This window comes from Muscardinus avellanarius (assembly GCF_963383645.1).
Source record: "Muscardinus avellanarius genome assembly, chromosome: 3".
In the NCBI taxonomy this organism is placed as follows: Eukaryota; Metazoa; Chordata; class Mammalia; order Rodentia; family Gliridae; genus Muscardinus; species Muscardinus avellanarius.
The window spans coordinates 20,723,097-20,844,992 of NC_137788.1; the positions used below are offsets into that span (position 1 = coordinate 20,723,097).

At 48.4% G+C, this 121,896-nt stretch overlaps 7 protein-coding genes across 8 annotated transcripts; 5 read left to right on the forward strand and 2 right to left on the reverse strand.

Annotated features, from left to right (window-relative positions):
* Nucleotides 1-20,021: 20,021 nt before the first annotated feature.
* On the forward strand, nucleotides 20,022-31,420 carry PDIK1L (PDLIM1 interacting kinase 1 like; the record flags this gene model as incomplete). The annotated part of the gene is made up of 2 exons (XM_080692833.1): nucleotides 20,022-20,306; nucleotides 30,680-31,420. 2 exons carry the CDS (start codon nucleotides 20,022-20,024, stop codon nucleotides 31,418-31,420), a joined length of 1,026 nt encoding a protein of 341 aa, XP_080548959.1.
* A 29,831-nt stretch (nucleotides 31,421-61,251) lies between these two features.
* Nucleotides 61,252-62,040, forward strand: FAM110D (family with sequence similarity 110 member D; the record flags this gene model as incomplete). The annotated part of the gene is made up of 1 exon (XM_080690514.1): nucleotides 61,252-62,040. The coding sequence occupies exon 1, from the start codon at nucleotides 61,291-61,293 to the stop codon at nucleotides 62,038-62,040; it is 750 nt and encodes a 249-aa protein (XP_080546640.1). The 5' UTR covers nucleotides 61,252-61,290.
* A 1,068-nt stretch (nucleotides 62,041-63,108) lies between these two features.
* LOC308260828 (uncharacterized protein C1orf232) lies at nucleotides 63,109-66,805 on the reverse strand (the record flags this gene model as incomplete). Of its 2 annotated transcripts, none has more annotated exons than XM_080692378.1 (4): nucleotides 63,109-63,403; nucleotides 64,604-64,701; nucleotides 64,775-64,858; nucleotides 66,722-66,805. In XM_080692378.1, 4 exons carry the CDS (start codon nucleotides 66,803-66,805, stop codon nucleotides 63,109-63,111), a joined length of 561 nt encoding a protein of 186 aa, XP_080548504.1. The 2 variants fall into 2 exon arrangements, with proteins under 2 accessions (XP_080548504.1, XP_080548503.1); XM_080692377.1 differs by having other exon boundaries at nucleotides 64,775-64,879.
* A 1,536-nt stretch (nucleotides 66,806-68,341) lies between these two features.
* Nucleotides 68,342-69,048, forward strand: ZNF593 (zinc finger protein 593; the record flags this gene model as incomplete). Its single annotated transcript, XM_080692677.1, has 3 exons — nucleotides 68,342-68,541; nucleotides 68,759-68,821; nucleotides 68,907-69,048. The coding sequence occupies 3 exons, from the start codon at nucleotides 68,342-68,344 to the stop codon at nucleotides 69,046-69,048; spliced, it is 405 nt and encodes a 134-aa protein (XP_080548803.1).
* A 993-nt stretch (nucleotides 69,049-70,041) lies between these two features.
* Nucleotides 70,042-70,495, reverse strand: ZNF593OS (ZNF593 opposite strand; the record flags this gene model as incomplete). Its single annotated transcript, XM_080692160.1, has 2 exons — nucleotides 70,042-70,188; nucleotides 70,451-70,495. 2 exons carry the CDS (start codon nucleotides 70,493-70,495, stop codon nucleotides 70,042-70,044), a joined length of 192 nt encoding a protein of 63 aa, XP_080548286.1.
* A 4,781-nt stretch (nucleotides 70,496-75,276) lies between these two features.
* On the forward strand, nucleotides 75,277-86,176 carry CNKSR1 (connector enhancer of kinase suppressor of Ras 1; the record flags this gene model as incomplete). The annotated part of the gene is made up of 21 exons (XM_080690635.1): nucleotides 75,277-75,328; nucleotides 78,365-78,522; nucleotides 78,617-78,798; nucleotides 79,334-79,418; nucleotides 79,854-79,898; nucleotides 79,971-80,075; nucleotides 81,003-81,062; nucleotides 81,159-81,218; nucleotides 81,537-81,638; nucleotides 81,718-81,779; nucleotides 81,852-81,925; nucleotides 82,034-82,140; nucleotides 82,217-82,247; nucleotides 82,599-82,771; nucleotides 83,419-83,492; nucleotides 83,637-83,708; nucleotides 84,861-84,934; nucleotides 85,068-85,129; nucleotides 85,212-85,311; nucleotides 85,399-85,580; nucleotides 85,916-86,176. 21 exons carry the CDS (start codon nucleotides 75,277-75,279, stop codon nucleotides 86,174-86,176), a joined length of 2,121 nt encoding a protein of 706 aa, XP_080546761.1.
* A 973-nt stretch (nucleotides 86,177-87,149) lies between these two features.
* Nucleotides 87,150-117,383, forward strand: CATSPER4 (cation channel sperm associated 4; the record flags this gene model as incomplete). The annotated part of the gene is made up of 13 exons (XM_080691356.1): nucleotides 87,150-87,218; nucleotides 87,262-87,393; nucleotides 88,000-88,143; nucleotides 94,443-94,544; nucleotides 100,853-100,950; nucleotides 101,115-101,235; nucleotides 101,340-101,473; nucleotides 103,294-103,468; nucleotides 104,583-104,794; nucleotides 105,108-105,270; nucleotides 106,571-106,668; nucleotides 113,142-113,292; nucleotides 117,057-117,383. 13 exons carry the CDS (start codon nucleotides 87,150-87,152, stop codon nucleotides 117,381-117,383), a joined length of 1,926 nt encoding a protein of 641 aa, XP_080547482.1.
* Nucleotides 117,384-121,896: the final 4,513 nt, after the last annotated feature.

Consider the following 121,896-nt stretch of genomic DNA (forward strand, 5'->3'; position numbering starts at 1 on the left):
GTGCACACTTGTAATCCCAGCATTCAGGAGACAGAGACCGGAGGAGGATCGGGTTTCCCAAACAGCCTTAGCTATTTAGTGAGACACTTCATAACTCAGTGAGACCCTGTTTCAAAATAAAGAATACAAAATAGGGCATGGAGTGTAGTTCAGAGGTCGAATGCCCCTGGGTTCCATCCCCAAACCCGCAAATAAATAAATAAATAAATAAATAAATAAATAAATAAATAGACTAAAAAAGCCGGGTGTAGTGGCATATGCTTGTAATCCCCACGCGTGGGAGGCAGAGACAGAAGGATCGCGCAGGTTCAAAGCCAGCCACGCTGGCTTAAGAAAACTTGTTTCCAAATAAAAAGCCTAAAATAGGTCTGGGAGTGTAGCCCGGAGGTAGAAGGGCTTCCAAGAACACCAGTACCACCAAAAAATTAAAAAATTAAAAAATTAAAAAAGACTAAAAAATAGGGCTGGGGGTGTAGCTCAGAGGTAGAATGCCCCTGGATTTCATCCTCAGTACTGGAAAAAAAAAAAAAAAAAAGAATAAAAAATAGGGCTGGGGATGTAGCTTGGAAATAGAATGCCCCTGGGTTCCATCCCCAGTACCTCAAAACAAACAAACAAACAAACAAACAAACAAACAACAAATAAATATCTAGTGCAGAGGTGCACATCAGTAATTCCACTACTTGGGAGGCTGAAATGGGAGGATTCCAGGTTCAAGGCCAGCCTCAGCAACATAGTGGGTCTCTCAGGAACCTAGCTAGACTCTGATTCAAACTAAAAAGAGCTGGGGGTTTAGCTCAGAGGTAAAATCCTCGTGGGTTCAATCCCCATTTAAGTATATGTTGTATGAATAGAAGAAAGGCTTGATTTTACCCGTGCCCCTGTCTCTAGAGAGCCCCACTTTCTGCAGGTGTGGCAGGGAATATGGTCTCCTGTGTGTTTAGGATGGTGGCCCAGAGAAGGAGTGTGTCTGATTTGAGATTGCACAGTATGTTTGCTTAAGTGACATGTTCATCTCACATATGCATAGCCATCATGATAGTTGAAGAAGTGTCAAACTTGGTGTGAGACTGGAGTGTTTCTATGGTGTTTGTTTGTGTGCGGGTCTGGGGCTGGAACCCAGAGGCATCTGACCTCCAACCTACACCCCCTGCCCTATTTTTTATTCTTTATTTTGAAACTGGGTCTCACTGAGTTGCGGGGAGGCCCTCACTAAGTAGCTGAGGCTGTCTGAGAACTGCCATCCTCCGTTCTCAGCCTCCCAAATGCTGGGATTACAAGTGTGCGCCACCACGCCCGGCTCTTGTTTTGTTTTGTACTGGGGACTGAACTCAGGGGCACCCCAGCCCTATTTTATTTTTTGTATTTATTTGTTTGTTTGATACAAAGGATTGAACACAGAGACATTTAACCTGTGAGCCTAGCCCCTTTTTTATTTTTTATTTTAAAACGGGTTTGCCAAGTGACGGAGAGGCTTGCCAAATGGCTGATGCTGGCCTCAAATTTGTGATTCTCCTGCCTCAGTCTTCCACATACTGGAATTACAGGCCTGTACCACCTATTTTATTTTTACATTTAGAAACAGGGTCTCACAGGCCGGGCGAGGTGGCGCACGCTTGTAATCCCTGCGCTTAGGAGTTGGAGACAGGAGGATCGTGCAGGTTCGAAGCCAGCCATGCTGGCTTAAGAGACCATGTTTCAAAAAAAAAAAAAAAAAAAAAAAAAAGTCTGGAGTGTAACCCGGAGGTAGAAGGGTTTCCAGGAACCCCAGTACCACAAAAAAAAAAAAAAAAAAAAAAAAAGGAAGGAAGGAAGGAAGGAAGGAAGGAAGGAAGGAAGAAACAGGGTCTCACTAGGTTGCAGAGGGCATCCCGAAGTTGCTGAGGCTGGCTGCAAACCTTCGATCCTCCTGTCTCAGCTTCCCAAGTATTGGGATTACAGGTGTGTACTGCCTCCACCCCAACCCTTGGACCCTCAACTCTTTTTATTTTTTATTTGGGAAGAGGGTTTCCCTAAGTTGCTGTGGGAACCTGTGATTCTGCTGTCTCAGCCTATCTCACCCTCAAAAATAAATAAGTAGAGACTTCCGGGAAGATGGTGACCAAGAAAAGCGGGGCTTAAGAGCCCTGTTAACAACAAATCTCCATTACCACAAAATCAGCGCCTTTCATAGCCAGAAAACACCATCACCAGTGAAACAAAAAATCACCAGGCTCCAGAGAGAAAGCGGACTGAGAACAGAGCCACAGAGGAGATACACCGGCCTCACGCCCGAGGACGCGGCAGACGCGGCAGCAGTGCCATACTGCCGGCGGCACCGGCGAATCCACGGGACGGCTACAGCAAGCCGAGGTGAGCCACTGCAGAACAGCCAGGCGGGATTTCTCCGCGCAGAGAGCATCTAAAGCTCCCAGTGGCCGAGATCAGCACACGCTGCAGGGATTCAGAGTGGAAATCAAAACCAAGAAGAAAAACACCAGCCCCACAGCCAAGAGCGTAGCAGCGGCGCCATATTGCCACCGGCAGCAGCAGCACTGAATTCAGCGAGGCCAGTACAGCTACATCTGCGTACTCAAGAACAGTGAGTCAAATTGCGGGCCAGAGAGGAGAAATCCCAGTACTGTACTCCCTGGGACTTGACCCAGTGGGGGAGGGGCGGTGGCAGAGATATCACACCATAGGAGAACTTGCAACCTGGCACCCCCCACAGTCTAAAGCAGCCTCTATCGACTCCCTGGGTCGGAGACTCTGTGATACAACCCAGTAAAGGAGTAGTGGAGTCTGAGATACTACTGACTCGAGCTCCAGAACACCTTAAGTGAAGTCATAGTGACCCAAGGGAAGAACCCAGAGAAGGCACAAACTTCCAAAAACATGGGAAAGAGGAATAATACTGGAGCAATAAATGCCCACAACCCCACAACATCAGAACCCGATAAAACTGAAAATCAGAGATTTCTAGAAGATCAAATCAGGAAAATAACTGTAGAAATAATAGAGGTGCTTCGAAAAGAACTCAGAGAGAGCCAAAAAGAGATAAAGGATGCAATTAATGAAGTAAAGGCCTCAATTCAAAGCACAAACAACCGATTAGAACACAAGGAGAACAGAATCTCACTCTTAGAAGATGAGCAAACCAAAAATAAACGCATAGTTTCTAATCTAGAAAAAAATATCCGACAGCAGGAATCTGATATTGAAGAAATATGGGCCCATTTTAAGAGAGCTAACCTAAGAGTAATTGGAATAGAGGAGGGAAAAGAAAGTGAAACCAAAGGGATCAACAATCTCTTCAAGGAAGTAATAGCAGAAAATTTTCCAGACATAGAGCAAGAGGTCGATACACAGGTCCAGGAAACTTATAGAACTCCCTTTAGACAGGATCGGAGAAGAGGATCCCCACGCCACATAATTGTCAAAATGACCAATGTGGAAGCCAAGCAGAGAATCTTAAAGGCAACAAAAGCAAAGGGCCAAGTGACATTCAGAGGCAAACCAATTAGAATCACTCCAGACTTCCCAAACCAAGTCATGAGAGCCAGAAGGGCTTGGAGTAACATATTCCAAACTCTGAAAGAAAATAACTTCCAGCCAAAAATTTCCTACCCAGCAAAACTTTCTATCAAATTAGATGGAGAAATAAGAAGCTTCCATGACAAACAGAAACTGAAGGAATTTATGTCTTCAAAACCAGCACTAGAGAAAATACTCAAAGAGATTAACTACAAAGAAGAAATAGGTAACACACTCCAGAACTAGAGAGACAAGATTTTCCATCCAACAGACAACTAAGATTGGTTATCTGTGGAGATTCATTATTTATGTTAGTCTTTTACCTATCTCTAAAGGGTATTGTTTGCCTTTATTGTTGTTAATTTCTAGGATTTCTAGTTGGAATATTAATATACCTTCAGATATAGCATTTGGAAATATTTTATCCCATTCTATTAGTAACTGTTAACTCTGTTTACATTGTCTTTGGATATACAATATTTTTTATATTTTTTAGGGAGTTTGTTTACCCTTTTGTTGTCTGTACCATTGAAATCATAACCAAGAAATCATTGCCAATTTCAATGTTGTGAGGTTTAATGACCCAGATTTTCTTCTAAAAGTTTATAGTATTAAGATTTATATTTAGGTCTATTATCTATTTTGAGTTAATATTTGTATATGGGATTAGGTAAGGGTCCAATTTTATTCTTTTCCATGTAATTATTATTTTTTAACAATATTTAGTTAAAAGATTAATATTTCCACCACCAAATGTTCGTGGAAACCTTGTCAAAAATAACTTGACAATATAGGGAAGAATTTAGCTCTAGGCTTTTATTTAACTCCAATGGTTTATATATCTGCCTTTAGAATAGTACTACACTGTTTCAATTATTGTAGCTTTATATGGTTTGAAATTAGAAAATATATATCTTCTAGCTTTGTTCTTTTTCAAGATCGTTTTGGGTACCTAGAGTCCATATTCCATATTAGGATAGATTTTTTTTTTCTGAAAAATAAATATATAAATATATGATAGTTTCACCTAAAAAATAGAAAAAAAATATTCTCTGGTAAGAAAGAAAGCAAAAAGAAATATTGAAATGTTATCTTTAAGTCATCAAAAGCTTGGTATCAGACAAATGAAACTGTTATGTGAGATTATCATTTTTAATTTTAGATAAATTGCCATAATACTAGATGTCAACTACTAAGCCAAGCATGGGAGGAAGGGATAGGGAGAGAATGGGGTGGGGATTGGGTGGGGGCTGACTGGGGAAAGTGTGCATGTATGTCTACAAAAGTATGTATCCTACTATGATGTATGAATACAGTGCACCAATAAAAAATAATAAATAAATAAATAAATAAATAAGTAAATAAGTAAATAAATTAAAAAGGGCATGCAACAGGCGCAAACACCTGGACGACTCTGCACAGAAAGCAGTATATGCAGCCCTCAAGGAGCCGGGTGTGGTGGCACACGTTTGTAATCCCAGCATTTGGGAGGCTGATCGAGGACAGCCTCAGCTACTTAGTGAGGCCTTCTGCAATTTAGTGAGACCTTGTTTCAAAATAAAGACTAGCCGGGCGGTGGTGCGTGCTTGTAATCCCCAAGCTTGGGAGGCTGAGACAGGAGGATCACACAAGTTCGAAGCCAGCCTCAGCTACTTAGTGAGGCTCTGAGCAACTTAGTGAGACCCTGTTTCCAAATAAAATCTAAAATAGGTTGGGGCCCAGAGGTAGAGGCCCCTGGGTTCCATCCCCAATACCACACACACACACACACACACACACACACACACACACACACACACACAAGAATAAAAAAATAGGGCTGGAGGTGTAGCAAAAACAAACAAACAACAACAGAAAAAAAAGTCTGGCAAAGACTCTGAAGGCAGAGGGAAAAAAAGAGAAGAGGAGAAAAGCACATCAGCTAAGAGCCCAGGACGTGAAGGCCACGCCGTGGTCACACCGACATGGCCAGCCCATAACTCCAGCAGGTTCCAGGCATCAGCAAGCACGCCACAGTCATATGCATGAGTGAGCTGCACAAGCCTCCAGCTCTCGGCCGCCAAGCTGCCCTGGCTGTGCCAAGAGGAGCGGAACTGAACGGTCCCTGCTCAGCCCGACCCATAGAAGCTTCGTGGGCAAAGGCGGTCTGTGATGTGAGCACTGTTCATGGAACTCCTGACACCGCCTTCTCAGGATCAGCCTTGGCCGCAATGCACCCCGGGCCCATTATTTTTCTCTAGGGCTTGTTTTCTTCAGCTGTAAGTGGAGCAAAAATTACTGTGCCATGGAAATGTCGTGAAGTTTAAATGAGGTATTGCATGCAGGGGGTTCTTTTTAGAATGGGTCTGTGGTAAGTGCTACTTATGAAAAATAAAAAAGTTAACAAAGCCTGCTAGTTTTCAAAAAGGTCACTATGAGAAAACAAAGAAGCAGTGTCTGGTATGATAGTTAGCTTGGGTAAAGGACTAGGAAATTCCTGGAAGGTGTTTGTTTGTTTGTTTGTTTGTTTTTGTGATAATGGGGATTGAACCAAGGGGCATTTTCCTCTGAACTATACCCCAAGCCCTTTTTATTTTTATTGAAACAGGGTCTCACTTGGTTGCTGAGGCTGTCCTGGAAACTGTGATCCTCCTGTCTCAGCCTCCCAGGTACTGGGATTATAAGCATGCACCACCATGCCCAGCTAAAAAGTCACTCTTAGCCGGGCGTGGTGGCGCACGCTTGTAATCCCCGCGCTTGGGAGACAGAGACAGGAGGATCGCACAGGTTCGAAGCCAGCCTCGCACACTGGCTTAGGAGACCCTGTTTCCAAATAAAAATGTAAAAATAGGTCTGGGAGTGTAGCCCGGAGGTAGAAGGGTTTCCAAGAACCCCAGTACCACCAAAATTTTTTTAAAAAATTAAAAAAATAAAAAGTCACTCTTAGAAGCCAGGTGTAGTGGTGCACGCTTGTAATCCAGCATTTGGAGGCTGAGACAGGGGGATCACAGTTTGCGGACAGCCTCAGCTACTTAGTGAGCAGGCTCTTTGTAACTCAGTAAGACCCTGTTTCAAAATAAAGAATAAAAAATAGGGCTGGGGGTTTAGCTTAGAGGTAGAATATCCCTGGGTTCTATGCCCAGTACCACCAAAAAAGAAAAGAAAAAAGTCACTCTTGAATGTGTGGATACCAACACCCACTACTTATTGGACACTTATTGCAGAGTGTATATGCTTATTTGTGTGCTTTTTTGTGTGTGTATGTGGTATGGTATACCACCATCTCTTTTCTTTCTTTCCTTCTTTCTTTCTTTCTTTCTTTCTTTCTTTCTTTCTTTCCTTCCTTCTTGCAGTACTGGGGAGTGAACCAAGGGGTATCTACCTCTGAATTACACCCTCAGCCTTATTTTATTTATTTATTTATATTTATTTATTTATTTATTTTTGCAGTACTGGGGATGGAATCCAGGAGCATCTACCTCCTAGCTACACCCCCAGCCCTATTTTTTATTCTTTATTTTGAAGCAGAGTCTCACTGAATTGCAAAGGACCTCACTAAGAAGTAGCTAAGGCTGTCCTTGAACCATAATCTTCCTGTTTCAGCCTCCTCAATGTTGGTATTACAAGCATGCTCCACCATGCCCAGCCCAGCGCTACTTTTAATTCTTTATTTTGAAACAGGGTTTCACTAAGTTGCAGGGGTCCTCACTAAATAGCTGAGGCTGGCCATGAACTTTTCAATCCTCCTGTCTCAGCCTCCCTAGTACTGGGATTACAAGCACACGCCACCATGCTCAGCTCCTTTACTTCTTCAATAGCCAAATAAAAATGACTGTGCTCCATGGGAGGGTTTCGGGTCACTGTCATTTCCAGTTACCAGCTGGGCAAAGCGAGGCTGGAGGACACCACTCGGGCCTGAGTCCAGAGGCTTCAGCAGCTCTCAGCCTCTCTAACTTTGACAGTCAACGATTCATATCCGATTTATTTCTTCTGGGCGCCTTGAATCCCTGGCAGGACAGTGCTAGGCCCTCAGGGAACTATGAAGAGCCTGCCCCCAGCTTGACTTTACGCAGGAATTTCACACCTTCCCAGACCCTAGACTGCAGGTGGAGGGTGTCTGGGAGAGGGGCCAAGGCTGCCCGCTGAGGCTGGGAAGGGCTGCTTCCCCCAGAGGGAAGCCTCATCTCCTTCCCCGCCACCTGTTCCCAGCCTCCCACCTTTGCACCTCCACTTTGGAATGCTAAACGCAAAGCCATGGTGTTAATAACTGGGCCTGCCTGAACGCAGCTCTGAGAGCAAGGTGGCAGGGTTGGGGGGTAACAGTCACCGAGGCTCCTGTGCTTGAGGGTGCGCCGGGCTGCTGGGCCCAAGGCGCCACCTGCATCAAGTCAACCTGACGCTGTCCCTTTGGGTACAGGTATTAGCTCCAGTTTACTTCTGGGGAAGGAGGACCCCAGAGGTCAGGTAACTTGCCTGGGGCCGCGTGGTGAGTGGGCAGGAGCAGCAGCAACACCAGGCCCCCCCCCCTCTCCCCATGGGCAGGTGGTGAAAGGCAAAGCAAGGTGTCCGCCCTAACACGGTGGCCCAGTTACTTTAACTTCCAGGAACTGAGCTGACTGGGATGGGGGTGGGGAGGGAGGGGACGAGATTCTGGGAAGCCGCCTTTCCCTGGATGGACAGCAGGACCTGGCCCGTTGGCTCATGTCTTGTGACAGCCCCAGGGGGCAGGGACAGGGCCAGTCTGGAAGAAGGGCCCTCCCCAGCTTTGGAGCGGGGCATCAGGTGACGGAGCATCTGTTCCTGCTCAGCAGCGAGCAGGGCTCTCTCCCCTCTGCTCAACTCCTCCAGCTCCTGCATCTCTATCCCCTGCTCACCTCCTTCCAGGTGCTGCACTGTTGGGGTCTCCAGGAGGCACGGCCCATCATGGGGAAAGGCCCATTTGTCCCCAGCTCACTCAAGTCACCGAGGCTTCAAGCTAAGGCCTTTGCCTTTCACTTCACGAGGCAGTGTGGTGCAAGGGTTAAGCCTACAGCCTCTGGAGTCAGACTGCTGCTGGACTGTTCGCTCATCCCTCAGGCTGCCTGTGCCTTGGTTTCCCCATCGGTAAACTGGGGAGACATAGTTACTTGTTAAAACTGAGTAAGTCAATCAGCATAAAGTGTGCATTTCAAGCCAGGCGTGGTGGCGCACGCTTGTAATCCCAGCATTTGGGAGGCTGAGACAGGAGGATCGCAGTTCGCGGACAGCCTCAGCTACTTAGTGAGGCCCTTTGCAACTCAGTGAGGCCCTGTTTCAAAATAAAAAATAGGGCAGGGGGTGTAGCTCGGAGGTAGAATGCCCCGGGGTTCCATCCCCAGTGCCTCAAAAAAAACAAAAACAAAAACAAAAAACTCTTCCTAAACCCAGGGTGGGGGCCCATGCCTATAATCCCAGCACTTCGGAGGCTAAGACAGAATCACAGCTTTTCAAAGCCAGCTTCAGCAATTTAGTGAGGCTGCCAGCAACATAGTGAGACTGTTTCCAAATAAGAAATAAAATAGGACTGAAGGTGTAGCTCAGAGGTAGAATGCCCCTGGGTCTATCCCCAGCAACACACACACACACACACAATCTCCTGCTGGGCATGGTGATGCATGCTTGTAATCCTAGTACTTTGGAGACTAATACTGGAAGATTGCAAGATTGCAGGTTCAGGGCCAGGCTCCGTAATTTAGCAAGATCCTGAACAATTTAGCAAGCCCCTGCTTTGTTTTTGTATTTTTATGGTACTACGAATTGAACCCAGGGGAACTCTGCCTCTGAGCTACATTGCCAGCCCAATTTAAATTTTTTTTTTTAATTTAGCCGGGCATGGTGGTGCATGCTTATAATCCCCAAGCTTGGGAGGTGGAGACAGGAGGATCACGCTGGTTCAAAGCCAGACTCACTGGCTTAAGAGACCCTGTTTCCAAATAAAAATATAAAATAGGTCTGGGAGTGTAGCCCGGAGGTAGAGGGGCTTCCAGGAACCCCAGTACCACAAAACTTTTTTTAATTTAAAATAGGTTCTTGCAAGTTACTGAGAGCCTCACTAAGTTGCTGAGGTTGTCTTTGAACCAGCAATTCTCCTGTCTCAGCCTCCCAAGCACTGGGATTACAGGCATGTGCCACCATGCCTGGATGTCTTTGCTCTTTTTTTTTTTTTTGCGGTACTAGGGATGGAACCCAGGGGCGTTCTACCTCCAAGCTCCAAGAGAGAGAGGTCCTTGGGGGTGGAACCCTGGGGCCTCCTACATCAGGACTATACCCCCTATACCCCCAGCTCTATTTTATTTTTTATTTGGAAATATGGTCTTGCTAAGTTACTGAGAGTCTCACTAAATTGCTGAGGTTAGCCATGAACCTGTGATCCTCTTGTCGCAGGCTCCAAAATACTGGGATTACAGATGTGCACCACCACGGCCAGCTATACCTACTTACACTTACTAATCTGTAGTTTTAGGTGAAATGGTGCCCTGATAACCTGCTGCCTGTGAACCCATCTGAAATGGTGGCATCCCTATTTGCCCCATGTGACCTCTTTTTGCAAATAGAGATAAATAAGGTCTAGATTCACAATGATGTATGGGGCTTGGGACCTGGAATCCACTGATTTATTAGGAACCTAAGCTGTTGAGTTGCCATGAGTCTCCATTCCTGCAGGTGTGGAATGGTATGCTATTATCATCCACCTCCTAGAGTTCTTGAGAAAAATGACCTGACTCCTGACATGCCTGGGAATTCAGACCTGCTTTAGTTAGGCAGAGACAGAAACTACAAAAATAGAACCTACCACCAGGGGGCAGGATTGCTACACCTAAATTCCCACCTGGTCCAACCCAGCATTTCATTTTTTGAATCTGATTGCCTTTCTATTTTGGACAAATTCAAACATATGCAAAAGTCGAATGGTATAGTGAACCTCATGTACCCATCGCTGGGTTTTAACAACTAGCAACACTTAGCCAGTCTTCCCTTCCGTTTGTTTGCTGTGCTCACGGCGTATGTTAAAGCACACCCCAGACTTCATTTCATTTTGTCCTCAGCACATCAGTGTGCTGTTCCAGCTGGAAAAGGCCTTAACTTTCAACCAGCACCGAGTCTTCATCACACTGAGCCAAAATGAACAGTAATGCCTAATCTCTCGGTTCATATTCAGATTTCCCTAGTTGCACCTAAGGTGTCCTTTGGCGGTGGGCTCACTGGAATCCAGATCCAAATGGCGTTGCTACATGCGGTCTTTTCAGCTCTGAACTGCACATTCTACACTCCCTTTCCAGTTCCATGACTGTGTTGGTGAGACCAGGATAGTTGTCCTAAGGATTTTCCACTTTTTTTTTTTTTTTGGTGGTACTGGGGATGGAACCCTTCTACTTCTGGGCTACAACCCTTCTACTAGCTCCAGGATACACTCCCAGACCTATTTTTACTTTTTATTATTTTTTTTATTTAGAAACAGGGTCTCTTAAGCCAGCAAGGCTGGCTTCGAATCTGCACGATCCTCCTGTCTCCACCTCCTAAGCTCGGGGATTACAAGCTTGCGCCACCACACCCGGCAGGATTTCCCACATTTTGAGTTTGGCTGGTTGTGGTCATTGCCTAGCTACCATATTTCTACTAAACTGGTAATTAGATTTTGGCTCATTTAGGCTTAGGTTCTTTCTTTCTTTTCCTTTTTTTTTTTTTTTTTTTTTTGGTAGTACCAGGGATGGAACCCAGGGGCAATCTACCTCTGAGCTACACCCCCAGCCCAATTACTTAACTTACTTATTTACTTTTTTATTTATTGTTGCAGTACTTGGGATGGAACCCAGGCACATTCTACCTTGGAGCCACACCCCCAGCCCTATTTTTAATTCTTTATTTTGAAACAGGGTCTCACTGAGTTGCAAAGGGCCTCACTAAGTAGCTGAGGCTGGTCGTGAACTGGATCCTCCTGTCCAGGATCCCAAATACTGAGATTACAAGCATGTGTCACCTCACTCAGCTGGTTGTTTCTTTTTTTTTTTTTTTAGTAAGACTGTTTCACAGAGAGCACTGTCTCCCCATCTTAGTGATTTTAAACTTGGTCCAAGTTGGGTGCAGTAGCACACACTTATAATCCCAGTACTTAGGAGGCTGAGACAGGAGGATCGCAGGTTTGAGGACAGCTTCAATAACAAAGCAAAGCCCCTCAGCAACCTAGTGAGACTCAGTTTTAAAACAAAAGGGCTAGCCAGGCATGGTGGCACACACTTGTAATCCCAGCATTTGGGAGGCCTGAGACTTGAGGATTAGGGTTCACAGACAGGCTCAGCCACTTAGTGAAGCCCTTCCAAACATAGTGAGACCCTGTTTCAAAATAAAGAATAAAAAAAAATAGGGCAGGGGGTGTGGAGGTCAAATGCTCCTGGGTTCCATCCCAAACCCACACACAAAAATAAATAAATAAAATAAAATAAAATAAAATTGGAGGTAGAGTGCCCCTGAGTTTAATCCCCAGTGACACACACACACATGCACACACACACACACACACACACACACACAATTTTTTTGTGTGTGTGGCTTTGAATCTGCAATCCTCTTGTCTCAGTCTCCCAAATTCTAGGATTACTATCCTGTGCCACCACACCAAGCAAAAGTAACTTTTGTTACATTTGATTCATTTGATGTATTCCTGAGATACATCAAGATCAGAAAAATGTCTATTTCTCTTTATACTGGTGGTAACAAATGTGCTACTCTCCTTAAATGTAATTATGTTCAATGGACTTTTACAAATTTCATGGCTTGCAGTCCACAGAAGCAATTCATTCTTTGGTGCTCATATCGTCTCATCTTGCCCAGGAGTGGCAGTCCACACTTGTAATCCTAGCACTTGTAGTACTTGGTAGGCTGAGCTAGGAGGATCACAGGTTCAAGAACACCATCAGCAACTTAGCAAGGCTCTCAGCAACCTAGGGAGACCTGTTTCAAAACAAAAAAATTTTTAAAAAGGGCTGAGGGTACAACTCAGATCTAGAATGCCCCAATAAAATACACACACTCACACCCACACCCACAAAGAAAAAGAAGAAATTATTTCATTTTTAGTCAAACAGGCCCCTTTAGATTAGATTAGTTCCTTAGTTTTTGTTTTTGTTACTGAAGATTGAACCCAGCAGCATTCTACCTGACTACACCCTGAACCCATTTTATTTTGATAGAGGGGCTTGCTAAATTGCTGAGGCTGGCCTTGAACCTGAGATCATCCTGTCTCAGCCTCTCAAGTACGTATTACTCGCAAAAGCTACTGCACCTGGCTCCAATAGTTTTTTTTTTTTTTTTTTTTTTGGTATTGGGAATTGAAGCCCAGGCATCAGGGCATTCTACCTCAGTGTTACACACACACACACACACACACACACACACACACACACACACTTTTATATTTATTTATTTATTTATTTATTTATATTTATTTATTTATTTTTGGTGGCACTGGGGCTGGAACCCAGAGGCATTCTACCCCCAGCACTGTTTTTTTCTTTATTTTGAAATAGGGTCTTACTAAATTGCAGAGGGCCTCACTAAGTGGCTGAGGCTGTCTGTAAAGCCGGATCCTCCAGTCTCAGCCTCCCAAATGCTGGGATTATAAGCATGGCCACCATGCCCAGCTCCAGCCAGTTCTTTATTGTCAGACATATGAGCAGTTCCCAATCTTTTGGTATTCACTGATGCCACAATGAAGACCTTTGTATTTTTGCCTATATATCATTAGGCAAAATGATCTTGCCTATATATCATTAGGATATATATGCAATTCCCAGCAAACTGCTGAAGACTGGTTCCTGGATGGCTCTCTGAACAAAAATATGAATACATCACAGCAATCTGGGTTTTTTTGGGGGGAGGGGGCTGTTACATCAGGGGAGTGGGTATGCAAGGCTGATACACATTTTGTTCAAATGAGGCCGGAATCAGTTTACTTGCCTATAAATGCAGGATTAGTATATATCATTTGGTGTAGAGCAAATTTTGGTCAAAGGGTAAGTTAATATGTAATGATGGCTGTATCTTACCAGATCTTCTTGATAACATATTATTCTGTCTTCCCACATGCAAGGTCTGAGAAGCTTCAGCTGTATTTATTAGACTGAGGAGGTGAATCAGACAATATTGCTGTCTTCAGGAATTCTTGGCCTGCAGAAGGGAAATAAATAACAAGCAAATAATAATATAAAGTGATATAAGCCAGGTGGTGGCACAGGCCTGTAATCCCAGTACTTAGGAGGCTGAGACAGGATGATTTCAGGTTTAAGGACAGCCTCAGCAAGTAGTGAGACTCTCATCAACCTAGCAAGACCCTGTTTCAAAATAAGAATGAAAAAGGGCTATCAGTGTAGCTTGGAGGTAGAATGCCCCTGGGTTCAATTCCCAATACCCCCTATACACACACACACACACACACACACACACACACACACGCACACACACGCGTGCACACTAAATAAGTGATATGCAAGGACACACTTACCCAAAAAATAACTAATTTATTTCTTTCTTTCTTTCTTTCTTTCTTTCTTTCTTTCTTTCTTTCTTTCTTTCTTTCTTTCTTTCTCTTTTGGTACTGGAGATTAAACCCAGGAACATTCTACCTCTGAGCTATACCCCAGTCCTATTTTATTTTGAAACAGGCTAAGAATCTCACTAAGTTGCAGAGGCTGGCCTCAAATCTGAAATTCTATCTCAGCCTCCCAAGTACTGGGTTTACAGGCCTGAGATACCAAGCCTGGCTGCTAATAAAACTTTTAAACTTCAGTGTTCTCACTAGCAGGGAACCTTTCCAACACCCTAGCAATATGTTCATTGGGCATTTTGTAATCTTTTTCCTAAAGGGGGCAAATTACTTAGGTTTCAGGTCCCACACGTTTAAATATACCTCACAGCCTATTCAGTCTATTTGTGAGTGGGAAAGGGGTGTGGATTTCAAATCTGTTCCTCAGCCATCTTGAGGAAGGGTTTATATGATATTTAATGATGGAGACAAAAAAGGCTTCTCTGACCAAAGGAGTTCCCCCTCTCCTGATGCCCATCAATAACTCACTGCCGGGCGTGGTGGCCCACGCTTGTAATCCTCCTGCTTGGGAGGCGGAGACAGGAGGATCGCGCTGGTTCGGAGACAGCCTCTTCGCTGGCTTAAGAGACCCTGTTTCCACATAAAAAAGTTAAAAAAAAAAAAAATAGGAGCCGGGCGTGGTGGCGCACGCTTGTAATCCCAGCATTCGGGAGGCTGAGACCTGGAGAATCGCGGTTCACGGACAGCATCAGCTACTTAGTGAGGCCCCCTGCAACTCAGTGAGACCCGGTTTCAAAATAAAGAATAAAAAAAAAAAAAAAAAAGGAAAAAAATAGGGCAGAGGGTGTAGCTCAGAGGTCAAATGCCCCTGGGTTCCATCCCCAGACCTGCAAAAAAATAAATAAATAAATAAATAAATAAATAAATAAATAGGTCTGGGAGTGTGTAGCCCGTGGGAGTGTAGCCCGGAGGTAGAAGGGCTTCCAGGAACCCCAGTACCACCACCACCACCAAAAAAAAAAAAAAAAAAAAAAAATCCCACTGGTAGCTATCTATGCTGGAGCCTTCCGTTTTCTCTCTTCTCTCCAGGACACGAAGTAAGTCCTGTCTGAGGTCAGTATTCCCAGCAAACAGGTGAAGACTGGTACCTGGATGGCACTCTCAGCAAAAATATGAACAGATCACAGATCACAGCAGTTTGGGGTTTTTGGGGGGAGGAGATGTTACACCAGCGGAATGTGTATGCAAGGCTGATATACATTTTGTTCAAATGAGGCAGGGATCAGCTTCTTCGCCTGTGAATGCAGGAACAGTAATAAAACTTCCACTTGTGGGTGTCAAGATTAAGAAGAACCACTCATACAAAGACCGAGCCCAGTCCCAGACTCAGAAGACCCATAAAATCGAACCGCTGACCCCTGGGCGCAGTGGCAGGGATGCTTCGGTTCAACACGCCTGAGGTCCAGGAGCAGAACCACCACCTCAACCAGCAGCAGGTGCAGAATGAAGGCGCGGACGTTTCTGGCGGATCCTGACTGACCCGTGTAACTAACTGGATGGCCGAGCCGTCCCGCTCCCTGGAGGGCGGTGAGCCGGGGCTGGCTCCCGCGGACGGCGGGCAGGGCCTGACCGGCAGCTTGGGTCGGCAGGAGGCTCCAGCGAGGCCCCGGGCGGCCGCACCCCGGGGTCCTGCGGGGCCGCGGCGGGAACAATGAGGCGCCGGCTTCTTTAAGGGCGATACCACCGCGCGGGGGCCGGCGTCTTCCCGAGGAGCGCCCGTCCGCGCCGCCGGCAGGCGAGGCTCAGTGACTCGGACAAAAGGTGCAGCTCCCGCAGGGCCGGCCGGCGGGGGAGGTGCCCGGGCGCGCCCCGCAGGACCCCGCCCGCCCTACGCCCGGGGGGCCGGGGAGGGGCGCGGTGCGGCGGCTTCGGGACGCGGCGGCCACCCCTCGGGAGGTCCATGGGGGCGCCCGGCGCCGGCTCCCGCAAGGCCTCGCGGCCCAGGCGGGCGCGCTCCCGAGCCCGCGCGCTCCCGAGCCCCACGGCCCCGACGCGCGCACTCCCGAGTCCCGCGGCCCAGGCAGGCGCGCTCCCGAGGCCCCACGGCCCGGCGCGCGCGCGCTCCCGAGCCCGCGCTCCCGGCGGCTACGGCGAGCCGGAGGGGGCGGGCGCCGCGGGGGTGTGTCCGCGCTCACGGGGGCGCGCCCGGCCTCTGACTGGAGGCCGCGGCGGCGGCGGCGGCGGCGCGAGCTGCTCGATAATGGCGGCCTGCAGAGCCCGGGAGAGGGAGAAGCGGCGGCGGCGGCCCTGAGGTAAAGCGGGCCGTCGGCGCGGCAGGGACGCCCGGGCCCGGGCCCGCAGGAGCTGTCGGCGCGGCGCGGGCCTCCCCAGGCCGCGGGTCCAGGCCGGAGGAGGCCGGCCGGCTGGAGGAGCGCGGCCGCGGAGGGCGGCGCGCGGCCTGGGCCCGCGGCAGGTGCAGGCCCGGCCGGCCGCACGGCGCTCGCCTGGCCGCCGCCCGCCCGAGGACCGCGAGCCCGCCGGCCGGGGCCCGAGCGAGGGGCGCGGGCCGCCGCGGAGAGCCCGCCCTTGGAGGGGCCCGGCGTGGGCCCGGGCAGGGCAGAGCTGCTTCTGATTTGCGGCGGGACTCGGGCTCCGGGAACTGCAGAGCAGCTTGAGGGGTTGGTGACCAATAAGAGGAAGCGGAACCTGCAGCAGCCTCAGAAACGTCTCCTTAGGAGATCTGCCCTGTGCACTTAAAGCGCTTGTGCCCAGTTTCGCAGACTCTAGAATTAACCGTTCATTTCTGCCCCCGGTCGCACAGTATGTTGTACCATCTCGGGTAACTTTTCTTGCTCATGGTGACGATGTACAAATGAGAATTTGGGGGATCAGGCGGCACACATGAGAAATTCTGTGCTGGGCCTCTGCTCCCGCCTTTAAGTGGTTTATCAAGTCCAATTCCAAAGAACTCTGTTAGAGAATTTGCTTTGCTGGATGGAATGACTTTTCTTGGCAAAAGTGAATTAGAAACATTGTTAACAATAACAAAAAGGTATCTGTTTTAAGTAACTTATTTTAGTTTTAAAAGAAAAGTTCCCCACAAACTTTATATTTACTTATCGTGCAAGAAATAAAGGAATAACACAAGAAATAATTGAAATATGAAGATATATGGTTTGGTCACATATATTTATTATTACTACTACTACTATTATTATTACTACGAGTCTGGGGATGAAACCCAGGGGCATTCGACCTCCGAGCTACACCCCCTGCCCTATTTTTTATTCTTTATTTTGAAACCAGGTCTCACTGAGTTGCAGAGGGCCTCACTAAGTAGCTGAGGCTGTCCCTGAACCCCGATCCTCCTGTCTCAGCCTCCCGAATGCTGGGATTACAAGCATGCGCCACCACGCCCGGCTTGCACTGTGTTTTAATTCTTTATTTTGAAACAGGGTCTCACTAAGTTGCAGAGGGCCTCGCTAAGTAGCTGAAGCTGGCCAAAATCCGCGATCCTCCAGCCTCAGCCTCCGGAATGCTGGGATTACAAGCATGTGCCACCACGCCTGGCTTACATTTATTATTATTATTATATGTGGGGGGGTTACTGGAGATTGAACCCAGGGGCATTCTCCCTCCAAGCTACACCCCAACGCTATTTCATTTTATTTTTATTTTGAAACAAGGCCTTACTAAGTAGCTGAGGCTGTCCTGTGTGCAATCCTCCTGTCCCAGCCTCTCAAGTATTGGGATTACAAGCAGGCACCATCATGCTTGACTAATTTACTTTTAAATAATAAAAACATCATTTTCAATACAGTGAGTGATCTGATTGACCTTAGTTCTTAAGTACAGTGAGTGATCTGATTGACCTTAGTCCTTAAATACAAGCCAGGTGTCTGTATTCCTAATATTCCCAACTGTGAGGAGTTTTTGGGTGGGTATGTGTGTGTGTGTGTGTGAGCGCGTGTGTGTCTGCAGATTGAACCCAGGGGCATTTACCTTTGAGCTACAACCCCAGCCCCATTTTAGTTTTTATTTTGAAACAGGGTCTTGGCTATGCGTGGCGTTGTGCACCTGTAATACCAGTACTTGAGGTTGAGAGGAGGATTTCAAGTTCAAGGCCAGCCTCAGAAACTTAGCCAAACCTTGTTTTAAATAAAAATAAAAAGAGGCCTGGGGGTCTAACTCAGAGGTAGAATGTCCCTGTACTAAATTATCAGTACCAAAAAGAAACAAAGTCTCTCTAACTTACTACCAGCTGGTTTAGAATACAGGATCTTCCTGTCTCAGCTTTTGGAGTAGATACAGGCATTTACTACTGGGCTCAGCTTGTTTTTATGGCCTTTTATATGTATGTCAGCCTTAAGGAAAGACTGGGATTTTGCTTCCTTGTTTGTTTTTTCCTGATCAGTAAATAAAAATGCTGAATTTGGGATTTATTTTTAATAATGACATTTTCAAGCAGTTCATATTAAGAAGCAGTATAACTTAGTGGTTAAAATCATGATTGTATGAGCCATATCGCTTGGTTTCAAATTCTAGGCCCATCAGTTATTGAGTAACTCTAAGCATTTTACCTAACTTCTCTGTGTTTTAATTTCCCCATCTGTGTGTGTGTGTGTGTGTGTGTGTGTGTGTGTGTGTGTGTGTGTGTGTGTTTTACTGGGAATTGAACCCAGGGACACTGTACCTCCAAGCTACACCTCCAGCCCTATTTTATTTATTTATTTATTTTATTTTATTTTATTTTATTTTTGCAGTACTGGGGATGGAACCCAAGGACATTCTACTTCCAAGCTACACCCTCAGCCCTTTTTTAATTCTTTATTTTGAAATAGGGTCTCACTGAATTGCAAAGGGCCTAAGTAGCTGAGGTTGTCCGTGAACCATGATCCTCCTATCTCAGCCTCCCAAAAGCTAGGATTACAAGCATATGCCACCATGCCTGGCAGAGCCCTATTTTATTTTGAAACACAGTCTTGCTAGTTGATGAGAGTCTTAGTACTTTCTGAGACTGGCTTCGAACCTGCAATTCTCCTGTTTCTGCCTCCCAAGTACTGGAACTACAAGTGTGTGCCACCATACCTAGCTAATTTCTTCATCTATTAAAATGTCCATAAAAAGCCTGGGCATGGTGGGGGATGCTTGTAATCCCAGTACTTGGGAGGTTGAGACAGGAGGATTGCAAGTTTGTGGCCAGCCTCAACTATTTAATGAGGTCCTCTGCAACTTAGAACCTGTTTTTTTTTTTTTTTTTGAAGATTTAAAGAAGTTTATTAAAAAGATAGAAATACAGAAAATAGAAATACAGAAAATAGTTACAGCCCCATGCCAAAATGGCATGAGGGGTTGGGTGGCCTGGGCCAACTCACCACTCCCTTAGAACCTGTTTTGATATAAAGAATAAAAAATAGGGGCCAGGTGTGGTGGCACATGCTTGTAATCCCAGCATTTGGGAGGCTGAGACAGGAGGATTGCAGTTCGTGGCCAGCCTCAACTACTTAGTGAGGCTCTTTGCAACTCAGTGAGACTCTGTTTCAAAATAAAGAGTTAAAAATGGGGTTGGGGGTACAGCTCGGAGGCAGAATGCCTCCAGGTTCCATCCCCAGTGCCGCAAAAAAAAAAAAAAGAATAGGCTGGGGATATAGCTTGGAAGTAGAATGCCCCTGGGTTCAATCCCCAAGTACCATAAAAAATTTAAAAAAATAAAATGACCATAATAGTACTTATCTCATATAAGATTATTGTGAGAATTGATATTATGAAATATTTGAAGCAGTTCCATTTAAATACTACCTGTTAGCTTTATTTTATTAGATTTAGAATTTGTCCAAAGTATAGCAAATAGTCTTCAAGCGCTATAGACAGTTGATAATTAAATCATACATAAAAAAACACACAAGCCAGTAGGTTTCCCTACCTTCAACAGAACATTTTGTTGATTTTTCCAGAAACCTTGACCTTGAAGATGGTGAGTAGCCAGCCAAAGTACGATCTAATACGGGAGGTAGGCCGAGGTAGTTACGGTGTTGTGTATGAAGCAGTCATCAGAAAGACCTCTGCACGGGTGGCGGTGAAGAAAATTCGATGCCACGCACCTGAAAATGTTGAACTAGCCCTTCGCGAATTCTGGGCACTAAGCAGTATCAAGAGCCAACACCCAAATGTGATTCACTTGGAGGAATGCATCCTACAAAAAGATGGGATGGTGCAAAAGATGTCCCACGGCTCTAATTCTTCCCTTTATTTACAGGTATGTGTTGTTGGATGGGAAATAGAAATGACATGAATATAGCTTTTGTCAGCAAGAAAAGAAAGGGTCAGATGAACTTCTCCATTTATCTCTATTTTTGGTGTTGGGGATTGAACCCAGGGGCTTTCTACATTGGAGTTACATACTCAGCCCCTTTTAGGGGTCTGATTAAATTGCTTAGGGTCTCACTAAGTTGCTGGGCTGACCTCAAACCTGCAATCTTCCTGTCTCAGCCTCCCAAGAACTGAGATTACAGGCGTGCATCACCACGCCCAGCTTGATCTTCTCTCCATGAATGCAGATGCTGTATGGTTAGAAGTAGGTAGAGATTTGCCAAGAATTGAGTAGATGTTTGCTTTAAAACAGGTTTTATTTAAACTTGTGATGCACATCCCTAAAAATAACAAGTCACCTGGTATGCCATGGTACTTGCCAGTCTGTGTAGAAACAGGGCAAGATAGGAACTAGAGAAATGCTTAAGACTAGAGTCTAATTTAAGTTCAATTCTTTGAAATAATTTTTTGGTTTTTTTGGTGGCACTAGGGGTGGAACCCAGAGGCTTTCTACCTCCAACCTATACTCCCAGACCTATTTTTTATATTTTATTTGGAAACAGGGTCTCACTAAGTTCCCAAGAGCCTCACTAAGTAGCTGAGGCTGGCTTCGAACCTGTGCAATCCTCCTGTTTAAGCCTCCCAAGTGCGGGCATTACAAGTGTGCACCACCACGCGTGGCTGAAATAAATTATATTTTGGAACTGAAAACAGAGGGAAAGAAACCACTGAACCAATAGCAGTACCCATAAGTAATTGGCTATCTTATAAATCACTGGCTTAAGCTTTTGCTGGTTTAAAGGATTTTGTGTGGGGTTTTTTTTTTTTTTTTTTTTTTTTTTTTTGCAGTACTAGGGATTGAACCCAGGGGCATTCTACCTTCGAGCTACACCCCCAGCCCAATTTTTCATTCTTTTTTTGAAACAGGGTCTCATTAAGTTGCAGAGGGCCTCACTAAGTAGCTGAGGCTGGCTTCAAACCTGTGATCCTCCTGTCTCAGCCTCCCAAGAACTGGGATTACAAGCATGTGCCACCATACCTGGGCAGGTTAAATTTCTTTCTCCTTCTTTTCTTTTTTTATACCTCTGAATTACATCTTCAGCCTTTTTTATTTTAAAACAAGTTCCTGCTAAGTTGCTGTGCCCTGACCTCAAACTCAGGATCCTCTTGGTTCAGCCTCCTAAGTACTAGGATTACTGTCATGTACCACCATGTCCAACTAAATTATATGGGTTTTTTTTGTTTGTTTGTTATTGTTTTGTTGTTCTACTGGGGATTGAATCCAGGGACATTCTATGAGTGTTTTACATCCCTGTTATACAGAGACAGGGTCTAAGTTACCAAGGTTGGCCTTGAACTTGAAAGATCCTCCTATCAGCATCCCAAGTACTGGTATTACAGTTGTGTACCTACCTCAGTTATGTGATTTCTTACCTATACAATTCCAGTTAATTTTCATGAAGCATGTGTTTAGCCCCTGAATTTTTTTTTTTTTTTTTTTTTTAATTATGATGCTGGGGACTAAACCTAGGGACATTCTACTTCCAAGCTACATCCTCCACCCCAATTTTTTATTTTTTATTTTTATTTTTATTGTTTTTTTTTTTTTTTTTTGCAGGTTTGGGGGTGAAACCCAGGGGTATTCAACCTCTGAGCTACACCCCTGCCCTATTTTTTATTCTTAATTTTGAAACTGGGTCTCTGTCCGCGAACCGTGATCCTCTGGTCTCAGACTCCCTAATGCTGGGATTACAAGCATGCGCCACTACACCTGCCTCCAATTTTTTATTCTTTGTTTTTAAAACAGTCTCACTAAGTTAAGGAGGGTTTCACTAAGTAGCTGATGCTGGCCATGAACCCAGATTCTCCTGTCTTGGCCTCCCAAGTACCGGGATTACAAGCATGCGCCACTATGCCCAGCTACCCCTGACTATTATTAACAGTGCTAGTAGCTAACATTTGGAACCCTGCTTGATCCCATGCTCTGTGCTGAGTAATTTAAAGGCCACCTGCTCAAAACAATCCAATGGGGCACTATTATCTTCATTGCTAGTGAAGACACTGAGTCTTAGAATAATATAATAAATTTATCCAAAGTCACCTCACTAGCAACTGTGAGGTTGGGAGGTGAACCTAAGACCGTCTGAGAGCTAAAGTTTATACTCTGTTAACTTCCAAATAATTAGCTTTTGTAGACATGGGTATAGCATTCAGAGAGGAAAATGGGAACGGTTGTTTTGTTTGTTTGTTTGTTTGTTTGTTTGTTTGTGGTACTAGAAATTGAACCCAGGGGCATTCTATCTCCAAGCATAACCCCTAGCCCTATTTTATTTTTATTTTGAATCAGTCCTAGGTTGATGAGTCTTAGTACTTGGTACTTGACACTATCCTTGAACCTGCGATCCTCCTGTTCCCCAATTACTGGCATTACAGGCGTGCCTCACCATGCCTGGTTCAAAGCATTTTTTTTAAGGTTGCTTCTACCATAAATCTAAAGCTCTAGAATTCTGTACTCAATTAAAAAAAATACTTAAGGCATAACTAATTAAAGGCCAGAGCAGAATTTCTTTTTCTTTTCCTTTTTTGTTTTAAGACAGGGTATTGCTAAATTGCTGAGGCTGGCTTCAAACTTTCGATCCTCCTGTCTCAACCTCCCAAATACTGAGATTACAGGCATATGCCACTATGACCAGTCAGCAGATTTTTTTTTTCTTTTGCAGTACTGGGGGTTAAACTCAGAGGCATTCTACCTCTGAGTTATACCCCCAGCCCAATTTTATTTTTTATTTTGAAATAGCAGCTTACTAAGTTGCTGAGGGCCTCACTAAAGTAGCTGAGGCTAGCCATGAACCTGTGATCTCTGCCTCCCAAACACTGGGATCCTTTGGTCTCAGCCTCCCGAATGCTGGGATTATAAGCGTGCGCCACCACTACCAGCAACTTTTACCATTTAAAAGTGTGTTTACGCTGGGCATGGTGGGCGCATGCTTGTAATCCCTGCACTTGGAAGGCTGAGACAGGAGGATCACATGAGTTTGAAGCCAGCCTCAGCTACTTAGTGAGGCTTTCAGCAACTTAGTGAGACTCTGTTTCCAAATAAAATATAAAAAAGGTCTGGGAGTATAGCCCAGAGGTAGAAAGCCTCATGCTTCCACCCCCAGTACCACCAAAAAAAAAAAAAAAAAGTGTGTTTAGAACTGAGCATGGTGGCGCATGCTTGTAATTTCAACATTCGGGAGGCTGAGACCTGAGGAGGATCGCAGTTCATGGACAGCCTCAGCTACTTAGTGAGGCCCTTTGCAACTCAGTAAGATCCTGTTTCAAAATAAAGAATAAAAAATAAGGCAGGGGGTATAGCTTGGAGGTCAAATGCCCCTGGGTTCAATCCCCAGCCCCCCCCCCCCAAAAAAAAAAGAAAAGAAAAGAAAGAAAAGTGTGTTTAGCCCAGCGTGGTGGCGCATACTTGTAATCCCAGTACATGGGGAGGCTGAGACAGGAGGATTGTAGGTTCACAGCCAGCCTCAGCATCTTGTGGGGCCCTGCACAACTTAGTGAGACCCTGTTTCAAAATTAAAAAAAGAAAGCCGGGCATGGTGGCACACACCTGTAATCCCCGTGCTTGGGAGGCGGAGACAGGAGGATCGTGCAAGTTCGAAGCCAGCCGTGCTGGCTTAAGAGACCCTGTTTCCAAATAAAAATATAAAAATAGGTTTGGGAGTGTAACCCGGAGGTAGAAGGGTTTCCAGGAACCCCAGTACCGCAAAAAAAAAAAAAAAAAAAAAAAAATTTTAAATAAAAATAGGGCTGGGGTAGAGGTAGAATGCCCCTGGGTTCAATCCCCAGTACCACAAAATAAATTAAATAAAAATAAATAAATAAATAAATGTGTGTTTAAATAACAAAAGCTTTTGGACTAGGAACAACAAAGAACAAAATGATATATGTAATTAGACACTTGCAAATGTCATTGTGTGGTGAACAAATATTAATCTCGAGAATATAATTTATATTGCAATTTAGCACTCTGTGCACTGAAGTTTTCTTCTTAACACAGTGAATATAAAACACAAGGATTTGGACTTTATTCATTTTATTGTTTGCTTTTCTAAAAGTGTTTATTATGTAACTTGCACTGATTAAAAAGAATTGGAAACACTCTTACCACATTCCCTCTTTTTTTGTGTGCATTGTTGGGGCTCAAACCAGGGCTTCGTGAATGACAGGCAAGTGGCATTCCAGAACGCTTAATCTCTTTGAGATAGAAAAGCAAAGCCATTTAAACATTTGCCTTAGTGTAAGTCCAGACCCACCAACCATTACAGTGACTGGGCATTAGTTGGTGTTTCAAGATTTTAAGATGTAAGCCGGGCGTGGTGGCACACGCTTGTAATCCCCGCGCTTGGGAGGCAGAGACAAAAGGATCGCACAGGTTCGAAGCCTGCCTCAGCTACTTAGTGAGACCCTGTTTCAAAATAAAATATAAAAAAGGTCTGGGAGTATAGCCCGGAGGTAGAAAGCCTCTGGGTACCACTCCCAGTACCACCAAAAAAAAAAAAAAAAAAAGATTTTAAGATGTAAAGTACTACTAGACTCGATTCAGTAATTTTGTATCTAAATTACTTTTGTATTTTAAAATTTAATAATTTTTTTTGTGTGTGTGGTACTGGGGTTCCTGGAAGCCCTTCTACTTCTGGGCTACACTCCCAGACCTATTTTTACATTTTTATTTGGAAACAGGGTCTCCTAAGCCAGCGCGCGCGGCTGGCTTCGAACCTGCGCGATCCTCCTGTCTCCGCCTCCCAAGTGCGGGGATTACAAGCGTGCGCCACCACGCCCGGCCCTATTTTATATTTTTATTTGGAAACAGAGTCTCTTAAGCCAGCATGGCTGGCTTCAAACCTGCGCGATCCTCCTGTCTCCGTCTCCCAAGCACAGGGATTATAAGCGTGCGCCACCACACCCAAAATTTAATAATTTTTATCTATTTGCCTTTTTGTTAAAAAGCAATTTTTAAAGCCTGATAGAGCTGTATTTGACTTATGGCACTTTTTACTATGAAAAGGACCTTGGATAAATAACCCAACTTTTCCAAGCATCTATTTCATACACGTAACAAAGGAGCAATAATTCTACTTTCCATGGGAGTTGTCAAAATGAGAGATGATACAGAAACAATATTTGGTACATAGGAAGTAACTTGGTAATAGGGACTTGTATTAAAATTGTCTTGTCTATGAATTTATATATTTGACTAGAATTCATCAGTACATTTAGCAAGTACCTTTTCTAAATTGACATCTAGTAATGACAACCAATATTTACATGCAGTAAAGACAAATTTATAGAGTGACCACAGAGTCCCTATGCATGGTTATCTCCATTTCTATATAAATTTTTATCTTTCTGCATGTTTTTCCAGATATATTCTTCTTCTTAATTGGATCATTAAATCAGTTCCTGATAGCTAAAATCTTTACCTAGGAGAAAATGTAAAACAATTAACAGAGAACACAATCTCGTATATAGAAACTTAGTGTTCAGTCTGTATACTTGTGTTAAGTGTCATGGATGAGACTGGCAGGGTGGTAGAGCATATAACAGGGTACCAGTGTATAACAGGGCACCATCCGAGGATTCAAGAATTATGAACTCTTGAAACTAAAACTTGCAGAGTCAACAGGAGTTAGCTAGATAAGTGATTTAGAAACTTCCTGAGCAGAAAGAAATATGCATACAAAGGTCTTAAAGCAAAAAGTATAGCTGGGTATGGTGGCACATGCCTGTGGTCCCAGTACTTGGGCAGCTGAGACAGGAGGATTGAAGGTTCCAGGACAGCCTCGGCAAGTATTGAGACTCTCATCAACCTAGGGAGACCCTGTTTCCAAACAAAAAATAAAGCAGGGCTGGGAGGTAGAATGCCTCTAGGTATGATCCCCAGTACCACACAAAAAAATTTATTTATTTATTTATTTATTTATTTATTCATTCATTCATTCATTGCAGGTCTGAGGATGGAACCCAGGGGCATTTGACCTCTGAGCTACACCCCTTGCCCTGTTTTTTATTCTTTATTTTGAAACAGGGTCTCACTAAGTTGCAGAGGGCCTCACTAAGTAGCGGGGACTGTCTGCAAACCGTGATCCTCTGGTCTCAGCCTCCCAAATGCTGGGATTACAAGCGTGTGCCACCACACCCAGCACCACAAAAAATTAAAAAAAAAAAAATTTAAAGCCAGGTTAGGTGGCGCATGCTTGTAATCCCAGGATTTGGGAGGCTAAGACTGGAGGAAGATAAAGAATAAAATACAAGACAGGGGGTGTAGCTCGGAGGTCAAATGACCCTTGGTTCTATCCCCAGACCCATCAAAAAAAATTTTAATTAATTTTTTAAAAAGCATGAAGCATTTTAAGAATTGAAGGAAGAAAGTTGTTTTTTTGTGGGGTTTTTTTGTGTGTTTTTTTTGTGTGTGGCACTGGGGATTGAACCCAGAGGCATTCTGCCTTCAAGCTACACCCCCAGCCCTATTTTATTTTTATTGATTGATTGATTGATTGATTGATTGATTTTGCAGTACTGGGGATGGAACCCAGGGACATTCTACTTCTGAGCTACACCCCCCAGCCCTATTTTTTATTCATTTTGAAACAGGGTCTCACTGAGTTGCAAAGGGCCTAAGTAGCTGAGGTTGTCCTCATACCGCAATCCTCCTGTCTCAGCCTCCCAAATGCTGGGATTACAAGCAAGTGCCACCACACTCAGCTCCTATTTTTATTTGGAAACAGGGTCTTGCTAGGTTGATGAAAGTTTCACTACTTCCTGAGTCTGTCCTCGAACCTCTGGTCCTCCCATCTAAGCCTCCCAAGTACTAGGATTACAAGCGTGTGCCACTATGCCCTGCTGCCTCTGGTTTCAGTCCCCAGTACCATGCACAAACACGCACACACAAAAACTTGGACTATATCATAAGAGAACCAAGGACTAATATCTCCTACACTATAACAATAAGTAGGCTGAGCACTTTCTTTCTCTTTCTTTCTCTCTTTCTTTCTTTCTTTCTTTCTTTCTTTCTTTCTTTCTTTCTTTCTCTATTTCTCTCTCTCTCTTTTTAACCCAGGGGCATTCTACCTCCAGGCTACACCCCAGCCCTATTTTTTTTTCCTTTATTTTGAAATAGGGTCTCACTGAGTTGCAAAGGGCCTCACTAAGTAGCTGAGGCTGACTGCGAACCACAGTTCTCCTGTCTCAGCCTCCCAAATGCTAGGTTTACAAGTATGGGCCACCACGCCCAGCTTGAGCACTGTATTTTTGTAGCTCTCATCTAGAGGCCCATTGACGCTTTCATATGATCTGCATACTAAAATATGGTTTTTACATGTTTTTGTGACTTGTTCAAGAAAAGAAAAGGAAGAAGACAAGAGACCTTATGTGGCTTGTCAAGCCTAAATTTGACCTTTCTCTAAATCATTCTGGGCGGGGGTGCACTGGGGACTGAATCTAAGGGCATTCTACCTCTGAGCTACACTCCCAGTCAGATTTTACTTTTTATTTGGAAACAGCATCTCATTAAGGGGCAGAAGGCTCTAAGTACTGGAATTACAAGCATGCGCCACCACTCCTAGCTTAAATCATTCTTGGAATATTGGATTTCACATGGCTTAAAACTATTTTAGCACCTGGTAAATAATTTTGAGATCTGTACCTTTCTGTTCTTTCATTTTCTCTGCTCTGTCTCATGGGCAAACCCATGCAATAAGGAAAACACACGCAAGAGACATCTGTAGATCATTGCAACTACTATGGTTTGCCCTGAGAGGTGATGGCATAGAAGGATATTCTTTCCTTCTGTTCACCAAAATGAAAAGAGGAAGTACCAGTAGATTTAAATGGAAAATTATCAATTCACTTACTCTTCAACAACTCTGATTTTTTTCTGTTCAACAAAGGTCTGAAAAGGGCACTATGTTTAAAAAATTTTTTTGTGTGGTACTGACGATTGACCCCAGGGGCATTCTACCTCCAAGATCTACCTCCCAACCCTATTTTTTTATGCTTTATTTTGAAACAGGGTCTCACTAAGTTGCGAAGAGCCTCACTAAGTAGCTGAGGCTGTCTTTGAACCGTGATCCTCCTGTCTCAGCCGCCCAAGTACTGGGATTATAAGTGTGTGCCACCATACTCAGCCTTAACAAATTTTTTTTTTTTTTCTTTTGGCACTGGGGATTGAACCCAAGGGCATTATACCTTTGAGCTACACCCCCAGCCCTATTTTATTCCTGTGTGTGTGTGTGTGTGTGTGTGTGTGTGTGTGTGTAGTACTAGGCACGGAACCCAGGGGCGTTCTACCTCTGAGCTATACTCCCAGCCCTATTTTTAATCCTTTTTTTTTTTTTTTTTTTTTGCAGGTCTAGGGATGAAACCCAGGGGCATTTGACCTCTGAGCTATACCCCCTGCCCTATTTTTATTCTTTATTTTGAAACTGGGTCTTACTGAGTTGCAGAGGGCCTCCCTAAGTAACTGAGGCTGTCTGTGAACCACAATCCTCTGGTCTCAGCCTCCCGAATGCTGGGATTACAAGTGTGCGCCACCACGCCCGGCTCTATCCTTATATTTTGAAACAGGGTCTCACTGAATTGCAAAGGGCCTCAATAAGTAGCTAAGGCTTCTTCAGACTGTGATCCTTCTGTCTCAGCTTCCCAAATGCTGGGATTACAAACCTGTGTGCCACCACATCCAGCCCTAATTTATTCTTTATTTTGAAACAGGGTCTTACTAAGTTTAGAGAGCCTCACAAGTTGTTAAGGCTGGCCTTGAACCTCTGATTCCTGTCTCAGCCTCCCAAGTACTGGGAGTACAAGTAATGGTGGTACAAGCATGTACCACCATTCCTGGCAACAAACGTTTTTAAAGCACTCTATCACCTATATTTTAGTTGTTTGATGAAGTGAAGGGCTAGGTAGTGGGTAGAGTTCTGCTTCAATGACACATGCAGAAAATGTAGGGCAGCTAGACACTTCAAAATAAAGCTATTAGCCAGTGTGGTGGTACATGTCTATAATCCCAGTACTTGGGAGGCTAAGACGGAAAGATCACAGGTTCAAGGACAGTCTCAGCAAGTAGTGAGACTCTCATTATTGAAGCAAGACCCTTTTTCAAACCATAAATAAAATAGGGCTGATGGTGTAGCTCAAAGGTAGAATGCCTTTGGATTCAATTCCCAGTACCACAAAAGTAAATAAATGAAGCTATTTATTCATTTTTAACTCTTGATTTGGAGATCTGGTATTAATTAGGGAGAAAGTAATGTTTTGAAATATTAAAGTTTATAGCTGGGTGTGGTGGTGCACGCTTGTAATACCAGCATTTGGGAGGCTGAGACAGGAGGATCATTTTTTGTAGACAGCCTCAGCTACTTAGTGAAGCCCTCTGCAACTTAGTGAGACCCAGTTTCAAAATAAAGACTAAAAAATTAGTGAGACCCTGTTTCAAAATAAAGAATAAAAAGGGATTGGGGGTGTAGCTTGGAGGTAGAATGCCCCTAGGTTCAATCCCCAGTTCCACAAAAATTAATTAATTAATTAATTAATTAAAATCCACAGTGAGGTGCAGTGGTGCTCACCTGTAATCCCAGTACTTGGGAGATTTAGACAGGAGGATTGAAGGTTCAAAGACAGCCTCAGCAATTTAGCAAGACTTTAAACAATTTAGCAAGACCCTGTTTCCAAACAAAATCTTTTTTAAAAAGGGCTGAGGTTGTAGCTTGGAGGTAAAATGACATAGTACCCAATATATATAAATAACAAAATGCATATATAAAAGCACTGACTAAAATATTCATGGAGTTTCCACTTACGACTGTAGCCTTGGAGCCTGGTATGGCAGTGCACATCTATAATCCCACTACTTGGGAGGCTGAGACAATAGGATCATAGATTCAAGGACAGCCTCACCAATGTAGTGAGACTCTTCTTAACCTAGTGAGACCCTGTTTCAAAGTAAAATTTTAAGGGTTGGGGTGTAGTTTGGTGGTATAAGGCCCCTGAGTTCAACCTCCAGTACCAAGAAAGGAAGGAAGGAAGGAAGGAAGGAAGGAAGGAAGGAAGGAAGGAAGGGGAAGGGGAAGGGGAAAGGAAAGGAAAACAAAACTGGACTTGTTCCTGGGCTATAGCTCCATGGTAGAGCACTTGCCTAGCATGCATGATACCCTGGGTTCAATCCCCATCACAAAAAACTGAAGAATGGCTTAACCTTTGAATCAGTTATTGTATAATTGAATTGTATAACTTGTTAAGTGATTGAAGTCTCTTTTTTCCCCCTTATAGCTTGTAGAGACTTCATTAAAAGGAGAAATTGCCTTTGATCCCAGAAGCGCCTATTATTTGTGGTTTGTGATGGATTTTTGTGACGGAGGAGATATGAATGAGTATCTGTTGTCCAGGAAACCCAATCGTAAAACCAACACCAGCTTCATGCTTCAGCTGAGCAGTGCCCTGGCTTTCTTGCATAAAAACCAGATCATCCACCGGGATCTGAAGCCTGACAACATCCTGATTTCTCAAAGCAGGTTGGATACCAGTGACTTGGAACCCACACTCAAAGTGGCTGATTTTGGTCTAAGTAAAGTATGCTCAGCCTCTGGGCAGAACCCAGAAGAACCTGTCAGTGTAAACAAGTGTTTCCTTTCCACAGCATGTGGGACGGATTTTTACATGGCTCCTGAAGTGTGGGAAGGACACTATACGGCAAAGGCTGACATCTTTGCTCTGGGCATTATCATCTGGGCAATGCTGGAAAGGATTACATTCATAGACACCGAGACGAAGAAGGAACTCCTGGGGAGTTACGTGAAACAAGGAACTGAAATCGTGCCTGTTGGGGAGGCACTTTTGGAAAATCCCAAAATGGAACTTCTTATTCCTGTGAAGAAAAAGTCTATGAACGGGCGAATGAAACAACTGATTAAGGAAATGCTGGCTGCCAACCCTCAGGATCGTCCAGATGCTTTTGAACTAGAACTCAGATTAGTACAAATTGCATTTAAAGATAGCAGCTGGGAAACGTGACATATTGCTTACAAATACCTTGGATGATATGCTGCTTCTGATTTACCAGTGATGCAACATGTGGCTGAAAAAGAATTCAAAAAGCTCTCAACTCCATCTTCTAAAGGTTTAAATGTTTTTGTGGGCTTTCTTTTTTTCCCCTCATTTTTCTTAATTCAAGCTGGCCATGTTACTAGTATGTTTAAATGTGTATTGCCAATGTGAGTGTACATTTTTTAAAATGATCATTAGTAGGAGTTTGACAGGAAAATTCTCTAAGAGCCAAGTAGAGAAGAGAGTCCAGTTCTCTGGAGGTGTGGTCTCTAAGTATTTTGACATTCCTTGTCAGTATTAGGCATTTCCATGGGAAGCAGGTTTGCATGCTGGTAATGCAGCCTTGGAAGCTTTGTAAGGAAACATATGTATATATTTATGTACATGGAAGTATGTGAATGTGTGCATTTTGCATTCCATATGAAGAAAATGCCACTTCTGTTTAAATTATTTGATATAGCTTTGGGTTTTGAGAGTTGCTGGTGAAATCAGTGATGAAAAATGAACTTTCTCTCATCTTCCCCCCTTGCCCCTCTCTCTAATGAGATCATACTAATTTTTTATTTTTGTTTATACTCTACAGCTTTTTTTTTTTGAACTGGGGATTGAACCCAAGGGCATTCTACCTCTGAGTAATACCCCCAGCCCTTTTTTATTTTTTATTTTGGAACAGGGTCTCATGAAATTGCTGAGGGTCTCAATAAGTTGCTGAGGCTGGCTTGAACCTGCGATCCTCCTGTCTCAGCCTCCCAAGTACTGGGATTATAGATGTGCACCACCAGGCCCAGTTTAAACAGCTTTTTAAAAGGCATCATTTTGGAGGGTCCAACATTACTGATTAATAAGAGAAATTAAGCTATCCAGAGCTGCTGGGGCATGTCTGAGCTCTTCAGTGCTCTATAGCTATTAGAGTGGAATAGTCATACCATCATATTGTAGCAGGTTGGCAAGGACACTGATGATTTACTTATACCTTCTTTAGGTAACTGAGTGTTCCCGTAACTAAACCACTGCATCAGGACAGGTCTGCACTTGAGCATCTGTAGTCTCATATAAATCCAAACACAGAATTCTGTTTCTGAAAACTTGGCTATAAATGAAGTCTATAATATTTGATGGTCTTAAGACTTTGTCTAAGCCTTAGCACAAAGTGGAAGAGACCAAATGAGCTCTCCCCTCACGTTGCCGCCCTGGTGTGGTCTCCTGTTGCTTTCGCATGGATGCTGTTTTTCCCAATTTGAGACAGTCGTGGTAGTGATAGCACTTACCTTAAATATTGGTCATCTTTCTAAACTGGGAGATGATGCATATATAGTTTGGGAAATGGACAAAACGCTGTGGCATCAACCACTTTTCAAGTAGTAAAGTTATCAATTTTATACAGTCACTTGCTATGGTTTCTGTCAAAAACCAAGAGACCATTATTCCTTTTGAAATTCGTTTTTGTTTTGTTTTGTTTTGTTTTGTTTTTGGTGCTGGGGATTGAACCCAGGGGCACTCTACCTCCAAGCTATAGTGCCAGCCCTATTATTTACATATATATATATATATATATATTTTTTTTTTTTTTTTTTTTTTTAATGGTCTTACTAAGTTGCAGAAGGCCTCACTAAGTTGCTGAGGCTGGCTTGAACCTGCAATCTTCCTGTCCAGCCTCCCAAATACTGGGATTATAAGTGTGCACCACTACACCCAGGTAGTTTAATTTTAAATGTATGACTATCTGTATCTGCAGTTTGTTTTCCTATAAACACAGGCAGTTAAAATCTAAGGAAAGAATGCTTTCTTTCTAAAACAGAACATTAGCCTTTAAGGTTAAATAGGTGTTACATTGTATTTAGGTTAATCTTTACAAAGGACTAGAATCCAAAAGTCAAGCAAAATAGTTTTAGAATATTGAAATTATTGATAGTTTGCATAATTTCCTCAGCTTTTTTGAACTTACACAACTTTTAGACTATTGCTATCATCATTTTTCACCATTTAAAATGTGTTGCAGCCAGCCACAGTGGTGCATGCCTGTAATCCCAGTATTCAGGAGGCTGAGACAGGAGGATTACAGGTTCAGAGTCAGCCTTGGCACTATAGCAATACCCCTATTTCAAAGTTATAAATAAAATAGGGCTGGAGGTATAGCTCACAAGTGGAGTGTCTCTGGGTCTAATCTCCAATACCACACCCCCCAAAACAATCAGAATAAATTATGGTTAAACATAAGGGAAAAAATTGGAGTATGTAAAATTTTTAAATTGTGTTATTTAATTTGGAACCTTTACATTTGGACTAAAAAGTTTTATTGAAATACACCTAAAATGAAAAGGAAGTCATATACATTTAATATTACTTTCAAGCCATTAAATATAAGAATTCTTATAGAAATTCAAGATGGAAATACACTGGAACTTTGCAGTAATTAACCCTCTAGTTACCAAATTAGTTTAACACAGATCTGACCAAGGAGACTGAGTTACTGGAAGTAAGAAAATGCATCATTCAAAGTGCTTGTCAGTAACAGCACTTCACAGACTGGGTGATACTGTGCCAGGGCTTAATTTGCTCTTCAGATATCTATGTGCTTGGAGCCAGAGTTTCCTAAGTGTATAGTTTTTCATTCTGACTCATTTAAAATAGTTTATGATCATTTTTTTTTTTTTGCGGTGCTGGGGGATCAAACCCAGGGCCTCAAACATGCTACAAAGTGCTTTACCACTGAACTACATCCCCAGCCCCAATTATAATTTATTTGAAAGATTTTACCTGTGAAGTATAATTCTTTCTTTGATTGAGGGTAAGGGTGTGAGGTGATCAGGAAGCTTCTTCTGGAATTTTCTCAAGTCCTCATATTCTAAAATAGCCTGTGATACCAAGCAAAATGGTAGTAATGGGATTCTTTGTCTTTCTTTGTCTTTTAGTCAGAGGTATTTATTAAGTACCTACTGTGTGCTCAGCACTAAAAGTTAGTTGATAAAATGATAATTAAGAATGGCATTTAGCCAAAGGCCTATTCCACTGAGGAATAAGAAATAAGAGGGTTATTGATACTTGACAATTCCCAAATATTTGCTAGAGGAAAATATGAAATCAAGAAATTTGTGCACAGTGCCTTGCCCATAATAGGTACTCAATAAACAATTATTCCTCATAGAGTCTCTTGCCATGGTTTATAGTGTTTTATGAAATTTGTCTTAATTAAAAAAGACCAAATATTTCAAATAAGATTATAGGCAGCTGTGTCCAGTTGAAATATAGGATTGTACAGTTAGTTCCTAGAGTGTTACTTTCACTAGTTGTCACTTAGAGAGATGGGTCCTGTAGATAATTGGTGCTAGGGGACACTTTGTCGTTATGATGAAGTCGTGTTAAGCGTCAGATAATAGCACACAGAGTAGTTCTTTCTGCTGGTCTGTTTTTTCTGTTTTTCTTTGTTGTTGTCGTTTTTAATTGTAAATTGTTATCAATCAAACTATTGTAGCAGCTACAAAAGAATTCACCAGCATGACAAAATGGTCAAAAAATAAGTCATCAGCACTTCAGAAATGAAAGCAACTTTTGAAATTTTCTTTTAAAATTGTCAAATATATTTTATGAAGAATTTATAAAAGGGGGAAATGATTGTAATTTATTGTTCATGACAGTTTTTTTTTAAATAAAGTGAGTTTCAACAGAAACCTTGAAAATTCTACATTGCTGCTTTGGTGGCTCTGGGTAGTGCTGTAGCACTTTATTTCATGAGCACAAAATAGAGGGTATAGAATTTGAATATGTTTTCATGCTTGCCTAGGAAATAAAATCTCTGAAGTAATAGCTATTGCTGAGGGAAAATGCTTGAATTATAGGAGTTTCTCTAAAAAAAGTTTTTTTGTGTATGTTTATGCGTGAGAGAGAAACAGAGACAGACAGACAGAGCATTGAACCCTGAGTGTTCTACCACTAAGCTATGCTCCCGGCTCTTTTTATTTTGACACAGGGTCTTGATAAGTTATTGTGCTGGCCTTGAACCTGTGATCCTCCTGTCCTGGCCTCCCAAGTATCCCAAGTACTGAGATGACAGGTTAACTTCTATTAGTTAACGAGAACTTAAGTTCTCTTAAAAAAAATAAAAAATTCCCCCCTGGAACTGGGGATTGAAGCCAGGGGCACTGTACCACCAAGCTATACCCATAGTCCTTTTTATTTTTTTATTATTTATTTTTCTATTGATTTATTTTTGTGATACTGGGGATTGACCCCCAGGGGTGTACTACCTCCATACTATATCCTAACCCTATTTTTCTAATTTTTTATTTTGAAACAGGGTCTCACTAACTTGTGAAGCCTTTCTAAGTTGCTGAGGCTGGCCTTGAATTTGCAATCCTCCTGTCTCAGCCTCCCAAGTACTGGGATTACAGTTGTGTGTCACCATGCCTATTCTAGGTTCTAAAATGTTAATGGTATCTTATTGAATTTACTTTGTATACAAGAAAGATGTGTACTGCTTGAGATAAATATTTTTATCATATTTCATGCAGCTGAGTATGTATCCCAGTCTCAATGATTTATGTGTGTAATATATATTATTTATTTATTTATTTATTTTGGTACCGATGATTGAACCTAGAGGCAGTCTACCTCCACGCTATGCCCCCATCCTGATTTTATTTATTTGGAAACAGTGTCTCACTAGGTTTCTGAGAGCCTCCCTACATTGCCAATGTATGTTAAATGTGTTACAAAAAAAAAAGTACTAGGAGGGTAGTGTTTCCATTGATAAAAGTGAGGCCCTGAGTTTTTTTCTATAAAGAAGTCATCTGTGGCCCACTTTTTTCTTTTCCTTTATGGGTTTTATTATGTATGCCTAAGGATACAGTTTTTAGTACTGGGGTGGAATTCAGAGGCATTCTACCTCAACTCCAGTCCTTTTTATTTATTTTTTTATTTTTTGTGGGTCTGGGGATAGAACCCAGAGGCATTGGACATCCAACCTACACCCCCTCCCCTAATTTTTATCCTTTATTTTTGAAACAGGATCTCACTAAGTTGCGGAGGGCCTCACTAAGTAGCTGAGGCTGTCCGCGAACCGTGATCCTCCAGTCTCAGCCTCCCAAATGCTGGGATTACAAGTGTGCGCCACCACACCTGGCTCCTTTTTTTTTTTTTTTTTTTTTTTTTTTTAAACAAGCTCTCACTGGGTTGCTGAGGCTGGCCTTAAACCTGTGATCCTCCTGTCTTAGCCTCCCAAATACTGGGATGACAGGCATGTGCCACACACCCCTACTGGATACTAGATCCAGTCTTCTTAATGGTCCATGGAATAGCAGAGGGAAATATAGGAGACAGGAAGCACCTGCTTTGTATGCAGTCCACGCATTAGGAAAGTAGGCATCAAAAAATTGTAGCTGAAGCCGGGCGTGGTGGTGTACACTTGCAATCCTAGCATTTGGGAGGCTGAGACAAGAGGATTCAGGTTCCTGCCCAGCCTCAGGCACTTAGTGAGAGGCCCTTGCAACTCGGTGAGACCCTGTTTCAAAATAAGGAATAAAAAATGGGGCTGGGGGTATAGCTCAGAGGTAGTATGCCCCTGGGTTCAATCCCCAATACCACAAAAAAAAAAAGAAAGAAAGAAAGAAAGAAAGAAAGAAAGAAAGAAAGAAAGAAAGAAGAAAGAAAAAAGAAAAAATTGTAGCTTAGCTGGGCACAGTAGCGCATGCTTTGGGAGGCTGAGACAGGAGAATTGCAGGTTCAAGACCAGCCTCAGCTACTTAGTGAAGCCCTCTGCAACTTAGTGAGACCCTGTTTCAAAATAAAGAATTTAAAAAAAAAATAGGGCTGGGGGTGAAACTCAGAGGTAGAATGCCCCTAGGTTTCATCTCCAGTACTGAAAAAAAAAAAGAATCGCAGCTGCTCCTTTGTAGACAAGTAATTTTGCTTTCTATTTTAGAAATAAAGTTTTCCAAATTGAAAAACTGTAATTGTGTATAGTTATTAGCAATTTTTGTAATCTATGCAGTTTACAAAGCACCCTTACATGTTTTTTTTTTTTTACATCTTTTCATATATCTTTTACTTAAAGCCGATTTATTGGTGAAGAAATTTGCCGTAGTCAACCAGTTACTATGATAACGACAATGGTCTTACCCCAGGAAAGTGCTTTAGTGCCTAATCTCAGACTCCAGTTGGAGTTTTCTCTAACAACAAAGCTTTATCTTTCTCACTGAAATAACCCGTGGTTGTTTTGGTTTTTTCTTTGAATTCAAATGTTGCTCTCTTGGTCGACCAATCATAGACACCCTCTAATTTGCAGCGTAATGAGACAGCCGGACGTTTGTGGTTAGATAATAATTCCTACTTGAGAAAACCTGCAGAGGCCACGCCCCTAGAAGGCAAAGTGCAGCTTTTAAAGGCAGTACTTTCACCTTTGTAATGCGTTTTCATTGGTTAGAAGGGATTTGTTAAAAAAAAAAAAAAAAAGCCTGAGCTTTTGACTTCACTCTCATTTCCTGTTCCGCCTTTGAGCAGACCTTAGGCAACTTGATATTACAGAAGTCATCCTGATCTAGCCACAAAAGCAGTCTTTGGTGTAGCAGATCTGACATTCAGGGCTAGCTTTTGCAGGTACTTACATAATTAACGTGCGGGTCACTGGGCAAGTCACTCTATTCTGAGTCTCAGTTCCCCTATCTGAGAAATGGAAACGGTGGTATTTACCTTGTGGAGTTTTGATACGGGCCCGGGATACACGTGACGACCTCGCATAGTTCCTGGCACTTGAAGTTCTCCAATGGTAGCCACTGTTACTGTGTTCAGACTTTGATATGACCAATGAATGAGTGGATCCCCCAGGGGGCCATCTTTGGTCGTAGCTTCCATTCTCTTCTCCTTTGGAAGTTCCTAACGAAAAGTATGACTTCCTCTCCTCAGGAGAACGTTTGCCTGCAATTTGAGGGGATTTATGGCTCTTGGAAGCCCACATGGACCCCGAGGGAAGGGACCCTGAGCTTGAGGCTCTATCAAGTCCTTCTTCTTCCTCCTCCTCCTCCTCCTCCTCCTCCTCTTCTTCTTCTTCTTCTTTTACTGAGGATGGAACCCAGGGGCAATGTGCCTCCGAGTTACACCCCCAGTCCTATTTTTTAGTCTTTTTATTTTTTGAAACAGGGTCTCACTGAGTTGCAAAGGGCCTTGCTAAGTAGCTGAGGCTGGCCGTGAACTGTGATCCTCCTGTCTCAGCCTCCCAAATGCTGGGATTACAAGTGTGCGCCACCACGCCCAGCTCCCCAGCCCTTTTTATTTTTTACTTTGAAACAGGGTACGAGCTGGGTGTGGTGGTGCACTCTTGTAATCACAGTACTTGGGAGGCTGAGACAGGAGGATTGCAGGTTCAAGATCAGACTCAGCAACATAGCAAGATCCTGTTTTCAAATAAAAATAAAATGTGCTGAGGGTATACTTCCGAGTTAGAATGGCCCCCTGGGTTCAATGCCAGCAACACATGCTCCCAAAAAGGTCTCACACTAAGTTGCTGAGGCTAGCCTTGAAACTGCAATCCTCCTGTCTCAGTTTCCCAAGTGCCAGGTTACAGGCAGGTGCCACCTTGCCTGGCACATTTAGGGTGTGTGTGTGGGGGGGGGTGCTGGGGATTGAACCCAGGAGAATTCTACCTCCAAGCTACACCCTCAGCCCTGTTTTCTTATTCTTTTTTTGAAACAGGGTCTCACTAAGTTGCAGAGGCCTCACTAAGTAGCTGAGGCTGGCTCAGTAAGTAGCTGAGACTGGCTGCGAACCTGGATCCTCCTGTCTCGGTCTCCTAAGTACTAGGATTACAGGTGTAAGCTTCTGTCTCTATTTAAACATGTGGGAAACGATGGATTTAAGAGGTTAGGAAGCTGGGTATAGTGGTTCACACTTGTAAAACTAGTACTCAGGAGGCTGAGACAGGAGGATCACAGGTTCAAAGCCAGCCTCTGCTACTTAGTGAGGCTCTCAGCAACTTAGTGAGACCCTGTTTCAAAATAAACAATAAAATAGGGCTGGGGATATAGTGCAGAGGTAGAATGCCACTGGGCTAAATCCCAGTACCACAAAAAAAAAAAAAAAGGAAAGAAAGAAAGAAAGAAAGAAAGAAAGAAAGAAAGAAAAAAGAGTTTAGAACACTCAGGGAATTCACCCAGCAGGTATAGAAAAGCAAAGGGTCTGTTTCTAGTCTGTGCCCTTCCTCTCTGCCTCTGGGAGCAGCTGTCACAAATCTCCTGCCCCAGTGTGCATTATGGTGTGTGTGTGTTTTGGTTTGTTTATTTTGCGGTCGTAAGGATTTAACCCAAGACATCTCACACGTGCCTCAGTCATGCTAGACAAGCATTGTACCATTGAACTACGGACCTGGTTAATGCTGAAAAATGTGTGTGCGCGTGTGTGTGTGCACGTGTGTGTGTGTGCGCACTGAGGGTTGAAACCAGAAGCATTCTACTTGAGCTACACCCCAACCCTATTGTATTTATTTATTTTTTGTTTGAAAACACGGTCTCGTTAAGTTGTGAAAAGTCTAAGTTTCTGAGGCTGACCATGAATCTGTAATGCTCTTATCTCAGCCTCCCAGGTACTGGAATTAAATGTAAACAGGTGCGGTGCCACATGCGTGTAATTCAAGTATTTGGGAGACTAAGACAGGAGGATCGCAGGTTTGCGGCCAGCCTCAGCTATTTAGTGAGGCCCTGTTTTAAAATAAAAATTAAAATAGGACTGGAGTATAACTCAAAGGTAAAATGTCCCTGAGTTCAATCCCCAATATCACAACACACACACACACACACACACAACACACACACACACACACACATACACACACACACACACTCCTAAATGTAGCTGGATGTGGTGGTGCATGTTTGTTTGTTTGTTTGTTTTTGGTTTTTTGGTGGTACAGGGGTGGACCCCAGAGGCTTTTTCCCTCCGGGCTATACTCCCAGACCTATTTTCTATTTTATTTTGAAACAGGGTCTCACTAAGTTGCTGAGAGCCTCACTAAGTAGCAGAGGCTGGCTTCGAACCCGTGCGATCCTCCTGTCTCAGCCTCCCAAGTGCTGGGATTAGCGTGCGCCACCATGCCCGGCTGGTGTTGCATGTTTTAATCCCAGTACTTGGGAGGCTAAGACAGGAGGATCTGGGTTTGCAGCCAGCCTCAGCTACTTACTGAGCCAGCCTCAGCTACTTAGTGAGGCTCTCTGCAACTTAGTGAGACCCTGTTTCAAAATAAAGAATAAAGCTGGGCGTGGTGGCGCTCACTTGTAATCCCTGCGCTTGGGAGGCAGAGACAAGAGGATCGTGCAGGTTTGAAGCCAGCTTTGCTAGCTTAAGAGACCCTGGGCCTGTTTCCAAATTTTAAAAATATATAAAAATAGGTCGGACTGTAGCCCAGAGGTAGAAGGGTCCATCCCCAGTACCACCAAAAAAATAAATAAATAAAAATAGGTCAGGGGGCTTAGCTCAGGGGTCGAATGCCCCTGGGCTCCATCCAGAGACCTGCAAAAATAAATAAATAAATAAATAAATAAATAAATAAATAAATAAAATAGCTGGGCGTGGTGGCGCACGCTTGTAATCCCCGTGCTTGAGAGGTGGAGACAGGAGAATCGCGCAGGTTTGAAGCCAGCTGTGCTGGCTTAAGAGACCCTGTTTCCAAATAAAAATATAAAAAATAGGTCTGGGAGTGTAGCCCAGAGGCAAAAGGGTTTCCAGGAACCCCAGTACCACAAAATTAATTAATTAATTAATTAATTTAATTAAAAATAAAATGATCTGGGGTGTAGCTTGGAGGTAGAATGCCCCTGAGTTGAATCTCCAGTACCACAAAAAATAAAATAGAGCTGGGATGTAGCTTGGAGGTAGAATGCCTCTGGGTTTAACCTTCATTACCAAATCCCCCTCAAAAAACAAAATATCTTTGCCTACCTGACTAAGCAGCAGCAAAGGCCACGTTGCAGCTCTCCATTCCGAACTTCAAGCCCTGAACTCCACCCTCAGACTCTTTTTCTGTGGAATTAGAACCCAGCTGTGTTTCTGAGGAACACAGAGGAAAGGAGGTGCAATCCAGTGCTGGCTCCCGGGTATTGGACTCCAGGGCAGGACTTCTTAGGCCGGCATCCAAGGAGGGATGTATTGTCAGTGGACCTACGAAAATTATAAGCAAGACAAACCAAAAAAATAAAATTATAAGCAAGAAGCCGGGCATGGTGGTGCATGCTTGTAATCCCAGTACTTGGAGGCTGAGATAGGAAGATCACAGGTTTGAGGCCAGCTCAGCTACTTAGTGAGACCCTGTTTCAAAATAAAAAAGTAGAGCCAGGCGTGGTGCTGCACGCTTGTAAGCCCCACGCTTGGGAGGCGGAGACAGGAGGATCCCTCAGTTCTAAGCCAGCCGCGCTGGCTTAAGAGACCCTGTTTCCAAATAAAAATATAAAATAGGCCTGGGAGTGTAACCCGGAGGTAGAAGGGTTTCTAGGAACCCCAGTACCACCAAAAAACAAACAAAAACAATTTTAAAAATAGGGCTGGAGTGTAGGGCAGAGATAGAATGGCCCTGGGTTCGATCCCCAGTACCATAAACACAAATATATATGCAAGAGTTTATGAGGTAAGCCGGGCATGGTGGCGCATGCTTGTAATCTCAGTACTTGGGAAGCGGAGACAGGAGAATCACAGGTTCAAAGCCAGCCTCAGCAATTTAGTGAGGCTCTCAGTAACCTAGTGAGGCTCTGTTTCCAAATAAGAAATAAAATTGGGCTGGGGTGTATCCTTGGAGGTACAGTGCCTCAGGGTTCAATTCCCAGTACCAAAAAAAAAAAAAAAAAAAAAAAAGTTTATGAGTTATATGCATTTTTCCATGAGAGGTTCTGTCACTTTTACAGATTTCTCCAGACGCCTGAGAGCCATAATCAGGGAACAAAGAAAAGTAGCCTGAGTGTGGCTGGTGAGCTCTGGGACTGGTGTAGAAGGAAGGGAAGGAACGTGGCCGGGCCTGCAAAGCTCAGGCGCAGATCAGCAGCCCGCAGCCTGGGCCTGGGCTCGGGGCTGGCGACAATCCTTCTTGTCTAAGTCTGCGTGTCAGAACACAGCTACCTGAGTCCACGGGCGCTGGGCCTTCTCCAGCTGGCTCACAGACCAACCTGCCTGCTCCAGAGTCCCGGCCTTGCCTTCCCCAGCTCAGTGAGCAGGATTTCCTGAGGCTGAGCGATCTGGTGGCCCCCACCCTTCAGCTCTGGCCACAGCAACAGGACGGGGAGCGATGGGATGGACACTTGGCTCTCGTGGGCTCCCCCATGGATCAGCTTGCCTGTGGCTGGCTCACTGTGCTCTGGAGAAGGCATTTTTCAGGCTAAGTTACTCTGTTTCTCTAGGCCTACCTTTCAGCCTACACTTCCTGATTTCAGGAAGTCCTTTAAGGACATGGGACCTAAAGATAGCAGAGAACCTTCAAAGTAATTCATCATTGTCAACACTAATTTAGGTATAACTTCTAAGAGGTCTTACAGCTCTCAAACTCAGCATTTCTATCCATTTATGGAAAATTACTAATGAGAGTTATAAAGGGATGTCACCCAGCCCTACCCTCATCTGAGAAAATGAAACAAGAAAGCTGAAATTGGGTGGGGGGTAAAAATCTAACATATGAGCTGGGTATGGTAGTACATGTTTGTAATGCCAGTACTTGGGAGACTGAGACAGGAGACACAGCCAGCCTCAGCCACTTAGAGGGGCCTCTGCAACTTAGAGAGACCCTGTTTCCAAATAAAGAATGAAAAAAATAGGGCTGGGGGTGTAGCTCAAAGATAGAATGCCCAGTACAAGACACACACACACACACACACACACACACACACACACACACACACACACACAAATTACCAAATATATTTTCTGAAAATTAAAAAATATGCTATTTTTTTTTGTACTGCGGATTGAACCCAGGACCATTTAACCTCTGAGCTACACTCCCAGTCCTATTTTATTTTTTATTTTGAAACAAGGTCTCACTAAATTGCAAAGGGCCTCTCAAGTTGCTGAAGCTGGCTGTGAACCTGTGAGCCTCCTGTCTCAGCCTCCTAAGGACTGGAATTATAAGCATGTGTCACCACACCTGGCTCAAAATATGGTAATTAGATTTGAAAATTCAGTAGACAGACTAATAATAATCAGTATTGCTGAGGTAGCTATTAAAAAATAGACATAAGACCAATAACTTTCAAACTAAGAGAAGAAAAACTCAATCAGTTTTAGGGTTTTTTTTTGTGTGTGTGTGTTGGTCTGGGGATGGAACCCAGGGGCATTCTACCTCCGAGCTCTACCCCCAGCCCTATTTTTTATTCTATTTATTTATTTATTTATTTTAGTGGTACTGGGGGTGGAACCCAGAGGCTTTCTACGTCCGGGCTATACACCCAGGCCTATTTTTTTAATATATATTTTATTTGGAAACAGGGTCTCACTAAGTAGCCGAGAGCCTCACTAAGTAGCTGAGGCTGGCTTCGAACCTGTGCGATCCTCCTGTCTCAGCCTCCCAAGCGCGGGGATTACAGGCATGCGCCACCACGCCCGGCTTATTCTTTATTTTTGAAACAGGGTCTCACTGAATTGCAAAGGGCCTCACTAAGTAGCTGAGGTTGGCCACGAACCACAATCCTCTTGTCTCAGCCTCACAAATGCTGGGGGGCATTACAAGAGTGTGCCACCATGCTTGGCATCAAAATCAGTTTTTAAAAAGTGCTTTTTAAATATTTATTTATTGTTGCAATCGTGGAAATTGAACCCAGGGGTATTCTACCTCTGAGCTATAACCGCAGCACTATTTTTTATTTTGAAATAAGGTGTCACTGAGTAGTGGAGGGTCTCACCAAGTAGCTGAGGCTGGCCATGAACCTGTGATCCTCGTCTCAGCCTCCCAAGTCTGGGATTACAAGTGTGTGTCATCACACCGAATTTGCTTTTTTAGAGAAAAAACAGAAGAGGAATGAGGATGTAGTTCAGTTTTAGACAGTTTGTTTAGCATACATGAAGTCTTGGTTTCCATCCAGATCCCTAGCACCTAGCACCATCAGAGAGAGAGAGAGAGAGAGAGAGAGAGAGAGAGAGAGAGAGAGAGAGAGAGAGAGAGAGAAACAAATATAATACACATTATAAGATGTGAGAAATAAGCCAGGCGTGGTGGTGCAGCACTTAGGAGGCTGAGACGGCAGGATTCCAGGACAGCCTCAGCAAATAGTGAGACTCTCATCAACCTAGCCAAGACCCTGTTTCCAAATAAACGGGGGTTTAGCTCAAAGGCAGAATGCCTCTGGGTTCAATCTCCAGTAATAATAATAATAATAATAATAATAATAATAATAATAATAATAATACATTTTAAAAAGCAGCCAGGCCGGGCGTAGTGGCCCACGCTTGTAATCCCCGCGCTTAGGAGGCAGAGACAGGAGGATCAAGTAGGTTCGAAGTCAGACATGCTGCTTAAGAGACCCTGTTTCCAAATAAAAATATAAAAAATAGGTGTCTGGGAGTGTAGCCCGGAGGAAGAAGGGCTTCCAGGAACCCCAGTACCACCAAACAAACAGAAAAGCAGCCGGGCGTGGTGGCGCACGCTTGTAATCCCAGCATTCGGGAGGCTGAGACAGGAGGATCGCGTTTGTGGACAGCCTCAGCTACTTTAGTGAGGCCCTTTGCAACTCAGTGAGACCCTGTTTCAAAATAAAGAATAAAAAATAGGGCTGGGGGTGTAGATTGAAAGTAGAATGCCTCCCCCCTTCCATCCCCACTACTGCAAAAAAAAAAAAAGTAAATCAAATTTTAAAAAATTAACAACCTCACAATGCTAGAGACAATGGGCTAATCTGCCATGGTGTGATATTTAACACCCCTTCTTTTTTTTTTAACAATTTTTTTTTTTTCAGTACTGAGGATGGAAGCCAGGGACATTCTACCTCCAAGCAACACCCCCAGCCCTATTTCTTTTTTTTTATTCTTTTTTTTTTCTTTTTGGTGGTGGTACTGGGGATGGAACCCTTCTACCTCCGGGCTACACTCCCAAACCTATTTTATATTTTCATCTGGAAACAGGGTCTCTTAACCATCCTCCCGTCTCCACCTCCCAAGCGCGTGCGCCCCCACTCCCGGCTTAACACCCTTCTTAGTAACTGATAGAACAAGCAAAGAAACAAACATAAATTCAGTAAGCACATCAAGGTCTGAATGGAACAGTTAATAAACTCCTTTGTGTCCCGTCATCCACCTTCCCACCCCTGTCATGTCCTGATCACTGTTGGATAAATATGCTGTCCCTACCATCATCTCCGGCACACACGAAGTGCTTGATAAATGTCGGGGGCGGCAGCGGCACGGGGGGTGGGGGTGGGGGGGGCTAGCCGTGTGGGTCTGGTCCGGCCCCTTCGCCTCGGACAGCCTGTTACTTTTTTTTTTTTTTTTTTTTTTGTACTGGGGATGGAACCCAGGGGCACTTTATCTCCGAGCCACACTCCCAACCCTGCTTCATTTTATTTTGAAACTGGGTCTCACCGTGTTCCTAATACTAAATTATTTTTTCAGGTTGCTTTGCTAACAAAGGAGGATAAAGTAGGTGAAAATATTTAATAAGCTATGGGTAACACTATAAACGCGGGAACAACCGCTCTTACCGATTAAGTGGCATCACAGAGCACCCCCGGTGAAGGTAAAGGTCCCTGGGCGGGTCGCAGGGTGGGCGCGGGCGCCCCGCCTGCCCAGGAGAGCCCCCTTGCAGGCCCCTGGTTTTGCGAAGCGCGCCCTCTGGTGAGTGAGCTGCGCAATCGCGCGCTTTCTGGATGACGGGGTAAAGTGTCCGCCAATGAGTATCTACATCTTCCTGACTCCGTGAACTTGTTTCCCATGGATCTTGCCTGGTAGGGTGAAATAACTTTGGAAACAAATTTATCACTGTGGCCTACATCTTTTTTTTCTTTTTTCCTTTTTTGGTACTGGGAGTTGAACCCAGGGGTGTTCTACCTCTACTTACAACCCTAGCCACTGCCGCCGCCACCACCCCTTTTTTTTATATGTGGTGCTGGGGTTGAACGCAGAGGCATTCTACCCTCAGCCCCCCCCTCCTTTTTTTGGTACTGGGGATGGAACCCAGGGGCATTCTACCTCTGAACTACACCCCCAGCCCTATTTTTTTATTCTTTATTTTTGAAACAGGGTCTCACTGAGTTGATTCTCCTGTCTCAGCCTCCTGAACGCTGGGATTACAAGTGTACACCACCACACCTGTCCCCCAGCCCTTGTTAAGGTCTCACCCGGTTGCTGAGCGGCTGGCTGCCCTTGGACCTAGGATGCCCCCATCTCAGCCTCTGACGTACTGGGATTCCAGGCAAGCACCACCACCACAGCTCTTTCCTGAAGGCGTTTAAAAGTGATCAAGGTGTCTGGAGATGTAGCTCAATGGCAGAAAGACCAAAGCCCTGGAACTAGGAGGAGCTTAATATTTACTTACAGAATGAATGTTGGAGGGAGGAGGTAAGGAGGGCTGTGTGCATTCCAAATGCGGTAGAAAGCGCTGTGTGGGAGAGGCGGCCATATGCCCCCTTCCTTGGCATCTCAGAAGAGTGCTGGAGAGACTCTGGGTATCTCCCTGTGGAGGGCGTGTGCCGGGGAGGTAACACAGGACTGGTGACCCGGGCTGGGTTCTCTGAAAACAGACACTGAGACAGAAGTTGAACCCCAGTGCAGCCTGGCAAAACCTCGCTCCATCAACCTGGCTTGGCATCCTGGCATAACTTGACATCAAGCCGGAAGAGTCCCACCGTTATACCCCCAACCTGTGACTTCTCAGCAACTGAGACCGCTTTGAAGGAGGTGACACTACGGGTCATCCGGTAGCAACTCTGGATCTCGCTGGCCCTCGCTGGGAAGAAACGAGAGGAATATGAACGGACCCAATGGCAGCCCCGTGCTTGGGAGGCTGAGACAGGAGGATCCCACGGGTTTGAAGCCAGCCTTAGCTACTGAGTGAGGCTCTCAGCAATTTAGTGAGACCTTGTTTCCAAATAAAGTATAAAAGAGGTCTGGGAGTATACCCCAGAGGTAGAAAAGCCTCTGGGTTCCACCCCCAGTACCACAAAAAAAGAGATGACCAAGGATAGTTCTAGAATCACACCTAGACAGTGTGGAGAGCAGGAAGGGGGCCCTGTCTGTCTTCCTGTGTTGTTCTCAGGACAAGGAGACCTTTCAAGACCCTGGAGCAGAGTTTCCCATGTGTCACCAGCCAGGAAGGAAACTGAGTAGTTTCAGAAGCCCTTATGGGGACCAGAGTTTATAGCTCTGGCCCCAAGAGCCACTCTCTAAAACAAACAAACAAACCAACCCTCACTATCCTCCTCCACAGGTTCTCCAGTGTCTCTTTAAAATCCACTCACTAAGCACATGCATTTGGTACCTACTGTGTGCAGGGCGCTGGCCCAAGAGCTTGGCTACATCAGTGAACAAGGCACTGCTCCTCATGGGACTCACATCCCAGTGGGTAAGACATGGATGAGTATAAATAAGCCATTATTTGGTGCATGAGAATGTGATTCACTTAAAAAAGAATTGCAAAGAAAAGAGAGCAGGTAAAAGGAGCTCTGCAGAAAGGGGCTGACTGGATTATTCATAAAGTGGTCAGGGCCACCTGCTCGAGGAGAGCTCTGCGGCTCTGCAGCAGGCGATGGGCCGCGGGTCGCCCGCGGGCTGGGCGGGTGTGCCCTGCCACTGAGCTGCAGCCCTGCCCTGGCGTGGAGACCTGAGAGATCAGAACAGTCCTGAGAGGTAAAGGAGCCAGATAAACAGGAAAAGCGGTCCAGGCGGAGGGGCAGGGCCTGGCGTGGGCATGCTGGGGAGTTCTGAGGAGCCCCCAAGAGGCCGGGTGTGTCTGGACCCAAATAAGCAAGAGAGAGGATGGTAAGCGACGAGGTCATGGAGTCACGGACGCCTGTGAGCCTGTTCAGACTTAGATTTTTTTTTTTGGTAGGACCAAATGCCTACTGAGTATAATTGAGCTCTACCCCCAGCCCCCAGGACTTTCTCAGGATTTTGAGCACAGGTGACATGATTGGCTTTCATATTTTAAAGGATTAATGCAGATGTTGAGAACAAACTTGACCCTGTTTCAAAATAAAAAATAAAAGCCGGAACCCAACGTGGTGGTATATGCTTGTAATCCCAGTACTTGGGAGGCTGAGACAGGAGGATCTCAGCTACTTACTTAGGCCTTCAGCAACTTAGTGAAACCCTGTTTAAAAAAAAAAAAAATAAAACTAGGTCTAGGAGTATAGCTCGGAGGTAGAATGCCCCTGGGTTCAATCTCCAAAACCATAAAAAATTTAAAAAAAAAAAAAGCCGGACATGGTGTCACACGCCTGTAATCCCAGCATTTCGGAAGCTGAGACAGGAGGATCACACAGGTTCAAAGCTAGCCTCAGCTACTTAGTGAGGCCCTTTGCAACTCAGTGAGACCCTGTTTCAAAATAAAGAATAAAAAATAGGACTGGTAGTGTAGCTCAGAGGTAGAATGTTCCTGGGTTCCACCCCTAGTACCACAAAAAATTTTAAAAATAAATAAAATAGCCGGGTGTGGTGGCGCACGCTTGTAATCCCCGCGCTTGGGAGGCTGAAACAGGAGGATCGCACGGGTTCGAAGCCAGCCTCAGCTCCTCAGTGAGGCTTCCAGCAACTTAGTGAGACCCTGTTTCCAAATAAAATATAAAAAAGGTCTGGGAGTATAGCCTGGAGGTAGAAAGCCTCTGGGTTCCACCCCCCAGTACCACCAAATAAATAAATAAATAAATTAATTAATTAATAAAAATAAGGCAGAGGTTGTAGCTAAGAGGTAGGATGCCCCTGAGTTCAATCCCTAGTACCACAAAAACTAAAAGAAAAATAAAAATGACTGTAGGTGGTAGAGAACCGCTGGATATAATTGCCAATACCACCTTAAACACACACAAAAGAGAGAGAGAAAGAGAGAGAGAGAAAGAAAGGAAGGAAGGAAGGAAGGAAGGAAGGAAGGAAGAGGGGGTGGAGGAGTGTGTGTGTGTGGTCCAGGGTGACTGGAAATGGGAAAAGAGATGAGTCAAAGATTATCTGCAAAGTTATGGCCTGAGCAATTGGAGGAATGCCGAGTTGGGGAAGGAAGAATTGATTAATTGAGATCAAGAGTGGGTGGTGGAACTGTTCAATGAGGCTGTAGGAATGCAGGGTTTTGTTGTTTGATTTTGGAGTGTGTGTGTGTGTGTGTGTGTGTTGCTAGATATTGAACCCAGGGACATTGTACCTCTGAGCTAGGCCCCAGGCTTAGTTTTATTTTTTATTTAGAAACAGGGTTTTGATAAATTGCTGAGGCTGGCTTTGAACCTACCATTCTCCTGTCTCAGCCCCCCAAGTACTAGGATTACAGGAGTGTGCCGCCGTGCCTGGCTTTTTTGGGTTTTGACATGGGATCTGGCTGTGTTGCCCTGGCTGGCCTTGAGTTCCTGGGCTCAGCCTCCAGAGGGGCAGGGCCACATGCCACTGAGCCTGGCTGGGAGTTTAGTTCTGAACATGTGAATCTTGGATTCCCAGATATTAGCATTAATTCAAAACCGATACCTAGTAAGTCCTAGACATTACTGCATTTCCCTTTTATTCTTCCTTGCAGGAAGATTCACAGACCTTGTTGCCCTCATTTAGCCAGGGCTTCAGGTCTCTGACCTAGATACTATCTGGAGATCAGCTGAGAGGTGGCGACTGGCATGAGGATGGGAGTCAGGCTTCTACCTTCTGGCTGGAAGTCGGGACTCTGGCAGTTCAGCCCTGACCTTGACCTCTGCCTCTCTAGGACCCCAGCGACTCCCATGAAAGCAGGGCACCCATCTCAGTAGCTGTCTCTTCCAGTGGACCCAGGCAACAGAGGACATCCATCATGAAATATCCCGATTCTGCTCCCACAAACGCAATTCATTCCTCTCTCTCTCTCTTTCTCTCTCTCTCTCTCTCTCTCTCCCTCCCTCCCTCCCTCCCTCCCTCCCTCTCTCCCTGTCTCCCTGTCTCCCTCTCTCTCTCATTCTGACATTGGGGTTGAACCCAGGGATTATTCTACCTCTGAGCTACACTCGTTTGTTTATGTTTGTGATACTGGGGATTGAACCCAGAGACATTCTACCTTTGAGCTACACCCCCAGCCCGATTTTTTAGAAATAGACTCTCACTAGGTTGATGAGAGTCTCACTATTGCTGAGGCTGTCCTGGAACCTGTGATCCTCCTGTCTCAGCCTCCCAAGTACTAGGACTACAGGTGTGTTCCACCACCATGCTTTCTTTCTTTAATGGCCTTCTCCACTTTTAAAAAATAGGGTCTTGCCGGGCGTGGTGGCGCACGCTTGTAATCCCCGCATTTGGGAGGCTGAGACAGGAGGATCACGCAGGTTCGAAGCCAGCCTCAGCTACTTAGTGAGGCTCTCAGCAACTTAGTGAGACCCTGTTTCCAAATAAAATATAAAATAGGTCTGGGAGTATAGCCCGGAGGTAGAAAGCCCCAGGGTTCCACCCCCAGTACCACAAAAATAAATAAATAAATAAAAAATAGGGTCTTGCTGCCAGGCATGGTGGCACACGCTTGTAACTCCAGCATTCAGGAGGCTGAGACCGGAGGATCACAGTTTGCCGACGGCCTCAGCTACTTAGTAAGTCCCTCCGCAACTTAGTGAGACCCCGTTTCAAAATAAAGAATAAAAAAATAGGGCAGGGGGCATAGCTCAGAGGTCAAATGCCTCTGAGTTCCACCCCAAGACCCGCAAAAAAAAAAAAAAAAAAAAAAAGGTTCTTGCTAAGTTGCTGAGATTGGCCTGGACCCTGTGGTCCTCCTGTCTCGGCCTCCCAAGTACTGGGATTACAGGTGTGTGTCCCCATGTGCCGCTCACAGATGCTTTTCTCAACCAGATTTGTAACCTCATATGGTAAACCTTCTTCGACATTCCTCTACTTAGACCTTAGGACTTAAGCCAGGGCAAGAGTCGTGTAGAAGGCATACTAGTTTCAGCCACACAAGTCAACTATCAGAATTACTTCCGCTGTAAGAGATAGGGCACTCAACGTCGAACCTCTAATAAGGCCATCATCCCCATGAATCCAGCCGCCCAGTGAAGCCTCCCTCCCTCCTGGACTCCACCCCAGGTCTCGGGGCAGCAGCCTGTCCACAGCTCCCCGCTGCCTGTGATGCAGCCGGCCGGAATCCAGCACAGGAGGGCACTTGGGGATCACTGGTCTAATCTACTTCCTTCCTTTGGTATCAGGTCAGCAACCTGAGGCTCAACAGACAGATTTGCTTCCAACCAAAGACAAGTTGAGGCAAATTCAAAACCAGAACTTTTGTCTCCTGTTTTGTTTGGTTTTTTTTTTTTTCTTTTTCTTCCTGAGGATTGAAGTTAGGGGCATTCTACCTCTGATCTAGACTACTCAGCCTTATTTATTTATTTATTTATTTATTTATTTATTTATTTTAGTGCTAGGAATTGAACTCGGGAATTTTACCTCTGGGCTACACTCCAGCCCTTTCTTATTTTTTTAAACACGTTCTCATTAAGTTGCTAAGAGTCTGGCTGAGTTGCTGAGGCTGACCTCAAAACTGCAATCCTCCTATTTCAGCCTCCAAGCCTCCAAAGCACTAGGATTACAGGTGTGTGACACCACTCCCATCTGATGTGTGTGTGGTGTTACCCCTAGCCCAATTTTATTTCTTTTTCTTTCTTTTTTTTTTTTTTTTTTTTTTTTTGCGGTACTGGGAATGGAACCCAGGAGGCATTCTACCTCCAAGTTACACCCCTAGCCCTATTTTTTATTCTTTATTTTGAAACAGGGTCCCATTGAGTTGTAAACCACAATCCTCCTGTCTCAGCCTCCCAAATGCTGGGATTACAAGCATGAGCCACCACACCCGGCCACAATTTTATTTCTTTTCTTTTTTTTGATGGTACTGGGGAAGGAACCCAGGGGCCTTCTACCTCCGGGCTACACTCCCAGGCCTATTTTACTTTGTTTATTATTATTATTATTATTATTATTATTATTAATTATTATTTTGCAGGTCTGGGGATGGAACCCAGGAGCAATCAACCTCTCAGCTACACCCCATGCTCTATTATTTTTATTCTTCAGTTTTGAAACCAAGTCTCACTGAGTTGCAGAGGACCTCACTAAGTAGCTGAGGCTGTCCACAAACCGCGATCCTCCTGTCTCAGCCTCCCGAATACTGGGATTACAAGCGTGTGCCACCACACCTGGCTTATATTTTTTATTTGGAAACAGGGTCTCTTAAACCAGTGGAGGCTGGCTTTGAATCTGCTGGGCTACAATTTAATTTCTTATTTGGAAACAATGTCTCTCTAGGTTGAAGAAAATCTCACTACTTAAACCTGAGATCCTCCTGTCTCAGCCTCCCAAATACTGGGATTACAGGCATGTGCCACCACACGTAGCCACAAGGATGATTTTGAATTTTAAGATTGTCTCCCTAAGCCAGGCGTGGTGGCGCCTACTTGTAATCTCAGCATTTGGGAGGCTGAGACCGGAGGATCACGGTTTGCTGACAGCCTTAGCTGCTTAGTGAGGCCCTCTGCAACTTAGTGAGATCCTATTTCAAAATAAAGAATAAAAAATAGGGCTAGAGGTGTAGCTTGGAAGTAGAATGCCCCTGGGTTCCATCCCCAGTACCGCAAAAAAAAAAAAAAAAAAAAAAAAAAAAAAAAAAAATGTCTCCCTAAGTTGATAAGGGTCTTGCTAAATGGTCGAGGAGGCCTTGAACCTGTGATCCTCCTGTCTCAGCCCCCCAAGTTCTGGGATCACAGCCTGTGCCACCACATCCAGCATCTCCTAACTTTTCATGGGAACAGCTCTTTCTCTTCCAAGCCAGCTTTTCGATAAACCTGGAGGCAGTTGATCGGCACACCTGAGAAATTACTGTGGGCCAATGAAGTCTAGTTGGTGTTGGAATGACGAGTTTCCTTCAGGTTTATTTTGGTTGTAAGTGACTAAAAAGATCGGCCTGACAGGGTTAAGGCAAAAGACAGTGTCCCGAGGCTCCGGGGGTGGAGCTCAGGGGGGGCATGTAGTGTAGCATGCACAGGGCCTTGGGTTCCATCCCCAGCACTGTGTCAGACAGGAAGGAGAGAGAGGGAAAGTATTGGCTTGAACAACTGTCAAGACCATGTGTGGGTTTGCCTGGGGCCTGAGCCCGGGCAGAGGCTCAGATCAAGGTTGCTTTCCAGTCTCTCTAGCTTGTGATGCTTGTGATGCTGTTTCTTCTCGGCTGCCTCTGTCCTTGGAAGGCTCTCCCCAACAGCTGTGTCCCAGGCGTTTGCACATCAAGGAAGACAGAGGATCTTGGTTCCCAGCAAAAGTCTCACTGGCTAAAATCAAGTTACACAGCCAGTCTTTGAAGGAACTAATTGCAAGAGAAATGGGATAGGATTTTGGACCCTTGCCTAGGTCAGGTGCCCCACTCTGAGTGAAGTTACCCCACTCTGGGAGCACAGGGGCTGACAGTGGGGGCCGGGTGGCCGAGGTCAGCGCGCAAGACTGCCAGAAGAAGCCAGGCATGGTGGCACACTCCTGTGATCCCAGTACTCCCGGAGGCTGAGACAGGAGGATCTCATGTTCAAGGCCAGCCTTAGCAATGTAGTGAGACTCTCAGAAACGTCATGAGACCCTGTTTCCAAACAAAAAATAAAAAAGGCTGGGAAGCCGGGCATGGTGATGTGCTTATATCCCCAGCATTTGGGAGGCTGAGACCAGAGGATCGTGGTTCGTGGACAGCCTCAGCTACTTAGTGAGGCCCTCTGCAACTCGGTGAGACCCTGTTTCAAAATAAAGAATAAAAAATTGGGCAGGGGGTGTAGCTTGGCAGTCAAATGCCTCTGGGTTCCATCCCCAGACCCCCCCCCCAAAAAAGGCTGAAAAAAAAGGGCTGGGAGTGTAATTTGGAGGTAGAATGCCCCTGGAGTCAATCCTCAGGAAACACACACACACACACACACACACACACACGCATACGCACACACGCGCGCGTGCACATACACACACAGTGCCAGAAGATGAGTAATGAGTAATTGTGAGTGGCCAGATCCACACATGTGCACAGTGCTGAGCACTAAGAGGGCTGGGGAAGTTAAAGTGAAAATTATAATCCAGTGGTGATTTATTTATTTTTTGGTCTGGGGATTGAACCCAGGACCTGCTCATACTAAGCATTCCCTACCACTGAGTGCGGCTCCAGCCTCTATTGTTACCCTAGTACTTGGGAGGCTGAGACAAGATCCCAGGTTCAAGATCGGCCTCAGCAATTTACAAAGCGCAGGGCATGGTGGCACAGGACTTGGGAGGCTGAGACAGGAGGATCCAGGTTCACAGCCAGCCTCAGCTACTTAGTGAGTCTCTCTGCAACTTAGTGAGACTCTGTTTCCAAATAAAGAATATAAAATAAGGCTGGGGATGTAGCTCGGAGAGGTAGAATGCCCCTGGTTCAAGCCTCAGTACTGAAAATAAAAATGGAAATACCAAATGTGAAGCACTTAGCAACATGCCTGGCACACAGGAAACCCTCAGGAGGTGCAGTGGCCTTTGATTCCCTCCGCTCTGGGAGAGTAGAAATCCAATCTGTCTTCCTCCCATGGCTCACGGTGGCCTGGGGGTGCTCCCACCCTCCTGTGAGCCACGCCTCTCAAGGGACAGGCAGCCTGATTAGAGGGGAGCTGCTGTCTAATCTCTGTGGGTTCAAAGGAGGACAGCCCAGCAAGCGCGCCCCTTCCTCCCTACAACCCCAGCCCTCCCTACTCTGCACCCCATCTTCTCTTTAAGCCTTTGGAGCCTCCCCCACCCCTCCCTACCCCGTGCCCTCCGCGAGACCCCGCTGTCCTCTTGGCCCAGGGCTCCAGCAGGCTCTCCCACCCCCACCCCCAAACCAATCAAATTCCCCTCCAGGCCTAGTTCAGATCCCCTGGCCTTTGAAGCCCCCGCCCCCAAGTCATCTGCTTTCTTCATCTCGGTCACAGCGCCGCGGGTCTCTCCTCCATTGTGACTCTCCCCAGTGCGGCTGAGCCTGGAGCCGGCCACTCTGACCCCTCTGCTGACCCCAGGACTTTCTGCCAGCAGCTGAGGGCAGGGCTGGGTGGGGGTGGGGAGGATTCAGGCAGACAGTCAGGAAAGTTTAGAGAGTACAAAAGCTGTGGAGTCAGATCAGTCCAGCGTTTCCGGTGCCCCCCAGGTGCCCGCTGCTCTCAGGCCCCACGTCTTTCTTGTGCTAAAAGCGAGGTCTCACCCTTCCCATTGGGTGAGGAGAGCCACTCAGAGAGGTGAAATTCCAGCTGGAGGCCACACAGCCAGTGAGAGGGAGGCCGGGATTAGAGTCCAAGGCTGGCTGAGGTGTGGGTGGCTGTGGCCGGCTGGTGAGGGAGGAGACTTGTGTCGGGCTGGGCGTCTGATCTAAAAGGGCCTCCCAAGCCAGGCGTTGTGGGGTACAGTTGTAATCCCCAGGCTTGGGAGGCTGAGATAGGAGGATCGCACCGGTTTGAAGCCAGCCTCAGCTACTTAGTGAGGCTCTCAGCAACTTCGTGAGACCTGTTTCCAAATAAAATATAGCCGGGCATAGTGGCACACGCTTATAATCCCAGCATTCAGGAGGCTGAGACTGGAGGATCATGGTTCACGGACAGCCTCAGCTACTTAGTGAGGCCTTCTGCAACTTGGTGAGATCCTCTTTCAAAATAAAGAATAAACAATAGGGCAGGGGACTTAGCTCGGAGGTCAAATGCCTCTGGGTTCCATCCCCAGACCTGCAAATAAATAAATACATAAATAATTAAATAATTAAATAGGTCTGGGAGTATAGCCCAGAGGTAGAAAGCCTCTGGGTTCCACCCCCAGTACCACCACCAACAACAACAAAGTCTAAAAGGGCCTCCCCAGCCTGGCCAGAGCTGCACCCCCACCTCTCCTGAAAGGAGCCAGAGCCAGTTCTGACTCAGGCCCATTCCGAGCTCATCAAGGTGAACCGGGAATAAGGTCGGAAAGGGGAAGGAAGCATCCCTCAGACACAGCCTCCCCTCGCCAAGATCCTGGCTCTAGGGCCGGAAGGAGCCACTCTAAGAATCTCCCCAGGGAGAGACGATCTCGCTCCTGGCAACTGGAGGCGGGCCAGCCTGCAGCCCACCTCACTGGCCCTCCTTCAGAGCCCCTCGCCCAGGGAGCCCCTTCCAGCTGGCCTCTCCCCAGGCTCCTCTTAACCTGGGTAGCCGGGGGTCTGCATTGCCACCCTGGACAGGTGCTGTCGCCCCTGGGATGGGAGTGCCCAAGCAGGCCCTGGAGCACTCCCACTCTGTCTGGGGACTCTTGGGGGCAGAGATGTGCCCGTCCCTCCCTTGGGTTCCTGGGCAGGGCTGTCCCCCAGTGTCACCCGGGGGTCTGCATTGCCACCCTGGACAGGTGCTGTCGCCCCTGGGATGGGAGTGCCCAAGCAGGCCCTGGAGCATCCCCACTCTGTCTGGGGACTCTTGGGGGCAGAGCTGTGCCCGTCCCTCCCTTGGGTTCCTGGGCAGGGCTGTCCCCCAGTGTCACTTCTTACATGGTAAGGTGGAGTCACCTGGGTTGCCCTCTGGATCCCCTTTCTGAGATTTAGCATCTGTCCTGGATCCCCACACCCGAGCTGCGAAGCCCCCCACCTACCCAACCAGGATGCTCCTTTAAGACCAAAGGGGTGGGGGTGGCCTCAGTCAGACACCACAGCCCCATCCTCCCCCCTAGCAGGCCAGGTTTCCTGCCATTGACAGCATCCCAGCTGGGCCTGCCCAGCTTCCCATGCTTAACTGCTTCACGCCCAGACTGCGGGCCCCTGGCCTGCACCTCCACCTGCATCTATAAAGTCAAGTGAATGAGCTGGACATGGTGGTGCACACCTGTAATCCCAGTGCTTGGGAGGCTGAGACAGGATGATCGCAGGTTCAAGGCCAGCTTCCACGACTTAGTGAGACCCTGTTTCAAAATAAAAAATAAAATTGGGGTAGGGTTAGCTCTGAGGTACAATGCTCTCAGATTCAATTTCCAGTACCTCAAAATAAATAAAGTTAGAAAATAAGAAAACCAGTTCACTGGATTTTTTTTTTCCCCAGTACTGGGGATGGAACCCAGGGGCATTCTACCTACGAATTACACCCCCAGCCCTATTTTTTATTCTATTTTTTTGAAACAGGGTCTCACTGAGTTGCAGAGGGCTTCACTAAGTAGCTGAGGCTGTCTGTAAACCATGATCCTCCTGTCTCAGCCTCCCGAATGCGCCACCACGCCCGGCTTCGCTGGATTATTTTGAAGATCAAATACATTAATCATGTGTAAAGAATAGAACAGCTCCCAGCAAGTATTCCTCTCTCCATATAAATCAGCTATTACTCCTCACTGTCCCAGCTTAGATATGTTAATTCACCTCTCTAAACCTCAGTGTCTCTAGCTGCAAATGGGAAAAGTAATAAAATTTACCTCCCAAGATTTTCCTTGGGATTAACTGTGATGATGTGCCTGATTTTCTTTGTGTGTGTGGTACTGGGGATGGAACCCAGGGACATTCTACCCCCGAGCTATGCCCCCAGATCTTTTTTTTATTCTTTACTTTGAAATAGGGTTGCAAAGGGCCTCACGAAGTAGCTGAGGCTGTCCACAAACCGCGATGCTCCTGTCTCTGCCTCTGAACGCTGAGATTACATGTGTGTGCCACCATGCCCGGCTTTGAAAACTTTTTTTTTTTTTTTTTTTGGTGGTACTGGGGTTCCTGGAAACCCTTCTACCTCTGGGCTATACTCCCAGACCCATTTTATATTTTTATTTGGAAACAGGGTCTCTTAAGCCAGCAAGGCTGGCTTTGAACCTGCGCAATCCTCCTGTCTCTGCCTCCCAAGCGCGGGGATTGCAAGTGTGCGCCACCACGCCCGGCTTTGAAAACATTTTTTAAAGTGTTGTGACAGCAAAATATGCACACACGAAACAAAACAAAACAAACCCTTTCTTTGGATACTGTAATAGCAATCTCTTAGCTGTGGCCCTGGGTTTTCAGACCATTACCTTGCCTGACAGGCAGAGGGTGGCTTGGAAAGAGTAGATTTAGTAGGTTTAGTAGTGGCCACCGGGCCTGCTGCTCCCCCACCCTACCCCTCTTCTACTAGGATCCGTGGTGGGTGGGTGGGTGTCAAAAGAGATCTGAGAGCACAGTTGTGGATGTGTTTTGCAAACATTAAAAAGTGCCAGGAGAGAGGGAGGGGACTTATGCTAAGTAGCCAGCTAGAGGGGGCTGGGACTCCTTGGCAGGAACCAGGGGTTAGAACTCTTGGTGCCAGAGAGTCGACCTGCTGGGGGGGAGGGGCTCCCCTGTGGCCAGGGCTTCTTGAGATAAGAGGCTCAGAAAAGAGACTGTCCAGGCTCTAGGAGTCCCTAGGTGGGGGCAGAGGAGGAAGGAGGCCAAAGGACAGAGGTTTGTCCCTGAAGCCTCCCCCTCACTAGGCGGGGGTGACCCTCACACCAGGTCTTGCAGGGACAGGCTCTCCCCACATCTGCAGCACTGCCCCCACCCCAAAGCTGCAGATTCCTGGACTGGCCCCCTAGAGAGAACAGGCTTGTCACCACCCAACCCCTCCACCAGAATAGGCCCAAACCTGCCACACAGGGAAAAATCTAGAACCCTGCTCTGAGTCCTAGTCAACATCAGAGCACCTGCCAAGGCCGGTGGAGGGAGGTTTATATGAGCAGCACCCCTACCCAGCCCCTGGAGGCAGTCTGGGATCCGGAGACCTTGTCTGGAGTCCTGGATCAGTCTCAAGTTCACAGTGCCTCCAGGGCAAGCCCTGTACCCTAGCAGAGCCAGTTTGACTGTCCCCAGAAGAAAGGTACTAGCCCCAGCTCGCAGGCCCTCAGCCCTGAAACTGGTCAGGAAGGGGTTAACTGAGGCCAGCCTCCGGGTGAGGAAGAGTTAATCTGGGGGGTGGAGGCTTTCTCCGCTTTTCCTGTGGAGAGTGAGGTTTGGCTGCCACCAAAGTTACTTCTGGTCCCTGCTGTCCCTCCTGCCCTCAGTCTGGACCTGGCCGGGGAGCCCTGCAATTGAGCCTCCCTCCCGCGCAGAGGTGAGCCCAGGGCCGGGGTGGGAGGGTGCCCCGGCGGAGGGTAGAGAGGCTGGCACCCAGAAGCCAGCCCCATCCAGGGCACAGGCTCCATAGAGTTGGGACCACGAATCCAGGGCTGGAAAGGATAGGCAAAGGGTTGGAGGGGACAAGGACGGCCGCCAGGCGTGTCGGGTGGGCCGTCTGTGGTCAGGCATCAAAGCCAGCCCCGTAGACCGGGGAGAGGGGAGAGACAGGAGACGGCAGACTATTTTGGTCCTTGTGTTTAGGTACTTTTTATAGCCTTCCCACTCGGCCAGGAACAGGAGGAGACAGAGTACACCCGTGAGGTCAGAGGAGCACTGTGCCCTCCCGGGACCTTAGAATCCAACCCGCCACCCGGTACAGTCCCCTGGAGAAGGAAGGGGACACTACTGGGTTTGTCCCCAACTGCCTCTGGGCAGACCGGCATTATCTCTGTCTACTGGGCTCCTTTGTTGCCCCCAGATCCAAGGTCCCCTCGGCTCTAGCACCAGTGTGTTCTCAGCTGAATGTGTGGGACAGGGGAGAAGATCGGGGTGTATGGGTGTGCTGAGCCATGTGGGTGGCCCATTCTATTAACTGCCAAGGAAACTGTCAGCTCCTGATTTACAACCCCTCCTCACCCCTTTCCTCAGGATGATGAGGAAGAGAAGGGTCAGAGGTCTCGGGATGAGCAGGGGGCAGGGACCCTGAGGGCAGATTTCTGGAAGTACAGGTTGTTAGGCAGAATTAGTGAAGGGAACTTCATCTCTCACCAAAACGACTTGGTTTTAGAGCAGCAGAAAAAGAAGCCAAAAGCCAGAGGGAATTCTGCTGGGCACTGAGGGTCCGATCTGAGCCAGTTCCGGGCGGGAAGGCAAGACAACTGGGTGCCAGTCCGGGTGCCAGTCCTCTTCAAAGGACCCAAGGGAGCCCCCTCCTTTCTAGGTCATTTCCTGGCCAATGAAATGGAAATGTAGGGGCTGGACAAGGTGATGTTTACAGTCCGATTTTCTGGAATCCCCTCAGCTCCTGCCAAGAGTGGCTGGCAGTAGCTGGCTGACAGGAGCTGGGGACCACCTCCCTCTCCTTCCTGGATGGCCCTGCTGGGCGGGCAGGGCCGCTGGCTGCAATCACTGGAGGCTCCTACCCTATGGTTATGTGCTGACCTCGCGGGGCGGGAAGGGTGGGCCCTGCTGGAGCCAGCCTGTGGCTGGGGAGCCTCTTCGCCTTGGGCTTAGAGTTGCAGGGTTGGGAAGAGGTATTTTTTCCGGTCAAGGCCACTTTCGGGAATTGGGCCGGGACCAGCCCCATTTCCTTTTCCAAGTGCCCTGCTTGCGGATGCCTATGTGCATGGCTTTGTGGCCCGATTGGGGCACCCTCAAAGGGGCATCTGTTGTTGGGTGACCGAGAGTTCCTATCCAGTGCCTCTGAAAGAGAGGAGGAGAGGATGGCCTGGGCCTCCCTCTCTGGACAGACCCAACTGACCCGGGTGGGAGAGGGGAGGCTGGCTGATCCTACTATACCCACGGATGCCGGCAGGAGAGGGGCAGGGGGCATCTACCCTCTTTCCCTGACCATTCTCTTCTTGCTGACCCCAGGAAGGAAGTCCCAGTTGCTCTCGGGCCCCTCTGCCTGTGTGCCTCCAGCGGCTTATGGGGCACTGTCCCGCCCAGCTCTGCTAAGATGCTCCTGGCCTCTCCCTCTACCCCGTCCAGGGGACGGACCCCCAGCGCCGTGGAGAGGCTGGAGGCCGACAAAGCCAAGTATGTCAAGACGCACCAGGTGATAGCGCGGCGACAGGAGCCAGCCCTGCGCGGGAGCCCCTGGCCGCTCACCCCGCACCCCTGCAACGAGCTGGGGCCTCCGGCGTCGCCCAGAACACCCGGGCCCGCACGTCGAGGGAGCGGCCGGCGGCAGCCTAGGCCCGACTCCCTCATCTTCTACCGCCAGAAACGGGACTGCAAGTCTTCGGTGAACAAAGAGAACGCCAAGGGCCAGGGGCTGGTGCGGCGCCTCTTCCTGGGCGCAGCCCGGGACGCCGCGCCCGGCAGCCCCACCGAGCGGCCGGCGGCGCCGCAGGACGCCCCCGAGGCGGCGGGGAAGCGCGCGCTGTGCCCCACGTGCTCGCTGCCCCTGTCGGAGAAGGAGCGCTTCTTCAACTACTGCGGCCTGGAGCGCGCGCTGGTGGAGGTGCTGGGCGCCGAGCGCTTCTCTCCGCAGAGCTGGGGCGCCGACGCCGGCCCCCAGCCCGGCTCGGGGGACGCCAGCGACTGGGCGTCCAGCGACGGGGCGGCGCCGGGCGGGGGCGGCGGGGGCGGCGCGGAGGCGGCGGGGCGGCCGGCCGTGTCGGTGGTGGAGCGCAACGCGCGGGTCATCCAGTGGCTGTACGGCTGCCGGCGCGCCCGCGGCCCGCCGCGCGAGTCCGAGGTGTGACCGGGCGCGGGGAGCCGCGCCGGCGAGGAGCCTGCTGAATAAAACCCAAACGCTGTTTTGAAAGCGTCAGGCATGGCGGCGGCGGTCGGAGGAGAGCGCGGGCACGGCTACGCGTGTCGCTTTGGGAGTGTGCTTTTCGGGCGGAGTGGCCTCTCGGAGCCCGAGCTGCCCCCGTCGGTTACTGCAGCGAGGGCGGGGTCGCAGGCACTCAGGGCGCACTCTGGAATCTCGCGCGTGGCCACGTGCCGGGGATGTGGGAAGTGGCCAGGGATCCTCAGGTGGGAGGTGGGGTCCTCGCGGGGCCCCGCTGGGGGGCCCTGGGGAGCGGCTGCTCCCGGAGCCTGGAGTCCCGGGCCTCCAGGGGCCCGCATCCCCGGAGCTCTGCTCCCCCCTTGTGGTCACTAGGTATGAAGGGGTCGGACGCCCAGCTTCCGAGATTGAGGTCACGGAAAGGGCCCCGTGGAACCAGGCTTCCGCCAGCCCACAACCTCGCCTCCCGCTACGGCCTCCCGGTGGGTGACTCGAGGTCGCCTGCGTTCGTCACAGCTCCGCCTGTCCTCGGTAACCTCCCCCTTTCCACTCACCCTCCGCTCTCATCTTCTCCTGAAAGCCGTCCTCAGCCCCCACTCTGCCGCACCTCCCTGAGCACCCACAAGCGGCCTTATTTTTATGCCACCTTGCGAGGGGCCCGCTGGTAGAGGGCTCTCACGTTAATCCCTGACCTTCCCGCAGCTCAGGCACCGCGCACGTAGTAGGGCCGCTGGCAGCGTTGGGCGAGCTCAATGAAGCTGAGCGGAGCGACGGTCTGTCTGTCCTCTGGGCTCCTCTGCTTCCGTGAAGATGCACCTTAAACCCACCTCCTTCCGTCCCGATGCCCGAGCCGTCTCCGGTCCTTTTAACCTCCACATTCGTGGGAAGCAGGCGAGGACCCCTCCAGCGGGACCACAACTGAGGCCACCCATCCCAAAGCAGCTTTTCTTGTGCGAACAAAAACACGCTCACACGGGAGTGTCGGACCAGGGGTTTTTATGGAGGTGCGGGGAACGGGCGCCCAGTTCCGTCCGCCGGCTAGTCACCCTTGGGCGCCGCCTTCACCCTCATCTCCGCCAGCTTGTTGGTGAGGAAGCCCCACTTGAAGCCGGCCGCGGGGTCGGCCTCCCGCGGCTCGGGGCTCTCGGCCGCCTCCTCCGCAGCCTCGTCCTCGGGCTCGGGGCCCGGCTCGGCGCCGCGCAGCATGGACGCGGCCGCCGCCTGCTGCTGCTGCCACCTGCTGGCGAACGCGTCCCAGAAGCCAGGCCCGCGCGGCTCGGGGTCCGCCGCCGCCGCCGCCGCCGCCTGCGAGGGGGGCCTTGCAGCCAGCGGGCTGCGGGACAGGGGCGGGTCAGCGGGCGGGCGGAGGGCTCCCAGACCGGGACAAAGGGCAGGAGGCGGGACAAGGGACAGGCGAAGGAGTCAGGGCGAGGGCAGCCCGGGCCTGCAGGCGAGGGAGGGCCCAGAGCCGTGGGAAAGAGGGCTGGGGTGGGCCGGGGTCAAGGGGTTAGATGAGGATCCTGGGGAGAGGGACCGGGATCCCTGGGGAGAGAGCAGGGTCGGGGGTTGTGAGAGCGGCCCTGGAGGAAGGACCCGGAAGGACGGGGTCGGGGGAGCGCCCATTGGAGGGGGACCCAGGCTGGGGTGGGTGGGGCGCTTTGAGATCCCGGGGAAGGAAAAGATGTGGGGTTGGGAAAGGGCTCTGGTTCTGGAATTGAGGAAGATGGGACCAGAGACATGGGAGAAAGACAGGGGAAGCCACCGCCAGGAAAGAAAAATCCAGATCAGAAGCTTAGGACAGAGGGGATTCAGGTCAGATCGCGGTCAAGGAGGGTGATGAGGCTTGAAGTGGGAGCCTTGGGTCTACGGAGTCTTTAGAGCACTAGAAGAGGGAGGGATGAATCCAGGGAGCTGGGATGGCTGGGTTTGGCAGCCCTGGGGCAGAAAGGAGTGGGGTGAGCCCCAGGAAAGGGCAGCGATGGAGTGTGAACCAGAGACAGCCAGAGAGGACTGAGGCCCTAGGGCCCACCCTCCACCCTCAGCATCAAAGACCTTCTAAAGCTGGGATTCCCAAACTAGCCTCCCTCTGGGTGCCCAGGCCTCCGCCCACACCAGCAGAACTCATCCCTGGAGGAAGGTCCAGGGATTTGTTGGTCATATGCTCCCTCAAAGAATGGGGTTTTAGACAATATTTGGGAATTGTTGCTCTGGACCACCCTGTGTTGGATGCTGCAAATACTGAAAGATCCTGCCCTCTCTCCTTGGCTTCTTGAGAGATGGCCTCTCCTCGAAGACAGGGAGGAACAGCCCATAAGCACCTACCAGGTCCTCAATCCCAACAGCTGGTAAAGTCCCTGAGATCGAACCTAAGCTCTCTGACACCCCGTATGACTACCCTGAGACAACTAACTGTATCAGCCAGCAGCTGCGTGTCCCCAGCCCTCCCTGGAGAGAAAGAGGAACAGACCAGAAGGAACTGGGGACAGAAGAGGGGCCCAGGTCCCTTCCAGAACCACCCAAAACACACACGTACTGGTCAGCGTGGGGCTCTGGGGGCAGCAGCTTGTCCTCGTCTTCTTTGTTAAACAGTGATGACATTGTCAGCCAGCCTTTCACCCCGACCCCCTGAACCTGGGAGGGAGGGGCTGGGAGTCAGAGGGCACAGCAGCCTCTGCCAGCTCCCCAGGAAGAAGAGAGGACTCACCCTGCGGGCCAGCTGTGACATGGGATTGAGGGCCTCCTCCGTGGGCTCTGCCGTCACGGACTCCACTAATGCAGGGCTCTCCCTCTGGAACACAAGACCCCCCAGCTGACAAGAGAGGAACCCCAGAGGAGTGGACCCTCCCTCTGCTAGCCTGGCGCACACAGGCAGCAGGTCCCAAAGCTAAGCACACACCCGTATACTTCACACCTCCACAAGGGCCCATGGAAATATACACAGGCGGACTTCTCCACAAGGCCACAGTCACAGACACGTGTATAGTAAGTTCCTGCAGACTCCTCTAGCACTCCTACCTGTCCACCCACAGACACATCTAGACACACCCCGAGACCTATGAATGAGGGCATGCATGCCTGTACACAAGCCTGACTGCGAGCTCTTCACCTGTGTGTGCCATGAGGCACCTACACAGGACAGTCACACAGTGATACCACTCACACCTGTACATGCATACAACTGCAGACAGCTGCACAAAGTCCTACCCAAAGCACACAAACCCTCTGCATAGACACCCCCATGCAAACCTGGCACCAGCAAATGCCTACCCAGCGGCTGCAGGCATGCGCTCCTGCCCCAAATGCACACACCTGAAGACACCTAGATCCAGTTCACAGCCTGCACACACCTTCACCAGGATCCCACACAGACCCCCAACCCAGCACTGACCCACAGACACCTCTACATAAGTCCCACTTTGAACACCAGCCTGTCTAGATGCACACCACACACACACATGGGACTAGTTCTGGTTACTGTCGTGTCTATTTGTGACTGTCACTTAGTCTCTGGATGGAGGACTGTTCCCAGTTTTAGAGCTTTTTTTTTTTTTTTTTTTTTTTTTTTTTTTGGTGGTGGTGGTACTGGGGGTGGAACCCAGAGGCTTCTACCTCCGGGTTATACTCCCAGACCTATTTTTTATATTTTATTTGGAAACAGGGCCTCACTAAGTAGCTGAGGCTGGCTTCGAACCTGTGTGATCCCCCTGTCTCAGCCTCCCAAGCACTGGGATTACAAGCATGTACCACCGTGCCTGGCTGAGCCCTTCTTATTTTCATTTATTTACTTATTTTTTAGTGCTGAGGATTGAACCCGGGGACATTCTACCTTTCAGCTACAACCCTAGCACTTTTTATTTCTTTATTTTGAAACAGGGTCTTCCTAAGTTGCTGAGGCTTGCCTTGAACCTGTGATCCTCCTGTTTCAGCCTCCCAAGTAATGGGATTACAAGGGTGCACTGCCACGCCAGCTCCTTTTTTATTTATTTATTTTTTGCAGGTCTGGGGATGGAACCCAGGGGCATTCTACCTCCAAGCTACACCCCCTACCCTAGATTTTACTCTTTAATTTGAAACAGGGTCTCACTAAGTTGCGAAGGGCCTCACTAAGTAGCTGAGGCTGTCTGTGAACCACAATCCTCTGGTCTCAGCCTCCGGAATGCTGGGATTACAAGGGTGCGCCACCACGCCTGGCTCCTTTTTGATTTTTAAAGTCAGAACAAAGCATGGTCTAAACATGGCTTTGATGTGATGCTGCTCCAGCGACCCTCAGTAGACAAGGGCCACCCCTTCCTCCTCCAGTAACAGGGGGCTGGCTCCCAGTCTAGTAGATTTCAACTCCGCCTACCAGAAAGTTGTGTCAAGTTAAGTATACCCTGTGTGGCCACTGCCCACTGGGTCTAGAAGATGCTCTTCTGTGCAGCAGCCCTTGAGGTCCATGGAGACAGTGGCCAGACCCCAGCTTTTCTCTTCCTCCTCATTTTTCTTGAACATCCTGGCTGTCTGACAGTGCACCTACCATCCCTGGATGTGCCTAGATTTCTGCACAAATGTGTCTCTCCCTCCCTCCCTTAGAGCCTGTCCTGTGCCCTCCCGTCCTCCTCACTCCTTCTATCTTTCTGTCCACACTCCACCCAGCAAGCCAGGCACCCACCTCCTCTGCCAGGTCCTCCTCAGGCTCCCCACTCAGGGTCTGTAGCACTTTGGACTTGTAAGTTTTCCAGAAGGCCTGGTTCATAGCTGCAGGAGAAATGGGCCTTTCACCCAGGCACAGAAAGCGGTGGCTCAGTAGGTACCAATGGGTCTGACTCTAGAAACTTGGTGGTACCAAGAGCCTGTCCCAAGGATCAGGTGGCTTCATTAAAGATGTACCAACCTCCCTGGCTGGCAAAAAGCCTAGCAGCTGAACCTGATACAAAGGAGGGTGAGGTGGGGGTGGGCTTCTGCCATCTCAGCCCCTTTTCTTGACCCATATTGACCAAGAATAGTAAAGACATCTCTCTGGAGAAGCCTCCTTCCTGGTCTTAGATATATTTAAGGTTGTTAATCTTTTAGAATGGCTCCAGGAAAAAAATATCTCTCCTTTTTTTGGTACTGGGGATTGAACATTAGAGAACTCTGCCTCTGAGCCATAGCCCTACACCCCAGGCCCCCTTTTTATGAAACAGGGTCCCACTAAGTTGCTAAGGCTCTTGCTTAGTTGCAGAGGCTGTCCTCAATCCTGCAACCCTTCTGTCTCAGCTTCCTAAGAACTGAGATTTCATCACATCTGGCAAATACACACACACACACACACACACACACACACACACACACACATCCTATTTTATTCATAAAGTTCTTGGGTCTGGAACCCACACCAGTGTCCCCTGTGACTAGTCATATCCGCTATTCCTTCAGCAAGGCCCCACTCAGCCTCCATGGACTGGAGTGGGAAGGTCCCCAGGTCCCCAGTCAGCACCCTGGGGTTACATTTCACTGCTGTGTCTGGCCTGGAAACTTATTCTTCTCCCCAGGGATGCGCGTTCCTGTCTCCCTGTTTCCTGGCAACAGGTCCCAAAGAGCTGGACAGCCCCTGAATTATTGCTGAGCTCCTCTAGCCCGATCCAGTGGGGCTGGCTTTAGCCAGCCTGAGAGGCACCAGGCCCTGGGGACTGAGGAAAGGCCCTCTGGTCTCCCCCTTCTCTGAGCCTACAACGTTTCCTTATCTCTGTCTTTGCTGGGACTTCTGAGCACCTCCTGGTCTTGTGAGAGAAGCTGGCCCACGTAACTGACAGGATGCCCGAGTGCTGGGAGGATGTCTAGGAGAAACACTTCATTCTCAGGGATTTGGTTAGGGGCCTCTGGAGGACAAAGATCTAAGAGAATAAGGAAGGGTGAGAGTTTCTCAGGGACTGCGGGTATCTCAAGAAGCCCTGCTGGGGCGGGGATTTCAATCTCATATGCACTCCCATCATTTATTAATTTATTCGCGTTACAGACATTACCAGTGCCTTCCAGAGATGCTTTAAAGTATCCCGCCCCCATCGCGGAGCCTAAGGTGTGGGAACCAGGAAGGGATGTTGGGCGGGGCCTGGGTGTGCAGACCCCGCCGCAGCACGGCCGCCTGGGGGCGCTGCCGCCGTGCGCGCGCCAGTGACGTCATCAGAGGCGGTCCGGCAGGTCCTGCTCCGCCCCCGGCGGGTCGTGACGTCAGGGAGCGTTTCCGGAAGCGCCGGCGCGCGTGGTTTCTTTCCTCTCGGCTCCCGGCGCCGCGTTGCTGCTGTCACTGGCCATGGGTCGCTCCCGCCGCACAGGCGGGCACCGAGCGCATTCCTTAGCCCGCCAGATGAAGGCCAAGCGGCGGCGGCCGGACCTGGATGAGATTCACCGCGAGCTGCGGCCGCAGGGTCCCGCCCGGCCCAAGCCCAACCCCGACGCAGCGCCCGACCCCGACCTGCCCGGGGGCGGCCTGCACCGCTGTCTGGCCTGCGCGTGAGTCCCGGCCGAGCCCGCCCCGGGGCGGAGGAGGGTCTGCTGTGCCGGCCGGGAGCTGTGATGCCCCGGGCCGCGCGGGGTCTCCTCTCCGGGGACCCGTGAATCATCCTGCCTCCCAGCCCCGAGTGTGGCGTCGGGGAACGAGCTTGGGTCTGGGAGATAGACGTACCTGAGAGACATCACCTCCTCACTCTTCTCACCCCCACCCCTGCAGGAGGTACTTCATCGATTCCGCCAACCTGAAGACCCACTTACGATCCAAAGTCCACAAGAAAAGGTATGGAGGAATAAGCAGAGGATGGGTGCCCTGCCAGCAGGGCTCGCACCGGCTCAGCTCCCAACTCCTGTCTTCTTTCGCTCAGGTTGAAGCAGCTGAGCATCGAGCCCTACAGTCAAGAAGAGGCGGAAAGGGCGGCGGGCATGGGCTCCTATGTGCCTCCCCAGCGGCTGGCAGTGCCCACAGAAGTGTCCACTGAGATCCCTGACATGGACACGTCTACCTGACATGGCCCGAGGATGCAGGGCAGAGGAGCTGCCCGTGGACAGTGGTGCAAGGGCGAGGCAGGGGGGTTTGGCAGCCAGTTTGGGAGCTGGATTTGGAAAGTAGATGGCTTCTTCTGGGTTTCCACCCTCCAATAAAGGAACTGGACAAAGAGGGCTTCCCTCTGACTTCCAGGCTGCTGCTACAGACTCCTGGCCTGTAAGAGTTTCTCTGCTACTTTCTGCGTACAAGGCTCAGGGTGTCTATTTCCTACTTGGTCCAACTTTGGAACCTCTCTGCCTTTCTCTTGGGGTTGTAATATTTGAGCTGGAACCCAGGTGCAGTGTGAAATGGGGAGTGGGATGAGGTTTACTCTGACCTTCCAAGGGTGGGGACTGAGCTCCAGAAATAAGTAGGTTTGTGTGCGGGGGGGGGGGTAATCAGAATTGAAATAGTGGTGTTCTACCTCCAAGCTACACTCCCAAGTCCCTATTCTTTTTTTTTTTTTTTGCTGCAGTACTGGGGATGGAACTTCAAGCTCCACCCCCAGCCCTTTTTTTTTTTTTTTTTTTTTTTTTTTTGCCGGTCTGGGGATGGAACCCTGGGGCATTTGACCTCCGAGCTACACCCCCTGCCCTGTTTTTTTATTCTTTATTTTGAAACAGGGTCTCGCTGAGTTGCGGAGGGCCTCACAAAGTAGCTGAGCCTGTCTGTGAACCGCCATCCCCCAGTCTCAGCCTCCCAAATGCTGGGATTACAAGTGTGCACCACCACGCCTGGCTCCCAGTCCCTGTTTTATTTTTTCTTTTGAAACAAAGCCTCAGTAGTTGGCTGAGAGTCTTGCTAAGTTATTTAGGCAGGTCTTGAATTCGCCATCCTCCTATCTCAGCCTCCCAAGTACTGGGATTACAGGCATGCACTACTGTGCCTGGCTAAACAAGTGGATTTCTGAGATTGCAGCCCCTCCCCTGAATCACCTACCTCCAGAGCTCGGGTGGGAGGCACTGTGCGCTTCGTCATGGGGCCTGTGGTGGCTGCTTCTGCTCCACCATCTTCCAGACGGCATAGCAGGAACCGCCCAGCCCGAGGACAGCCAGCAACGTAGCCATAATCCCAGCCAGCGGACGCCGGGGCTCTGCCTTCAGTTCCCCATCCACCTGCATCTGGGGGTGCGCAGAGGATGCACCTGAGGGGTCTTTTGAGACTCCTGGGCGGCAGGAATGGAGGTGCGGCAGGCGAAGGAGACATGGATGCCATTGCTGCCCCGGAGAGATTCCACCCCAATCCTCTCGCTTCACTGCCCATCTGGGCCCTGGCTAGTCAGGCGGCAGGGAACGTGACAGCCTGGTTGTCGGGCGGTGTCGACCCAGCCATGGTAGGGGGCAAAAGAGATTAGTGGTGCCAGAAGCTATCAGGCGTACTTACCTGTAGCACCCGGAAGTAGCCGGGTGTCAGGCGCCGAAATCGCATGATGGAGGGCTCCGATCTCCCAGGCGGCCTGTGGGGTGGTAGCAGACAAGAAGACAGTGAGTGGTATTCATGGTACCAAGACGTGGGATCAGGGAAACAAGCGTCCCAGACTTCCCATATTTGTGCAAGAGCCATGCTCTCCCAGGATGCTCACCCGTGCCCGGCCGGCCCAGGTCTGTCAGAGGGAGGGGCAGCTGGATCTTTAAATCTGGGCCCTTCCCCCCACTGACTGCCATCCTGCCAGCCTTAGGAGCAGCTGTCAGGAGAGATCAGCATCAGGCCAGAGCAGCGCCTCCCCACCCACCAGGGCGGCCAAGCCGAGAGGCGGGAGAGGCTGGGCTGGCGGCACTCAGGAGTCCCAGGTGTGAGGTGCTGGGCAGGCCTCCCTCAACCCTGGCCAGGCCCCGTGCCTACCTCAGTTGACTGGATGCCGCCAATCGCATTCCGCAGAGGAAGGGCATGCGCCTTACAGTCAGACTCCCTCTAAACAGCAGTACATCTTTCTACTTGGTTTCTGTAAGATCATTTCTACCTTGAGAGAGGGCACATTTCACCACCCTCTCCATGATGGAGTTCCTACAAGAACTTCCCTGTCCTCAGCTTGGGAACACTAATAAAAGTAGATCTGTATATACTAATTAAGCTGTCCATATGTTAAAAAAACAGTAAACCTGCTGGCCATCTTTTTTTTTTTTTTTTTTTTTTTTGGTGTGTGTAGTGCTGGGAATTGAACCCAGGGGCATTTTACCTCTGAGCTACACCCCCAGCCCTATTTTATTTTTTATTTGGATACAGGTCTCATTAAGTTGCTGAGGTTACGCTGGGCGTGGTGGCGCACGCTTGTAATCCCTGCGCTTGGGAGGCGGAGACAGGAGGATTGCGCTGGTTCGAAGCCAGCCTTGCTGGCTTAAGAGACCCTGTTTCCAAATAAAAATATAAAATAGGTCTGGGAGTGTAGCTGGAGGTAGAAGGGTTCCGTCCCCAGTACCACCAAAAAAAAAAAAAAAAAAAAGTTGCTGAGGCTGACTTTGAATCTCTGATCTTCCTTTCTCAGCCTCCCAAAAACTGGGATTATAGGCATGTGCCATCATGCCCAATTTGTGCTGGTCATTGTTCTAAGAACTTGCTGTGTATTATTTGGTACTGATTATCTCATAAAATGAAAAAAATACAACTTTCAGAATAGCATTTGAGATATCTCCATATGTAGAGAATGGAAGAATATCCAGAAAACTTAGCAGCGGTGCTCCCTGGGGAACAAACTAGAGACTGGCACATCCTTCTTGCACTTAATAGCCTACTGCTACCTTTGAAAAAATTATAGCAATTATGTAGAACTTTGCTGGGTGTGGTGGCTCACACTTATAATCCCAATGCCTAGGAGGCTGAGACAGGAGATCGCAGGTTTGAGGACAGCCTCAGCAGGTAGTGAGACCTAGTGAGAGACTGTTTCAAAATAAAATAAGGCTGGGGATGTAGCTCAGAGGTAGAATGCCCCTGGGTTCAGTCCTCAACACACACACACATAGAATGTCTATGTTCATAAAGTCCTTTAAAATAGAGGCTGCAGGTGCAGGGCTGTTGCTCAGTAGCAGAGCGCTGCCGTAGCATGCATGAGGCCGTCAGTTGGAGCCCTGGCACCCTCCAAAAAACAGTAATGTTCCATTTACTGCGCCCCTGACTGCCTGGCCCTGTCAGGTGCTGGAGGCAGAGTGAAGGAACAGCATGGTCGCTAGGCCCCCAACCCTTTTAGGGAGCGAGTGGTGGCGAGTTGTGGTCAATTTCTCCTCTGTGAGATTGTGAGCTCAGCAGGGCGGGGGCTGGGGCTGGGCTCTCACCTGTGTGTCTGGTGCCAGCTTGGATAAGGATTTGATGGATCGGGATGGTGGAGATAGATGTGTGTTTACTAAGCACTATAATGAAGGCTCTATTAGAGTTTATTGGGCTTCTCCAGGATGCCTTGGGGAGGCTGTTGTAGAAGCAAAAATGTCAGAGGAGGCTCAGCAGGGAGTTTGGGGGGGCACAGAAATGAGGACACTAGGCAAAGAACAAATCCAGAGAAGGGAGGGGGCGCCGTGAGTTTGGAGGCTACTAATTCACAAATAGAGGAGGCAGAGCCTATGGGACTGGAGAGCTGGAGTCTGCACCCCTGGAAGGAAGCAGCTGCTTCCCCCACTGCCGTTTGATGCCAAGTGTAAAGGTGGGGTCACCAGAGCTGGTCAGGTTCCAAGAAATGGAGATCTCAGATTGTACCATTGGTTGCAATGGCAACCGACATGGCCACACATCACTGTACATGGGCCATCCATGGGCTCATTTGAATTCAGACAGAGTCTCTCGGTTACAGGCTAGTGCAAGGCTTTGAAGGCAGGGTGTTGGGGTGCTGGGAGAGATTCCAAAGTAGGTAGCACAGTCAGGCAGGTTCTGGGGAGACTCGCAGGCTCCTCCCCATATAATTACAGCAATAACAACTCAGATCCACCCCATGTGGAACATTCATAGTACTTAAAGGATGTCCTCGCAGCTCCACAGTCTAGGCATCCACCTTTTAGAGGCAAAGAAACAGGTCCAGAGAGGCGTAGACCTTGGGCTTAATGGCGCTGCTACTGTAGAACGTACTCATCTCAAATTATTGGGAGCCCTCTGCCTGGAATGATGATGACGGGGATGAGCACTTAGTCTGTACCAGACATTTCACTCAGATGAAGACAATCTGGGATTCCGAATCCAGAGGAAACAAGCCGGGCGTGGTGGCGCACGCTTGTCATTCCAGTACCTGGAAGGCTGAGACAGGAGAATCACAGGTTCTCTGCCAACCTCAGCTACTTAGTGAGGCCCTCTGCAACCTAGTGAGACCCTGTTTCAAAATAAAAAATGAAAATAGGGCTGGGGGTGTGTAGCTTAAAGATAAAATGCCCCTTGGTTCAATCCCCAGTATCAAAAAAAAATTTTTTTAGTTACTATAATACTGAAATGTTTATGCTCATAACTATTAAAGTTATGTCAAAATCATGTTATTTATTAACCCACTGTTAAACCACAGCTAATGGCTGCAGGTGTAGCTTAGAGGTAGAATGCCCTGAGTGCAACCACCAGTACTGCAATAAATAAATAAATTTAAAAATTTTAACTTAAATTTTGCCAATCTTATCTTTCTTTTTCTTTTGGTACTTGGGATGGAACCCAGGGGCATTCTATCTTCGAACTACATCCCCAGCCCTATTTTTTATTCTTCATTTTGAAACAAGTTCTCACTAAGTTGTAGAGAGCCTCACTAAGTAGCTGAGGCTGGTGGCAAACCTGTGATCCCCCTGTCTCAGCTTCCCAAGTACTGGGATTACAAGCCTGCAGCACCAAACCTGGCTCCAGCCTTAGCAACTTAGTAAGGTCATCTGTAACTTAGCAAGACCCTGTTTCAAAATAAAAGAGTAAAATAGGTCTGATGGAATAGCTTGAAGGAAGAATGCCTCTGGGTTTCATCCCTAGTACCACTGGGGGTGAGGGGGTGTCACAAATTTGTGTTTAAAAATATTTCTTTTTTTATGGCATGGGGAATTGAATTCAGGAGCATTCTACCTCTGAACTATACCCTTTTTATGTATTTGTTTTTATTTTGAAACAAGGTCTTGCTAAGCTGCTGAGGCTGGCCTCAAACCTGCAATTCTCCCATCTCAGCCTCCCAGAGTACTGGGATTACAGGCATGAGCTATCATGCTTCATTTAAAAATATGGTGGTGCATGATCACAGATTCGAAGCCAGCTTCAGCAATTTAGCAAGACTGTCAGAAACTAAGGGCAATCCTGTTTCCAAATAAAAATAGGGCTGGGAGTATGAGAGTGTAGCTCAGAGGTAGAATGCCCCCTTGTTTAATCCCCAGCACCACACATAAACACAGAAAAAGTTATTGTAACCAGGTGTGATAGTCTGTGCCTATAGTTGGGAGGCTGAGAGAGGGGGAATCACTTGAGTCCGCAGTTCAAGATCTACCCAAGCAAAGTTTTTTGAGATCCTGTCCCAAAAAAAACTTTTAAAAAAAGTAAGCTGAGCGTTGCAGTACACATTTGTAATCCCAGTACCTGGGAGGCTGAGACAGGAGGATCACAGGTTTGAAGCTAGCCCCAGCCACTTGGCAAGACTCAGCAACCTAGTGAGACCCTATTTCCAAATAAATAAAATCGGCCTGGGGTGTAGCTCATAGGTAAAATGCCTCTGAGTTCAATCCCCAGTACCCCCAAAAAAGTAAACAAAAGCCTTATTCTGAGGGTGAGGGCTGGTCAGCCTCACCAGGCCGCCAAAGGGTGCAAAATAAAGCGGGGGCTAAAAACCCTAGTTCTAAAGGTTTTAGAGCTGTTCACTCAGATACTCTGCAAGCGCTCCGACGTAGGGGCTGTCGCGTGGTTTTTCCATAATTGGAGCTGGGGTCAGCCCCGGGTCGCAGCTAACGAGCTGTCATGCAGCCAGGGGTCTGCCCCACCTCTTCGCCCTGCTACCGCTCTCTTTACGGCCACTCTTTGAGGAGCCTGGGGTCCGGCTCTGGAATGTGAGGTCAGTGTGGGCCGGATCTGAGCGGGGTCTGAGAGCACCTGCACCAGCCCCCGCCGGGCCGCCCAGCTGTCAGAGGCCTGGAGCGCCCGAGAGGCGGGGCGGGCGGCGGCCGGCCGGCCAATGGCCGCGGCCGCGCCTCACCTGGGCGGCCACGTGGGCCCAGGTGCGCGGCGCCCCGCCCGGCCCGGCTCGGGAGCGGAAATTCCTGGCGGGCGGGCGCAACGGGCGGAGCGCCATGGAGCCGGTGGAGACCTGGAGCCCCCGGAAGGTGGCAGCTTGGCTGAGAGGTGGGTGGGGAGGGCAGGGTGGGCTCCCGGGAGCTGCTGCGCGCGGGCGGGGAAAAGCAGAAGGAACCTGTCGGATCCGCCAGTTAACAAGTGTGTACAGAGCGGCAGTCTGGGCCAGGTGTCGTCCCGGGCAGGGGGATGGATGGACCGGATGTCTCCGGAGGGCTCGACGACCCAGGAGGGGTCCCCCAGCGCCCCTGCACCCCAAGAGGCGGCCAGGGTGGTGACGGCGAGGCGGGGTAAAAAGACAGAAGAAGGAGGCCCGGCCCACGCCCCCTTTATCTCCTTCATCTCCTCGTGCCCCAGGGCCCAGCGGGCTGTTATTAAGGCCCTTTTCAGAAGCAGAACCTGCCGCACAGATCGGGGAAGTGATTTGCCCAGTCTTGGAACAGGACCTGCGCGGGTGTGATTTCCCCTCCGTGGTGTCAGTTTCCCTTCTCCTGGGCCCGGGCTCCCAGTGAGGCCAGAAGCCCCACCCAGACCGAAGGGTGTCCAGCCACCCCGGATCCTCCCAACCCGGGCGGGGGGATGCTCCCCGGAGCCCACGCGGAGGGGCACAAGCTGCAGACAGACCCAGGGAAGTGAGAGTCATCTGTGGGTGCAGCCAGAGGGGGAGTGAGTCAGGACTCCCCTCCCCAGGGCAGCCTGGGCCAGCGGCCCTCTCAGGGCCGGAGTCAAACTCCAGACAGGGTGCAGGCCAGCTTCACCAGCTGTGACCTAAGGTGTCCACGAGGTGGACAACAGGAGACAGTCCTGCCATGATGGGCACATGTGTAGGTCCATGTTGGGGTCTGTAGGAGGGAGGGGAAGCCGCACAAGGGCCCATAGACAGGGAGCAGCAGACTCATGAACTCCCAGGTCAGTGCTCTAATGCCACAATGGGAATGAGGGAGGGAGAACTATTGGTCACGCACACATTCCCCAGTGATGAGGCCTGGCTGACAATGGCCCTTCCTTCTAAAATGTGGCAGAGGTCAAATGTGTCAAGCTTTGCCTCACACAAAGTAAGCACTCAGTATCTCTCCTTCTTCTTCCTCCTCCTTCTCCTTTTGCTCCCCCCCCCTTCTCCTCCTCCTTCTTTTGTTTATACTGGGGATTAAATCCAGGGGTATCTTGCCATCAAGCTACATCCCCATCTCTTGTTCATTTTTATTTTTTGTGAAACTGGGGATTGAATCCAGGGGCATTCTATCTCCAAGCTACACCCTAGACCCCCCCCTTTTAATTATTTATTTTGAATTAAAAATAAGATCCTGGTCTCACTAAGTTGCATAGGGCCTCACTAAGTAGCTGAGGCTGGCTCTGAACCGTGATCCTCCTGTCTCAGCCTCTCAAGTACTGGGATTATAAATGTGTGCCATCATGCTGGGCTTGTTCTTTATTTTGAGACAGGGTCTTGCTAAGTTGCTGAGGCGGATTTGAAATCTGCAATCCTCCTGTGTCAGCCTCCCAAGTATTGGGATTACAGGTGTAGGCCACCACACCCAGTTATTCTTATTTTTGGCATAGGCTGGGGGTTAGAGATGAGTGGTTATTTAAGTCCTGGTCTTTCTTTCTTTCTTTTTCTTTTGCAGGTTTGGGGATGGAACCCAGGGGCATTTGACCTCCGAGCTACATCCCCTGCCCTATTTTTTATTCTTTATTTTGCAACAGGGTCTCACTAAGTTACAGAGTGCCTCACTAAATAGCTGAGGCTGTCTGCGAACCGCGATCCTCCACTCTCAGCCTCCCAAATGCTGGGATTAAGTGTGCACCTCCATGCCCAGCTTAGCTTATTTTTTTTTAAAGGGGTTTTTTTGTTTTTTTGTTTTTTTGTTTTTTGTCTTTTTGGAACCGGGGATCAAACCCAGAGCACCACACCTGCAAAACAGGTGCTTTGCCAATGAGCTACATCCCAGCCCCTAAATCTGAAGAGTTTGAGGGGCTGGGCTGCAATCCTGGGGAGAAAGGTGTTGGTCCTATCACCCAGGGCTTTATAGATCATGATAAAGAGTCTGGCAATGACCATGTGATGGCTGGGTTTGTTTTTTGTTTTTCAGTACTGGGGATGGAACTCAGGGGCATTCTACCTCTGAGCTGCACCCCCAGCCCTGTTTTTTATTCTTTATTTTGAAACAGGGTCTCACTGAGTTGCAAAGGGCCTCACTAAGTAGCTGAGGCTGGTTGCAAACCGCGATCCTCCTGTCTCAGCCTCCCGAATGCTGGGATTATAAGCATGCACCGCCACGCCCGGCTTCTGATGGCTATTACCTGTCTACCATGAACCAGAGAATGGACCAAGTGCTTGACACGTATCATGTCATTTAATACCATGCCATTAGAAGGCACTTTCATCATTCCCATTTTACAGGCGAAGCAACTGAGGCACAGAGCAATTACATTGCTTGCTCAAGTGCTGGCCTCAGGTCTCCCTGCCTCCAAAGCCCTCTGTAACTCAGTGAGACCCTGTGTCAAAATAAAGAATAAAAATAGGGCTGGGGAGTGCAGCTTGGAGTAGAATCCCCCTGGGTTCCATCCCCAGCACCACAAAACAAAAACAAAAACAAAAAAAACCTCTGGGGCTTAGCCCCTGTGTGTCAGCCTCAGCCTGGGAATTTACATTTCTAACAAGTTTCCCAACAAGACTGCTGCTGGTGGGAACCACCCTTTAAAGCCACTGCCCTAAGCCAGGCGTGGGGCGCACGCTTGTAATCCCAGCGCTTGGGAGGCTGAGACAGGAGAATCACACAGTTCAAAGCCAGCCTCAGCAAATTAGTGAGATCCTGTTGTCAAATAAAGTATAAAATAGGTCTGGGAGTATAGCCCGGAGGTAGAAAAGCCCCTGGGTTCTACCTCCAGTACCAAAATTAAATAAATAAATAAATAATAACTATAAAGCCACTGCCCTCACGGTTCTCAACACAGTGGCCTCAGCTGTGATATGGGCAGAACATAGCCTGGGTCTCAGGGTTGTCACTAGGGACAGAGGGAAGGACAAGGACTCTGGGAACGATGAACTGCCGGTTTCCTCCACACTGACCCCTGCTGGCCCTCCAGGCCTTGACGATTCCCTGCAGGACTATCCTTTTGAGGACTGGGAGCTGCCTGGCAAGTACCTGCTCCAGCTCTGTCCCCGCAGCCTCGAGGCTCTGACCGTGTGGCCTCTGGGCCACCAGGAGCTCATTCTGGATGGGGTGGAACAGCTGCGGGCCCTGGTGAGTGAACAGGGGCCACACTGGCATCCACCAGCCTGGGATGCTGCAGGGGCTGGCTGTGGCCCCAGCAGTGACCGTCCCCGTTATGGCACAGAGCTCTGGGCTGCAGACAGAGAACCTGCAGAGCCTGACGGAAGAGCTGCTGGAGGGGACCCAGGCCCTCCAGAGCGTAGTCCAAGACCGCCTGGAGAATGGTGCCGAGACCCCTGCTGATGTCCTCGACGCGGCTGTGGAGCTGGTGCGCAGGGCGCGGGCCCTCCTCTTCTGGCTCAACAGGTACCCAGGCCGAGGATCTGGTGAGGCAACCCTTCCCATTCTTGGCCTCCTCCAGGGCCTGAGAGAGAAAAACAGAGCTTGACTCTTGTTCAGAAGTGGCAGAGCCAGTCAAGAAGGTCAATCTCTCTGTGCAGGAGCACCGGGTCACCTGGGTTCCCACTCTGTCCCCAGCTTTTCCCAATAAACAGAGCGCTTCCTGCCCCTTCCACAGCTGCTGCTGGTCCTGTGGGTCCCACCCCGCAGGGAAGCCTTCCCTGCCACCCACTCTCAGGGCCCGTGTTTCTCAGCTGAAGTCAAACACTATTGACCTCGTTGGCTGTTTCCTGCCTGTCTCTCCAGTGTCTGGAACAGGGCCTGGCACCTAGCAGGCGCATGACAAATAAGGCCTTGCTAAGCCCTTTAGATGTGCCAATCATCTCCCTTATTCCAAAGCAAAACCCACCAGGGCAGGAATCGTCCCCAAGTCTCAAATGAGAAATCAGCTCTGAGTTGTCAGGCACCGTCCCTGAATCACTGCCCACACTTCTCCGGCCAGGTACCTCTTCTCCCACTTAAACGACTTCTCGGCCTGCCAGGAGATCGGGGTGTTGTGCAGGGAGCTGAGCCAGGCCTTGCAGGAGGTAGGAGGCCAGGGGCCAGGCTTGGCCCAGGCCTGAGACCTGACCAGGCGGAGCTTTTTATAACCTGTGAATCAGACCGGGATCGGTGTGAGGGCTGGGGCGAGCCAGCCGGCCGCAGGAGAGGAGGCCCCGCTACTGGGTAGGGGGTGCAGGGGCGCGAGGTCTCCGTGCTGGCAGGGGAAGCTCAGGAAATGTGACACTCAGGAGTTGGTGGGGGGGCTTGTATGGTGGTGACTTTTGGGGACATGGTGTCAGTGGGCTGAGATCTTGGAGTTGAAACTCTGAGGTCCTATAGTCCTGGGCTGAAAGTCAGTGTAGGGGAAGCTGGGAGGGGCAGCAGAGACCTCCACTCGCATCGGCTGCCATGCCCTCAAGAGAAGGCAGCCCCACTGCCACCCTTGCTCAGGAAGGCCCCTGCTCTCGTTCTTCTTCCAGGACTGCCCGGAGGCCGAGGAGAAGGAAGGCAAAGTCCTGAGGATCGTGAGTCTGCAGGGGGAGCGGGAGGGGGCCGGGGTGGGACCAGGCTGGCCAGACAACCTGCCCTTCCCCCAGTGCAGCCACGTGGCCGGGATCTGCCACAACATCCTGACCTGCAGCCCAGAGGCGCTGCTGGAGCAGAGGGCCGAGTTAGAGCAGGTGCAGCTGGACAAGCCTGAGGTGAGCCCTGACCGTCACCCCTCCCTTCTGACTCCTTGGCAGCTGGCTGGGCCCTGGGCCCTGGTGTAGGATCCCAAGCATCTGACACTGCTGGCCGGAAGCCAGTTACGTACAGATGTTAACAGGGAGGCCCAGAGCCTCCTGGCGTCTCGCCATGTTCAGCACCTTCCTGGGTCCCGAGGGGCTGTACCTGCACGGCCCCAGGTGGCATGTTCCAGTCCTGTGACACAGACATGGCAGGGGCCCAAGGGCAGGTTAGGAGAAGGGGAGCAGATGTGGCCTTTCTGCTTTCACCTTAAGCAGTTGGGAAAACCAGAGCCCCAGCCCTGTCCCTGTCCTGCCCCGTCCCTTCAGAAAAGTCACCGAGAATCAGAAATCAGTGATCCCGAGCTGGGTGTGGTGCTGCACACTTGTTATCCCGGTACTTGGGAGGATGGCCGTAAGCTTGAGGCCAGTCTTGGCAGCTTAGTGAGGCCCTGTGTCCAAATAAAGAGTAAAAAAGTTGTGGAGTGTAGCTCAGAGGTAGAATGTTCCTGGGTTCAATCCTCGGTACCAAAAAAGAAAAGATAGCCAGGTGTGGTGGCGCACACTTGTAATCCCCACACTTGGGAGGCGGAGACAGGATTGTGCAAGTTTGAGACCCTGTTTCCAAATAAAAAGTATAAAATAGGTCTGGGAGTGTAGCCCAGAGGTGGTAGGGTTTCCAGGAACCCCAGTACCACCACCAAAAAAAGATAAATCAGCAATCCCAGTTTCCCTCTGGCATTTATCAGAGGAGGCAGCAGAGGCCCAGAGAGGAGCAGCAAGTCCAGAGCGATGCAACAGGTTGGGGTGGTGCCACCCTGGGGCCAGCTCTGTCCCTGATTTCACCACCAGAGGGTCCTGCCGCCCCAGAGCCCTCAGTCACTGCAGCCTCTGGCTCCATAGGGCCTGGAAATCCACACCACCAGCAACTGCCTGCACTTCGTGTCCCAAGTGGACACCCAGGTGAGAGGCCCTTTTCCACCACCCACCCCAAACCTCTCACCTGCCAGCACCGGGCCCCAGGAGAGCTCGCTTCCTGAGCCCCGTTCCCCACACCAGGACTCCCAGCTACAGATCCTGCCTGGAGACGAGGTTGTCCAGATCAACGAGCAGGTGGTGGTGAGCAAGGAAGGGGCGCGGGGCCGGTGGTAGTGTGGGGGCCACTGAGTGGGGCCTGCGGCTGGCGGGTGGGGAGGGGCACCAGGGCTTCTGCTCCGTGGGGTGAGCAGGGTTGTGGGAGCTGCCTTGCAGGAGATAAGCCAGTTCAGGAAGGTCTGCTGCCCATCCTGGAGAGGCCCAGGGAAAGGGGCTCATGGAGGCTTGGCAAGGTGAGGCTGAAGCAGGAAGCTCAGAAGCAAGAGCTGCTGGGTTGCTTAGAGCCTCCTGTCCAGCTCCATCCCAGCCAGCATCTCTGCCCCGCCCCGCCCCTGCCCCCAGGTGGGCTGGCCTCACAAGAACGTGCTGAGGGAGCTGTTGCGGGAGCCCACCGGGGTCAGTTTAGTGCTGAAGAAGATCCCAGTGCCGGAGACACCCCCGCAGGTACCTGCCGCCTCCCACCTCCCCCTGCTTTCAGACCCCTGTTGTCAGCTCCAAGGCCCTGTTTCTGGTTATTCCCCAGACACCCTTGGATTTCCCACACCTGAGGGGCCAATCGCTGGCTCTGGCCCCACTGTCTCCCAGGTAACAGGCTCTTCTCTGGGTGTGTCTTAGGGAGAGGCATGGGCCTAGCTCATCTCCCTTTTCTCTTCCTAGGGTCCCATCTGAAGAGGTCTTTGCCTTCAGTCTGACTTCAGAGCCAAGTCCTGAGCTCAGCACGACCTGGACAGGTAGTTTGAAAGTCCCACCAGGTGGCAGACACCCCACGCAAGGTCTCTGAGTGGCTGACCCCAGGCCTGGGACTGGGCTCATGGACCATCCTTCTCTGCCCATCCCAGACTCTACCTCCCTTGACCCTGAGCCCCTGCCCATCCCCCCTGCACTCCCAGACACATTTCCAGGAGCTGCAGCAGAGACTGCAGGGTCCTCAGGACACTCTGACGAGGTAAGCTCATGAGATTGCGAGGAGGGATGTGGGCTGTGGTCCTGGACCCTCCTCTGACCCCATGTCTTCCTTTCAGAGTCCTGTCCTTGATCGGAAGAAATCAAAAGGTACGTGCACCCCTGGTGGGTGTGACCTCAACATGTGGAATGCTTAGAAATCCTCACAGTGCTGGGCAAGGGCACCCCTCACTCTGCCCACACAGCCTGTACTGAAAACAGCTGTTTCTGGAGTCAGACAAACCCGCACCCCCAGCCCAGGCATCGCCAGCTCTGTGGCCTGAGCAAGTGGCTTGCCTCTCATCCTCAGCTTCCTCATCTCTAAGATGGAGGCCTCCTCACCCCAGGGATGACAGATGTAAATTCCAAACCCAGCATGTGGGTTCACACATCTCAGTTGGGGGTGCTCATAGGTTCAAGGCTGTGGGTTTAGGGGTCCCTGGCTCTGCCGCACTGCTTTAGGCCTGGCGACGAGGCTGAGCCGCCGGCGGGTGTCCTGCCGGGAGCTGGGTCGGCCAGACTGTGACGGCTGGCTCCTGCTGCGCAAGGCGCCCGGCGGCTTCATGGGCCCACGCTGGCGCCGCTGCTGGTTCCTGCTCAAGGGACACACGCTGTACTGGTACCGCCAGCCCCAGGTGAGACACACACGCACTCACAGGTGGCAGATGGCTACCCAAAGCTATAATTCTCATCTCAGTTCCCCAGTCTGCTTCCATCTGTTGTCACAGGCAGGCCCAAGACCATCCCAGGCCCCAGTGTCCCCATCTGTAAAATGGAGATGGCTTTCCAGGGAAAAATGAGTTAATGTGTGTGTAAAGGAAGTTGGAGGGTGGGGATGTGGCGCATCATACTCAAGGACAATGTAGGAACATGTGCTGGGATGAAGGACAAGTCCAAGAGATGTGTGGGAGCCCAGCACAGGTGCCTGGTCCAGCCTGAGAGGTCCAGAAGCTTCTCTGAGAAGGCACTACCTGGGAGTTAGATGAAGTGGGGACAGGAGTGTTTGCAAAGCCCCGTGTATGAAGCAGTGTGGTTTGTACGTGGGCAGGCTCCTCTTTCTTAGCTGTTTCTCTGTTTATCTTTGCTGCCGTTCCTGGCTCAGAGGAACCCCTTGGCCACACCTCCTTCCCTGAGCCCCAGAAACCTAGAGATCTGTGGTTAAAGTTCAGGAAACACTCTCTCTCCCCTCCACGGCCCTCAGGAGCCTATAGGGTAAGAAAGAACTGAATACAACTGGAGGGGACTGGGCCCTACACTGACCCTCACGTGTCCCCTCCCCCAGGATGAAAAGGCCCAGGGCCTCATCAATGTCTCCAACTATAGCCTGGAAAGCGGACATGACCAGAAGAAAAAATAGTTAAGTCTTGGGGTATGATGGGATGGGGAGGGAAAAGAAGAGGGGAGTGCATGGCAGGTACTGGGATTCCTGGACCAGCCGCTCAGGGCTCTGGAGGGGCATGCCCAGGAGGAGGCTGAGGACCACCCTCTATCTTCTGGCAGTGTATTCCAGCTCACCCACGATGTGTACAAACCTTTCATCTTCGCTGCGGATACACTTGCCGATCTGAGCATGTGAGTGCCGTCTCCCTGGCCCTACTCCCACAGGGCTCCCAGTCTCTCAAGGTGCTTGGGAGCCAGACTCAGGACCTTGGATTCAAATCCCAGCCCTCAGACAGTGGCTGGTCAAGTTGTTCATTGCTCTAAGTCACAGTTTTGGGAAGTGGGTGAGTAGGAGTTCTCACTTTTTGCAGTTGGTCTGAGGATTAAATTAAAAGATGTGGGTGAAGCTAAGAACTGTGTCTCATACCTTGAATCTCAGCAGTTCAGGAGGCGGAGGCAGGAGGATCACCTGGCAGAAGTTCAAGGCCAGCCTGAGAAACATAATGAGACCTTATTTTAAAAAAAATAGAGATAAAATAGGAGCCAGGCATGGTGGCACATGCTTGTAAACCCAGTACTAGGGCAGCTGAAACAGGAGGATCAAAGGTTTGCAGCCAGTCTCAGCAACTTAGTGAGGATCTCCATAACTTGGTGAGACCATGTTTCAAAGTAAAAAATAAAACAGAGCTGGAGGAGTAGTTCAGAGATAGTACCACAAAAAATAAAACAATAAAAATAGGCATCCGGGCATAGTGGCACACGCTTGTAATCCCAGCATTTGGGAAGCTGACATGGAGGATCACGGTTCATGGACAGCCTCTGCTACTACTTAGTGAGGCTCTTTGCAACTCAGTGAGACCCTGTTTCAAAATAAAGAATAAAAAAATAGGGCTGGGGCGTAGCTTGGAGGTAGAATGCCCCTGGATTCCAATCCCAGTACTGCCAAAAAAAAGAAAAAAGAAAAGAAAAATAAAATAATAAAAACAGGGCTGGCGGTGTAGCTCAGTAGTAAAGCACCCGTGGGTTCCATCCCCAGTAACCCCTACACACATGCAAAGATACGGGTAACTGGACGTGGTGGCATACCCGAGCAATCCTCATACTTGGGAGGCTAAGTTGAAAATCACAGGTTCATGGCCAGCCTCAGCAACTTAGCAACATCCTCCACAACTTAGTGAGACCCTGTTTCAAAATAAAAAAGGCTGAGAGAGAATGCCCCTGGGTTCAGTCCACAGTATAGCCACCACCAAAAAAAAAAAAAAAAAAAGATGTGGGTGACAAGCCCCTGCCATAAATGGGCCTCAGTGACTGGCAACTTGCTATGACCTGTTTACTCCTGCACAGGTGGGTTCGCCATCTCATTACCTGCATTTCCAAGTACCAATCCCCGGGCCAGGCCCCCTCGGCCCGAGAGGAAGGTAGGTTTCTTGCGGGCTTGGGAGGAGGAAGTGGGTCTCACTTGAGCCTCTGCCTTTCCCGGGAACTTCAATCCCCAGCCTACTCCATGGCCTCCCCAAACCTCATGGGGTCCCCAACTGCTCCTCACCCCAGACTGCTACAGTGAGACAGAAGCCGAAGACCTGGATGACGAGACTGGCTCCCGCTCAGCCTCGGTGAGTGGGGAGCGCCTCGGAGGGTGGCGAGCAGGCCGTGGGGCGCAGGCTGACGCTCTCCACCCCTCCACCCTTGTCTCAGCCCAGCCCAGCTCAGTCTTGGAGTCCACTCTATGGAGACACATCTCCTGCAGCCTCCCCGACACAGCGTAGCCCAAGGACTTCCTTCGGCCCCCCGGCAGGTGCCACCCCGGGCCTGGGAGCAGGGTACGGGGCTGGGGGCTGAGGGCTGGCATGGCACATCCTCATCCTGTTCCCTGCTCCCACAGACAGCAGCGAAGGGGCACTGGAAGGAATGGTCCGGGGGCTGAGGCAGGGTGGCGTGTCCCTCCTGGGCCAGCCACAGCCTCTGACCCATGAGCAGTGGCGGAGCTCTTTCATGCGGCGCAATCGAGACCCCCGCCTCAACGAGCGGGCGCACCGTGTGCGGGCGCTACAGAGCACGCTCAAGGTCAGCTGGGCTCACTCATCCACTCCCGTGGCAAGGGACTAGGCTTCAGGTGTCAGCTTCTGGCTCTCCGGGCTTGGGCTTTCTAATTGAAGGGCTTGGTGCTGGGCTTGGGCTCTTGACGGTGGATTTGGTTCTGAGTTCCAGGCTCCAGCCTGAGCTCAGCTGTTCACTAAGCCAAGTTCTAGGTTCTAAGCTGGTATTTGAATCTCCTCCAGGGTCATATACTTGGCCGGCCAATGCTACTAGGTCCTAGGTACAGGACTCTGGAGTCAGCTCTGGTTTGGGCTCTGCTCCATCCCGGATGATTATGGCTATGACTCTGATTCCCCTCACAGGCAAAGCTGCGGGAACTGCAGGCCCTGGAGGAAGTGCTGGGTGACCCCGAGCTGACTGGAGAGAAGTTCCGTCGGTGGAAGGAGCAGAACCAGGAACTGTACTCGGAGGGCCTGGGAGCCTGGGCAGCGGTGCAGGCAGAGGGTAGCTCCCACGCCCTGGCCTCTGACTCCAGAGAGCAGTCTCCCCAACCCCTGCCCTCTGGCCCTGAGGAGCCCTCCCATGTCCCCCTCAACCCCAGAGCGCAACCTCCAACCTCCTGACCTCTGGCCCTGGCCACTGCCCTGACTCCTGGCCTCTGGCCTAGGACACCTCATCCCGAGTCTCTGCCGTGTCTAGGACAGGGGCCCTGGGCCCTGTCGAGGCTGGAGGCAGTGCTAGTCTGTCGTGTCACCCGAGCTGACCCCTCTGCCTGGGATTCTGGTCCTGTCTCCACCGGAGTGGGGGAAGGGGACTTTGTGCCATCCTCCTCCCTGGGAGAACCCCAGCCTCCCACCCCGTCCTGAGGTCTGAGGGGCACAGCCAGCCCCCACCCCGTCCTGAGGTCTGAGGGGCACAGCCAGCCCCCACTCCGTCCTATGGGAGTGTTCAAACTAGGTCTAGGTCAGGGTTTTATTTTAATAAAAAGAGACACTTTCCCACCAAATAAAGTCATTTTCTCTGAAATGAATGTACATGTGCCTTTACTTTAAGATTCAGAAATCTGCCCTAGAATGGGTTTGGGATGAGTGCTCTGCTGCCCATCGCCTGGGCACTGCATCTGAAGCTTCTGCCTGCCAGGGTGGTGTGAGGTCCACGGCTGGGGAGGGCTCCTACTCACGTGCATTCCTCCTCAGTCAGCCCTCCCAAAGCCAGGGGTGCTCCCCTTCCCCACCCCAGGGAGTATGGGTGGTAAACTTTCACTTGGAAGGAGACTGGGTGGCCCGGATGGGATAGGACTTCTCACTCCACCCGTTTTCTGAGTCCAGTTTCATCTTCAGCTCCTGGATCTAGAGCAAGGACCGGACCTTGACTCCATCCATGCCACACAGGGACCACTGTGTCCCATCCAGCTTGGCTTCACAGGGTGGGGAGAGGGTGGTGGGAGGAGCTCCTGGGCTGGAATGTCTAGGTAGAATGCTGAAGGCAAGAGGTCACAGCTACCTCTGTGATCTCACCACGAGAGGGAGTAAGACTGCCTGCAGCAAACCTTCTTTGAAGAGGAGGAGAAGAGGAGGCAGAGGCGAATGAGCCACGATGGCTGATAACCAAAAGACCTGGTGGCAGCAATGGACAGACAAAACCGGCAAACATACAAGCATCCTGGTAGGGGGCCCCTGTCCCGCTCTCCCGCACTGCTGGCATCCAGGGGTGGGTAGGGGCAGTGGCCGAACTGAGGGCCAGCTCCTCTCTCCTGCAGAAGAACACGCAAAGAAGATTCTTCTTTGGCCGGCATGAGGAGCAAGTGCTCATCAACCGCAAGGACATCACCAGTAAAAAGGTAAGGACTGGGCGGGGCCTCCGGGCCTGCAGGGGCCTCGTCCACAGACGCCTTTACAGCTGCACCCAGGAGCAAGCCTCCCTCTGCCCTCTAAATTTCCCTCCCTAAGCCAGGCGTGGTGGCACACGCTTGTAATCCCAGCATTCGGGAGGCTGAGACCTGAGGATCACGGTTCGTGGACAGTCTCAGCTACTTAGTGAGGCCCTCTGCAACTCAGTGAGACCCAGTTTCAAAATAAAGGATAAAAAATAGGGCAGGGGGTGTAGCTCAGAGGCCGAATGCCACTGGGTTCCATCCCCAGACCCTAAAAAAAAAAAAATTTCCCTCCCTATGGCCCTCCCTGGCAGTATGCCCATAAGAACCCCTATAAGATAGTCATTCATAGGCAGCGACCCCCCCAAAGAAACTCTTGTCATGACCCCCAGAAAGATTCTCCAATAATACCCTCTTTCAGTAGCCATTTAGGTCATGCTTTCTACCCAAACACCTGCATTCCATGATCTAAGGCAGCTTCCCCTCTAGAGCAGGCTGCCAGGGACCCCCATTTCCTAGGCAGAGGTTGCTGGCAGTAACACTGCCTAAAAGAAGGTCCCTTCCCTCTCCCAGGATGCCTGGGACACAGAGGAGTTCATCACTCGCATGTACATCAAGAACCTGCTGCGGCACCCGGCCTTCCAGTTGCTGCTGGCCGTGCTGCTGGTGATCAACGCCATCACCATCGCTCTCCGCACCAATTCTATACTTCACCAGGTCTGGTCTGATCTCTGGGTCCCACTGTCTCTAATGGGGCCCTGGAGGCAAGGCGCTCCCCTCTCAGGCTGCGGGCGCCCCATCTGTCTATAATGTCTGGATTGGATGCTCTTCAAGGGTCTGTCAGTACTGACCCTCTAGAGATCTGAAGAGAAGGAAGACCTCATGGTAGAGGAGGCTCTGGAGCTCAGCTTTGAGGGGTTCACTGGATTTGTTGAAAGGCAGGAAAAGAATGATGCGGGCAGAGGCAGGCACCTCGTGAGGAATGATGTCCAACCTCAATCAACAGTCACCAGGCGAGACTCACTCTGGGCCAGGTGCTGACTGCTCAGTGCCGAGGTCCTGGCTATAAGCTGAGCAGACCTGGTTCCTGTCTCAGACAGATGCAAACCAGACAGAACGCCTGACTATCACAGAGTATATGGGAGCTCAAAGAAGGCAATCAAATCTAATTTGGGAGGTCATGAGAGGCTCCCTAGAGAAGACGACACTTAAGCTAAGGACAAATGAGTAGGAGTTGACTCAGCAAAGAGAGATGGAGCTGGGCCTGGTGACACACACCTATCATCCCAGCTGCTCAGGAGATGAATCCCAAGTTCAGTGCCAGCCTGGGCAAATCAATGAGACCCCTCTGTCTCAAAATAAAAAAAATTTAAAGGGCTGAGGATGTAGTTCAGTGGTAGAGTGCTTGCCTAACATGCTCAAGGTTCTAGGTTTGAGCTTCAGTACTACAAAATTAAGGGAGGGGTGGGGGAGGGAGAGAGAATGTGTTTCAAGTAAAGAAACAGCATGGGAGAGAGTTTTGTATGTTCACCTTGAGGTTCAGTATGACTTTGATATTATTCTTGTTGCTTTAATTTCTTGCAAAGACTATTCATGAATATATTGTGTTATTTAAAATCAATATTGAGCTGGGCATGGTGGCGCACGCTTGTAATCCCCTCGCTTAGGAGGTGGAGACAGGAGGATCGCGCTGGTTTGGAGCCAGCCTCGCTGGCTTAAGAGATCCTGTTTCCAAATAAAGAAATATAAAATAGGTCTGGGAGTGTAGCCCGGAGGTAGAATGGCTTCCAAGAATCCCAGTACCACCAAAATAAATAAATAAATAAATAAATAAATAAATAAATAAATAAATAAATAAATTCAGACTGGAGATGTAGCTCCATTATAAAGTGCTTGCCTAGCATACATGAGGCCCAAGGTTCTATCCCAGCACCGCAAATATAAATAAATTAAATATGTCCTATGTGGTAGTGTCAGCTGAATTCAGAAATGTGGTTAGTGGTCAGATCACACAGGATCTTCATGCAATATTAAGAAAGATGGACTTATTCTATGTCACTGGAAAGCCACAGAAGGAGTTAAAGCATTGTAGTGAAACAGCCAGACACATATTTTTAGAAAGCTTGCAATTGCCAGGCGTGGTGGCACACGCTTTTAATCCCAGCATTTGGGAGGCTGAGATAGGAGGATTGTGGTTCATAGACAGCCTCAGCTACTTAGTGAGGCACTTTGGAACTCAGGGAGACCCTGTTTCAAAATAAAAAATAAAAAATAGAGCTGGGGGTGTAGTTTAGAGGTAGAATGCCCTGGGCTTCATCCCCAGTACAAAAAAAAAAAAAAAATAGAGCTGGGGGTGTAGCTCAGAGGTAGATGCTCCTGGGTTCTATCCTCAGTACGAAAAAGAAGAAAGAAAGAAAGAAAGAAAGAAAGAAAGAAAGAAAGAAAGAAAGAAAGAAAGAAAGAAAGAAAGAAAACAAAGAGAAAGAAAGGCTTGCAGTAGCTGCCACGGTGTTGTCTGTGAAATGGAGGGGCTCAAGGGTGGAGGAAGATACTCCAGGCAAGATCAGTTGCAGAGGTCCAAGGGAAAGATGAAGGACTTGGATCAGGACTTTGGTAGTGTGTGAAAAGAGGTCAGATACGTTCAGAAGCTCTCTAGGGGTTGAATCCTGACCGACTATATTGACATCTGACATTTAGTGAACACCTACTATGTGCTACTTGTGTTCACACGTCATTCTCTCAGGCACGCAGAGAGAGAGAGCAGGAAGTTAAGCTTCTGGCTTGAGAGAGGTGTGGGGCTGTGGTGACCGGAGGAAAACAGGTTTGGGGAGGAAGCAGAGGTCAGTTTGAGTTGCGAGGTATGTGAGGTACCTTTGCAGGATTCCTGGAGAGTGCCTGGGCTGGAGACGGACACACAAGAGTTGCCCAAGTCTACAGAGAAGAGGAGAGGGAAGAGGAGGGGAGGGGGCAAGATGGAACTCCAAATAAAGGGTGGGAAGGGAGGAGGAGGTGGAAAATAAGACTGAGGAGGAGTGGCTGGCGGCCAGGGGTGTGGAGGGGCTGCCAGGAGAGAGACAAAGAGCAGATGGCAAAGCCAGATGTGGTAAACTGAGGCACAGGAAGAATTAGAGAGCATCCCTGGGTTGGCTCTCTCCACCCACATCAGAGCCATCTCTCAGGAGGTAGAGGCAGAAACTCAACTGCAAAGCAAGGAAGGCGGGGAGATCTAATGACAAGCCAGGGATGGATCATAAACTCTGTCAGAGTGCAGATGCTGCCTTTTTAAATTACTTTTTTACTTTTGTGGTACTGGGGATTGGACCCAGGAGCATTCTACCTCTGTGCCACATCTCCAACCTTATCATTATTATTATTAGTAGTAGTAGTAGTAATTTTTTTTTTTTTTTTTTTGGTGGTACTGGGGTTCCTGGAAGCCCTTCTACCTCCAGGCTACACTCCCAGAACTATTTTTGCATTTTTATTTGGAAACAGGGTCTCCTAAGCCAGCGCGCGTGGCTGGCTTCGAACCTGCGTGATCCTCCTGTCTCTGCCTCCCAAGCGCGGGGATTACAAGCGTGCGCCACCACGCCCGGCACGTAGTAATTATTTTTATTTTTTATTTTTTTGGTGGTACCGGGGGTGAAACCCAGAGGCTTTCTACCTCTAGGCTATACTCCCAGACTTTTTTTATATTTTATTTGGAAACAGGGTCTAAGTTGCTGAGAGCCTCACTAAGTAGCTGAAGCTGGCTTCGAACCCGTGCGGTCCTCCTGTCTCAGCCTCCCAAGCACGGAGATTACAAGCGTGCGCCACCATGCCTGGCATAGTAATTATTTTTGAAACAGAGTCTCTCTAAGTTACTGAGGCTGGTCTCAAACCTATGATCCACCTGTCACAACCTCCCAAGTACTGGGATTATGGGCCTGTACCACCACGCCTGGCTAGATCCTACCGTTTTGAAATAGAATGAAATAGAGCTGGGGAAGGGGGAGAAGAGAAGGTTGAAGAAGGAGGAGAAGAAGAGAGCAGGTTGGCGAGGGAGGGAGGAGAAGAGGGAGGGTTAACGTGTTAGCTGTATGATGCTGTGACCAAAATACCTAACAAGAACAACTTAGAGAAGGAAGGTTGATTTTAGCTCATGGTTCCAGAGGTTCAGTCCATGGTTGGCCAGCTCCAAGGCAGAAGCAATATGGCCACAGGGAATGGCAAAGGCGAGCTGCTCAGCTCATGGCAGCTGGGAAGCCGAGAGGAGTGAGGACAAGGCACATCTTCCAGGGCACGCAGCCGGCTTCCTCCAGCTAGGTTCCACTGCCCAGTAGTCTATTCAGCTGTCAATGGATTAAGCTATTAAATAGATTAATCCTCAGATGAGGTCAGAGACCAATGATTCAATCATAATCCAACAGCCCCACCTCTGAACATTTCTGCATCAGGGACCATAGTGGTGTGTGTGTGTGTGTGTGTGTGTGTGTGTGTGTGTGTGTGTAGTATTAGGGGTGGAACCCAAGGCCCTATTTTATTTTTATTTGGAAACAGGGTCTTGCTAAATGGCAGAGGCTGTCCTTAAGCCTGGGATCCTCCTGTCTCAGCCTCCCAAGTACTGGGATTACAGGCATGTGCTGCCACACCCAGTAGGACTATGCTTTTAACACATAAGCTATTTGGTGGGCATTTCAGATTCAAACCATAACATATGGTTATGATCTAAAATGTAAACTATGGTTCTTATTTATGGATCCCAGTCAAAAATGCTGAAACTCTGGTTTAGGCTATACGTCCAAGAAGGTCAGATCCTAGAGGTTAGTGACAGGAGGATCCAGGTTCACGGACAGCCTCAGCTATTTAATGAGGCCTTCTGCAACTTATTGAGACCCTGTTTCAAAGTAAAGAATAAAAAATAGGGCTGGGAGGGCTGGGAGTATAGCTTAGAGGTAAAATGCCCCTGGGTTCCATCCCCAGTACCCAAAATAAAATAAATAAATAAATAAATAAATAAATAAATAAATAAATAAATAAATAAATTCAATAAAATTAAATAATCGGGCATGGTGGTGCATGCTTTTAATCCCAGCATTTGGGAGGCTGAGATGGGAAGATTGTGGTTCGCAGACAGCCTCAGCTACTTAGTGAGGCCCTCTGCAACTCAGTGGGACCCAGTTTTTTTGTTTTTTTTGTGTTAGGTCTGGGGATGGAACCCAGGGGCATTCGACCTCCAAGCTATACCCCCTGCCCTATTTTTTTATTCTTTATTTTGAAACAGGGTCTCACTGATTTGCAAAGGGCCTAAGTAGTAGCTGAGGCTGTTTGTGAACCGCGATCTTCCAGTCTCAGCCTCCCAATACTGAGATTACAAGCATGTACCACCACGCCCGGCTAAGAGACTCAGTTTCAAAATAAAGAATAAAAAACAGGGCTGGGGCTGGACATAGTGGCACAGGCTTGTAATCCCAGCATTTGGGAGGCTGAGACTGGAGGATCACAGCTCATGGACAGCCCCAGCTACTTAGTGAGGCCCTCTGCAACTTAGTGAGATCCTGTTTCAAACTAAAGAATAAAAAATAGGCAGGAGTTGTAGCTTGGAGGTCAAATGCTCCTGGGTTCCACCCCCAGACCTGCAAAAAAATAAATAAATAAATAAAAATAAGGCTAGGAATATAGCTCAGAGGTAGAATGCCCCTGGGTTCAATCTCTAGTACTGCAAATAAATACTGCTACTACTACTACTACTACTACTACTACTAATAATAATAATAATAATAATAAATAAATAAATAAAAGGGATGGAGGTATATGTAGTTCAGAGATAGAGTGCCCCTGAGTTCAATTCCCAGTATCAACAACAACAACGAAAGGAGACAGGTGACTTTAGTGAAACCAGGGTGGTGTTGGGGGCTGTGGGGGTCACAGCTCTAAGGATCCTGAGAGGAGGATAGAGGTTGGGTGGAAATGGGTTGGATCTTCTGCACAGATCCTGACTGTCCTCTGATTCGTCCACACAGGATACATGTCCTGAATCCATAAGTAGGAGGACATCAGGAGTTTGGTCAGGCCTGACCTGGGGACTTGGGGTGCTGGGCCAGCAGGAGTGGTTGGGGCAGACAGGGAAAGCCCTGAGGCTTAGTATCCTCTAGTCTCAAGGCTGAGGCCTTTTCCTCCCACTCCTGAGTCAAGTTCAGTCTCTTTCCCACCTCCGATTCCCAAATACCCTTACCTTAGAGGTTAGGGGCAAAGGCCCATGGAAGATAATCTATTTATTCATTATTTATTTATTTAACTTTTTGTGTGTGTGGTACTGGAGATTAAACCCAGAGGCAAGCCAGGCATGGTGGCGCACACTTGTAATCCCCTCACTTGGGAGGCAGAAACAGGAGGATCGTGTAGGTTCGAAGCCAGCCACATGTGCTGGTTTAGGAGACCCTGTTTCCAAATAAAAATGTAAAAAAAAAAAAAAAAAAAAGGTCTGGGAGTGTAGCCCGGAGGTAGAAGAGTTTCCAGGAACCCCAGGACCACCAAAAAAATAAAAAATAAAAAAATAAATAAACCCAGAGGCATTCTGCTTCTAAGAAACACCCCCCAGAACTGTTTTATTTCTTATTTGGGAACAGGATCTCATTAGGTTTATAAAAGTCTCACTGAAATTCAAAGGCTGTCTTCGAACCTGCGCTCCTCCTGTCCCAGCCTCATAGGCAGTGGGATTACCAGTTTGCACCACCACGCCCAGCTGAACAGCCATCCTTATCCGCCAGCTGTGCGCACATGGCGCCTCTGTAATTCCCCACCTGCAAGATGGGAATAGAACCTACTTTGCAGGATGGTGTTGATAGGCACATGAAACGGTGTCCTAGCACGGTGTGTGGTGTGGACACAGCAAGTGTGGCCCCGAGGAAAACTGAGCTGCCCAGGAAGACGAGCAGCAGACAGACAGGCCTCCGCTCCCCGCCAGACAGCCTGTCCCGGCCTCACCCGGCCCTGCTCTGACACCTCTGCCCCTCTCTTTTTCTCTGTCTTCCATGTAGAAACACTATGAGTTGTTCTCTACCATAGATGACATTGTGCTGACCATCCTCATCTGTGAGGTTCTCCTCGGCTGGTTCAATGGCTTCTGGATTTTCTGGAAGGTGAGATCTGGGACCTCCTTGCCATGGCCCCTGTTTTTCTCTGGGGATGGACCCCATCCAGTGTCTGCCGTGTGTGTGTGTGTGTGTGTGTGTGTGTGTGTGTGTGTGTGTGTGTGTGTGTAGATGCCTGTGATGCAGCACACAATAAACTGTTCTGGAAGCGCAGTCTCCCTCAGTTCCAATTCCAACCTCATTTCTACCTCCCCCAACTACTCTGTGGTCAGGTAAAGATTTCTGCATCTGAGAATTGACAGCATTCCAGAGGAGGGATCAGCAAACTTTTTCTGTAGTGTACCAGAAAGTAAAATTTATTTATTTATTTATTTTTGTGATATGGGGGATGGAACCCAGGGGCCTTCTACCTCTGGGCTGTACTCCCAGACCTATTTTTTTTTTTTTTTTTTTTTTGGTGGTACTGGGGTTCCTGGAAGCCCTTCTACCTCCAGGATACACTCCCAGACCTATTTTTATACCTTTTTATTTGGAAACAGGGTCTCTTAAGCCAGCGCGGCTGGCTTCGAACCTGTGCCATCCTCCTGTCTCCGCCTCCCAAGCGCAGGGATTACAAGCGTGCGCCACCACGCCCGGCCTCCCAGACCTATTTTATACTTTATTTGGAAACAGGGTCGCACTAAGTTGCTGAGAGCCTCACTCAGTAGCTGAGGCTGGCTTCGAACCTGTGCAGTCCTCCTGTCTCAGCCTCCCAAGCGCGGGGGTTACCAGCGTGCGCCACCACGCCCGGCCCAGAAAGTAAATATTTTAAGCTCCGCATCTCTACAGTTTCTGTTGCAATGATTTACCGCTGCCACGCAGCACAAGCAGCCATAGACAGCACAGAAAGGGTGGATTACAACGCAATTCCAAACAACTTTTTTGGGAGTGGGGAGCTTTCTTTGTTCCTCTGCATGTTTTTTAGTTTTGTTTTGTTAGTATTGGGATTGAACCCAGGGATGTTCTACCTGTGTGTGTGTGTGTGTGTGTGTGTGTGTGTGTGTGTGTTATGCGGGGTGGAACTCAGGGGCCTTCTACCTCTGTGCTATACTCCCAGCCCTATTTTATTTTTTATTCAGTAACAAGGTCTCACTAAATTGCTAAGCCTCACTAAATTGCTGAGACTGACTTCAAACCTGTGACCTTCCTGTCTCAGCCTCCCAAGTATTGGGATTATAGTTGTTCCCCACCATACCCAGCTGCCTTCTACTTTCGAGTTACATTCCCAATCCTATTTTATGTTTTGTTTTGAAACGGGGTCTCACTAGGTTGCTGAGAGTCTCAGTATTTGCTGAGGCTGTCCTCAAACCTGCAATCCTCCTGTCTCAGCCTCCTGTGTAGCTGGGACTACAGGCATGTGCCATCATACCCAACTTTATTCCAATAAAACTTTATTCACAGCCAGAGCACACTTGTGATCCCGGTATTTGGGAGGCTGAAACAGGACGATTGCAGTTTGTGGCCAGCCTCAGCTACTTAGTGAGGCCCTTTGCAACTCAGTGAGACCCTGTTTCAAAATAAAGAATAAAAAAAAAAAAGGGCTGGGGGTGTAGCTTGGAGGTAGAATGCCCCTGTGTTCCACCCCCCCATACTGCAAAAAAAAAATTATTCATGAACACTGAAATTTGAAACTCAAAGCCAGGTGTGTAAAATTTGAAATTCAAAGCTTTTAATCCCAGTACTTGGGAGGCTGAAACAGGAGGATCACAGATTCAAAGCCAGCCTCAGTGACGTTGTGAGGCTCTCTGCAACTTGGTAAGACCCTGTTTCAAAAATAAAGAATAAAATAGGGCTGGGAGTGTAGCTCAGAGGTAGAATGCTGCTGCATTTAATCCCCAGTACAACAACAACAACAACAAAAATCGATATTCATATGATTTCTCCCCTTGGCTTGCTCTACTCCAATTTATAGACTCCGTGGGATCTCTTCCCTTCAGAAGGTCTCTTCTCACCTCTCCCAGGCGAGGCTCACTTCTGCTCTGTGTCTCCACAATGTCCTGTGCTATCTCTCTCACATGGAGCCAGAATTTACTATCTAGCTCAGTGGCACATACCTGGAATCCCAGTACTTGGGAGTTGAGACAGGAAGATCACAGGTTCAAGGCCAGCCTCAGCAACTTAGTGGGACCCTGTTTCAAAATAAAGAAATAAAATAGATTTAGCTCAGCAGTAAAATACTACTAGGTTCAATCCTCTGTACTACAAAAAAAAAAAAAAAAAGTACTATTTGCCTCCCTCAAAATAGTCTGTAAGTAGCCAGTGTGATGGTGCACACCTATAATCCCAGCATTTGGGAGGCTGAGACAGGAGGATAGAAGCTTTGAGACCAGCCTCAGCAGTTTACTGAAACTCTCAGCAACCTAGGGAGATCTGTTTTAAAACAAAATAATAAAATAGGGCTGAGAGTAGCTCAGAGTTAGAATGCCTAGGTACCACAGTGGGGGGCAAAGTCTGTGAGCACAGCAGAGCAGAAACCTTGCAGCCTCAGGAAAGAGTTCTTGTATGTTATTTTATTTTAGGTGGTACTGGGGATGAGAGTGTAGCCTTCTACCTCTGGGCTACACTCTCAGACGTATTTTATATTTTTATTTGGAAACAGGGTGTCTTAAGCCAGTGAGGCTGGCTTCGATCCTTCTGTCTCCGCCTCCCAAGCGCGGGGATTACAAGCGTGTGCCACACACCCGGCGAGTTCTTGTATGTTATACCATGACAGTTTAATAGTGGATGGATGTGCCACCATGCCCATTTTTTTTTTTTTCGGGTCTGGAGGTAGAACCCAGGGGCATTCTATTTCCAAGCTACATCCCCTGCTCTGTTTTTTATTCTTTATTTTGAAACTGGGTCTCACTGAGTTGCAGAGGGCCTCACTAAGTAGCCGAGGCTGTCCGGGAACCGCGATCCTCCCGAATGCTGGGATTACAAGCGTGCGCCACCATGTCAAGTTTTATTTTTTGTTTTGAAACAGGGTCTTGCTAGGTTGCTGAAAGTCTTGTTAGATTCCTAAGGTTGGTCTAGAACCTGAGATTCTCCTGTCTTAGTCTCCCAAGTACTGGGATTACAAGCATGTACCACCATGCCTGGTTATAGATACAGACTTTAAGAGGCTAGAAGGAGCCTGGCATGGCGGTGCACACTTACATCCTACTCACTCAGGAGGCTGAGGCAGGAGGATCACAAGTTCAGTGTCACACTGGGAAACTTAGTGCGACTGTCTCAAAATAAAATTTTAAAGAGGTCTGGGGAAGTAGCTCAGTGGTAGAAAACCCCTGCATCCAATCCCCAGAAAAAACAAACAAAAGAAGGAAGCAAGGAGGACTTGTGTTTATTGGTCTGACCCCAAAACTTAAGAACATTTTTCCCTTAGTTTATTTTTTGAATATTTAATATTTGGCATATTGGTGAAATCTATTTTGAAAAGTATACACAGAATTCTTCCATTCCAACTGTTTCATCCACTTTTCCCCACCCTGTCCACTCTTTTATATTTATAGTCTCTTTTCCTCTCTTTTTTTTTTATTATTAGTGGGACTGGAAATTGAACCCAGGGTATTCTACCTTTGAGCTACACCTCCAGCCCTACTTTTTATTTTTTATTTCGAAACAAGGTGTCACTAAGTTATAGGCTCACTCAGTAGCTGAGGCTGGTTGCAAACCTGTAATCCTGCCGTCTCAGCCTCCCTCCTAAAGTACTGGGATTACAAGGATGTGTGCCACCACACTTAGAGTCTCCTGTTTATCCTCTCCGTAGTTATTTTTACAGTCACAAGCAAATAGGAATCTATTTTTAGTCCTCTCTTTCCTGGCAGTAACATAGCACTGTTCTGCACTTTGCTTTTGTTACTTACTTGCCGGATCCTGACAATCTTTCTTTTTTTTTTTTTTTTTCCAGTAATGGGAATTGAGCCGAGGGCCTCTCCCAGGCTAGGCAAGCACTCTACCACTGAATGAACCACCTAGTGGCCCCCCTCCCTGTTTCTTTTGCGGGTCTGGGGATTGAACCCAGGGGCATTCTACCTCTGAGCTACACCCCAGCCCTATTTTTCATTCTTTATTTTGAAATAGGCTCTCACCAAGTTACAGAGGGCCTAAGTAGCTGAGGCTGGCCACTAACCCATATCCTCCTGTCTCAGGCTCCCAAATGCTGGGATTACAAGTGTGTGCCACCACGCCCAGCTACAGCCCTTTTTATTTTAAGACAGGGTCTTGCCAAATTGTACAGGCTGCCCTTAAACTAACTTTCTTTCTTTCTTCCCTCCTTTCTTCTTTCTTTCTTCCTTCCTTTCTCTCTTTCTTTCTCTTTTTTATGGTACTAGGGAAGAAACCTAGGAGCATTCTGACCTACACCCCCAGACCTATTTTATTTATTTTTAATTAATTAATTTTTCTTTTTGCAGAACTGGGATTTGAACCCAGGGGCATGCTACCTCTGAGCTACACCCCCAGCCCTATCCCTATTTTTTATTATTTATTTTGAAACAGGATCTCACTAAGTTATATAGGGCCTCACTAAATAGCTGAGGCTGTCTTCAAACCTGTGATCCTCCCATCTCAGCCTCTCAAGTACTAGAATTACAAGCAAGTACCACTATGCCTAGCTTTATTTATTTTTTGAAACAGAGTCTCACCAAGTTGCTGAGGGGCTCAGTAAATTGATAAGGCTGGCCTTGAACCTGCAATCCTTCTGTCTCCACCATCACACCTGGTTCTGACAATCCTTCTCATTTGTCTTTTTGTGGCTAGTCTATAGTACTCTATAAAATGAATGCGCCATAGTCTATTTGACCTGTCTCTAATCACTGGGCACTTGGGATATTTTCAGTCTTATACAAATGACATTTTGTACCTATACTGAAGACTTGTGGGTCAGATTTTTTTTTTTTTTTTTTTTTGCAGTACTAGATGGAATCCAAGGCATTCTATCTCCAAGCTACACCTCCAACCCTATTTTTTATTCTTTATTTTGAAACAGGGTCTCATTAAGTTGCAAAGGGCCTCACTAAGTAGTAGCTGAGGCTGTCCTTAAATCATGATCCTCCTGTCTCAGCCTCCCAAATGCTAGGTTTACCATGCCCTGCTGGGTCAGATTTCTAGAAATAGGATCACTGGTCAAATTTTTCCTACAGATAAGTTTTCTCTCCTCTCCCCAATTCCTGTATGACTAAGTGCCTTATTAGACAAAAAGCTTGCAAAATGTGCTTGGTAGGCCGGGTGTGGTGGCGTACACCTTTAATCCCAGCATTTGGGAGGCTGAGACAGGAGGATCATGGTTCAAGAACAGCCTCAGCTACTTAGTGAGGTCCTTTGCAACTCAGTGAGACCCTGTTTCAAAATAAAGAAAAATAAAAAATAGGGCTGGGAGTATAGCTTGGAAATAGAATGCCCCTGGGTTCCATCCCCAGTATTAAAAAAAAAATTATTACCTGTCACTTTCCCTTGTTCTGGTACCACTATTTCACCTCTGACATGGCTGCTGAAGCAGTGTCCTTTGATGTTTTTATTAGTATTTATTTATGTATGCATGTATTTATTTATTTATTTATTATTTATTTATTTATTTTTGTGGTACTGGGGATTGAATCTAGGGCCATTCTATCTCCAAGCTACACCCCCAGCCCTATTTTTTATTCTTTATTTTGTTTATTTATTTATTTATTTTTGGTGGTACTGGGGTTCCTGGAAGCCCTTCTATCTCCGGGCTACACTCCCAGACCTATTTTTACATTTTTATTTGGAAACAGGGTCTCCTAAGCCAGCGCACGCGGCTAGCTTCGAACCTGCGCGATCCTCCTGTCTCTGCCTCCCAAGCGCGGGGATTACAAGCGTGCACCACCACGCCCGGCTTATTCTTTATTTTGAAACAGGGTCTCACTAAGTTGTGGAGGGTCATAGTTTATTTGACAAGTTGCTGAGGCTGGCTACAAACCTGCGACCCTCCTGTCTCGGCCTCCCAAGTACTGGGATTACAAGCGTGCGCCACCACGCCCGGCTTACTTTCATTCATTAATTGCAGTATGTGTCCCACAAAGGCAGGAGCACCCAAATGTTTTCAGGTCACGGTCTGTAGCACCAGCTACGGCAGCCCAGCTCAGGACTGACTGTGTGGACGCCAGTGTCCTCGCTGCGTCTCTGAGGTCGTACTTGGCTGTCGCACTTGGCGTATGGAACCATGAGTGCATGTGGGTTTTGTGGCACGTTCTGGGCGACAGCAGCGGATGTCAGCAGACTGGCCCTGCTCTGAGAACGCTGTGGGGAGGATGGACCCAGGATGCCTCCCTGAGCTGAGCCTGACAGACCCCGCTGGGGCTGCCCCCCTCCAGGACGGCTGGAACATCCTCAACTTCTTTATCGCCTTTACCTTGCTCATGGGGTTCTTCGTTCGCCAACTTAATACCATCGCTGTCACTTACACGCTCAGGTGAGCGGGGAGCTCTGGAGAGCGGGGGACCTGTCTGGACCCCAGGAATGAGAAGGGAGGTTGTTCCCAGCTGTGGCTGGGCTCTGCCCCTCTGGGCAGTGGGGGACGGAGAGGGAGGAGGGGTCTGGGAAGGGCCTGGGGCGCCCCTGAGCAGTCTGCCACAGGGTGCTCCGGCTGGTGCACGTGTGCATGGCGGTGGAGCCCCTGGCCCGGATCATCCGTGTCATCCTGCAGTCATTGCCCGACTTGGCCAACATCATGGCTCTCATCCTCTTCTTCATGCTGGTCAGTGCCCCCCCTTCACCATCCCCTCCCTGGGGCACTGGGGAGAGAAGGGCGCCTGGGGAACAGAGGCCTATGGGTCTGAGTCCCAGTGGTCTCTCCGGCAGGTGTTTTCTATGTTTGGGGTCACACTCTTTGGTGGGTTTGTGCCCCACCATTTCCGGAATATGGGGGTTGCTCTGTATACCCTCTTCATCTGCATCACCCAGGATGGCTGGCTGGACATTTACAGCGACTTTCAGTGAGTATTCAGGGTGCTTCCAGGCCCTCGTCCCAGCCAGCAAGGAACATGCTGCACTGCCGCTCCTGAAAGGCAGGGAGAGAACAGGGGCTCTCGTGAGAGCGGAGCGCCAGGGTTGCGATGAGGCAAGCCCTGCAGGAAGTGGAGCTTGAAACTGGGGAAAGGGACTCCCTGGGGTGGGGCCTCTGGGTTGTCATTTCTGCAGCCTTGGTCTCCTGAAAGTACCACTTGGCCAGGTGTGGAGGCGCATGCTTGCAATCTCTTAAGAGGCTCAGCAAGTAGTGAGACTCTCATGAACCTAGCAAGACCCCATTTCTTTTCTCTCTTTCTTTCTTTCTTTCTTTCTTTCTTTCTTTCTTTCTTTCTTTCTTTTCTTTTTTTTTTTTTTTTGTGGATCTGGGGATGGAACCCAGAGGCATTTGACGGAACTACTCCCCCTGTCCAATTTTTTATTCTTTATTTTGAAACAGGGTCTCACTGAGTTGCAAAGGGCCTCACTAAGTAGCTGAGGCTGGCTGTGAACTTGCAATTCTCCTGTCTCAGTCTCCCATGTACTGGGATTATAAGTGTGAGCCAGCATGCCTGGCTATATGAATCTTCTAATGTAGAGCCCAGCACCGAGTGCTTCTGTTTATATTACATATTTATATTATATAAGTAAATATATAATGTATAAATATTAAAATATGTGTATATAAATATGAGGAGAGAGGAGAAGACTATATTTGGGGAAAATATTTCATTGGAGATTTACGACAAGTGTGTGTGTGTGTGTGTGTGTGTGTGTGTGTGTGTGTGTGTATGTGACTAAGGATTGAACCCAGGGCATTTACTTCCAAGTTATACCCCAAACCCTATTTTATTTTTATTTTGAAACAGAGTCTTACTAGGTTAATGAGAGTCTCACTACTGTCCTCAAAACTGCAATTCCCCTGTCTCAGCCTCCCAAATACTGGGATTACAAGCATGCACCACCATGCCTGGTTTACGACACGGTATTGACAGTAGTAACTCTGCAGAGGAGATTTTATTTTACCTGTATATTTTTCTTTACCAGTAAAATTTTAAAAATATATTTTGATATATCATAGTCACACATTATAATGAAGTCTAGAGCAATGGGGACACATGTACACAGCCCTTGGCGAGCTTCCCTGCATCCCGTCCTGCTCCCTCCCCTTCCCCACACATGATATTGAGATTGTCCTTAATAATTTCATTTATGTACATAGTCAATTGAAGTGTTTTCTTCATCCAGTCTCCATTCTGCCTGTCTTCTAATCTTTCTTCTAATCTTTCTATAATCTTCTAATCTTTCTATAATGAGCTTAGGGTTTTTTTGTGTGGTCCTGGGGATTGAACCAGGGGTGTTCTGCCTCCACAATATAGCCCCAAATCTTTTTATTATTATTATTTTGTTGTTTTGAAGCAAGATCTCACTAGGTTGCTAAAAGTCTCATCATGTTGCTAAGGCTGTCCTTGAACCTGTAATCCTCCTGTCTCAGCCAGAGGCAGGTGCCATCATGCCTGGCTTGAATTATTTTTTATAATAAGATAAAACATGGATAATAAATTAAACCTGATAATACTGATGCACCAATCACCTTGCAGGGCTGGCCTGAGAGTTGGCCCGTTGGTTGGCAGCACTGGGAGTGCTAAGAGCAGGTGCTGTGTGAACCAGGAGTAGGGCGTTCAATCTACACAAGCACATGGACGCAGTGAGAAGTCCCAGTGGGCTTGGGGGCAACTTCCCCATCTCACAGATGAGGAAACAGGCTCAAAGGGCAGGGAAGTGACAGGGCCCTACCTGCCGTCTCCAGGATGGAGAGGAGGGAGTATGCCATGGAGATCGGGGGCGCCATCTACTTTGCCATCTTCATCACCATTGGTGCCTTCATCGGCCTCAACTTGTTTGTCGTCGTGGTGACCACCAATCTGGAACAAATGATGAAGACAGGAGAGCCTGGGCAACAGTATCAAATCAACTTCACTGAGGTGTGTGAGTGCTGAGTGTGGGCAAAGGGGAAGGAGGTGTGCGTGAATGCTGGCTCAGGCATGGGTGTCTGTGTGCTTGGACACTTGAGGGCCTGGAGAAGGGCAGGCCACAGACCTGGAGGCAGCAGCCTCCTATTTGAAGTGCCCCGCTGGTCCACTCACAACCAGGTCCTCTAAAGAGTTTGGATTTCCTAGATTTTTTTTTTTTTTGAGGGTCTGGGGATGGAACCCAGGGGCATTCGACCCCTGCCCTATTTTTTATTTTTTATTTTTATTTTTTGGTGGTACTGGGGTTCCTGGAAGCCCTTCTACCTCTGGGCTACTCTCCCAGACCTATTTTATATTTTTTAAAAATTGGAAACAGGGTCTCTTAAGCCAGCACGGCTGGCTTCGAACCTGTGTGAGTGATCCTCCTGTCTCTGCCTCCCAAACGCAGGGATTACAAATAACAGGGCTGGGGGTGTAGCTCAGAGGTAGAGTGCGCCTGGGTTCAATTCCCAGCACCATACATCATACAAAAATCAATCTAAGCTTCATTTCTTCTTCTGTAAAAGGCAAATCATAATAGTGCATACATAGTACGTACCTCACAGGGCTCTTATGAAGATTATATGGGTAAATGAACAGAGCTTGGCACATAGTAAGCATTAATAAATGCCAGCCAGCTACAGCACGATTCATTCAACAGTAGAGCTTCCATGAACTTGGAGAAGAACGTGAAATACTTCCCAGAGGGTTGAGGGCTGGGGCCCTTGACATGAGAGTAGGTAGGGCTTTAGAAGTTTGCTGAGTAGGCTTTCTGGGGTGAAATGGAAGGGGTGGGGGCTAAGCTTGGAAAAGGGCTGAGAATTTCCAAAGAGGTGGTGAGGGGCTTGTGCATTTGAAATTGACCTCCCTCAGCAAAACCAGGAGCTCCAGTCTCCATGTGAGTGTACTTGCCTAGCCTACAGGAAGTTATATCCTGGATTCCATTCCCAGTGCCACAGGGAAAAGAGAAGGGCAGGGGGTTGGAGCTGAAACCCTGTCATCCCGAGACTCACTACCCTGAAGTCAAGCAAGAGCCTGGGGCGCAGCTGGGCCTGAGCTCTGTCCCCCTCCATCCCTCCTACCCCAGACAGATGCCGAGGAGGAGGACAAAGAAAACGAGCTGCCACTCGTGCACTGTGACGTTGCACGGCTGGAGAAAGCTGGTCAGCCTCAGGAGCCACTTGTGGGGGGTCCTCTGTCCAATCTCTCGGAAGATACATGCGAAAACTTCTGCTTGGTGCTTGAGGCAATACAGGAGAACTTAAGGCAGTACAAGGAGATCCGAGAGGAGCTCAATGAGTAAGGGCGGCCCGGGCTGGCGGTTTCCAGGGGTACTTCTGAGTCCCAGGAGTCAGGAATGGGCTTCAGATTGGCTGGCCTCAGGCACCCAGACTGGTTTAAGTGATTTGCCCAGCCAGGGTCCCTCAGCCTGTTACTGGAAGAGCTGTGATCTAGACCTCCGGGTTCGTCCCATCTCACATAGTTCTGCCTGGGTCTCTATCATAGAGTGTGGGACAGGAGGGGGGGGGGGATGCATAGCAGGGAAGAAGCGAGAAAGCCGCCGTCCTGTCCCCCGAAGCCCCATCCTAACGCACTCCCCGCTCTGACTCAGGATCGTGGAGGAGGTGCGCACCATCTGCTTCAACCAGGAGGAAGAGGAAGGTCGGTTGCACAGACATTTTTCGAGGACCATGTCGAAGGCCAGCTCCTTGAAGCTCACCCACAGCATGAATAAGCAGCAAGACTTGATCACTGCGCTAGCAAACAGGGAAAAGGTGCGCCTTCCCTCCCCTACCCCAGTCAGCACTCCCTCCTCCTAGCCTAGCTGCTGGCCCATGTGTCAAGGTGTCTGTCTATTCCAAGGTCTGCCTGCCTGCTAAATTCCTGCCAGTCACCACCTACTCTGTTAGGCCCCGCCCTTTCCTTTTCAGAACAGCCACGCCCCTCCCAGCAAGCTCCAGGACCCTCCCCTCCCATCAAGCTTAAGGCCCTGTTCACTAGCGCCTCCAAATCCACTCCTAGTGTGTGGTTTGAGGCAACTCAGCTGTCTTTAGAGACAGATGGTCAGTCTGCTTGTGGGCAAAGGACCCCTGAATCCCATCAAGGGCAGAAAAGAGGAAGGTTCTGATAGAAAAAGGCATACACTACTGGCAGGGCACAGTGGCACATGCTTGTAATCCCAGGGCCTCTGAAGGCTGAGTCAGGATTGCAAGTTCCAGGCCAGCCTTAGCAACTTAGTGAGACCCTGTGTCAACCTGAAAAGGGCTGGGGATGTAGCTCAGTGGTGGCATGCCCCTGGGTTCAGTTCCCAGAGCTGGAGGGGAGCAGAATGACCTGGAGCCCCTTGGCTCAGAGGAGTATTAGCCAGCTGGAGTAGACCTATGAAGAACTTCCCTGGAAGGCCTGGGTGGGGAAGCTGTTAAGGCTGGAGAAGTGGAAACAAAACAACAAACAAAAAAACCCTCTTGATTTACAGCTTTATGAGTCTACTACAAGTATAATACTCAGCAAACACAAGTTCAATTTCTGAGAATGCAGGATGGAAGCCACGGGGCCTGCACACACACAGCCAGCCATTTCATCTCCCTGCATCCCCAGCATGGCCACAGCCTGGCCAGAGTCCATCCTCTCCCTCACGTCTGGGCAGAGGCCGGGGGCTGTGACAGTGGCCACCACTGCAGGGCTTATGCCTGTGAGCCCCAGGCCCAGAGGAGCCAGGATGGAGAAGGATGCTGGACGAGAGTGGGAGCCCTAGCAGCAAGGAGGAGCAGAGAAGGTGGTGCTGGCCAAGGTAACCAGGATCTGGCCCTGGGATGGGCATTCCTGCCTCCCCTGCTCCAGCCCAGAGCTGGATAAGGCCTGAGTAGGCCCACACACTAAGAAGAGAAAGGCCCAGCTGGCAAGGCCAGTGAGGCCAGGCATGTGTAATGCAATAAAGTTTTGTGTTAGAATCAGTGTGTTTGATTGGTGGATCTCCAACTCTTTGGAACACTCACCCCAGGTCTGATGGGAATGATACATGCTGCCCCTAAAAAGCCTGTTCATTTAATGAGAGCGTCATGGACTGCCCTCAAGGGGCGTGTGGGGCTCTTCACACCAAAGGGGAGCTTGAGTAGCAGCCATGGCAATTGGAAGAACTGCCCCCATGGACAGGAGACCTGGATTCTCAAGTAGTCAGTTCTTAGCCATGAAGTAGGAGACTGGTGGCATCAGCCATGTCCCTGAGACTCAGGTGCCTGGTGTCGGATGGGGGAAGGCTGGATGGCCCAGAGTTCTGCCTGCTGTTCAGCACAGGTTGGCAATTAGGGACCTTGGGGATCCTCACTGGTTGGAATAGAAGTTCCCAGAGACCCACTAATTGCAGCTGGTGGGAAACCACCTCATCCTCCACCCATCAGCATTGGTTCCAGTCCTCAAAAGCACTCTGAGTCCTGCAGGGGAGGAATCCGGACAACTGGGGATGCATGTGTGCTCAGCAGGCAGCAGAGAGGTGGCACCGGTGCCAGGCATGTCTCAGAGGTACTGTCTGTTCCCCTTGAAGGCCATAACTCCTTCCTGACACCCTCTGAGTCCATCTATCAGCACAGACATGGCCATCTGCTGGCCTCTGCTGCTGCTGCTCCCAAATGGGGATGGAGCCCCCAACCTGCCTGGTGAGCATCCATATACACCTTTCCAACCATCCTCCTCCTCTCCCCCTCTTTTTGCTGGCCAGAGAGGGGAAGGTGATGGTGAAAGACCAGGTAGTGTCTTCAGGAAGATTTCATGAGGTGAGCTCAGCCACCTGCCAACCTCCCAAATTGAAAGGCTGAGGACTGGTAAGTTTAGCGGTGGGAGCACAAAGGGCAACTTCATGGGGCTTTGACTTCTCCCATGTTTCTCTTCCAGGATGCTATCTTTGTCATCTCTTCTGTCTCTGCTTTTCTATCCATCCTGCCCATTTGACCAGACTAAGTGGCTGGAGTTTCAAGCAGGCTGGAGACTCAGGAAGTAGGATCCTGCTGCCTTCCCCTTCCCTACTCTGCTGGCACAGACACCTGGGGCAGGAGTGCAGTGCTTAGTGCAGGAGTGCAGCCCTGGGTTCTGAGCTCCTAGGACGGTATAGTGGAAAATATCAGGGAGTGTCAGAAAATTGTGTGTCTCATCACCCGACCCCAAATTGGGTCCATGACTTTTACCAGGGACAGGAACATCCTTGGCAAAGCATCAGGAAGCAGATACAACCAACTTTGGTGAGAAGAGCAGAAGGGGACAATCATTCCCATGAGCAGGCTCCACTTACGGGCCCCCACCGCGTGCTGAGCACTGTGCTAAGGGCTTCTTCATGACCTGCAGTGCTCTTATCATCCGTATTTTACAGTAGAGAAAGCCGAGGTTTAGAGTCATGCAATGATTTCTGTGTCCCCCATCACAGAGCTGGGATCCTAGCCCAGGTCTGACTTCAGAGCCTAGGTCACACTCCATTGCTTCTCAGGGGATCTTCTGAAAACAGGAAATTTCAGTATCATACAGATGTCAATTCTTACTAAATCTGTTTTTTTGTTTTGTTTGGTTTGGTTTGGTGGTACTAGGGGTGGAACCCAGAGGCTTTCTACCTCCAGGCTATACTCCCAGACCCATTTTATATTTTATTTGGAAACAGGGTCTCACTAAATTGCTAAGAGCCTCACTAAGTAGCTGAGGCTGGCTTCGAACCTGCGCGATCCTCCTGTCTCAGCCTCCCAAGCGCGGGGATTACAAGCGTGCGCCACCACGCCCGGCTCTGACTAAATCTGTAACTGCAATAAACCTCCAATCAAAAGCCCAACAGAATTCTGTAGAACTTAATAAGCTGATTTGAATACGTGTAAGGAAGAACAAAAAGCTAACAATATCCAAGGTAATTTTGAAGAACAAGATGGGAGCCTCACTCTACCAAATACTGAAACTTACTATACAGTAGCAGCAGGATAATGTGGTGGTGGTGCAGTGGTAGACCAGCACACCGATGAACCGAAGGGGCAGCGTGGACATTGGTCTGGATATATAATGATAGATGACATGACACATCAACCAGTGAAGGATGGACTTTTCCACAGCGGGCAGGGACAACTAGGCAGCCTTTTAGAAAAAAATATAAAGTTTAGATCCATGAAAATATCTCTCGCAGATTACAACTTGAGATCCTAGCAAGACATCTGTTCATTTCGGGCTGGGCTTCTGTTGTAAACAGGTCTAGAGAGAACTCAAATTTAGAGGGCTCCTCAGAAACTGAACCGAAGTCCCTCACCGCGTTGAAGGGAACACGGGAGCCAGAGCGGTGAGGTATTCCCCAAGTAACATGAAAAGTCAGAACTAAAGAAATAAAGGTGGGTCTCAATCCCAGGTCTCCCTACTCTTTCCGAGCATCCTGGCCAGCTCATCCCTATTGTGAACCCTTGCAAGCAGGGGAGGGTTGAGGAAAAGGGTCCGTACCTCTTCAGATCCAGGAGATGAGAAGGATGAGCACATCAGCTGGGCTAGGTCCCCTTCAGTTTTCTGAATTAGTCCTCTGATCATTGCTAACATGTAATGACAAAGCGTCAGATGATGGACCTGTTTCTGCCCGCTGCCCAGGGGAATGAGGAAGGTTTCCTAGAAATCCAGCTCAGCATAGTGATCTGGGCCTGTGTCTCAAGGGAGAGTGTCTGGCTCAGCCATGCAAATAAAGCCGTGTTTTTGCCAGGCTGTGCAGTACAGTTAGGAAGATGTCAAGCTCTGGGGTCCGATGGACCTGGTTTCAAATGCAGTACCACCACTTCTAGCTGTGTGGCCTTGGATAGAAAGCTTTTATCTGTCTAAGCTCAATGGCTCATCTGATAAGTGGAAATTATAGTCCTTACCTCAATCTGGTTGTGAGGATCTCAGGTACTAGTGCATGATCTCTTGTACCAGTTTCTTGCATTGGACAAGGCAGAAACTGAATGTTGTACTTGACTGCTATTGTATTACATGAAGCACTTAGCTTGCAATATGGAGTCATGTAAAAAAATTGATATTCTTAACGTTTTTTTTCTTTCCTTGTTTGTTTCTCTTTTTAAATTTTTTTTATTGCCGGATGTGGTGGCTCACGCTTGTAATCCCCGCGCTTGGGAGGCGGAGACAGGAGAAAATCCAGAAGAACACTGTGTCCAAAGGGTACAGGGGCCCCAGTGAAGTTTGGTAAGACACTGGCTTCTAGTGAGTTCATTTAGCTAGAGCTGATTTTTTTTTTCAGGTCTGGGGATGGAACCCAGAGGCATTTGACCTCCAAGCTATACCCCCTGCCCTGTTTATTATTTATTTATTTATTTATTTATTTATTTATTTATTTATTTATGTTGGTGGTACTGGGGTTGCTGGAAACCTTACCTCCGGGCTACACTTCCAGGCCTATTTTATACTTTTTAAATTTGGAAACAGGGTCTCTGAAGCCAGCAAGGATGGCTTTGAACCTGCAAGATCCTCCTGTCTCCAGGATTGCGCAGGTTTGAAGCCAGCCGCACTGGTTTAAGAGACCCTCTTTCCAAATAAAAGTATAAAATAGGTCTGGGAGTGTAGTCCGGAGATAGAAGGGCTTCTAGGAACCCCAGTACCACCAAAAAAAAGAAAAAGCTCCTCCTGTCTCCACCTCCCCAAGCACCTGGATTACAAGCATGTGCCACTATGCCGGCTTTATTTATTTTGAAACAGGGTCTCACTAAGTTGCGGAGGGCCTCACTAAGTAGCTGAGGCTGTCCATGAACCGCGATCCTCCGGTCTCAGCCTCCCAAAAGCTGGGATTACAAGCGTGTGCCACCACACCCAGCAAGAGCTGATTTTTGGTGGGAGGCCAGGGCAGGTAAGATAAAGTGGGCAAGTTATCCTCTCCCAACAGCCAGGACTCTAGCTACTGGTCAGAGATTAAAAATTCCTAGTGGAAGGAGCTAATAATCCACTCAAGACCAGGGCTATAGTCCCAGCAGAGGCCTGGAAGGCTAGGCAGGGAAGCTGAGGCAAAAGTCTGGTTGTTGGAACAAATCTGTGTGCCAGGTTTTACAGAAAGGCTGTGTTCACAGGGCCTCCCTGGGGAGCACAACAAGCTTCCAGGCCAACCTTCTGGCCAGGTTGAAACTGGGGCCAGGACACCAAAAAGACGATGATGTTCTCCAAATACATATCCTTTGCAGTAAAAATAATTCTAACCCCCCAAACTTTTTTTTTTTTTTTTAAAACAGGGTCTTCCTATGTTGTCCTTGCCTGGCCAAACCAGTGTTTTTTTTTGTTTGTTTGTTTTTTGTTTTTATATTTGGGATTGAACCCAGGAGCACTCTGCCACTGAGTTATACCCCCACTCTTTTTATTTTTTAATCTGAAAAAGGGTCTCACTGGCGTTAAACCTGTGATCCTCCTGTCTCAGCCATTCCAAGTACTGGGATTACAGACATGTCCCTTCACCCAGGATTTTTGAAGAAAAAGGCCATGTTGTCCCACATCAGACTGGGAATGCCCTTCTATTTGAAGGTTAGGGTATTGGTTTCTAAGCTGTCAGCCACAGAACCCTTTAAAATAATAATCACAAGCAGTGTTTATTGCTTTTTGACCGAGTGCTGTAGAGCAAATCCTTATTAACAGATATTACAAGCCAGGCGTGGTGGCGCACGCTTGTAATCCCCACACTTGGGAGGCTGAGACAGGAGAATCGCACAGGTTTGAAGCCAGCCTCAGCTATTTAGTGAGGCTCTCAGCAACTTAGTGAGACCCTGTTTCCAAATAAAATATTAAAAAAATAGGTCCGGGAGTGTAGCCCAGAGGTAGAAAGCCCTTGGGTTCCATCTCCAGTACCACACACACACACACACACACACACACACACACACACACACAAGATTAACACACATTACCTCATTAAGTCATCACAATAATCTTGTGAGGTTCTGAGTTTACAGATGAGTGTAATCTAAGGCTCAGAGAAGGATTTTCCCAAATTGCACAGCCGATACAGAAATGGCTTGTGCTCCTAAGTGCTCACCAATGATGTCACATCCTTTTTTTTTTTTTTTTTTTGCAGTCTAGGGATGGAACCCAAGGACATTCTACCTTCAAGCTATACCCCCAGCCCTACTATTTTTCTATTCTTTATTTTGTTTTTTTGTTTTTCGTGGTACTGGGGGTGGAACCCAGGGGTTTTTCTACCTCCAGGCTATACTCCCAGACCTATTTTATATTTTATTTGGAAACAGGGTCTCACTAAGTTGCTGAGAGCCTCACTAAGTAGCTGAGGCTGGCTTTTAACCTGTGTGATCCTCCTGTCTCAACCTCCTAAGTGCTGGGATTACAAGCATGTGCCACCATGCCCAGCTCTATTCTTTATTTTGAAACAGGGTTTCACTGAGTTGCAAAGGGCCTCACTAAGTAGTTGAGGCTGTCAGTGAACAGTGATCCTCCTGTCTCAGCCTCCCAAATTGGGATTACAAGTGTGTGCCACCACGCCCAGCTACCCCCCCCTCTCTCTCTCTCTTCCCCCCTCTCTCTCTCTTCCCCTCTCTCTCTCCTCTCTCGCCTCTTCTCTTCTCTCTCTCTCTCTCTCTCTCTCTCTCTCTCTCTCTCTCTCTCTCTCTCTCTCTCTCTCTCTCTCTCTCCAGTACTGGAGATGGAACCCAGGGGCATTCACTAAGTAGCTGAGGCTGTCTGTGAACCACCATCCTCCTGTCTCAGCCTCCCAAATGCTGGAATTACAAATGTGTGCCACCACGCCTGGTTTACATTCTTTCTTAAGAAGAGATTGTACATGTAATCCCAGTACTTGGGAGGTTGAGACAGGAGGATCGCAGGTTCACAGCCAGCCTCAGCAATTTAGTGAGGCTCTCAGCAACTTTTCAAGACTCTGTTTTCAATTAAAAAATAAAATAGTATTGGGAGTGTAGCCTGGTGTTAGAAGGCCCCTGGGTTCCATCCTTTGTATCACAATAAACAAGCAAGCAAACAGCCGGGCGTGGTGGCGCATGCTTGTAATCCCAGTATTTGGGAGGCTGAGAGGAGGATTGCACATTTGTGGACAGCCTCAGCTACTTAGTGAGGCCCTCTGCAACTTAGTGAGACCTTGTTTCAAAATACTGAATAAAAAGTAGGGCTGGGGGTATAGCTAGGAGGTAGAATGCCCCTGGGTTCCATCCCCAGTACGGCCCAAAAAAAAAAAAAAAAAAAAAAAGTCCTGAGTCATGATAAGCATCACCATAGAATGTGTCCCAGCTTGTAGATCCCCCACTTCTTGCTGAGAGGATCAAACCCAGGGCCTCCAACGTAGCAGGCAAGCTCTCGACCACTGAGAACATCTTCGGTGAATTCCTGTCATTTATGTCTTTGTCAGGAGGAAAAAGAACTCACTAAGGGTATGGCCCAGCTCTGGAGCCAGGCTGCTACCTGCAGAACCTTGGGCAACCTACTTAACTTCTCCGAGCCTCAGTTTCCTCGTCGTTGGAAAAGAAAAGGGGGCAAAAGTATTACCTTTAGCCTAGGATTGCTGTGAGGACGAGATGAAATAATTCACGTAAAGCACGAGATTCAGCACCTATCTTTATCTACCCAGTGCAGGTAAAGGGGAAATCGACGTTTGTGCATCCGCACCACCGGCGCCCTGACCCGTCGGTGCCGCTTCCTCTCCCCGCAGCTGTGCGGTCAGCAGCCAGCGGCTCCCGGGTCAGCAGGTCCGCGGGGCCTCTCTACTGCTGACGCCGGCCTTCAACCCGTCCCGCTTCTCGAGTCGCGAGACGCCCTGCCTGGCGCCCGAGCGGCTCCGCGTGACCAGCGGGCGGACGCCGGTGCCAGCCAGGGAGCGGCCGCCGCGGAGGTCCCAGGGCTGTCCAGCGCAGCTCGGAGAAGCCCGACTCCTCGGGGCGTGGCCGCGGGCGTGGCTTGCAGGGTTACGGTGCTGGGATTGGCCTTGTTCTAGCAGGGGCGGGGCTTTTGAAACTTTGAAGACCTAGGTCTTTGTAGATTGGTGAACATGCCTGGGGGCGGGCCTGTCTGTCACTTCTGAGCTAGAGCTACACCCTCAGCCCTAATTGCACCCAGGGGCATTGCACCTCCGAGCTACACCCCCAGTCCTAATTTTTAGTCTTTTTTATTATTATTATTTTTTTTAATTTTTTTTTTTTTTTTTGGTGGTACTGGGGTTCCTGGAAGCCCTTCTACCTCCGGGCTACACTCCCAGACCTATTTTTTACATTTTTTTTTAAATTTGGAAACAGGGTCTCCTAAGCCAGCGCACGCGGCTGGCTTCGAACCTGCGCGATCCTCCTGTCTCCGCCTCCCAAGCGCAGGGATTACAAGCGTGCACCACCACGCCCGGCCTTTTATTATTTTTTTTTGAAACGGGGTTTCACTGAGTTGTGAAGGGTCTCGCTAAGTAGCTGAGGCTGTCCACGAACCGTGATCCCCAGGATTACAAGCGTGTGCTACCACGCCCCACTCCTATTTTATTTTGAAACAGGGTCCTCAGCTACTTAGTAAGGCTTTCAGCAATTTAGTGAGATCCTGTTACCAAATTAAGTATAAAATAGGTCTGGGAGTATAGTCCGGAGGTAGAAAAGCCCCTGGGTTCCACCCCCAGTACCACAAATAAAAAAAGAAATAAAAAAAAAGAAAAAAGAAAAAGAAAGAAAGAAAGAGGGTCTCACTAAGTTGCAGAGGGCTTTGCTAAGTTACTGAGGCTGGCTGTAAACTTGCAATCCTTCTGTCTCAGCCTCCAAAGTACTGGGATTACAAACATGTGCCACCACACCCAGAAAATATTTTGTTCTTTAATGCTTTAACAACTCCTAAAAAAATTAAGTAAACGATCAATTTATATTATTTTTCATATATGCCTAAGTCACAAATGTATTAAATCATCATAAAATTAATTACATTTCACTGGGAATTCATATTGACTTTATAGGTCTGAAGTAGACTGTTTAAACAATCCTACTACTCACGCCTGTCTGTAGTCCCAGCAACTCAGAAAGCTGAGGTGGAAGGATCTCTTGAGCCCAGGAGTTTGAGGTCAGTCTGGGCAACATGCCAAGACTCTGTCACGAAAAGGAAAGGAAAGGAAAGGTAAGGACAACAGCCACAAGGTGGCACATGCCTCTAGCCTCGATTACGGGGAAGGATGGGGGCAGGAGGGTACCTTGAGCCCAGGAGTGACTCCTACTTGTATGACCCTCCCTACCTCAAAAAAAAAAAAAAAAAAAAAAAAACAAAAAAAACAATCATGTTAGGGAAGGTATTAGCTGTTGCCTTTATTTAAGATATTTCAAAATAAAATAGAATTAAGTAAAATTAAGAAAACTGTATAAATAGTCGGTTTGCCATTTGCAAATTTATTTATTTGTTTTTTATTTTTATTTTTTTGCGAGTCTAGGGATGGAACCCAGGGGCATTTGCCCTCTGAGCTACACCCCCTGCCCTATTTTTTATTCTTTATTTTGAAATCGGGTCTCACTGAGTTGCGGAGGGCCTCACTTAGTCGCTGAGGCTGTCCGTGAACCGCGATTCTCCCGTCTCAGCCTCCCGAATGCTGGGATGACAAGTGTGCGCCACCACGCCCGGCTGCCATTTGCAAGTTTAACTCTCAACACTGCCACTGTTTCCAGACAGGTTTCCCTTCCTTTTCTGCATCAACTTTTCAAATCTTCTTTCTTCTCAGTCTCTTGCATGTCCCCTGTTCCCTTCCTCCAACAAATGAAACAGAAGCCATCAAGTTGAAACACTCAATTTTCTACTCACCGGGCCATAAATTTATACTTTTAGACACACAGCCTTAAGAGTTACATTAACAAAACCTTCTGGTCCTATTTTGGAGAATATGCCCTAAATTCATCTACTATGTTAACACCCAGGTTCATTTTCCATTAACTTTTTTTTTTTTAAACTGGGATTGAACTCAGGGGCATTCTCCTTCTGACCTATATCCCCAACCTCTTTTTTTAATTTTTAATTTGGAAGCAGGGTATATTGCTAAATTGCTGAGGCTGGCCTTGAACATGCAATTCTCCTGTTTCAGCCTCCCAAATTCTGGGATTACAGGTGTAATCTTACCAAGCCTGGCTTCTCCCTTTAAATTTTTTTTTTAATGGGGATTGAGCCTGTATTCATTGTTAATAAGAGCTGTATTAATTGCTAATAAGAACAAGCCTTCATACTTAGGCAGAACAATAAAACCCTTTTCTCTCTCTTAGCTGTCAGCCAAGAGCTGCAGCCAGGATTAACCTCAGTCAGTTAAAAGTTGGCTGTTAGCTCAGCTGGACACTGAATTTTAAAACACAGAAACCTACACTTAGAAAAAGAATTGTTTAGACTCTCACAACAGTTTAGACTAAAGTTAAAAGATGAAAAAGCAAGCTACGTTAACCCAATATTAATTACTACACAAAATATAGCCCCAAACCTCCATACTTTAAAAGACAGAGATAGGGAAAGTCTGAGAATTCACCAAGGACACAGGTAGACAGTACATGCCTTAAACTTCAAAGCAGGTATATGCCACATAGCCCCTGACCTTGCTAACCAAGTAACACATTTTGATCAGATCGAACAGAAAAGCTTACACAGCAGAGATAACCGGCGGACCTGAACCTGCTTTTGGTGGGAAAAGAGGACTATTAGCTAAGCAGGATGGAAGGACATAATGAATTCTTATAAAAAATGTTGTGTTCAGAGACTTCAGTGCCTTACTTTTAAGACATTCCACTGTGTCCCTCTGACAGCGGGTAGTGCTTTGATTGTTCTGTCTCGTCCTTGTAATAATAAAATTTTGCTTAAGCTTGCAGCAGTATAGTTCTATTTTTTCTAAACTAAGAAAAAGAACCCACAGCGACATCTCAAACCACTACATTTTTTTTTTTTTGGTGGTATTGGAGATTAAGTCGAAAGACACTACCTCCTAGCTATACCCCGACCCTATTTTATTCCTATTTTTGAAACACGGTCTCCCTACTTGCTGAGGCTGTCCTTCAATCTCTGATCCGTCAGTCTCAGCCTCCCTGGGATTACAGGCATGAGCCACCACACCCAGCTCTCCCATAACTTTGATAGTGACCTCTGCCGCAGACTGAACCCTAACCCTAGCTAGTCGGTAGCCCAGACCACACCCTAACTCCCGGTCACAACCTGACCCCGAGACTCAGGAAGGGGGACGACGCAGTTTGGGTGGGAGTCCCATCTGCGGGGCCCCGGAGGCCGCTCAGCCTAAAGGAGAGCCCGAGCGGCGCGCGGCGGGACCTCGCTGGAGGGTGGCAGGTCATGCGCAGAGCGATCCCTCCCGCCCGGCGCCGGGGCAGCGTGCCGGGGCGGGACGTCGGAGCGGCTGGACTCTCGATTGGTCAGAGGCGGGCAGAAAGGGGCGGGACACTGGCGCGGCCCGATTCCCGATTGGTCAGGGACAGGAAAAAAAAGAGGCGGGGCCGGGCGGCGCGCGCTCTGGGGCGCGCGACCCGGCGGGCGTGTAACGGCCGTTAGCGGAGCTGAGGTGAGCCGCCGCGGTCGGCCGACGTGGTGGCCGCAGTCGGTGTCCCCAGTGAGGGGTTTCGCCGCCCGCTTTCAGGCCCGCGTAAGTTCCTCCTCGGGGTCCCCTTGGAGTGCAGACCTGGCCCCTCCTGCGCTGGTCGGGGCGAAGCCTGGGACACTCGCGATCTACCTCAGGGCGGGGGGGGGGGGCGAGGAGCGGCTGCGCACGCGCAGAGCGACCGCCCCCGCCCGCGGGCGGCTCGCTGCCCGGGCTTCCCCGGGGACAGTGCCCCGCGCGCCCTCCCTCCGCCCCTCGGTGCTTCGCGCTCTCGCCGCCCTCTTAGCATTGGCTGCCTTACCTGAGAGTCCGGCCCCGTGCCCTCGTGGAGCACCCGGTCCCCGGACCAGAGTAAATGTCAAGTGAGTGTTAGCACCAAGTGCAGGGTGGAGAAATCTTACAAAGAAGGCGCTCATCTAATCGGAGAGATCAGGGAGCCCTTCCTGAGGCTGAGTTGAGATTTGTAGGATGTGTAGAGAATTAAGGTTGGGGACAGCATTTGGGAAAGCCCTAGACCCGTGCTTCTGAGCCAGGACGATTTTTGCTTCTTGGGATCTCTGGCAGTGTCTGGAGGTAACTTTGATGGTCAGGCCTCTGGGATTGCTACTGGCACCTAGTCATCTCGTATGAAGGAGCCCAAGATGCTGCTAGACATCCTGCAGTGTGCAGCACAGCTACACACACACACACACACACACACACACACACACACACACACGGAATTCGTAGAGTGTCAGTAGTGTGGAAATTGAGCTCTGCTATGTAGCAAGGAGGAGCTGGTGCTTTGGAAGGACTATAGTGTGTTCAATTTTGTTGTTGTTGTTGTTGGTACTGGAGGTGGAACCCAGGGGCCTTTCTACCTCCAGGCTATTTTATACTTTATTTGGAAACAGGGTCTCACTAAGTTGCTGAGAGCCTCACTAAGTAGCTGAGGCTGGTTTCAGACCTGTGCGATCCTCCTGTCTCAGCCTCCCAAGCGCTGGGATTACAAGCGTGCGCCACCACACCTGGCTTAGTGTGTTCAGTTTATTGAAGTGTTCAACAGAGCACATTCAACACTTAACTTCACCCCAATAAAACAGGAGGACCAGAGTCATGTTTGTCTTTTACACAATACATTCCCAGCATGTGGCTCAGTGCAAATAGGTGATAAGTAAATTTGGGGTGACAAATTGAATACAGTGTGTTAGGTAAGGAGAAGTGGCGATACAGAAATAATGAGGGTAACTAACTAGACTTCATTACTTCTATTACGCCTTGTCTGCTTCATAATTGTTTGTGTGTTTTGTATGTCTTAGGACCTGTTCTTTGTGAAAGCATTTTGGTTTAATGAATGATCAAGGCCATAAATGTGATGGTGTGAGATTCTTAATGTATCTGTATCAGCTGTCTTTATATCCCTTCAAATCCTCCCCCTTGATGTGGTTCTCTCAACAGCTGCTAAGTGTGACATTCCACACTAAGACTGTAATTCTTCAAGGGGAGAAATACTTTTTTTATTGTTTCTGGGGATTGAACCCAGAGGCATTCTAAGTTAAACACCCAGCCCGATTTTTATTTGTTTATTTATTTGTTTTGCAGTCCTGGGGATTGAACATTCTACACCCGAGCTATACTCTACACCCTATTTTTTATTCTTTATTTTGAAATAGGGTCTCACTAAGTAGCTGAGGCTGGCCATGAACCTGCTATCTTTCTGTCTCAGCCTCTCAAGTACTGGGATTGCAAGTGTGCAACATCATGCCCGGCTGGATTTTATTTTTTATTTGGAAACCATCTCAATAAGTTGCAGAGAGCCTAAGTCCTGAGGCTGACTTTGAACCTGTAATCCTTCTGTCTCAGTCTCCCAAGTACTGGGATTACAAGCCTGTTGCCACCACACTCGGCCTGAGGAAATACTTTTTTTTTTTTTTTTTTTGCGAGTCTGGAGATGGAATCCAGGGACATTTGCCCTCCGAACTATACCCCCTGCCCAGTTTTTATTTTTTATTTTGAGACAGGGTCTCACTAAGTTGCAGAGGGCCTCACTAAGTAGCTGAGGCTGTGTGTGAACCGGGATCCTCCAGTCTCAGCCTCGCAAATGCTGGGATTACAAGGGTGTGCCACCATGCCCGGCATGGAGGAAATACTTTTTTTTTTTTTCTTAAAGGTCTGGGGTTGGAACCTAGGGGCGTACGACCTCCAAGCTATACCCCCTGCCCTATTTTTTATTCTTTAATTTGAAACAGGGTCTCACTAAGTTGTGGAGGGCCTCACCAAGTAGCTGAGGCTGTCCGCAAACCGCAATCCTCCGGTCTCAGCCTCCCAAATGCTGGGATTACAAGTACATGCCACCATGCCTGGCTTGGAGGAAAAACTTTTAACAGTCAAAGTTAACAAACAGGGCAATGTGAAGAATAATTGTTCCTGCTCCTTGTTTGAGGCTTGCAATTCTGGCAGAGGCAGAGACTCCAGCTTGTGGTACCTTAGTAAGTTCCTTCACTTCTTTTACTGTGTTTTAGCATACACAGAAAGAATACTGACTAAACTCCTGAAGCCTTCAAATACCTATTTCCCACCCTTCCTCATCTGACAGTGTCTCACCAAGTCGTCCAAGGCTGACCTCAGAGTTGCAATCCTCACCCAACTTTCAGTTCTGGATTTGAAGCCTCTTCATAGTTATATGAACTTCACCAACCTAAACCTTTATTTTCGTATCCATAAAATGAGGATAATAGCTGAGCGTAGTGGCACACACCAGTAATCCCAGCACTTGAGAGGCTGAAATGGAGGGTTGCAAGTTTGAAACCAGCATCAGCAACATAACAAGACCCTTAGCAAGTTAGTGAGATCGTATTTCAAAATAAAAAGTAAAAGCCAGGTGTGTGGCTCATGCCTGTAATCCCAATATTTGGGAGGCTGAGACAAGAGGATTTCAGGTTTGAGACCAGCCTTAGCAATATAATGAAACTCTCAGCAACCTAGTGAGACTCTATTTCAAAATAAAAAAGGGCTTCCAGGCATGGTGGTGCACGCTTGTAATCCCCGTGCTTGGGAGGCGGAGACAGGAGGATCATGCAGGTTCGAAGCCAGCCATGCTGGTTTAAGAGACCCTGTTTCCAAAAATAAAAAAGTAACCAGGCGTGGTGGCACACACTTGTAACACCCCCCCCACACACACACACAGACAGGAGGATTGCGTAGGTTCGAAGCCAGCCATGCTGGCTTAAGAGACCCTCTTTCCAAATAAAAATATAAAATAGGTCTGGGAGTGTAACCTGGAGGTAGAAGGGCTTCCAGGAACCCCAGTACCACCAAAAAAAAAAAAAAAACCCCAAAAACAAAATTAAAGGCTGAGAGTGTACCTCAAAGGTAGGATGCCCCTGGGCTCACTCTCCCCAACACACACACACACACACACACACACACACACACACAGAGAAAAGAAAAAAACAGCCAGGAAAAAATAAAATAGACATCCGAAATCCTAGTACTTGGGAGGCTGAGATAGGATCACAGGCTTGAGGCCAGCCTCAGCAATTTATCAAGGCCATCAGCAACTTAGTGAGATCTTGTTTCAAAGTAAAAAATAAAATAGGGCTGGGGGTGTAGCTCAGAGATAGAATGCCTCTGAGTTCAATCCCCAGTACCACACAAAATAACATAAAATTAAAATAGGACTGCGGGAGTGTAGCTTCGAGGTAGAAAAATATGTATCAGTACTCCCTCCCTAAAAAAATGAAGATAATAGTGACTGCCTCATAGGGTTGATGTGAGCATTAAATAATATGATGCCGCTGGGCGTGGTGGCACATGCTTGTTTTCCCAGTACTTAGTAGGCTGAAGAGGATTGCAGGTTTGCAGGAGGATTGCAGGTTTGCAGACTCAACAGTGTGTGAGTTCCTCCACAGTGAGTGAGGCCCTGTTTCAAAATAAAGAATAAAATAGGGAGGGGGATGTAGCTCTGAGGTAGAATGCCCCCAGATTCCATCCCCAATACCACACACACACAAATAATATGATTCTACAAAGTGTTTAGAACAGTGCTTGATAAAGTGCTAAATACATGTTAAATTTGTTGAGTAAATGAAGATTTTTGTAGTATAAAGGGCTTTGGATAGAGAAGCTAACTGTATTGGGTGCTTTTTTTTTCTTCTGCCTCCTTCCATTCAGTCCTATTTTTTTTTGGCTGTGTAATTGGTCATTTGTATTGCTTCTTGTATATTCATTTCTTTCACTTTTATACCAGGAAATCTCTATCTCCTTTACTTAGTCCTAAAAACCTCTACTAGTTGCTCATCGAATTCTGAACTTAGTAGGAAAAATCAAGAATGACTTACTCTGAGCCAGGTGTGGTGGTGCAAGCTTGTAATCCCAGCATTTGGGAGAACGAGAAAGGAGGATCGCTGCTAAAAGACAGCCTCAGTTACCACTTAGTGAGGCCCTTTGCAACTCAGTGAGACCCTGTTTCTAAAAATAAAGAAAAATAGGACTGGGGGTATAGCTCGTATCCCCAGTACCACAAAAAAAAAAAAAAAAAAAGAAACCCACAAAAAAACAAAGAATAAAAAATAGGGTGTCACTCAGAGGTAGAATGTCCCTGGGTTCCATCCAGTACTGCAAAAAAAAAAAAAAAAAAAGGAAGAAAGAAAGAAAATTCAAGGGAGCCAGATGTGTTGATGCATGCTTGAGAGGCTGAGAAAGGAGGATTGCAAGTTAAAAGCCGGTCTTAGCAGTTTTGCTAGGCTTTCAGCAATCTAGTTGAGACCCTGTTTCCAAGTAAGAAATAAAATCAGGGTGGGGTTATACCTTGGAGGTAGGATGCCTCTGGGTTCACCTCCTGTATCTAAAAAATAAATAATAAACATAGGGAGGAAAAGAATTTAATCTGTACTGAACA